The 121433-nt window shown below is 37.0% G+C and overlaps 4 protein-coding genes, 1 long non-coding RNA gene and 5 pseudogenes across 9 annotated transcripts; 4 read left to right on the top strand and 6 right to left on the bottom strand.

Annotated features, from left to right (window-relative positions):
- Positions 1 to 5137: 5137 nt before the first annotated feature.
- LOC137744392 (two-pore potassium channel 4-like) lies at positions 5138 to 5920 on the bottom strand. Its single transcript, XM_068484216.1, has one exon. It carries the CDS (start codon positions 5918 to 5920, stop codon positions 5138 to 5140), a length of 783 nt encoding a protein of 260 aa, XP_068340317.1.
- A 393-nt stretch (positions 5921 to 6313) lies between these two features.
- On the bottom strand, positions 6314 to 10125 carry LOC137745939 (uncharacterized). 3 transcript variants are annotated; one of them, XR_011069750.1, is made up of 5 exons: positions 9663 to 10125; positions 8461 to 8597; positions 6815 to 7234; positions 6638 to 6719; positions 6314 to 6435 (listed from the first exon to the last, which is right to left on the bottom strand). It is a non-coding gene; the product is annotated as an uncharacterized lncRNA (long non-coding RNA). The 3 variants fall into 3 exon arrangements; XR_011069749.1 differs by having other exon boundaries at positions 6316 to 6719; positions 6815 to 6893; positions 7073 to 7234; positions 9663 to 10122; XR_011069748.1 differs by having other exon boundaries at positions 6316 to 6719; positions 9663 to 10121.
- Positions 10126 to 15369: 5244 nt separating this feature from the next.
- Positions 15370 to 43751, bottom strand: LOC137744391 (protein SHOOT GRAVITROPISM 6-like; annotated as a pseudogene).
- LOC137746298 (vesicle-fusing ATPase-like) lies at positions 21578 to 23756 on the bottom strand. Of its 3 annotated transcripts, XR_011069803.1 has the most exons (4): positions 22720 to 23476; positions 22322 to 22476; positions 21976 to 22071; positions 21578 to 21768 (listed from the first exon to the last, which is right to left on the bottom strand). XR_011069803.1 is itself a non-coding variant. In XM_068486375.1 (3 exons), exons 1-3 carry the CDS (start codon positions 23602 to 23604, stop codon positions 22047 to 22049), a joined length of 300 nt encoding a protein of 99 aa, XP_068342476.1. In that variant the 5' UTR covers positions 23605 to 23756; the 3' UTR covers positions 21976 to 22046. The 3 variants fall into 3 exon arrangements, 1 of the variants encoding a protein (XP_068342476.1); XR_011069802.1 differs by lacking the exon at positions 22720 to 23476 and having other exon boundaries at positions 22322 to 22706; XM_068486375.1 differs by lacking the exons at positions 21578 to 21768; positions 22720 to 23476 and adding an exon at positions 23485 to 23756.
- Positions 43752 to 44623: 872 nt separating the features above from the next.
- LOC137744389 (expansin-A3-like) lies at positions 44624 to 47071 on the top strand (annotated as a pseudogene).
- A 3556-nt stretch (positions 47072 to 50627) lies between these two features.
- On the top strand, positions 50628 to 51308 carry LOC137744388 (uncharacterized). Its single transcript, XM_068484215.1, has one exon. The coding sequence runs from the start codon at positions 50628 to 50630 to the stop codon at positions 51306 to 51308; it is 681 nt and encodes a 226-aa protein (XP_068340316.1).
- Positions 51309 to 59099: 7791 nt separating this feature from the next.
- LOC137744387 (protein SHOOT GRAVITROPISM 6-like) lies at positions 59100 to 84375 on the bottom strand (annotated as a pseudogene).
- An 874-nt stretch (positions 84376 to 85249) lies between these two features.
- LOC137744386 (expansin-A3-like) lies at positions 85250 to 87697 on the top strand (annotated as a pseudogene).
- A 3548-nt stretch (positions 87698 to 91245) lies between these two features.
- Positions 91246 to 91926, top strand: LOC137744385 (uncharacterized). The gene has a single exon (XM_068484214.1). It carries the CDS (start codon positions 91246 to 91248, stop codon positions 91924 to 91926), a length of 681 nt encoding a protein of 226 aa, XP_068340315.1.
- An 8266-nt stretch (positions 91927 to 100192) lies between these two features.
- On the bottom strand, positions 100193 to 109824 carry LOC137744384 (protein SHOOT GRAVITROPISM 6-like; annotated as a pseudogene).
- Positions 109825 to 121433: the final 11609 nt, after the last annotated feature.

Raw genomic sequence — 121433 nt, 5'->3', positions numbered from 1 at the left:
TGAGTAGCAAACCGGTGAATGTTCAACCATATTGTTACGCCCATGTTCAAAAGGCTTAAATTGAACGACAGGTGGATGAAATGTTGGCTGCAAACATTATTCACCCCAATTGAAGTCCTCTTTCTTCCCTTGCCTTACTGGTCCACAAACATAACCATACTTGGTGTTTTTGCGAGGATTATAGAGGCCTTAATCTCGTGACGATCAAATTCCCTTTTCCCGTTCTGACTATTGATGAGTTGTTAGACGAACTTCGGGGTGCTCAAATTATCTCCAAATTAGATCTCAGGTCGGGATTTCACTAAATCCGTATGTACAAACCCGACATACCAAAAATGGCATTTCGCACACATGATGGACATTTTGAATTCTTAGTGATGCCTTTGGAGCTCTGCAATGCCCCTTCCACATTTCAAACCAAAATGAATTCCATCTACAAGCCTTTTCTATGTAAATTTGTTCTAGTTTTTTCTTTTTACGTTATACTCATCTTCAGTCCGGATTTATATATGCACCTAAAACATTTTACCTCTATGTTTGATGTTCTACGATATCACGGCTTGAAAGTCAAAGCCTCTAAGTGCTCTGGGCAATCTATGGTGGCATGCCGCATACCTCAACCATATCATCTCGAATACTTATCGGGTTCCACGAATACAGCATAAATGCCTTGTCTAGGCGACATGAGTGCTTGGTTCTTATGGGTCTTTCCCAGCCTTTTTTTTTTACAGTAAATCTAAGATCTAAGCAGAATATGCGAAGAATACAGAGGCTTCTTCGATTCTTCAAGCCTTACAGAACAATCGGCCCACTCACTTTCATTTTTCTCTTCACGGGGATCTTTTATATTACAAAGATGGCATATATGTTGCAGCTTCTCTCCTTTTCGTTATAGTATCTTGGAGGACTTCCACTGTGTTCCCACTGTCATAAACTCGGGCCTCCTTCACACCTACAAACGCGTTGGTTGAAATTTCAATTGGCCAGGTTTAAGGAAGGAAGTTAAGTCCTTCGTTGCTAGCTGTGATACATGCCAGCGAACAAGTTACGGAACTATTAAACCACAGAGTTTGGTTCAGCCACTTCCAATTCCATCTAAAATATGGATACACATTGTTATGGATTTTATCGAATGCCTTCCCTCTACACAGGGACGCAATGCAATATTGGTTGTAGTCGATCACCTCTCCGAGTATGCGCATTTCATACTCGTCAAACATCCATATTCTGCGGCTAAGGTGGCTGAAGATTTTCTTTGTGGGGCGTTCCACCTTCGTGGCATGCCCGCAACAATTGTAAGTTACCGTGACCCCATCTTCATTAGTCACTTCTAGGAATCCTTCTTCAAGTTGCACGATTCTTAGCTCTGTCACAACTTGGCCTCTACCACCCTCAGTTCGATGGCCAAACGGAGGTATTGAATGGAACGTTGGCACATTACCTGCGTAGCTTGGTCGGTGATAAACCAATGTCTTGTGTTAAATGGTTTTCGTGGGCTGAATGGTGGTACAATATTACCTTTCATTCGGCCACCCAAATGACTCCCTTTGAAGCTGTCTATTGTCACCCTCCACTGCGAGTCACGTCTTATATAATTACCTGGTTCACCAATTCACCTTGTGAATGTTGTGCCAAAAATTGGTATGTTTTAAATTTATACTCTCAAGCGCACAAATCTATTGAAATATAAAGGAGTGTAAGTACGTGGTCGAATCCACAGAAATTTATTAAAATGATGGAAAACCTAATCAAACCCGAATTAACTTAATACTAACTTAGTTGTAGAAAAGTAGTTGTGTTGAGCAAGCTAATCACGTGAATATGAAATTAGTGAAGAAAACAAATGAGAAAATTAACCAAGGTATCGGCCATTCCCATTAATCCATAAATTCCTAATTATTTATCTAACAATTCCTAGCTCACAAAGTAGCATTAATCATATTAAATTCTTCTTCGCTTAAAGATATAAATTCGAAGCATCACATGTAAACTAATCATTGAACTACATAAGATCAAAGCATGCTAAGCATCCTATGTGAAGAATAATATTTGAATGATACAAGATCAAAGTTTGATAAGAATTACAAAACCAAGCATGGTTCAATGAAGTTTGGCTTCAAAACTATCAAGAATGCATGACATTAAAAATGAAAAGAACAAATACTTCCTTTAACCGTTTGAAGCAAGAATCATAGGCATTAATAAGATCATCAAGGGAATTGAAGAGCTAACGGAAACGAAACTTATTTCATAATGGTTGTTTCCTCCTTAACTAGGGTTAAGGAGTTTAGCCACTCATAGTAACAAAATACATAAACTAAAGTGTTTTTAAGACATGGAAAAGGAGATAAAACAAAGGACAAACTGAAATAGAATGACTCTCCTCTCCCCCGTTTTCTGCAGATCCTCTCTGTTATAAGAGAGCTGGAAGTCCAAGTATTGCAATTATTTGGCAGCCACAACTTGCTTGTAGTGGGTGAATTTTTTCCTCCTTTTCTTTTACTTCCATCACTTCTTGTCTTCACGCATGATGAATTCCACCTCCTTCTGCCATTTAGTCAACAACCACAGCAGGTTTATTACTCTCCCTCGTTGCTCCCAACTCTTCTTTCATCCATAGAGGCTAGAAATCCAACTTATGCATTTATTGGGCAAGCACACAGAACGCTACAGTGAATAGATTATCCCCAAATATGGATATGTTACATTAGACACAATTTGGAGAAACTTTCATGAAAAAGTCATTTTCATTTGAGCACTTTAAGTTGACATTTTGAGCCCTACAAAGATCATGAGCTGCGAATCTGAGCATCTGTCGGTGTGGGATGCACTGGGAATGCTACAGAGCTTAGATTGGCGCCAATTTTGAATATGTTGGAGTAGACATAATCTGAACCAACTTCCATGGATAAGTCATCTATATCCGAGCGATCTACATTGATGGTTCGAGGCCTGGGAGTTGACTGATGAACAGGAGCTGCTAATTCCCGCTTTCTGCCACAACTTGCATGCAGCCATGCATGTGTCAATTACCTAAAATGAAAAGCACCTTCTACGAATCTGATATCAGAGCTTACAAGTGTGAATGAGAAGAAAGAGAAGTTTATTTATACTTGACATAAAATAAGACAAACTATCTTAAATTAACTGAACAGAGGACTAAAAATTCTAAACTTAGTTGAAGTTGTGACATAAAATGTGCTCATCAGGGGACACCACCCTTCGTGACTGTGATGCCTTTCTCCTTCACCTTTGTGAGAACCTGCAGATTGCTCAAGACAGAATGCGCCACTATGCTAGAAATACTTGACATAAAATAAGACAAACTAACTTAAATTAACTAAACAGAGGACTAAAAGGCCTAAACTTAGTAGTTGAAGATGTGACATAAAATGTGCTCATCAATGGACACTACCCTTCGTGACCGTGATGCCTTGCTCCGTCACCTTTGTGAGAACCTGTAGATTGCTCAAGACAGAATGCGCCACTATGCTAGAAATACTTGACATAAAATAAGACAAACTAACTTAAATTAACTAAACAGAGGACTAAAAGGCCTAAACTTAGTAGTTGAAGATGTGACATAAAATGTGCTCATCAATGGACACTACCCTTCGTGACCGTGATGCCTTGCTCCGTCACCTTTGTGAGAACCTGTAGATTGCTTAAGACATAATGCGCCACTATGCTAGAAATACTTGACATAAAATAAGACAAACTAACTTAAATCAATTGAACAGATGACTAAAAAGTCTAAACTTAGTAGTTGAAGATGTGACATAAAATGTGCTCATCAGTGGACTGTAATGCATTGCTCAGCCACCTTCGTGAGAACCTGCAGATTGCTCAAGACAGAATGCGGCACTATGCTAGAAAATTTTTTTGAGTGAGAATTCACGGTTGGCGATTGGGTCTTCCTCCTCTCACAACTATCGCCAATCCTCTATCAGTCACACCAACTGCCCCAAACTTGCACCCACTTATTATGGTCCTTACAAAGTCCTTGCTCGTGTGAGGAAAGTAGCCTATACTTTGGATTTGCCTCCAGAATCTTGCATTCACCCCACCTTTCGTGTCTCTCTTCTTAAGCCTAAGTTGGGCTCTCATGTGGTTCCTTCCTCTGTGCTTCCACCCATGTTAGACACGGGACTTTCGGCTTGGACACTGGAAATTTTTTTGCAGCGTGGGATGTTCAAACGCGGCAACCATGCGGTCACTCGCTGACTTCAACGCTTTAGGATAAGCTTCTTCTTAGGGGGGAGGATTGTTAGGACCTTGACTTAATGTTTAACGAGGTTTAGTGTTTCGGTTTACTTTTTCTTCTTTGATGTCCGTAACTTTGTGGTCTCTTGGGCAGGTATGCTCTAGATGACTTGGCTCTGGAGCCCATGTATATCTCAGTTTGTGGCAGAATGGCAATAAAATGGCATCTGGTGGATCCTTTCGGCATGGAAAGGGTTTTTACACCATCTTCCTGCAATTTTGCTTTTAAAGCACCGATTCCAAATAGGTACTCCGACTTCCTCGTTGACTCTCTCATTCACTGAAACAATTTTGCACCTTATCTAGTGCGAAGAGTGAAGAAGAGAACTTATATTTGTAACGAAAACTTTTATTCAATCTCTGAGCTTAGTGTCTTCGTGTTTGCTCTCCTATCTCTATTCTGGTACGGTACAAACCAGCTCACCACTAGATGGGTTCCACCGTAAGTTCTTGTTTAATCTCAGCCATCACTCTTAATCTAACGATTGAATTCTTGTGTTTAAAGTTGTCTAAAATATGGTGCCATAGATCATTCCCGATCAATGGTTGAAATTAGACACAAGTTTATGTTTCTCTGTCATATTTGTCAATATTCCAACATTTCTGGATAAAGAGAGCACAACATTGTCCATCAGGTTGAAGAATTATATATATGCATATATCAACTATTCTTCTAAGCAGCCCGTAATAAGGGATTAAAATGAGAATCATAGAGCCAACGCTCTTAAAATATAAAAAGATTTTTGTATCTAACAAAGGAGTTTAATCCATTACATTACCATAAAGAAGGGCATCAGGAGGCTATACCCCCTCATAAATCCTTACATCCATGTAATCTGAGTCCATAAAACAACAGTTCAACAAAATAATAGTTTCATCCAATGCGTACTGCGTGTATTTGTGACGTTAAGTCCGCGACAACACATGTGTGGCAAATGGTGCCACAGTCACGACAAGCTCTCACTCTTTTAATCCACATGATCACGTCAAACATAAACTGTGCAGATTTACTACTCAGGATGGTGCTGACCAGAAGCCATATGCTAGCAAAACACTTGCCCAACAATGTGTTGAAATGCTTATCCCCGTAGCCTGTAGTTGTGACAGACGCCACTGATAGATAGAAGGAATCGGCCCACGAAATCCCCTCCATATACCTAATCATAATACCTCCAGAAGCTATGAGCATCGGCCCGCAAAGACACGCCCAGAAAAATCTTATGAATCCTCTTCTTCTCTCATGGAAGCGCATCAACAACCAACTACCCAATCTGTCAACTTCCATGGCAATCACAAAACTGACAAGGTAGTAACCCAATAACATCAAGAGCATTGTCAGCAACATGGCAACTTTATCTCCGTCATGGGGAACTATGTCTCCGTAACCAACAGTTGATAAAGTCACGCTGGTAAAATATAAGCAAGTAGCAGTTTTGTTGAACGCAAATATAATATCCCCCACCCAATTATCAGACTTGCTGCGGCCAGACGCGCGATCCTTAGCATGCATGTTGAAGGCACCAGCAACTATACCGAAAATGAAATACATGCCAACAACAGCAGCATGGATAGCGATGCTCCCAAAAGCTGCAATAGGCTCTCGCAGCGGTAGAGACATAACTAAAATTAAAGAAAAACCAGACATAAGGGTACACATTTTGGCTAAAGAGGAAAAATATCAGACACTTCGTATACAGTCTGTAACATAACAAGAAAACTAAAAGGAAATATGGAAAAAGGAGGAAAGAAAGATGTATAAACCACAAAAGCTTATAGGCATAACATAACGTGATTGAGGAATTATGTCAAACAGGTGGTGTACAAACTGTAACATGAACAGAAAACTAAAATGAAACATAAATGATGGTGCAAAGAAAGAAAATGCAACTCAAATCACTAAAAATTTATAGCCATAGGAATACCATAAATCACAAAAACACAAAACTTATATGCATACCTAAATCACAAAAAACTTAAGAGTGTAAAATCTATAAAATAACCAGAAAACAAAAAGAAATGTCAAAAATGGAAGGAAGAAAGAATGATGTACCTTGAATTTGAGGCAAGATGAGGTAAAACAAGCCTTCTCTCCTCCCAACTCACCCTCTCTCCCTTGGTTAATGATCCTAGGACCCTTTGACCCCAAATCTCCTCTATTATAAAAGGCAGTCCCTGTTTGGGGTCAAAATGCTTCAATAAAGAAAAGGACACAAATGCCCTTATAACCAAAAAATACAAAACTGACAGAGAAAGCTGTATTATATTTACCATAGGTAACTTTGTAAACCAATAAAACAAATAAAAAAGCAAATTAGAATGTTTAAAGATGAGGAAACAGAAATGGAAAAGGATGAGAAAAAAAGAAGAAACGAACCCCAACCCGAAGATAGTGCTTGTAACTTTGAAACTCCATTAGATCTTTAACTTGTTGAGAGTAAAGCACGATACTCTGGTAACTGCAAAAGAAAGATGAATGCTAGTAATTAATTAATTGTCGGGTCGTAGGTGAAGATGCACAAATTAAAAGCAATCGTCAAACTAAAAGTTGTACCTTCGCATGGTTAATGTGCATCTTCTTACAAAGTGGGCGGTTCCCCTTTGCTCTCACTGTTAAATGACGGTTAATTGGGCTTAATTTTTTCATTCGTGTTGCAAAACAGGAAAAAGAAACATTAGCAAGCAACGTAACTTAATGGTGCAATAGAAGCTGAAGAAGATCAAAATTTAAAGAAAATACCTACACATAAAGGAACAAAAATCAAACACAAAAATATCTCCGACAAAAATAGAAAGAAGCAGATCCAAATACCTACGACATTTCAGTTCCTCCGTGATGGAATAAGACTCAGAGACAGTAGAAGTTGGAACTTAGAGGAAGGAGAAGAGTTTGAAGTGGGGGACTAACCCATTTGCCATCATGGAAGTCAACTCTATGCCCTCCAATTACTTCCACAGAAGCAACACCCGGCACCTTCAATTCACAAAACATAGAATTGAATCAACAGAATTAAATTCATAATCTCTTTTTGACAGGAAAAACTTCACAAAAATAAAGAAGGAAACACCATTTCAGCCAGGAGGATCAGCTCAATGGTTTGACATGTGTTTTTATACAAATACTATGAAGTTCCGCCCTAAAACTCATGATTAGAAACTGGAAAATAAATATTGTATTGTAAGGAGGATTTGACATGAATTGGTATTTGTATATTATGGTCATTTGTTAATAATTATTTCTTGTTCTTGCAATGTTCTCAATTCTTTATGTTCCTTTTCTTGCTGGTATGCTGCTTGAAATTATAATTTTAATTTGTCTGAATTACTCCTTTTGAGGCTTTAGCTAGGAATTTCTCTTTAGATTTACCCACTTCTACTTACTGGTAAAGCAAATATTTCTTATTTCTATGCTCCCTCTTCTTTCCATGTTTAATTTTCTTTTTCGTATGTATTACATGAATGAATAGAGTTATCCTTTCCTTTATCTTTTCCCATTACTTGATAGTTGATACACAAGTTTAGATTAGCTTCCGGTAAAATGGCAGCATACAGCGTACAAAGCAGCTGAGGAAAATCCAAACAAAACCCAATTTCTGTACGGACTTGGAATCATTCCAATGCCCCCTCCCCATCCCCAAACAAGTGAAATAGAAGGCAACGGTTAGTTAGTCTCTAATTATTCTCTTCCTTCAACTAGAGTTTACCCTTTTGCCCAAACCTAACGGCAAGCTCAAGAACAGCAATTTCATTCTACAGTGTTTTTTTTTTCCCCTTTTACGATAATTTTCATTGGTGTTAGTATCCCGGGTGCATTCTGATGATGGAAAATGTTTTTGTTCTTTGAAAACATCTACATGCCAAACTCATTCCGAATTGGAAATTTTAATTGATTTGTTTATGTCTCATACTGCAACTGTCAAGAGTATCTTTTTGCTTTTAGTTATGCTTCTTAGCCTTGGGTTTTACATATATGATCATATTTTCGTTACAGTTTTTTTAGTCACTCGGAATCATTTAACTAATAGTCTATTACCAACCGATGAACTTTTATTCATATAACCTGATTCTTTTGAAGGGTTAAAGGGCTTAGTTAGTAATCTACCGGTGTGATCAGCAATCATTTGCAGCATCATCTACAACTCTCTACAGAAAATAATTAGGGAGAGTTAGTTCAATCATTAGCCTCAGAAGTTCACTAACCCGTCTGTCATCATGGAAGTCAACTCTATGCCCTCCAATAGTTCAATCATTAACCTCAGAAGTTCACCAACCCGTCTGTCATCATGGAAGTCAACTCTATGCCCTCCAATTACTTCCACAGAAGCAACACCAGGCACCTTCAATTCACAAAACATCAAGAAATTCAATTCAAGTCATCAGTTGAAAAATTGATGCTGAGGTTGCAATAACATATATTTACTAGGAATTTACACCAAATGCCACTACTTTGAACGTAGACCAACACCAAAATACTTTCAGCCTATTATTAATTCTAGTCAATGAAACTCTTGAAAAAAAAAAAAATACTATTTCTGCTATATAATCCATGAGCCCTAATTCAAACATTCTTGTTTCTTTTCAGTGGAACCCAAACAACACCCAAAAACAGATTGTGTAAGACTAACATTTAAGCTAAACCTCAGTAGAACTTGGATGGATCCATGTAACTTTAGCATAAGTATAAAACAATTTTTTTATTTTTCATTTTTTATTTTTTATAAACAAAAGGAACCCACGATCCATCACATAACCCATTTTTACAAACACACATACAAAGAAGGATATTTGGGTTCCACAAGCAGAAAATAAGATAGATTCCGTTCCGTATTCATAACTTGGAATTGGAATCACACGAGTACGCAAGCACACATACATAACCCTGAGCACTGCACAGCAGCCAGAACATGGTTTTGTTTTGGCTTATTGTTGTTCTTCTTTTAATTTTGAATTACCAATACACACAAAAAATCAGTCACGACTTAAGCTAGAGTTTCAGTTCTTCATTCAGATACGGAATCACAAGAACAGATTACACAGGATACCAACACATACCCTGCAAGTCACTAACAAAAATGGTTTGTTTCTGGATTTTGGTTGCTCTTGCTTCTCCAATGCGGCAACCACCAACCATAAATCAAGCAAGATTTTTTCATAGTTTCTAATACTCCAATAAACTCCACAACTCTTAAAACATTCTAGAATCTAAAACCTACACTACTAATTACACTAATTACAAAATACAAGCACGAAACTAAAAGACCACCAATAGATGTAGATAATAAAACACTAAAACTTAAACAAAAGATAAACCAATAACATTAAACCTGTATTATCGTAGATAAATTTCTATCCAAGTGAAAATTAGATAATTAGATGTAGAGTAAAAAAAGATATTTGCATACCTAGTCTGACTAACAAATTTTCCCCGACTGAAGAGCAAAGTACCACCTCCTCTTCATCACAGATCCACAATCCACTTTATCCGTATCGTTAACAACAATACAGTGGATTGGAGATCTGAGTCTCCCTCGTTCGTCGCTCATCTTCTTCTAGATGAGGAAGAGACGCCGAGAGGATTGACAGAGCAAAGGTGTGAGAAAAGAGAGAGAAAATTAAGGAATTAGCAATTCATAGAAATCTCAGATCTCCAATCCACTTTAATTTTCTCTCCAATCCCTCTCCGCGTCTCTTCCTCATCTAGAAGAAGATGAACGACGAACGAGGGAAATCTACGAAGAAAGCCGATCGACGGAGATCGACGAACGACGGCGTTGGTCGGCGGGCTGTGTGGGGGTTTTTTCTTGGGATTCCATTTTTGTTAGGAGAACTGCAGGGGAGAAGGAGACGGGAATAAGGTGCGGAGGAAGAGCGAGAAATGTAAACAAGAATTGTTTTTTTCTTTCTCTACCGTTGGATTACATCTGACGGCTGGCTTGAAGAACGGGACTGTCTATGTACTTATTTTTTATTTATTTATTTATTTTTGTTCAAAGACCGTCCATCAGTTATACTTAGGTTTTTCCGGCTTCCTTTGTACCTGTACTGTACTTGAGTTTTAGTTAGGCTTTTAGCTTTTGTTCCATTTTCTAGGCGTGGTCTACTAGTACTTGAGTTTTAGCTTGGGTTTTAGCTTTTGTTCCATTTTTTAAGCATGGTCCTAGTCCTACACCACACGATTTTTAATCAGGTCATTATTGGGTTTAAGGTACAAATTCTTCACAGTTGCGTGTAATTCGTTTCAACCTGTCAAATAAAAGTTAGTTTGATAATAAAAAATAAAAAAAAGTAATTTCTTTTGAGAACTTTGATAATTTTAAATTACTAAAAGCAACATCAGAGTTACTAACAAAGCTAAGGTGGGCTCTAGCATAGGGAGGGTTTTAGTTCCTTAAACTTAAAAATACTAGTTGTTTGGACTATTTTTTTTTTTTATTCAGAAAACTAACCAAAATGGCTTGAAAACATTGACGAAACTAAATCAAAATAACTTACACTATTTATGGAACTATAGCAAAATAACCCACACTATTTATGAAATTGGATCAAAATAACTCACATTATTTCTAGAACTATAACAAAACATTCTGAAAGTGAACTAAATTAAACCATATTATTTTTGGAACCACAATAAAGTTACACATTTTTATGAAAGTTGAACAAAAATAACTCACACTATTTCTAGAATGGAACAAAATAAACACTATTTCTAGAACTATAACAAAATAAAATAACCACACTATTTTTAAACTCAACCAAAATAACTCACACTATTTCTAGAACTACCGTAAATAACTCATACTATTTCTAAAACTGAACCAAGATAACCCACACTAGAAACAAGATAAACATTATTTCTAGAAATACAACAAAATAACTCACACTATTTTTGAAATTAAATTAAGTAATCATACTATTTTTAGAATTGCCACAGAATTACACACTTTTTATGAAATAATCAGAAAATATATATATATATATATATATATAATTCGATGTAAAATTCTAGTTCCATCCCTATAGATATTTGAATCTTATGAAGCAAGGTCCGATAAAAACAACAGTATGTAACAAAAAAAAGATGAATTAAGATTTCAAAATTGACAGTACAAGGATAATGTTACAAAGATGACCGTAAAATTAACTTGTAACTTGTACTAGTGGTGCTCAGTCCTTTTTATCTTTTAGCCTTAGTCCAACCCAAAAGGGAGCCTTCCCTAGGGCGGTCCCGAAGAAGACAAATGGCATAATGAAGGGTAACCACGTGGGCACATTAATTTTTAGGCCGACTTTCAAATAGTAAAAAAAAAGTGGAAACAAATAAGCCCATGCCCACGTGGGTATATAAATGGGTTAATTCCTCCTATTTTTTCATTTCTCTCCCTCTCCATACTCTCTCTAAAGTGGGATATTGACAAAAACCAAGAGAGCAAAGACCTGTAGCTGAGCAAACTCTTGGTTGATATAGTCACGCATCTGGAGCTTTCCTTTGAAGATCTTGAGAACCTAAGGGCAGTACTTGTACTGAATGGAGTGGGGGCGACTTTTGGAGGCGGAGAATCGGCTAAGACATTCAAGGAAATGAGGGGTATTGCTGCAAAGGAAAGGGCAGCAGACGCCATCGCCGTCGATCTCTGGTGGCTGTAGGAGCGCTTGAAATTGACGTTCCCTAATTTTTAGGTTTTTAGTAGTACAAAATTTTGATTGGCTGAATTCCAAACATTGAGCAAGGCAATAATGAGTTTTTCTCCTCTCTCTCTCTCTCTCTCTCTCTCTCTCTCTCTCTCTCTCTCTCTCTCTCAGTTTTCCCTTTTCTTCGTAAAAGTGTGAATCCATATGGGTTCTTCTTTGAAGGCGTAATTTGTTCCTATAAAGATTAATCCATATGCGATGTTGATTTAGAGGGTTGTGGGGGAGGGGGACGAGAAGGAGGAGAAGAAGAGGAGAATGAGGGGAAGTGAAGAAGAAAGTTTGGTACAATAAGAGTTTGGTGAGGAAGGAGAAGATCCCAGTTTTTTCATCGAACTCATTATGTTACACGACATGCACATGATATGCTCACATATCTGAGCCAACCCAAAAACTCAGAGCTCATAACTCTATCTTTGAAATAAAAGAATGAAGTAATCACTTGTGAGATTTTACATTTTATATGTGGGTATTTTTGTCATTTCGCTATTGTACATGGCTCTTATTTCAATTATAAGATTAAAAAAAGGGTTATGTTTGGCAATTTCCCTTTTTAGTTGTGTTGGACCACTTACTTTAGTGTGAGGAAGGTTTTAAAATTGGGCAGTTCACCGAAAAAAAAAAGACAAATTGGGAATTATCAAAAAAAATTTGTCCTTAATAGTAAAATGGCACAATTTTTGGTTGTTTTCATTAGTTTTTCAAAAGAAAAAGATTCGTGAATATCAATCACAATACTCTAGACTTCGCAAAACTTTTCTATTTACTGTTTTAACTTGTTATCTTAATGAATCATATTGCATCAATTTGTTATATTAATGTGTGAAATAATTTAAATTAACTTGAATCTAATGAATTAAAAAAATGGGTGACACCACCCTATCCATGTCTTTTGTTAACCATTTATTTATTTATTAGCTAATGGAACTTGAAACTTTATGTAAAGGGCCAACTCCCAACAACAATCAACATGACCAAAAAATCTCGTGATAATTTTCTAATCATGTACTACAGAATAATAACTGTTTGAGATCTAAAGTTAGTGAGGGGCTCTTGAAACAAATTTATTGAAATAAGAATGTAACTACCACTAGATTGAAAAAAAAAATCTATAAGTTGAAACAGATTGTAGTTTGTATATGAATTTAAAAAATAATTGCAAGTCTAAAAAAGTATCAATAAATATACAACTGAAAAGAACAAATGCTCAATCTATTTATCAAATACAGTTATAAGATAAATAGATGTATGTAGTCTAATATTCGAGTGGATAAAATGTTGGGTTTCTACCCATGTATCTTGAATTCGAAGCTTCTCAATCCTAAATTACTGTAATAGTTTCGAACTCGTCCCCTTTTCCTTAATAATAAAAAAAAGATAAATAGATTTTTAAACAAAATCAAGTGGCATTTTATCGTAGTGACTGAAAACAATCATACCTATGCATATTCTGTGGATTCAATCTGGATTGATTCCCCTCCACCATAACAACAAACTATTTCTCTCCTAAAGAAAATTTTCAATTTTTATTCTTCTGTTACAAAAATAAATGATAGTAATGATGGGTGGTTCGAATTCAAAGGAGGGTGAGAAAGTTGGTTTTGCATTTAAAAAAATCTAGGGAGATATGTACATGGGTAGGTTTGGTATGGTTACCGTACCAAAACGCTCATACCAATTATCGTACCAAAATTTTAGTTTGACAAATTCATTGATCAATTCTTCAAGCTTGAGATGTAGAAGAAGCATTTGGAGGAGACATTGAGTTTGAACTTATACAAGGTTGAGGTTGAGCTTGTGTCAAGCCTACATTACAAACAAAGAAAACATATTGGTAGCAATTAGAACAAGAATTAAAGTTGAAACCGTTTATTATTGAATTGTTATATATATATAGGATCAAGGGACAAATATTTTAACAAACATTTTTACACTTCCTTGTAGTCTTTAGATTTTATAACATTCAACGGTCTAGATTAAAAGTGATGTAGAGAGTTTTAAACATTAAATGACTTGGATGATGATGTGGATTATAACTAACAAAGAAAACACTAATCTAAATTAAAAATTAATATCTAATAGGATAAAATTGAAAAAACCAATAATCAAACTTTGAACCTAGCGTAAAAAATAAAAAAAAATAAGAAAAACAAAAACATGAAAATACTGTAACCTCCATCTCCCTCCCTACAATGCGTTGGATGAAATCTCCTCTTTCATTTTGTAAAAAAATGAATCCTAATAAATAACTAAAAAGGAATGATTAAAAAAAAAAGAAGGTGATACCAGGGATAGGATTAATACTCAACGGAAATGAAACTGCTATAATAAAAAAAATTGAAAGCGTAGACGAATGAAATCAAGTTGTTTGTTTGATTCAAAAAGCTAAAAGAAGTAGAAAAATCATCAATGACCAAAATTGACAAAACTAAAAAGATTTTGTAAAACCTAATTTAATCACCCTACATATATGAACAATAATATACAATTTAGGGTTTTGTACGTTTTGCTTATGTAATGAAGATCAAGAGACAAATAGATTGATTCGTTGTAGAAGGCATCAAAATTTCATATCAATCCTATGAAAGTCGCAGACCTTATCGGCAAAGAGGGAGATAGAGATTACAATACTTCGAATCAATGGAGTTCTACCTTCTTCTTGTTTGCACGCTTAAAACTAGGGTTTCTTCCTTGCGAAGGAAGCAGGTCAAGGTTCTCACACCCAGCACGCAACCCCACTTTTTCGTATGGAAATTCTAGTAGGGCTACCCTCATTTGGAGCCCCGACTGCACAGCACGAGTCACAACGTTTTGAAATCGCGCGGCATTGTGCGGCGTAGTGATGATGGTGATGATGATGCCTCTTTGCGCCAAGAGTCTGGCGATGTCGATCATCGGTATCATGTGGCCTTGGGCCATGAAAGGAAACACGACAAAGTGAAGCTGGGGCTCTCCGGACGCTATGGTATTGGGAAGAAAATTGGATAGACAGATTATCATATATGAAGCAGGAGGTTCTCATGTTACTCGAGGGATATAGTATCTCTCTCTTGCTACTGGACAATGATGCAATTTGCTGCTGCTGATCCTAACATTTCTCTCTACTCAGTTATGTGGACTCTGTTAAACCACTTCACATAACTTGCTTCCAATTTCGTGCAGTCCTAGTGAACACAAAAAACTACGTATAACGACGAGAATGATGCAATTGCGCGACATTTACGCGTAAGGAATTCAACACCCAATAGATTTACGAGAATGATGCAGTCGCGCGACATTTACGGGTAAGGAATCAACACCCAATAGATTTACAAGAATGAGGCAGTCGCACAACATTTACACGCAAAGCTTATGGGACCAAATGGAGTCTCGCGGGTGAATAAAACTGACAATTCAATATCAATAGATGGAGAGGCAGGAAATATTACATATTATGGCCAAACACGACTCCGAATCAATCAACACACTAATATTCAGAATTGCCTCAAAACAATAAACCATGAAACATCTCAAACCACATCTCCTTTGTGTTCAAGTTACAAATCGTTTTCCTAAAACCTGTAAAACCGATAGTACGTGAAAACCACACGAATGTACAATCTCCGAGATGACGTTTTGAGTGGAACAGAATAATGTTACATCTATAACACACAAAATACACAAGCGACCCGAGGTAAATGTTTGATTTACAATGATACAACACAATTGACATGATTTACAACAATTCGATTAATTTATGGCCCCGGTAACCCTATATATTCAAGGTCAATGCTGAATTTCACGATTCTCCTACGCTGCTTCGTTCTGCATCTTGCAATGGGACTTCCATTTCACAGTCATCAAAGATCGTGATGTGTTTCCTTGCACACAGGTGAAGATGATCAATTTAATTTCTCCTTTATGGCTTGCTACTTCATTCTAGACTGAAAAGTCATGGCCCTTTGGTATTGAGTGACTTGAGTCCGTACGATCAACTCGAGCTGATTTCCATGAGGATGACTTCGAGAATTTTAATAATAAACCCAGAGCAGAAGAGCACGTAGCTCTCATGACTGCATCTGCTGACTAACTCATTTTTCCTACTAGCGTTTTGAATACCTAGATTTAGACATGAATTTTTGTGAGTATACCATGTTACTCTTGGTTATGATGGGCCATGATATAAAAAGATAGCACTCGTGTCTGAAACTTACCAGCGCATAATATTGATTCAAGATGTGCTGATCATCGGACAGAGATAGCGTACAGCTGGAGAAGTATATAGCATTAGCCTGAATTATCAGCCATGGTGCATCGAATGCCTGCCGTATCAAGAATGTAAGTCAAGTCATTTGAGTACCCATATTGTGAAAAGAATAAAAGGGTGGTATAACCATCTGAATTGCAAAGATTATACCCATAAAATCATAGGGCTTTCATACCATAGTTATGATGCTAAATTTACTAGCCATTTAGCATAGCAACCAAAAAAAGAAAAAAAAAATTGTATTGAAAATGAAGGTTTTCCAGTCGAAACCTGTATTGTAGATGCTGAACAAATTGCTTTGTGAGGTCTCTGACAAAACCCTCGTAGTCAGTTCTGAAAAGAGAAAAGTTGGTGTGACTTCATTTATCGCCAGATAAGGTTACTGTCATAATCATCTCATAAATTCAGTCCTCTGATAATATGTCAAGACATACCGATGATCATAATTGAAAGAATGCATGTTGAACAAGGGGAGGAGTCCATCCATTTCCAGTAGTGGGGCAATTTGTTTCAGAGTAGTCTGTTCACCAGTTCAGAAAAACAAGTGTACAATGTCTCCATGCATCTTCATGCACAGAAGAAGTAATAACGGTAAGCAATTACCCGGCAAGTCTGTCTCACGCTAACGTCATCATCATGCAAATGCAGAACCAAGCGTGGGATTACGGTATATACCTGGACATAGTATTACATTTTATAACTATACGAGCTTTTAAATGAAAACCTCGGTCAAGTTTCCATGTTATTCATATATAAATAATTAAGTGGTAAAAAGTTCTGAACAAAACTGTGCAACAAGTTACTTTCTGAAATAGGCAGCCAAAAGAACGAATGAGAAGCATGAAATGATAATCTCAATAATTTCTACGCTCATATGACAGTTCTTCAAAAGGAAAGAAAGTTCTTCCTAAGATCAGAACAAGTAATAGACCTGCTCGAGAAATGCCTCATGTTGCAGACCAATTCGATAGTTACTTAGTGCTCCAAAAGCTGCAAAAGCATTAGCTCGCATCTTCGCATTTGTACATATCTGTTCCATGTAATTAGTCAATGTATCAGCACAATAAAATGATGTACGCTACAATATCTGTTCCAAACATGTTGTAATTAGTCAATGTATCAGCACAATAAAATGAAGTACGCTACAAGCAACATGTAAGATGCCATCTGATTTCCAAATAATAAGTGACATTACATGGATATCCTTTGGCTGACAGTTTGTTCTAAAATGACTTCTAGGAAGAAAGGGAAGGCGTACATTGTTCAGCCCACCTATTTTTCTGTTCTTCGACGAACTTCAAATTTTCCATGCTCTTAATTCTTTTTAAATCTATACTTGCAATATTTAACTGATAGTCTAATACCAAAATTAGTTAAAGTAACTTTGAGAAGAGATGCTCCTATTAACTGCAATCACAACTCAATTAATTTGGAAACATTTAAACAAATGTAAATTGTAATCAAGATATGGCAACGAAAGTGGAAACCGCATTTAATCAGATGTAATCCTTGAATGACCAAAGAAAAAAATGAAAGAGGCAGCAAGAACCAAGAAAATAATTTGTGCACCAGTATACTGAGAGTGAAGTACTGCACCTGAAGATTTCGAAGCCACATAGAAAGACTAAGCAAAATGGGATCCACAGCGTCCTTGGGTGACGACTCAAGCATCTATTATATTAAAAATGAGTGCTCAATATTGAATTAATACTAAAGATTAATAATTACCAAGGAAAAAAAGAGTGATCTAAAGAAAATTCTTAATATTTATATGACACACATGCTAATATTACACCCATCAAAAGAAAAGGAGGGAGGAATTCACCGTGAGCAAGCAAGAAACTGCAGTTAATTGCACAGATTAATTGGAATCATCTAGCAAAGCTAATATTACACCCAGAACTTGAGGTGTGTACTGCAACATCTGCATAGATGGTATCTGCGACTCAAAAGTTCAAAATGTCAATTCCTCCAGAATCATAGAATGAACGGTGAAGAGAAAAAAAATGAAATAAGATTTAAAACACGCAGTAGGGCATACAATTCATTGTGAAGGACAGAGAAATAATGACACCAATTTCAGGCCGGCAGACAAACAAAGCCAGGCTTCAGAATGGACATGTAATTACAGGATATCGTCCAAAGACCAATAACGCTATTTAGACACACGAAACTGGCACACTAGTTGACAATCTCTAACAGAGGTGTCTTGATAACATTACTCAACTCAACCAAATAATACTCTCTTCTCTTAAGGCCTAAGGAAATGCAACACATTTTCTATCAAAATATTCCAAATAATTTTTTTTAGAAAAAAGTAATGCTCCTCTAGCTTGAGACTGATAGAACCAAAAGATGTGAATGCAAGCACATACTAATTAGTGAAAAGTAAGAAATTATTCATTTTTGGATAAGGTAACCACTTAATTTTTGGATTGAATAAATCAAAGGAGAATTAAGGAACATATATAACATGGTGTGTAAAAGGATACAATGTATGCGTGGAAATCATTTCCCACTGGAAAATTATGGAGGTCAGCTTCCCAGAAAAAAGCTATAAAAGATATAAAAGAAAACTAAATAGGAACATGCACAGAAAAACCAAGCACTTTCGCAAAAGATTCACTTAACTTGTACTAGTCCTCTCAAACACAAGCGCCTGACTGTTGGAGATTCATCTGAAACATGTCGACACAATACCTCCACAATCTGCTCCAACAGGGATCCAAACCCATCCCAGTGTTAGTGTATAAGCATTGAGCTAATCTGAGTTTAGGATAAATAAGCTTTGTATTTAGTTGTGTATCCACTTTGGTTAATTTCACCAAGTGTAGGGCTCATATTGTAATTCTGTCTAAGTGACATGTGGAAGGATCCTTGAACTTAGCTAGATGTGTGGCTGAGATTATTTCTGTTTGAGATGGTGGGAATCCTTATGCATAACTAAGTTAAGGAATATAGAAAGAAAAACATTCTCTCTGCAATTTCTGCAAAGAGTAAAGCATCCAAATCCATCTCCATTTTTTCTGTGATTAATTCTTTCTTCTTTCCTCAAATTAACACACACTAAATCAAACTTCATCACCCTGCATTATCAAGAATATTAACTAATAAGAATTTGGAATCAAAGGCTAACAAAATTATTCAACTAATAACACAAAAATGCATGAATTAACAATGAGCACAAAACAGGTTAAAATGCTTGCAAAGAACTAAGATCCCAAGTACACTAGAAACTGAACGAAATAGAGTAAACAGTGGTTACTATGCACATATTATTTGGGTATACTTTATTAATTGTATCCTTTTCTATCACATGCGTAAACATGGACAGGAACAATGATACGGACCGAGATAATTACCAAGATGAACAGAAAAGTAACAAATTGCTGAGAATAATGACATGATGGAAACAGAGTTCGAAACAAGAAGATCCCATGATACAGACATGTCATGGAAATAACAAAATTTTAATGTAACCAACAAACTGTAGTGTGTCTTGGTTGACATCCAACGCATACCAGTAGCGGACAAACTCTGACAGTGCAGCTGCTGCAGCTTCCCTTTGGTATCTTTGGTGTCGATTTAATTATTTACTTAAAATTACACATATGCTTCGAACCTTTAAATAAAAAAGGTGGTGTCCATCAAAAATGAAAATGAAACCACCACAAGCCTTAATTTCCATGGACCATAAAAAACAGATTATTATATTTACAACAGAAAATCACTTACCATATAAAGCTCAATAAATACCTCGTACTTAAATGCAAGCTACCTTTTTCAACAAATTCGCAAAATGTGATAAGCTTAAACAAATTGAAATTTTGTTTAGCAAGGGTGATCTCGGTTTCTCGAATGATGATCTTTAAATGAACACTTCGGATGATATTTTTTAGTGGAGTGAGCCCAAACAAGCGGTTAGCACCATTTTAACTTACTAACCAGTTAACGCTTGAGCACTCATCGTACGACGTACATATACATATATATGGGTTAGGATCCGATGACACACGCTTTTAACACCCATTTTGTAAAGTCCACTCTGTAATGTATTTCAACGATCTGTACCGTCTATATTTTAGTCAATGTTTTAAAGAGCGAAGCCTAAGTGTTTCGTGAATAACCTTGCCTAGGCTATAGCCTCATGGTACCTAATACTTTGTAAAACAATCAAGTAAGCATGCCAAGCAATCAATTATTTGATTAAACTATTATCTCTCTAATTCACATCATTAAGTCATAATAATCTAATAGAAACCAAGTTCGAAACATAAAATTAGCATGAATTTTATAAAACCCTTGCCCAAAACAACAACATTTTGGGTTTGGGAGGTTTCTTTTAAAACAAAATCAAACGCCCAGGTTGCCTAGGCGCCTGAGGCAACAACCTAGGCATTTAGGCTAGTCTATAGCCCAACCGCTGGGCAAAGGTGTTTTTTTCATAGCCCCACCCCAAAAACTGCCTAGGTGACTCTTAAAATTAGTTTTTTTTTTTTTAAAACACTGGTTTTAGGTCATCATTATTAGATCATCCTTGCAAAAAATTAGACAAATTTGAAACCATAAAGTCATTCATTTGTTGTAAAGGAAATGGACAAATACAGTTCTACAAAGAAACTCTAAATTTAATCAACGGTTATATGGTGCATTTGGGTGATTTTTGGTAGACATTATCTTTGAGGTAAGACATAAACGATAGACAGTTGGATCGTTGAAATACATTATGGTGTGAGCCCAACAAAAACGTTTGTCAAAATGTGTGTCAAGAGCATGTGTTCAACACATTCACAGAACGCTTGGAATGCAGTTAAAAGAGCCCTGCAAGAGCATGAAAAAGGGGACAAGTTTTTACAATCTTAACATTTAAACCTTACATGTGCTTGAAACTTACACGTGTGTGAGTATTTATATAGACGGCAATATTCTTTCAGACAGTCTGATGTTACGTTAGCGTCAAACTGCCAGTTAGAGGTAAAATTGTAATCGCAGGTATCAACTTAATAACCATCTTGCAGCCTAACATATCATCGTCACTACAAAAAAAATGAGCACTGCACACAATAAATTATCTGTGCCCTTTGAGATAAAAAAGCACCAACAATTGTGCTCATAGACCAATAGCAACAGTGCAGCTACTATCTTTATGTCTGTGCCCTCTATGGGCGTCACCATTGCTGATAGCACACAATATCGCTATTTGTGCTCAAAGAGTTCAGCACAAATAATAGCCTATTTGTGTCTTAATTCTGACAACCATGTCAAATTGTCAGGTGACAGGATCATAGGCGCACAATTTTCAAATCGTGCCCAATAGGTTCTATTTAAAAAAAAAAATTATTAATGTAGAAAAATTGAATTTTCTTTTAAATCAACAAATCCCACAATATACACGTACTTCAATTATTTACAACAAATCCCACAATATACACGTATTTCAGTTATTTACAACCAAGTCCTTCAGAATCCTATCCTCCCCCACAACACTGCAGCCGACGGACCCAAGTTCTTCGTGCAATGAAGCTCCCGTAAACCACATTCCCTTCTTGCTTAAACTGAGAGTCCCACAACTTTTTCTGAATTGAAAATAAATCGTAGTTGAATAAGAATCTAAGTAAAAAGCATAGACTAAGAAATATTTATACCTTACAAATAGCATCCATTTCATCAAAGATTATCGCATGCAAACCACTCTGGTCTCCAGGGGAATTAAGGACATAATGAGATTAGAAATTATTGAAAAACCAGCCTAAGTGCACTTGACATGTATATATTTCCCTTACCGCGAGCCCCTTGATCATTCTCAGCATCAGCAAATAGATTCCTAACATTTTTCTTAGTTTCACCAACTTGATCAAAACTTCAGGGCCATTAACAATCTAGCACAGTTCACAAAAACAGAAATCTCATCAATCACCAATGCAGATAATAGCTAACTTATCTCTAAGGATAAGTTGCATATCCAAAATCATTCAGACATGCTCAAATAGCTTTGTTAAAATAATGTACTAGCATCAAAATGATGTGTTAAATCATGATTCAACATGGTTCAATGTCTTTCCAAAAGGAGTGTGGTATAAAGTTATACCAAAAAGATATCAGCGCAACTAGAAGAATCAGTTATCTTACTTATTTGTCACGTGAGGAGGGAAAACATGGGATACAAAAGCTCTTTGAAATATATCTGCAAACTCAGCACCTAAGCCACCAATTCCAAGTGTTTGAAGATTAAACTCCTTGTGCCTGACAATGTTGCTACTTGTAGCTTCATGCTGATTTACAATCTGACGAATTCAGTTCAGAATATCAAATTTCAATGCATTATTTGGTATTGTATACTATCTAAAATAATACTGAAAATGTTCACCTGAAAATGCCCATCATATCATGACTCTGATATATGTAGCTAAATAATTGATCAAAGGAGCAAGTGCAAAAAATAAATTAAGAAACAATTGAAGAGATATGATATCTACACCCTTAGCAAGAGTAAGGTCAATCCTTTCCAAGAGAAAGAGAGATATTACCTAACACCGACATCATCGACAATGCTGATAGCCATACCGGTAGAGAGACCAACAAGGCCACAAGCTAGATAGTCATATAGGTACTGATGATCACGACAATGATAAGTCCTTAAGTACCCAACAATATAAGGTTGTGTTAATAACTGATTAGCAGCTCCTGATCAAAGAATGTAAGCAAACAACTTTATAGATTAGATTATGTCTTTGTTGCACTGTAATACAAAAGAAAGAAAAAATGACAACCAATTTTAATACAAACAATTCAAACATTACACACAAACTAAAAATTCTAGAACACTAGAAATATGGAAAGGAAACTAATGCAAATACTATTTGATTAAAAAGAATTAATTAACAAAAACTTTAAAGTCATATATAAGATAATGTTTTAAAATTGCAGAAGTATAGAGGTAGGGTTACATCCCACGTGAAAAACCACAGGGTAATGAACTCTGTTTCTCTCAGGTTTTCAAAACTTAAAAAATTATAGGACATAATTAAGTATAAATTTAACTGAGATGAGCTCAAACACCTCCAAGCTTATCATACAACTCTACAGCTAGCTAACAAAAATACAGACTATCCAATTTTGAAATTCCAGTTGATCGATCACAAGGTATCAAAGGTCAAAAACGAACCCCTAAACCATCTAAACCCCTTTGCCTCCAAATACTGTGGAATCCCAAAAAATTACGATAAATTTGAAAAAGTAAACAAAAAAAAGGAAAACTTGACTGCGAATTAGGAAAAATATAAAACAACTACCTCCTTATGGCATTGATCTGAGGAACGGTGAAGACGATGGTGCTTCCTCAGAATCTTTGATCCGATCTCAGACTTAACCGACTCGACGAGTTTGAAGTCCTGCAGCTTCTTCAACTCCATCTGAAGCTTGTCTTGCTCTTGGCCCTTTGTTTGGAGCTTTTCCTTCTTGAACTTCAAGATCTCCTCCTTCTTAAGGAGCTTCTCGGTTTCTCCTTCTAAAGCCTCGTTGCCTGAAGCTTCTCTTGCATTTCTTCAAGTTCTTTCTCAAACGACAGACAATTAGGATCTGAGCGTGAGATGCAACGAGAGGGAGAGACGAATCGATTGAGATAAAGAGAGATCCGGAGGCATTGGTCTTTCTCAAATCTGATGCACAGGTGTTTTTCCAAGAAAAAAACGAAAGAAAATCTCATATATGAGAGAAGTGAGAGTGGTAGAGAGAGATGCATAGATTTTGTTTGGTTGAGGTAGAGAGAATTTGGGTAGAGAGACAGAGGGAGGGGTTAAAGGGAGAGAGAGGGAAGCGGGGTGTGGCGTGTGGGTGGGTTGACTGAGAGAGACAGAAAGGCAGAGAAAGTGGGGTATGTGTGGGCCATAAGTATTTGAAAAATAATAAAAAATAAATAATTGTGTCTTTAGAAGTAAAATGTTGGCACAAATGATAATTTGAGTCCATTATTTTTATAATGATGTCTTGAAAAAATATTTGTGCCAAATTTGAAGAAGAATGGGCACATTAATTAGTGCCTTTATACAAAGGAAACAAATACAATTTTTTTGTGTGTAAAATTGGTTAGTTACCCACAAAATAATTAATTGTGTCCTCAATTTTGTATCCATAGGCCATTTTTCTTGTAGTGCGTCTCTTAGTATATAACTATATATAGCAGAAATTTTAGTCTAACAGACTATAAATTTGGACCATTGACTGAGGAGTGATGGGAGAAAGTTCATGTATGGTTTTCACATGGGCTTTGGTTTCAGCAAATTTTAAAAATTCATCTTTTTCAGTTATTTGTCTTGATTGGAAAGGTGCTATTAGTTAAAATTGTTTATGGAGACTTCATAGCTGTTTTTTTTTCTTTGTTTTCACTTTGTGGACATCTTGTTCACTTGTGTAGTTGTCATGCAATGAAATCTCGGTTCTTTCTCAAAAATAAACTAGGAAAATTCTTGCATGCATCTGGCAATATCAATAAACAAAAACTGTACTAGATCCTTACCGTAACGGATCATGTTGACCACGGCTAGCTAGACCATGACAACTTCCCAATTGGAGAGTAAGTTCAGCAAGAACAGAAGCATAGTTTTGTTGCACAGCTTTTTTTCCTATTTTACCACCACCTCTGCAACAAGTATGGAACATGTCAAAGTTGTCTAACATTAACAAATACTACTGAAATTTGATAATCAAAGCTGATTTCTGAAACCTGAAAAATGCAGTTACAGCAATAATAGCAGCTTGCAGAATGTCATCCTCCATTTGACCGTCAACTAAATGGCTAGGATTCTCTCCTTTTTCTGAATCACCTTTAAGGATGGGATACTGGTCAAGGACGGATATGACATGCTCCAGGAACAAAGACGAAAGAACTCTATGCTGGGAAAATGCCTACAGATAAAAAGCAAAATAACAAACATTAAAAAAAATAATTTACATTAAAAAAATGTAGAAGATGACTGAATAAATTATGATCAAACTGAATAAATCAAATATAATAATAGAGGTGATTTCAAATGATGATGTATCACAATCTATGTTACAAAAATTTCAGACTAGTAGTGGAAAGTGGCAAAGTGATGAGAAAAATATTACTACAGATAGGCGGGGGAAAGGGGTTTGTCGGTTTGAATGACAGAGCAAGAGCACTTTTGCTCATATAATATTTGATATGAAGTGAAGTAGTATGAAGATATGTTGGATATTAGATACTATATTTACTTCAAAGATAACGCGTGTATATTTTATAATTGTAGTTTGCAATTTAACAAACAAATTACTTAAGTGGGGTTGAGTGGGGACATCTGCCCCCAATGAACCTTCATTGGCTCCGTCCATGCAACCCGGTCGTGCAGCATAAAAACAGGTATCTTTATAAGAAGAGTGCATATAATATGGGTAAAAGGATACAGCGCAAGAGTTTCCTGGCGTAAATGCTTCTTAGTCACATGGGCTGTAGCCATCAGCAGAGCTTGAGTTGTCCTATAACAGACAAACACACACGCACATATATTCTCTATCGGGGTTACCAAACAAAAAACCTATTTCTTTACCAAAAGAAAGCAAGAAAAGCTCATTGCATTTTTCCCTTTTTCAGAATCTGTTACTAATTTAAAATTTCATTATTAGCAAAACCTTGAAACATCAGTTTCACTCAGCTCAGTTCCCCTTCTTGTGACAAACTCAATTACAGCTTGAATGGCCCCCTCCGCTGATTGCTTGATCTTGTCACATACAGCTGCTGTGCAACCATGCAGGGTGGCTACTAGCTGCAAGATGAAACTGTTGTGTTGTAGTATCGGTTTCTGTTGTGCGGAAGCTTCAACAAGTGTGAGTGAAAAATAATAAACCCTAGAAACTGATAACAGATAAATGAAACAATACCAACAAGAACACCGAGATTTATACTGGTTCGGCAATGCCTACATCCAGTTTGGAGACGACGGAGTATTCTACTATAATCAATGAGAACATACAATGGTGTTTCACTCAATTTCCCAAAGACCCGAATAACCCAAGCTCACACACTTACAATAGGAAGAGAAAATATCGAATACAAAGCAAAACAATTTGAGAGGATTTTTTCTTTCTCTCTACCGAATGGTTTCTTGTTGTTTCTCTTCTGTGTATCTATCTGGGCTGCTCCAGCTTCTTCTTATAGAACCGAATAAGATGACTTCTCAAGAGAACCAAAGGCCAAAGGTCTTCAGATGCCAACGCATTGAGCATCTGCTTTTGTTTGTCTACCACATGCAGCAGATGGCAACACATGCCACCACAAAAGAACATCTGCTTTTGTTACTCTCCCACATGCTGTATGCCAACCCATGCCACTACAAAAGTAGCAGAAACCAGATATTTATCAATTGTTTATTGTTTGAGCCAATAATCAACAATCTCCACCTTGGCTCAAACCCTCTAAGTAGAACTCCAAATTAGTCGTCTCCCACTCCCCCATGGGGCAATCAACAAATTTTACAAATGCCAACCAAGTCTAAGCAGTGCTTAAACTTGAGCAACGAAATTGGCTTTGTTAACATATCCGCAGGATTGTTAGCGGTCCCAATCTTCTGAAGAAGAATATCTCCCTCGTCTATGATCTCACGAACAAAATGGAACCTCACGTCAATGTGTTTTGTACGTGCATGATGAACTTGATTCTTTGCTAAATGAATAGCACTCTGACTGTCGCAATGGACATCCACATGGTCTTGTTGAACCCCTAAGTCATCAAGCAACCCTTGAAGCCAGATGGCTTCCTTTATAGCTTCTGTTACAGCCATGTACTCCGCCTCAGTAGTCGACAATGCAACTGTAGATTGCAGACTTGACCTCTAACTTACCGGACCTCCAGCAATAGTGAATACAAAACCAGTAGTAGACCTACGCTTGTCTAAATCACCTGCGTAATCAGAATCCACATATCCAACAACACATTTACCAGTAATTTTATCCTGCTGGAATAATAAACCAACATCCACAGTACCTAGAATATACCGTAGAATCCATTTCACAGCTTGCCAATGCCCTTTTCCTGGATTATGCATATATCTATTGACAATACTAACAGCTTGTGAAATATCAAGCCTAGTACACACCATAGCATACATCAAACTACCAACAGCATTTGCATAAGGAATTTGAGCCATGTACTGTCTCTCCTCAACAGTTTTAGGAGACATAGAAGCACTAAGTTTGAAATGAATGGCAAGAGGTATACTAACCGGTTTTGAATTTTCATTCATCCTGAAACGATGTAGTACCTTCTTCAAGTATTGCTTTTGACACAAACTAATCTTGCCCTTTGCTCTATCTCTTTCAATTTCCATACCTAGTATCTTTCGAGCTTCTCCCAAGTCCTTCATCTCAAATTCATTGCTCAGTTGAGTCTTCAACCTTTCAATCTCCACTTTGCTCTTACATGCTATAAGCATATCATCAACATATAAAAGTAGATAAATGAAGGTTTCATCTTGTAGTTTGCGAAAGTATACACAATGGTCATAGTGACTTCTTGTGTACTTTTGCCCAATCATAAATCGATCAAATCGCTTGTACCATTGCCTTGGAGACTGCTTCAAGCCGTACAATGTTTTTCTTAATTTGCAAACCCAATTTTCCTTTCCAGCAACTTTAAAACCTTCTGGCTGGGACATGTAAATCTCTTCCTCCAAATCACCATGTAAGAACGCAGTCTTGACATCAAGTTGGGCTAACTCAAGGTCAAACTGCACAACCAAAGCCAACAGAATACGAATAGAAGAATGTTTCACTACAGGAGAAAATACCTCATTGTTGTTGGTATTCACAAGAGTTTACTAACTCAATACCAAAATATGTGGGTGATAAGTTTACAAACTCTATCACACCTCTCACTTTCACTCTCAATAAAATTGGACTAACAAATGGAGAAGGGATAGGAAATAACAAGCTTCCACGAACCACACTCTCTTGATATATGAAATAAAAGGCAGTTTACAAACTGATGAAAAAAAAACAGAAAACAGAAGCTTACAAGCTTATGAACCTGAGAGAATACAATCAGAAAATGGGATTCGGATGATGCCTAAAGCCTAGCATGAAAGGCCTATTTATACAAAACAGAAATTAATAAACAATAAGACAACACATGCAATGACAGATGGTGATTACCATCTTTACACCCTTTCACATATGCACCAGCTGCTAGACACTTTTACACACATGCTCTGCATCATTCCTTGCTGTCTTTCAACACCTTTCGGCTAGCACATGGAGGAGACTTTGTTCTTTGTAGCTGGAAAGAAACAAACAGCTAGCAGCAACATTTTACAACCTGTTTTGATTTGAATTTCCAACAATTGTCGTCAATGCCTTCTTTCTGAGAGTAACCTTTAGCCACCAATCTGGCTTTGAATCTTACATTATCTTTTCCCAAAGATTCCATCTTCTTGGCATACACCCATTTACAACCAATTTCTTTCTTCCCCTTCGGTAACTGCACCAGTTTCCAAGTCTCATTTTTATGAAGAGATTTCATCTCCTCATCCATAGATTTCTTCCACTCCTCGCACTCTGGACTTATGACAGCTTCTTTGTATGCGGATGGAATGTCATCTTCAATAACGGGAAGTGCATATGCCACAATATCAGTAAATCGAGCAGGCTTTCGAATTTCCCTTCTCGATCTTCTGGTTGCAATATAGTCTTGTTGCTGTGGAGGCTCTTGTGTAGGTGCCTCTACTTCATCATCCACGTCTTCATCATCAGAATTAACTGTAGGGCTAGGGTTTGTAACATCGGACCTTACTGGGACAACTGGAGTCTTCAGTAACTCCACCTGCTTTGTGTTGCTCATGATCTTGGTTGCTTTAGTTTCACCTTCATGCTTGTTCCGATTAACCATACCAGCCTCATCAAAAGTCACATCTCTGCTTACAACAAATTTCTTCATATCTGGACACCAGAGTCGATATCCTTTCACGCCAGTGCTAAAGCCCATAAATAGAGCTTTCTTTGCTCTTGGATCCAACTTGCTTTCTCTGACATGATAGTAAGCAGGACAACCAAATATGTGTAAGAACTTGTAATCAGTACAAGGTTTATTAGACCATACCTCCATGGGCGTTTTGCCCTCGTTTGCAGTAGTTGGCAATCGATTAATGATATGGCTTGCATAAGTGATTGCCTCAGCCCAAAATGCCTTGCTTAAACCAGCATTAGATAACATGCACCGGACTTTCTCAAGCAACGTACGGTTTATGCGCTCCGCCACTCCATTTTGTTGTGGTGTCTCCTTAACCGTAAAGTGCCTCACGATACCCTCATCTTGACAGACTTTCAAGAAAGGATCAGACTTATATTCACCCCCATTGTCTGATCTGAGAGTCTTGATCTTTCGATTGCTTTGAGTTTCAATCATCTTTTTCCACTTCAGGAATATTTTCAAGACTTCATCTTTACGCTTCATGGTGTACACCCATATTCTTCTAGAGAAGTCATCAACAAAGGAGACAAAATAATGGCTACCTCCCCAAGATGCATTCTTGGAAGGTCCCCAAACATCAGTGTGAACATAATCAAGAATGTTTTTAGTGTGGTGAATAGCAGTGCCAAATTTTACCCTAGTTTGCTTACCAAACACACAATGCTCACAGAATTCCAATTTGCATGCCTTTGCACCTTTCAACAAGCCTTGCTTCACCAATCCTTGTAACGCTTTTTCACCAGCATGCCCTAGACGCATATGCCATAACCTTGTGGTGTCTGTGCTATCGTCAATAGCTTCGGTTATGGCTGCTCCACCAATAATTGTACTTCCCTGCAAGAAATACGAGTTATTTCGTCTTATACCTTTCATCACCACCAGTGCCCCGTACACAGCTTTAAGAACTCCACTCTTCATGGTGGTCTTAAGACCCTTGGATTCCAAAGCTCCCAGAGAGATAAGGTTTTTCTTCATATCCGGTATATACCGAACATCACTTAATTCTCTGACTGTTCCATCATGCATCTTCAAACAGATTTTGCCTATCCCTTGTGTTTTGCAGGCATTATCATTACCCATCAAAACAACTCCACCATCCAGCTCCTCGAAGCTAGAAAACCATTCTCGAATGAGACATATATGATAGGTGCAACCTGAATCTAAAATCCACTCCTTGGAGTGACCATTAGTAGATGAACTAGCTAAAGCAAACTCGAGATCATTATCTCCTTGGTTTACAATATTTGCTTCAGGACCCGCTTTCTCCTTCTCTTTGTTCTTCAATTTGGGGCAGTCTCTCTTCCAATGACCCTTTTGGCGGCAAAAGGCACATTCATCTTTAGCAGGAAACTTCCCTCGTGACTTTGAACGAGATTTTCCCCGTTTCACATATTTTCTTTCCACTGTTCGACCCCTTGCAACAAGTGCCTCGGTTTGTGAATTGTGAGTCTTTAGTTCCTTCTTTCGACACTCATGATTCACCAATGCCGCAGACACCTCATCAAGTTTCACCTCGGTTTTTCCATACAACAAAGTAGTTGTCAAATGATCATAATCATCAGGCAATGAATTTAACAAACATAATGCCTTGTCCTCGTCAGGAATTTTCACATCAAGGTTTGCTAAATCAGCAAGTATTTTATTATAATCATTGAGGTGTTCATGCATAGAAATACCTGGACTATACTGAAAACGGAAGAGTCGTTTCTTTAGGAAGAGCCGATTTTCTGCGCTCTTGGTCATATACTTTTCCTCCAATTTTGTCCATAACTCCTTGGCAGAAGTTTCCTTCATATACGGGTATTTCAACTCCTTGTCAAGAAATGATCGAATAGCAGCACAAGCATGAAGATTAATTCGCGTCCACTGCTTGTCCTCAATATCTTCTGGTTTCTCTTCCAGAACCATATCCAACTCTTGTTGATACAAGACATCCATAACTTCACATTGCCACATACCAAAATTATTAGAGCCATTGAATTTATCAACCTCTAACCTTGTAGTAGCAATTTGGTGTCTGTTGGATGTAGGTGCCGACTCCTTCTTCTTCACAGGTTCACCTTCATCTCCAGCCATCTTCTTCGGCACTATTCACGGGAATGCAGCGCCAAGAAATTTTCCCTTTTTTTTTTCTTCACTCCCACGAAAAAAACAAAGCCCTAGTCGAAAAACTGGGCTCTGATACCACTTGTTGTGCGGAAGCTTCAACAAGTGTGAGTGAAAAATAATAAACCCTAGAAACTGATAACAGATAAATGAAACAATACCAACAAGAACACCAAGATTTATACTGGTTCGGCAATGCCTACATCCAGTTTGGAGACGACGGAGTATTCTACTATAATCAATGAGAACATACAATGGTGTTTCACTCAATTTCCCAAAGACCCGAATAACCCAAGCTCACACATTTACAATAGGAAGAGAAAATATCGAATACAAAGCAAAACAATTTGAGAGGATTTTTTCTTTCTCTCTACCGAATGGTTTATTGCTGTTTCTCTTCTGTGTATCTATCTGGGCTGCTCCAGCTTCTTCTTATAGAACCGAATAAGATGACTTCTCAAGAGAACCAAAGGCCAAAGGTCTTCAGATGCCAACGCATTGAGCATCTGCTTTTGTTTGTCTACCACATGCAGCAGATGGCAACGCATGCCACCACAAAAGAACATCTGCTTTTGTTACTCTCCCACATGCTGTATGCCAACCCATGCCAACCCATGCCACTGCAAAAGTAGCAGAAACCAGATATTTATCAATTGTTTATTGTTTGAGCCAATAATCAACAGTTTCAACTTCGTAAACACAATAAAAAAAACAATGAACTTACCTCCCTCTTTGTTAGTAATATACAGACAGAGGAAATAATTCTGTTGAAAAACCTCAGATGGATCTATAGAAGCATCCTAGGTACAAAAAGAAAACCAAAGATCATCCTAGTGTTACATTTCCACCCATGGCTCCAATCAAAAGATATGATAAAAGCAAAGAAGAGAATATTAAAAAAACAAAAATATGTATGAAAAGAATTGGCAATGAACCTACACTCTTCGAAATAGCTATGACATCCTCAAGCGATGATAAAGCCCTGTAGGATATTTCTATGTCCACGCCGTAGCTAGTAGTTGAAGGCTGTGGAAGTGAAACTGCAATGCTAAAAAGTTGATCAAGAATCTACAAAGAGAGAGAGAGAGAGATAGAGAGAGAGAGAGTTCAGTCATAGAAAGTATATATGAAGAGATCCAAATGCATTTCCAGTCTTCCAGATAACTATTTCAGAGACTTGTCCAACTTACCTGAGCGGAGGCTTTTCTAACTTCTGAGTTAGTGTCTGCACAAAGTGGAAGATACATAATGACCCTGTCTCCCAAGGACAATGCCTCACGACTTGGCAATACAAATGCAGCTGGACGTTAAACGTAATAATAAGAATAAGGATAGGTCAGATAAAAACTAAAAGGAAAGCTGTGTCAGGGGCATTTTTACATGGTAAGTTGGAAAAGTTCCTATGCAAATTACGGTCAATTTGCTTGCTGTGCGTGCAACTTCCTTGGCAGCACAGGGCACAATTTGCAGTGGTGCAAACTATCCGAAACTTGAGAAGTATCTCATGTACTGCAAGACAACCTCTTCGCCTTTGACAATCCACAGGTGAAGAAACATACTGGTCAATTTGTCTCAAGATATGGGATAACTGCTCTGCTCGACTTCTCCCATCTTCTCCGCTAAATTGTCATATGATAATAATCAGAAGCGGTATGGTATGTAAATAAAAGCAAATATATATATGGAATATATGAACCCATGCAATTTTTCAATTGTAAGCTCACCCTTATATTCCTAAACATGAAAACTAGCACATATAACTTCATCATCATTATACCTTCAATTAATAATGGAACACATATAACTCATAGGAGCTAGAGAATATGTATATTATAGTGACGTTTGCATACATAATATATTCTTTGTTCAATGATACATAAGATACATTACGCATATGTTTTACTTTAGAGATGGACAATTTAAATTATCAGATGTGTGAATTTGATATGCTCAACAAAACCCCACGAGTACAGCCGAACTAGAGAAGCATCTATAAGAATTACTTTAGATGGAATGGAGCACATATGGCCACATTGAACCTGAGACATACATGAATATCCCACTTTAGAGTGCCCAACCCAACCAACAACGAATGAAGAGGTTTTCATATTTGGATAAATGAATGAAGAGGTTATAAATCTATGTATGGAAATGCAAGGCTTAGAATTTTGTGACGAAATAATTTCAAATTCTCAACCTCTATCAAAGTGGAATCTCACCCATATCCAAAATTATCAGAAATCCAGAGAAAGCATTTGGTTACTTTCAAAGAAAAAGAAACAACGGAAAAACTAAAAGCACAGCAGTCAAGCAAGAGTTCGGAAAGGATGACAGATTGAAGTGCACTCCCAAGAAGCATATATCATGTTATTTAAGATAAATGCTACAAGAATTGCATATATCATGTTATGTAGTGTACCTTGTAAGAAGAATTGCACACAGGAGAGTGATAAGGTTGTCGATAAGAGGATTGATAACATCCACTGGATCATTTGGTAAAGCAAAGAACCCTAAGGTGGCCTGTCAAAATTATCACAATCAACAAGATGTATTAGCCACCAACCAAGAATTGGGTTTACCAAAATAACTAGTGCGTCGGAATAATAAAAACAGCAAACCTTTAATACATGGTTTCTGGTTTCAGTTGTTAGTTTTGGCTCTACGGAGACCAACGTAGTTCAGGCACTTAAAGCACGAGCCTGTAGAACTTCAAGAAGAGAAAAATTGAGAAAGTTACAACGTAAGTTAAATCATTACCCTTAGGCTGTGTTTGTTTCAAAAATTATGTTCCACGAACTATAGTTGGGAAACAATACATATCACAGAAAGTTTTCCCTTCATATTTAATTTTGATATCACATTGATTAGATTTCTTGACAGTTTCTAAGGGGAAATAATTGAAATAATTGTATAACGATTTAATTGAAATTTTCATTTTCTGAAAACTTGGCTTGATAGCTCTTAAAATTTTATATTTATGGTTGTAGCCTTATAGGGAACATATTTTTCCGGAATCAATTGCCAGGATTTTCCTAGTGGTCAGAAAAATTATGTGGGTCAAATGCCAAGAAAATTGTGTATTCCCAGAAATTACTTTTTTTTTTTTTTTTTCCAAAGTTTTCTCTCCTTTGGAAAAACAAACACAAGCTCATTGCATACCACGGGTACAACCAATACTGTATATTACTAACTTGTGTGTGCAGAAATTCAAGAGCAGAATCGGAGAAGCTTTCACTATCATCTCGGCCCATCAAAGTTAATATATAGTCAAGCATTTGGTCCCTTCTTTTTAATGGAAAGGATGAGCCATTTTCTGCAGCATTAATGACAGCGCGACCTGAAATATCAACAATAAGTTTCTGTTAAAGATGCATTGTACTAACAGTTGCATACCATCTAAATCATTAGGCATAGAACATATGTGTCCAGCGACAGATTTTTCAGCTTATGATAAACTATAATAAATAGCAATATCTCGCATTATTTTGGCCAATATCAAAGCCTTTTCCTAACATAAACATGTGTACACTACACCATCACCCAATGTATTGATAAATTATATCACTATCAGCAATATCTACCATATCACCCGCCTATGTCTTTTAGAGAGTTTAAGTTAGACTCTCCAGCATATATGTGTCCTCTAGTACGTACAATTACACTAAACCTCAAATCATTCTATATCCCAACTTTCCAAAGATTCGACAAATATCTTAGGTACATACGAACAAACAGGCAACTCATTGAAAGCGATCTGGCTAGATGGGTAAAACATCCCGGAATCAACCTATAAGAACCACATGAACAAGAACCAACCACACCAAATGGCCTCAAACCCTATGGAAACACACATGAAAGAACAAAATTTCATGTGCCGATGAAAAAGAAAAAATTAATACAAGAGAAAACCTACTCTTAGCAAGATGTAACCCAATTCAAGAGAAACAAGCTTAGGTGAATTTTTTTCCTTTGAGCAAAGTTTTACTTGGTGTCTTGTATCACTGGTAATGGTAAAAAGAAGAAACAAAGAAACAAGTGCTGGGATAACTCTGGGAGTTCAAACTTAAAAAGAAAAACATGGAAATAAACCAAATTCATAAATGAAATTCATGCAAGTTTGCAGAACAATTTTCAAAGTAATTATAAAAATGACACCAGATTTCATACAAACCTAGTAAATTAATAGCAGTAATAACTGCCTGCTTTGCAGTGGGATGTCGCACATGAAGAAGCCGTGAGAGCATATTAGTCCCCTGCAAGAGAAATAAGTAATCAATCTTTTATTGCAGAAATTCTACAAAACTTACTAACACACTTGGCCATATTCAATTCATCGTGAGGTCAAAATTCAAACCAATGCAAACATCCAGACTTTTAAGGGATACTCGCTTTAACATTAAACCACCAAAATCATTTGTCAAACCTAAATAACTCAGATTTGTATGATCTTCCTCTCATGGTATTGACTCTTACTATACTGTATTCACACCTTCCAAGGAAGAAAAAACAGCTCAGGTTCTTTTTAGGCTTCAGATACCACTAGCCAGACTCAAATGTTGATGTTAACCAAATGCTGGCATGCATTTCACGCACATGCTCCTGTTTGTAGTTATATGCATGCGAATTTGTGGGTGATCATGTGAACAAATTTGCACACAAATTTGTGGGTGCTCCTGTTTGTAGTTATAAGCCTTGTCATTAACTTTTTAAAGAAACACGCTAAACCAGCTGCAATAAAAAAAAAAAAAAAATTACAATTACATATTAAGCACCTCTCAAATCAAAGGTTCAAAGGTTTTGAGATGGCTTCTTGAGTTGAAGGATGGCCACAAAAAGCCCTAAGATTGGCGTACATGGAAATTCCAATAAATATAGAACCAAAATGATAACTGCTGGCCAAATTTAAGCTTACATTACAAGTTAAAAGCTGTTTTATACTAATACATGAACTAAAGCATCACAATGCACCCTCAGTTAGATTTCTGCTTCAGCATTTTTGAGGATCATTTTGCTAGGAAGTTAACGTGGGTAGTGTCAAATGCTAGGGACACTTGTACCCATCGCAATTGCCCAACCTAAATATCAACTTCAACAAATCAAGATTCCAACCCATTCAGCATCAGAAGATGACAGCACGACACCCAAAATCCAAATTACTGTATTTTCCGTTTGCCAATTATTTGCAAACAACCCTATGGATTACTTTTGCAAATAAGAAACAAAATTTCATTAAAACCATAATATTACAAAGCTTAGTGTACAAGATGTCCACTACAAACGACACAATTGAGGAAACTCAATCTACCAAAAACAATTCACACACCCAACGAGTATTAAGCCAGTAAAAGACCTGTCATTGCTAAGTTGCTAACATTGGAAAGAAGATCTCCTTTTGGAGAATAATAATACAATATGAATCTAAACATGCTTTGGAATATCAATATTGGTTTAAAAGGAATAATACCGATGAAGAAGTGTTGAGTGTTCATGATCAGATGTATAAAGTTCATATTGTTGGGTAATAGCATTCCCAAGTGATCTCATCCAGTCAACATCTTGAATCACATCCAAAGATTCTGCAAAAAACTGCCAGACAAATCAAAGAGATGCATCAATCTTATTGTCAGTGAGAAGGACATTTGTTTCAGGTGCATTATATATTATTTTTCACAACACTAATGAACGTGTTTAGACAGACACAGTTTAGAAAACAAATTTTTGAAACCATTCACAATTTTTCTTGTTCATTTGGAACATAGCTCTGAAATTCAATGGCCAAGAATTAGAAATTCATGTTTGAAGAAGCAATTAGAGTATGCTTCCATTGAGCTAATTCATTAGCAGTTGAATCATGAGTTGATATTTCCATCATTCCCAAAGCAAACATGAGTTCTACCTAAAAAACAATAGGAATGTTGCTGAAGAAAGGAACAGATATCACTGAGTTCCACGGTTGAACTGAACTTACATTGATTATCATGTCGTCCCAAGTTTCTTGATAAGAAGGATCTTGTTTTAAATCTTCTGTAGCAGCATTAGAACTCCCAAATAAATAAAATCAGATGCGAACCTCTGATCTCTTGTATTGGAAAGGTATATAGGGGTTGCCTGATGCATCCTTCGACCTCTTAAAATCACTTCTATCCTTATCTGTTAAGGCACAGTGACGCATAAGATATTCTACAAACATCTTCCCCAATGGACCAATTAAGTAACAATGAGAAGCCATAACGACTATCAACTACACCAAAGAAAATGCAATCCAACATTAGGACATAGGAAAAGCAAGAGTGTTCTACTGAATGTTTAGAAGAAAATAGAAAACAGAGAAAGGTGCCTAGGGGTTAACAATTATAAGTTCATACGGCATACCTCTGAAAGCGCCTTTCGGACACCTAAATTTTGCTCATCTATCAAGAACTGTACAGCTTCAACAAGAAAAGGCCGTTTACTGTGCCATGCTTCAGAAAACCTCCAAATAAAATCATAAGAGTGTTAGATCATGTAAGAGAATCAAAATATTAATTACCAACAAAACAAAAAAAGGTCAAAAAACCTTGGTAAGAGATGTTTTAGACCACATAGTGCACCAAACGTGAAAGGTTCTTCCTTCAATCTGCATTTCTAGTAGCAAAAAATAAAAAATAAAAGAGACTATTATATTTTGAAAACTAATACATAAAATCAACACCAGCTTCACGTTTACTCTAGCTAAACACTTAGTAGTAAGAAGAAACATTATGGAAAGGAAACGTACATTTATAAGGAAGACAAATAAATCCTCAGGGTATACCAAGCCAACTGTCAGGAAGCAACGCTGAACCTCGTTGTAAGTGTGCCCAGAATGGAAACAACTCAAACATTGAGAAAAAGTAAAATACCAAGTTAACAATTAAGTGCTGAAACGGTTAGCCATCAACATCTGCATACAACTACAGAATCTCTATGGACAAAGTCTAGAAGCAAAAGGCAGGAACTTGTGCTATTTGAACAAAAAATAAGGAATACATTTTAACCTTCAGTCCAACTGAGAAATCTGAGTGTTCTTTGCTGTCATTATTGATGCAAACCACCGGCAGGAGCGTTGATAAAATAATTGTCAGTTCCTGAAAACCACCATGAGTACAGAATAGCACAACATAAACAATACTAGCATCGGAAAAAATATAAGTAGTATTCCAAAAGTAACTAAAGGTAATTCGGCCTATGGTGAATAATATGGCCACACTGATGGCCTTATTCCTTTAAAATTGGTCACAAGGTTGAACATGAAAAAAAGCAGCAGTTCTTAAAGATTAAAACCATCAACAAGCTCAACTTTTCTGTGCAAGAACAATATCTAAAACTTCAGCACCAACAAACTAAATAAGAAAAAAAAGAACATAATATGTTTTTCACTACCTCAAAATCAAGTAAAGGAGGACCACTTTCTGATAGTATAGAAGCATTTAAGAGATTGTGAAGACTGCATGCATGTTGCCAAAAAGGTAATATCTTGATCTCTTTTAGACCTGGTCGACGAGATAAAGAAAAAGCTGCAAACGTTACTGACGTGTAAAAAATTTAGTGAAGGTGTGTATATCCATGTATGCCTTTGAAAATATACAAGTGCAATACCGGTTTAAGAGCTATATCATAAAAGACTTGTCTACAAAACATTTATTTATAGTGCAGGAGCATGAAGTACTGTTTCATGATAAATCAATCTTACAATTCCAATATTATGAGGACAAGTCTGGGTAAAGCCGCCTTTAAGGCCAACCATATGTCCTAATGCATCTACAGATGACATGCGAACCCAAGAAAGAGCTTATTAAATTTATAGAAACCAGATTCCATTGCCATTAGTTCTCATGTCTATAAAAACGAAAAAGTGTAAAGGATCATACATCCAGCAAGAGAGAGAGAGAGAGAGAGAGAGAGAGAGAGAGAGAGAGAGTCAGAAACAAGGAATACACGACACTCATCACGTATAGGAGTATTACACTTCACCTAAGCATACGGTTGGGAAGAGAAAAATATACCTTTAGTAAAACTCTTCACAAATTTATGCCTAACTAAGCATAGAAACATGATTCATCTTAAAGAAAATAGAAGGAAATTAAAACAATGAGGCACCATTAGAGTAAAATAAGAAAGAAGACTAAAAACTGTTTCCCAAAATGAAGTATTTGACCGAGTTTAACTTTATAGTAATAACTACTACCAAGATGTAGTTGCAATTAAAGGTTGTGGGAAAACAAAATCACCATGGAAAGTAGAAATTACGATAAGAAATAGAAAGAACAATATTTTTCAAACCTATATATCTCGTGAAGCAGCCCAAACTTTCAATAAAAGCTCAAAAACAGAATTCAGAAATGACCTGCACTAAAAAGTCAATTATGGTACTATTCACTTTACTCTCTATTTTGTCCTTATCGTTAAAACTCAAAGTCTTCATGCCCTTTTCATTAGTTTTCCTCATTTAATAATGTTATTTTAGCATTAAATTTATTAATTGAATGGGAATTAGAAGTGGTGCCTTTTGGTGAAAGATATGTCTATCCTAAGATGAAATTCAAATAAAAAGTTGCAACTTTTGACTAAAGTTTAGTCACATACGTTTCAAAGAGACGTCTCAACTTTTATAAATAGGAAATCCCTCCTATAGTTGTAGATTCACTTTTTCGTCATTTGCATAATCATAAATGTAGCGCACTACATATTAGAGTGTCGCATTGAATCCATATGAGAAAGTGTTCAACACAATCATGGTTCATTGGAGCCTTGTAATTTGGAATGCTACTATTATAAGGATGTGGTTATTGTATCCTATGAGACGAGCCATAAGCATCGTAGTGTGGCGTAAACTTGTTTTAAGAACAAAATATTGAACATCTACCTCAACCAATTCAGGTGTTTCTAACCCAATTCTCTTAACATTGTTTATTATTGTTTGAAGCAGTGTCAAAGACACAATAGTACAGGTAGGGGCGGCTACCCCTCTGACTGTTGGAAAACCCCATGAAGAACGAGGAATCCACCTTTTTGAATTGACACGGAAGCTGTGGATGCAAATTTCTTCCCCCTTATTCTTTGACAAAATTGCACCTACAAAACAAATTACACCTTTGGTCAAGGCCAAGAGCCTCACGCGCCCACGATGAATGGGAGGGCTTTGGCCGAAGAACCTCCAATGCCAAAGTTAGAATTTGAGAGAGGGAGTGTTTGGAGAATTTAGAGAATTTAGCAAGAATGTAGAACTTAGGTTTTGGAGAGAATAAGGGTGTTTATATAGGGGTGTGGCCGGCCCCTCTGGGAGGAGATGGATCGGCCACTTGGATGGTTTTTTTGGTGAGATTCATGATTTGTAGCTAATTAGTAAATTAATTGAATAATAAATCAATTAATTAGCTAATTAATATAATTAAGGGTAAAGTACAAAAAACTACCTCAACTATTGGTGTCACGACACTTTCATACCTTATTTTTTAAAATTGACAATGTCATACCTCATCTTTAGAATTTGTGTCAATGTTATACCTTCCGTTAGCTTGACCGTTTATTTCTCAGTTAAATGCTGACATGGCTTGATCCGGGACCTATTTTTTTATTAAAAAATAATAAAATATTATTAAAAACAAAAAAAATCATTTAATATTATTTAAATATTAAAATAATAAAAAAAAGTACATAAAAAAATAAAAAATAAACCTCTCCTTTGGTCCCTCCCCCCTCTCCCTCTTCCCTATCTTCCTGCAACCTAGAAAGAAGAAGAAGAGGAAGAAGAAGAAGAGAAAAAAAAAAAAAAAAAACCCAAACCAAACCCAGTTTGTCCCCCTTCCCCCTACCACAGACCCAACCCCCTGCAACCTAGAAAGAAGGAGGAGGAAGAAGAAAGAAAAAAAAAAGCAAAAAATAAACCCAACCTAACCCGAAGGTGGAAGAAGAAGAAGAAGAAGAAGAAAGAAGAAGAGGAAGAAGAAGGAAAAAAAAAAAATGGGAAACCCAGTTCGTCCTCCCTCCTCCCCCCCCCCCCCCCCCCCAAACCCACCCAACCTGCAAAAGAAGAACAAGAAGAAGAAGAGAGAAGGAAATAAAAAAAAAACCCAGTTTGTCCATCCCCCCGCACCCACCCTCTTCCCTCCACACCCATTCCCCCCCATTTTCGCTGCGCCCAGGTTCTCAACCTTCGAAATCTGCTGGCGAAGGTTTCTTGATTCCACCTTAACGGGATTTGGGTTTTTTTCTAGGTTTTTTTTTCTTTTTTTTTTTGGGTTGCAGGTAATGGGTGAGAGGTTGGGTGCAGAGGGTGGGTGCGAAGGTTGGGAGGTTAGGTGCGGAGAGTGGGTGTGGGGAGAAGAGGGGGTGGGGAGCTAGGAAAACAAATCGGTTTTTTTTTTTTTTTTCTCTTCTTTTTTTTTCTGGGTTGCAGTTGCAGAAAAAGGGAAGAAGATGAAGATGGGGAGAAGAGAGAGAGGGGGAAGGGGACGAATTGATGTTGGTTTTTTTTAATAACTTTTCTTTATTATTTTAATATTTAAAAATATTAAATGATTTTTTTTTTAGTTTTTAATAATTTTTTTAATAAAAAATGGGTCCTGGATCAAGCCACATCAGCATTTAACTGAGAAATAAATGGCCAAGCTAACGGAAGGTATCACATTGACACAAATTCGTAAGATGAGGTATGAAAGTGTCGTGACACCAATAGTTAAGGTAGTTTTTTGTACTTTACCCTATAATTAAAAAGGAATGATTTGGGGGTTACCTTGTAGAGAATATTTGATGAGGATGGATGAAGTAGGTTTTGAATAATACCTATTTTGGGCACTTTTGACTTAATTGAAGGATGGGTGTCCACTGCTCGCGCGTACGAGTTTCGGTGTTCCTCGAGGGTAATTTTGTCCTTTTTACCCTAAAATCCACGTGTCACCTCTATATTCTTCTTGATTATTTTTGGCTCTACAAATTCCCCCACACCTGCTAGGCTGCACGCAAGAAAGGGCAGCAAGTGTAGAGATCTCCAACTTTGATGCAGATTCTCGCTTGGACTTGGAATTAGATTATTTTAGGGAAGGGAAATAGCCTCCAAAGCCTATTTAAGCCTACCTTAAATAAGGGATTAAATCAACTTCGGAGGGTAATTATTTATCCCTACAAGAAAGAGAGAAAACTAGAGAATATTTGTTCCCCCTCCCCTAGAACTCTTCTTTGCTTGCTTGTGAAAAGAACTTGATTTCTTTGTCTTCTTGGCACCGTATCGATGTAAGAAAAACCTAATTCTCCTTGTCTTCTTCTTGGGTGGTGCTATCATAGGGCAGCCGTCATGGTGGTGCGACACGTCAGCTGACAAGAGCCAAGAGTCGGCTTGGCATGGGCTAAGGAGATGGTGTGGCAGGGGTCATTGCTTGTGCTACTCGGCTTTACTAAAGACAAAGACTAGCTCGGCATGGGCTGAGGAAATGGTGTGGCATAGGCCACGGTTTGAGTTGCGTCGTCTGGACTGCTTGCCAAAAATGAGGAAATTGCTTTAGTTTGATTTCTCAGCTATAGATAGAGCTGCTAAGATCAGAGCTACTAAAGATCTTCAAGCATTCGATCTTTTGAGCTATGTGGCCTTATCGCACTGGAAAGCAATTAGTTTACCCTCTCGCATTGGAGAGCTTACCTATATGGGTGTCGGGGGATTGGTTTACCCTCTCGCATTGGAGAGCAATTAATTTATCTTCTCGCACTGGAGAGCTTACCCATATGGATGTCAGGGAATTAGTTTACCCTCTCACATTGGAGAGCAATTAGTTTATCCTCTCACACCGGAGAGCTTACCCATATAGGTGTCAAGGAATTAGTTTACCTTCTTGCACTGAAGAGCAATTAGTTTACCCTCTCACACTCAAGAGCTTACCCATATGGGTGTCGGGGAATTAGTTTTACATCTCGCACTGGAGAACAATTAATTTATCCTCTCACACTGAAGAGCTTACCCATATAGGTGTCAGGGAATTAGTTTACCCTTTCACATCGAAGAGCAATTAGTTTTTTTTTCTTACCAGTCAGTGTTGTGAAAAACTAGCATTGATAGCCTAGACGGCTTTTTGGGCGACTATATAAAGAAACACCTTGACCCTATTTGGCAGATCAGATAAAGGATCAGATAGGATTAGTTCTATGGACCCGGGTGTTTGGCGTTCACTCGTACTAAATAAGGGCCAGATTAATTTAACCGATCTGCTTATTTAACACGGTATACGCCTGCTTAATAAAACCAACCAAAACGCTCGGATTATTTAGGCGGTTTCACTCTCCTCTCTCGCGAACTCGGCCCTCTCTCTCTCGCCTTCTCTCGGCATCGTCGTCCTCCCCATCACCTTCTCTCACCATCGTCATCCTCCCCGTCGCCTTCTATCGGCATCATCGTCCTCCCCGTCACCTTCTCTCGCCATCGCTGTCTTCGCTGTTGCCTTTTGTCACGCCGCTTTCTCTCGCCATCTTTGCTCTCCTAGTCCTTGTCGCCTTCCTCGTCGTCCTCTCCTTGTGGCCTTCCTTATCACCTACTCGCTATCCTCCCCTGCAACTAGGTCTTGCAAAGAAACATGGTGCGGCGGAGAGATGATTTCAATTTGGGATTTTTCTGCAACTGGCTATTTGAATTTATTTGGGATTCTTCTGCAGTCGGGGAAGAAGAATATGGGAGAGAAAGGGAGGGAGTTTGGGGGGGTGCGGCGGAGAGAGCTGGGGAACAATTATCTGGGATTCTTCTGTAGTCGGGGAAGAAGAAGAAGGGCAAGAGAGGGATGGTGTTTGGGGGGTGCGGAGAGATCTGGGAACCAAAAAATGATTTCGCTTTTTTTTTTTTTTAAATTTAATTTTAAGTTTGATTTCTCCTATCCAGTATAATACCAAACACAGTATAAATAATACAGTCATTAGTCCGATATTGCACCAAACGTCCGATTAAGTTAGTCAGTACTATCCGGTGACTATTTATCCTATCCGACAGAAATAGTAAATACAGTTCGAGCTGCCAAATGAGGCCCTATATATGTCCAACAGGAATGGGCTATAAACTAACTTAGGAATTAGGAGGCGCGCCTAAGCACTTGAGGTGTTGTTAAAGCGCCACCGAGGTGTTTGATTTTTTTTTTATTTTAAAAAACAAACAAAACCCAAATCGATATCGTTTTGGGCAGAGTTTTTATAAACTAAAACTCTTCTATCTTCTCCCACCTTTCTTTACATCAAAATTTCAAGTCTCAAGACAACGCTGCCAACCTCCAATCTCACCCGTCAACCTTCCACAAGTTCACAACAAATTTGTAATTTTAAATTTAAGGTTAGAGTTTCTCACCTACATCAAGGCAATGGCGAAACCAGAAATTCTCGGTAAGAGGGGCAAAATTTAAAAAGTTTAGGGTCTCAAAAAAATGTGAACATTCATTTGAGGTCTAAGTCCAGAATTTGCAAGAAGATTATTTGAACTACCCGTAATATTCATAGAAGAATTTGCACTAACCGAAATATTCAAAAGAGGATTTTGACTACTTAAATAGTCAAATGAGGGTTTGAACAACAATATTATTTGAAGGATGATTTAGCACCGTTTGCATCGTCATATTACTTAACTGTATAATTAGCAAAGTTTTAAAAGATGCTAAGCTCTAGTTGGGCGGTGGACATGACTTTACACTTAGGCAAGGACTTAGGCAAATTTGAATAAATTTATTATATACCGTATAAATAATTGTCTATTTATTATATAGTATATAATATCCGAAAAACATTGATTATAAAACATATGATATATAAAAATATTGACAATTTTTCTTTATTACTTTGTTGAATTTGATGGTAAGAGAAGAAAAAAAAAACAAATAATTACGAGTTCGTAATATTTTATAAATTATTTTTTAAAACTCGTATAAATTTATAGTGAATTTTAAGATAAATAACAGTGTCAAACAAGTGGCTTAAAAAATATTGGAAGAGTGGTCAAATTAATTGGACAATAATTAAAAAACAAAACAAATTGTAATATAAATGAGCAATAGCAAGTTATGTGGCGCAAATTGATTGGCCAATAGTTAAAAAAAACAAATTGTAATTTTGAAATGGCACGTGGGGTGGGATGGGAGAGAGAGAAAGTCTCACTCTTCTTCCTTTCTCTTCTTCTTCGTTAGAACTAGAAGGTCCAAAACCCCATTTCCAGAAGCTACAAAATGCATATCTTCGTTCCTCCTTTCTTTGGCCTAGGTTTTTTTTTTTTGGGAAAAAAGAGAGCCCGCGATCAGCCTGTGATACAATAGAGCAGGGAAACCCAAAAGGCCAGAAAACCAGATGGAATTTCATCACTTTTGACGAGACCAGAGGGGCGGAACCACCGCTCCTGTGCTTGATTTCCAGTGAGGGGAGGGGCGGCCGCCACTCCTCGCCCTCACGTAACTTCGCCACTGCATCGAGGTTTATGAAAAATTAATAATTTATGCTCCTACCTAGGCGAGGTAATCTATGAAGGTCTTGGTTTTGCCTTCGTCTTTTAAAACATTGTTCCCAATGGTAGAAAACGTTTTTAGTTTGAATCCCACTTCCTATTGATGATAAATTAAAATCTAGAAAGAAATTACAATCAGAACATCTCGGTTCTCAAGTAATAGACATGAGACCACATTTCAAATCGCGGCCATATTTTAGCCAAAACGCAAAGTTAGACAATCATTTATATTTCCAACTCGATCCCACTTTGATTATGTATTAAAGATGTGATCAGTTGCTTGTAGTGAGCTTTAAGAAAAACAGATGTAAACATTTTCCATATTCGAAGCTAGGTAGATTCTGTAATTTTTCTTTTGATCCAATCGCCGTCAAAAGGATCATGTATTTTATGCAGGCAATAGAGATAAAGAATGGAACTTGCAGAGTTCAAATTCTTGCCTTCCAAAAATTTACGATAACAATGTACAACCCATTAAGACGAAAAATTCACGATGTCAGTTTCATACAAGCCGTGGGACGCTCCTAGGACAACTATTTACGATCCAATCACTTCATTACCACGAACTAGTCATTTTTTTTTTCATCTCACTTGGTTGTTTGGAAATTAATTAGAACAAGATAGTAGTATTTTGATGATGACTACGTGCAGGAGGAGCTTGCGGTGATGAGGATGTGATAAAAGAAGGATATGGCCTGGACACAGCAGCGTTGAGCGAGGTTTTATTCAACAAAGGGCTGTCTTGTGGAGCATGCTATGAAATCAAATGCGTCGACAACCCTCAGTGGTGCAAGCCAGGACATCCAAGTCACAGCGACCAACAACTGCCCCCCCAATTGGAACGAGCCAAGTGACAATGGAGGGTGGTGCAACCCTCCACGTGAGCATTTTGATATAGCCAAACCTTCGTTCATCAAAATTGCCGAGTACAAGGCTGGCATTGTTCCGGTCATGTACCGTAGGGTTCCATGCCTGAAGAAAGGAGGAATTAAATTCACAATAACTGGGAATCCATATTTCAACCAAGTGTTGGTGTGGAATGTGGGAGGAGCCGTGGATGTGACCGGAATGCAAGTGAAGGGCAGCAAGAAGCTCAAATGGACAACGATGAAGCGGCTATGGGGTCAGAAGTGGGAAACTGACTCCAAGATGGTTGGCGAGTCATTGACCTTCCGAGTCAGAGCGAGTGATGGTAGATACTCAACCTCATGGCATGTTGCTCCAAGCAATTGGCAGTTTGGCCAAACCTTCAAAGGCAAGAATTTCAGGTAGAAATAAACTTGTAAATAATGTTAATGTTGTTTGATTTATGGGAAGTGATTTTCACACATCTTCTTTAGCTTTCCACACATTTTTCTTTATTTATAGTCATTAAATTGAATAAATCAAACAAAATCAACATCCAAAATTAAACATAAGTGTGTAAGAAGCTAAAGACGATGTGTGAAAATTATTTTCCTTATTTTTTATTATGTAAAATTGTAAATATTTGCTTTGTCGGAGATTTACCTCTCATCGTGTAAATAAATAAATAAATAAATATATATATATATATGTATATATGTATATATGTATATATGTTTGTATGTATGTATATATATAAAGTGTAATTTACCTATTGTTTTATATGGTCAACATTTCCTGTTTAGGGATAACCTTTTCAATCTTGGCAAATTTGTGGTTTCGTTTTATAATAATATTTCGGACAGCCAGGTTTTTATATCCACAATAGTTTTCGGCAAAAGTTTTCGTCATGACGGATGTGTGCAGTGAAATCCAAGGTTTCATAAAGAGGATAAGACAAAATTTCGAATTAAAATTGGTCGTGTGACAAGCAAAAGAAATGTGGAAATAATAATGTTATTTTTACCATCAAATTATCACAATATAACATGTGATGTGATAGGGGCACGTTAAAACCTTAACATCTTACACCACATTATCATTACACTTAAAACCTAATCTCTTACACCACATTATTTTAAAAAATAACATTATTACCATCAAACTTTCTTGTAATGTATATCAATTAATTTTTTAAAAGTTAATAATCAAACTTTATTTTTCTCTACACCTTTGATGCTATTCTTACCATCAAACTTTCTTTTAATATGCTCATTAATTTTAAAAAAAATTATTTATTCTTCTAGACACACTTTATTCTTGGAGAACAAAATGATCACCCCCACATACCACTTAAAACCCTAACCTCTTACACCACATTGCCATTACCACTACCATTGTTGCCACCACCACCACACCACAATCCCATCACCATCACCACCACTACTATACCTGTCACCAGTACCACCATAACCACAACTCCCACTGCATCCTTGTCGCCACCGCCATCATCACAACCATAAACATAACTGCCATCACAACCACAACTGCCACCATCGTCGTTGTCGTTGCCTCTACCACTATTGTTACCTTTACAACCCAACCACCACACCCCTTTATTGCACCATCATCACAACCATTGTTCTTGCCATCGTTGGCGTAGTCAGGGCCCACACTATCAGGTCCATTTTTGTCATTATATACAATTGTATCACTTTTATATTAAAATTTGCCAAATCTTTTTACATTGCTTTTCATACTCACAAGTCACAACACTTTTAGAAATACAGTTATCAAACGATCAACTGTTTTATTTTGCAGTTGATTATTCTTAAAACACAATAGAAACTTCTTTTTTTTTTTTTTTTTTTTTTTTTTTTTTGTTTTAAGTCATAGCAATTCCAAACTGGCTCTTAGTCATGTGAAATGGTGGATTCCCATGTTTATTTTAAGGATGCATAAAAATCAATTATCAATGACACACCCTGACCCCGATGTCTAGGTGAACACCAAAATCAAAGTGTAATGGCCGTCACCCAGAATGTGACGTAGCCACAACATGCTGCCGATACAATAATAAAATAACTTTGAATAATTTACCAAAAATTCGGTAGAGTTTGCTTTGAAATTTGGTTCTGGCCTAAATTTAAAACCTGCTTAAAATATTATAATTACTTTAACACAACATCCCCTAAGGGCCACATCGAATGGGTTATCAACCGTCCGCTACTTGCATGATAAGTTGTTCAGAGCATGGCATATGTTTTACAACAAAAACGGAAGACGTGAAGGTGCTAAGAAATCTGAAACTCTCATCCTATCATGAATGGACATTCATACAAACAAAAAGCACTTTAGGGAGTAGTCCTACTCGATACGGTTTAGGACGCGAACCTAATGATATGTACCTTGCGAACCTAATGACGCGAACCTAATGATATGTACCTTGCTGTTTTGGTTTATAGTTCGGACTATAAACCAAAACATGAATAAGTTGGGACTCTAACCCAAAACATGAATAAGTTGGGATTCTAACCCAAAACATGAATAAGTTGGGACTCTAACCCTAAATAATAGTTGAGTTTGAAATTTAACGAACGTCATGACAATAATGTATACGGCCGTACGAGTAAGGCGCTATGATGTGAGTACATGCCTACGAAGTAGTGTATAAGATCATAATCCAAAACGATTACCAAATACATGATCATGCCTAGTAGTGAAAGCAGTATCTCAAAGAATCGTTTTTATAAAAATTCATCAGCTACATCATGTTTCCAACAGTAAACCAAGTAAAGGAATGATCATAATCATATTTAAAATCATTTATATAGATATGAATATAATGAAAACCATTTTTGAAATCAAATTTCCACTCACCTCCAGCTAGCTCTCGCTTGATAGCCTAGTCTTTACCAATCTTGGTTAACTTTGTATCTAGACTGAATCATAATAATAGCACGTCTTGAACTCGGACACCCGATACATCATTTAATTTTATTTAGTCTTATGGTTGCATCTAATTTTCGAGTTAAACTGCTTACGTACTTTGTGAACAGATCAAGCCAATTGTAGCTCACCTTCTATAAGAGAATTTCAACGTAAGCTACTTGCGTTATTCCCAAAATGAAATGAAATGACAATGGGAAGAATCTGCCCTTTTTCTTTGCACTTCCTTTCCGTTATCGTAAAGCATCTGCATACACTTAATTCCCACATAGAAGTTCATATTTTCAAAATCCACAACAACAATAAATCTGCCAACTATTTAAAATTAACCAACAACTTCCAACGTCACTTGACAAAAATCACAGCCAAGGTAAATAATTCTTAAAATTAACGGGTTTAGGGTTTTTCTCCGATTTTTATTTCAATGTCTTCAATCCACACTACACCTTAGCTGCTCTACCCTGCGACTTCCTCTGTGTTTTCACTACGAACAAAGATCTCTCACATACAACTCAAAATTCGAATTAAAAGGCTTGACTCTCAAACTTTTCAAAAAAAGAGAAACTTGGGAATATGGAATATCCACTTAGATACTCTGGAAGCCCATCAAGAGAGGAATAATTTTCCCTCTTGAGTCGAGACCCAAATTCGGCGAGATTGGCCGGAATAGGCATAAAATGGCGGGGAACCATCGAATTAGAATCTCTGTGTACACTTTGTTTCAACGTGTAGGTATGATATCAAATCTAAGAGGGCCTCGATATGAATCGGAGAGCCTCTGATGTTATGTTATTTGATTGTATAGCCTAAACCCCAATCCCTCTATCTAAAACACACCAAGAAGAAGTGATGTCTTCCGGGAAATTAAAAGGATAACCAGAAAAAAAAAAAAAAAAAAAACCAAGGATTAAAAAAAGATTAGGAGTTACAAACCGTTTCCGATAAGAACAACTCCTACAAATTTGGTTCCCTTATAGGTTAATTCTATAGCCTAATGCAACACTTCCTCTTCTCCTCAAAATTCAAAAATCAAAACGCATAAATAGATGCACCCTAGTCAATTGATCATTAATCAAAGATATAAAATGGCTACACGAGTGAAAAATTACACTCTTTGTTCTCGCCTCAAACAGTGCCCAAAAGTTCACATCATAGCTATCATCGTCTGTATCCCTATCTACGTGCTGGGAATCCTGTTTTTCCACGACCAATATAAGTTGACTCCCGCAGAGCCCTGTTTACGGCTCGACTCTTCCACCGTGAGCAAACTCAACTCGAGTGGCTCCGAGTTAACCGCCACGTGGGACATGACGGTCGTCTCGGTGAACCCTAATCGCGTGCTTGCCATCTCCTTCGACAGCCTGCAAGTCACCATCTCGTACAAAACGGACACCGGCGACAACGGCAGAGACGTCTTGCTCACAACGAAGCCGGTGCCTCCTCCTCCTTCGCCTTTAAATACAAAAACCTCGACCGCTCACAGCTTCAAGATCGAAACGGTGTCCGCTTATGTAGGCGATTACGTGGCCAATCAAATCTCCGAAGGGAGAGCCCGTGGATCGGTGAAATTCGTGTTTGGCATGCTAGGTTATTATAGGTACGTCAATACTTCGCGGTGGTATTTGACTAGGCGTAGGTTAGAGTTTGGGGTGTTCTGTTGCTGGGTCGAGTTCGGGTTTTCACCGGGTAATTGGACCGGGACATTGACAACGATGGATGAGTCGAGGGCATGCGTGGATGATCCGATAACAGTCCATTTCAAGTAGAGATGTGGTTATAACTTATGTTGGTTGCCGTACATTTTGTTAATTAGGGTTTTTTTCTTTCTTTCTTTCCCTTGTTTATTTATTCTTAAAAAGTATGCAGTTAATCCTTGCTTGATTCGTAATGAAGATTATGGTGAAATTGTTCGTGTTTACCTATGTCACATTTTTTTGTCCTTAAAGTACCTCTATATAAAGCCGTTACCGATCATTTCACTGTCCTTTACCGATAGTTTTGCTGTTCGTTACCAATCATTTCGCCGTCCGCTACCGATCGTTTTGCCATTACCAATTGTTGGAATTCCTTTGTCCCACATCGGTAAGAGGGAAGGAGAAAAAGCAATTTAAAAGGAATTACTCCACTCTAATTAACACCAAGGCCCTTTGTGATAAAACCCCACATCTGGCTGATTGCCTAGGTGATAAAGTGGGGATAGTATCACTGTTGTTGGATTGGGCCCTCAGTACGTCGACCTAAAAAATTCGACACCGATTGTTTTTGTTCGCAGTGACCGATCGTTTTTGTTTTGCATCGTTTTCGTTTCGCCCACCAAGAGTTTATGCAACGCGTATTTTTTGCTATGCTCCCTGAAACTCGATTTAATCTCATTTTCCCTTTTGAAAAAAAATTTCATCCCTTTACATCTGGTAACTCATCCTTTGGAGAATAGAAAACTTCCTCGAAAAGTTCAAGGTTGGTTATATACATCCAATCCTCACATGCATTTTCTTAAACCAATAGAAAGAAAAGTGAGAGAATGAGAGCACTCTTTTTTATAGTGAAGATTACTCATCCTTAGAGTGAAAAGATTGAGTTTTAGTTTTCAATGAGAGAAGACTAAACACCACCACCAAAACTTGCCACCGGCCTCCTCTTGAGCAAGAGTGCTCTAGCTTATCACTCTTACTCATCATCGATCCATACCTTAATTTTAAGATGGATTACAGCGGTTTGATTCTCATGAAGATGTGTACGTGGGCAATCTACTCATCCAATTCTTAGATGCGGCCAACAAATATTCAAACGTGTTTGACACACCCTAACCCGATTAGCCGTCAAACAAGATGTGCCAGCCATCACAAAATTATTGACGAAGCCATAGGTAAAGATTAAAAACTGTGTGACAATTAGAACCAAGGAGCTCAATTTATTAAAATAACTAAAATTATCTTGCAAGGAAGGTCAAACTACAAATAACCTCCCCTTGGAGACTCTGTAAGTTTTTTCTCTTTTATTACATGTCACATGAGTTAAGTGCATATAGTCAGGGGCGGATCTATTGAGGGACCTGGGTGGTCTCGGGACCACCTGGAAGCTCAGATAATTGGCTGTGAGGACTTCCAAGGGCCAGCCAAGTTTGGGCAGTGGTGGAGGGGAAAAGCAGCGGCTGCTTCTAGCTTTCTGCCAAACCAGAAGAAGAGAAGAAGAAGACTATTTACTTTTTAAACGGCATCCTAGGTCACAACGTAACGTAGAGCATTAAGTAAATCGGTGAGTATTGATGTATTGTTTGAGAACACCATCCTAGGTCATGTGGAAGGCTGAGAGCGTCACCATTTTTCATTATAAAAAAAAAAAAAAAAAAAAAAAAAAAAACACAAAACATAAAGGGTTCGATTTTCAAACAATTCCACTCTACCCAAATTAACTCCCTAGTCCCAAATCCCCGTTCCCTAATATTCCCACCCCACCCAACCAAAGGCCACCATCTCTTCTTCGTTCTCTTCTTCAGCCTTCACATACATTTTAAGATTAACTTGATATTTATATTCATTCAATGCATTTAAGAAGTGACTTTTCTCAATTGTAAGGGATTAGTGATCTTACTAAAAAAAGGGTGAAAAAAGGGTTGCATCAAATTGTTGTCTATATTAAGATTAAGAATAAAAAGTTGTCGTTGATCGTTTAATGTTTCAATGTTATTTTCATCTAATTTTTTTATCTTTATATTAGGACCACCCGATGTTAAAATCCTAGATCCGCCACTGCATATAGCAGTAGTAAATCTAACAGTATTTGCAATAGTGATGTTTAACTATAACCGTAAGTTCGGTTATTTATTAGTACAATTAGATAAACATTTATCTGGTGAAGTGTGAGTGGATCATAAACATTTTTCTAGTAAAAAAATTTCAATTGACTAACCCCCATTTTTGAAAACTCATAGTTTAAAACTACATAATTGTTTCTACCATAATAGAGAAAATACAGTTGGTCATAAATAAAAAATCATACTTGATAATAGTGGCAAATCCAGGATTGAACCTTAGGGGCCTCAGTGTTAAATACAAATGTTCTCTATAAAAACAGAGTGCGAGTACGCAAAAAAAAAAAAAAAAAAAAAAAATCAGTTTATTCTCTGAGGCATTTCGTCGAACACTTGATTGGCTTGTTGTCACCAGCTAAACTATGTTGCACACATGTCAACATATATTGGCATATGCCAAAGCAATCTAATGAGTGATATAAAGAGAATTTATCGAGTGCTGCTGAAGCAACCTGTCAAGATATGCCTAACATGCATTACATTAAACATTTAGTAAGAACAAAAGAGATATGTACCAAACATTTGGTCCCTATTTCCATCCACCCTTGTTTGAGGAACTGCAAGACATTACTAGCATCTACTAGTGCAAATACATGCACATGTCTCTACAGGGTGTCTACTTGTGTATCTAGCATTTACTAGAAATATTAAAACATTTAATTATCCTACTTCGTAGATAGATCTATACTCAATAAATGGCAACCATTTGGTGAAAATAAATCACAATATAAATATAAATCATTAAGTGTCATGTACTCATCACGATTTCAAATCTAGTGTCGTTCAAGACCTTACCAAAAACATGTAAGTTTAACAAAATGTGTTCATCAAAACATTTGGAAAGGGATCCAGTCACAAAAACTTGGATCGTTCTTCCACAACATGTGCCTTCCTTTCGTTATGATTAGTTGAGCTTGCACCTTTAATAATACCTTTAGTCCCTTTACTAAACAAATAAGGTTTTTCTAAGTGTAAACTCGTTTATTTCCTCCGATTTGTGAAAATGTAGTACCTCACATGATTCGGGACATGGAAGAACATTAGGATAGGTCTTGAGTCCCCACACACCGACGTACGGATGTCATGCACAGTCGCACGCCACCTTGTCGCCAGTGAACGCATCGCCGTTGTCGTCGCTGTCGCTTGGGAATGTGCCATTAGGTTTCAATGAGATACATCTTTATTTTTCCATTTTCCTTGTTATGCTGGAAGGATGATCAGCACATGAACATCTTAATATGGCTTCCCCTTACTATTTCTTTGCATGACCAACACACCTCTTTAAATTGTCACAGAAAAGGGAAAATTTGGCTTTTGGTTTTCATCAATTGTCGTGGCACTAGTAGAAAATATTATTTGCTCGACAAAATTTTACGCGACGAAGCAAAATTTGTCACTATAGATAGTCAAGCGCGAAGAATGCGAGACACCGTTGCGCAATATTGTCAAACATTGCGCGACGACAATTTTCATCTCAAAAAAGATCTTTGCACGACGAAAAAACAACATCGTCGCGCAAACTGCGGGAAAAAATGCGGGTAAGTCTTTTTTTCTTTTCTTTTTTTTTTTTGCGGAAAAAAACAATGATGCGACGAAACATTTCCCACTGAAGTGTGGCACAAAAAAATGTTTGTCGCACAAGTTTTTTACTCATGTTCAGTTATCTGAGTCAAAGGATTCAATGCCATTGAATCAGAGAAATCAGTGCGGCATTTATTGAGGGATTTTGCGCAGCGAATTGTTTGCCGGGCAAGGTGGCGAAGCTTCCTATAAATAACTAGTTTCGCTGTCGATATTTCTCAAACCTTTTCCTGAATTACAATTGTAGTTGTTATTTAAATTTAAGCGTAATGGCAGACTCATGTGATCGTCCGTTGATAATAATGAAGGGTGAAAGTTTTGGAAAAGGTAATACCCAGTAAAGTGGAAACAAATAAGCCCATGTCCACGTGGGCATATAAATGGGTTAATTCCTCCTATTTTTTCATTTCTCTCCCTATCCATACTCTCTCTAAAGTGGGAAATTGACAAAAACCAAGAGAGCAAAGACCTGTAGCTGAGCAAATTCCTGGTTGATATGGTCACGCATCTGGAGCTTTCCTTTGAAGATCTTGAGAGCCTAAGGGCAGTACTTGTACTGACTGGAGTGGGGGCGACTTTTGGAGGTGGAGAATCGGCTGAGACATTCAAGGAAATGAGGGGTCTAGCTGCAGAGGAAAAGGCAGTGAACGCCATCGTCGTCGATCTCTGGTGGCTGTAGGAGCGCTTGAAATTGACGTTCCCTAATTTTTAGGTTTTTAGTAGTACAAAATTTTGATTGGGTGAATTCCAAACATTGAGCAAGGCAATAATGAGTTTTTCTCCTCTCTCTCATCTCTCTCTCTCTCTCTCTCTCTCTCTCTCTCTCTCTCTCTCTCAGTTTTCCCTTTTCTTCGTAAAAGTGTGAATCCATATGGGTTCTTCTTTGAAGGCGTAATTTGTTCCTATAAAGATTAATCCATATGCGATGTTGATTTAGAGGGTTGTGGGGGAGGGGTACGAGGAGGAGGAGAAGAAGAGGAGAATGAGGGGAAGTGAAGACGAAAGTCTGGTACAATAAGAGTTTGGTGAGGAAGGAGAAGATCCCAGTTTTTTCATCAAACTCATTGTGTTACACGACATGCACATGATATGCTTACATATCTGAGCCAACCCAAAAACTCAGAGCTCATAACTCTATCTTCGAAATAAAAGAATGAAGTAATCACTTGTGAGATTTTACATTTTATATGTGGGTATTTTTGTCATTTCGCTTTTGTACATGGCTCTTATTTCAATTATAAGATAAAAAAATGGGTCATTTTTGGCAATTTCCCTTTTTAGTTGTGTTGGACCACTTACTTTAGTGTGAGGAAGGTTTTAGCTTTTATGTGCAATGACAAATTGGGTAGTTCATCGAAAAAAAAAAAAAAGACAAATTGGGAATTATCAAAAAATTTTTGTCCTTAATATTAAAATGGCACAATTTTTGGTTGTTTTCATTAGTTTTCCAAAAGAAAAAGATTCATGAATATTAATCACAATACTCTAGACTTCGCAAAACTTTTCTATTTACTGTTTTAACTTGTTATCTTAATGAGTCATATCGCATCAATTTGTTATATTAATGTGTGAAATAATTTAAACTTGAATCTAATGAATTAAAAAAATGGGTGACACCACCCTATCCATGTCTTTTGTTAACCATTTATTTATTTATTAGCTAATGGAACTTGAAACTTTATGTAAAGGGCCAACTCCCAACAACAATCAACATGACCAAAAAATCTCGTGATAATTTTCTAATCATGTACTACAGAATAATAACTGTTTGAGATCTAAAGTTAGTGAGGGGCTCTTGAAACAAATTTATTGAAATAAGAATGTAACTACCACTAGATTGAAAAAAAAAATCTATAAGTTGAAACAGATTGTAGTTTGTATATGAATTTAAAAAATAATTGCAAGTCTAAAAAAGTATCAATAAATATACAACTGAAAAGAACAAATGCTCAATCTATTTATCAAATACAGTTATAAGATAAATAGATGTATGTAGTCTAATATTCGAGTGGATAAAATGTTGGGTTTCTACCCATGTATCTTGAATTCGAAGCTTCTCAATCCTAAATTACTGTAATAGTTTCGAACTCGTCCCCTTTTCCTTAATAATAAGAAAAAGATAAATAGATTTTTAAACAAAATCAAGTGGCATTTTATCGTAGTGACTGAAAACAATCATACCTATGCATATTCTGTGGATTCAATCTGGATTGATTCCCCTCCACCATAACAACAAACTATTTCTCTCCTAAAGAAAATTTTCAATTTTTATTCTTCTGTTACAAAAATAAATGATAGTAATGATGGGTGGTTCGAATTCAAAGGAGGGTGAGAAAGTTGGTTTTGCATTTAAAAAAATCTAGGGAGATATGTACATGGGTAGGTTTGGTATGGTTACCGTACCAAAACGCTCATACCAATTATCGTACCAAAATTTTAGTTTGACAAATTCATTGATCAATTCTTCAAGCTTGAGATGTAGAAGAAGCATTTGGAGGAGACATTGAGTTTGAACTTATACAAGGTTGAGGTTGAGCTTGTGTCAAGCCTACATTACAAACAAAGAAAACATATTGGTAGCAATTAGAACAAGAATTAAAGTTGAAACCGTTTATTATTGAATTGTTATATATATATAGGATCAAGGGACAAATATTTTAACAAACATTTTTACACTTCCTTGTAGTCTTTAGATTTTATAACATTCAACGGTCTAGATTAAAAGTGATGTAGAGAGTTTTAAACACTAAATGACTTGGATGATGATGTGGATTATAACTAACAAAGAAAACACTAATCTAAATTAAAAATTAATATCTAATAGGATAAAATTGAAAAAACCAATAATCAAACTTTGAACCTAGCCTAAAAAATAAAAAAAAAATAAGAAAAACAAAAACATGAAAATACTGTAACCTCCATCTCCCTCCCTACAATGCGTTGGATGAAATCTCCTCTTTCATTTTGTAAAAAAATGAATCCTAATAAATAACTAAAAAGGAATGATTAAAAAAAAAAAAGGTGATACCAGGGATAGGATTAATACTCAACGGAAATGAAACTGCTATAATAAAAAAAATTGAAAGCGTAGACGAATGAAATCAAGTTGTTTGTTTGATTCAAAAAGCTAAAAGAAGTAGAAAAATCATCAATGACCAAAATTGACAAAACTAAAAAGATTTTGTAAAACCTAATTTAATCACCCTACATATATGAACAATAATATACAATTTAGGGTTTTGTACGTTTTGCTTATGTAATGAAGATCAAGAGACAAATAGATTGATTCGTTGTAGAAGGCATCAAAATTTCATATCAATCCTATGAAAGTCGCAGACCTTATCGGCAAAGAGGGAGATAGAGATTACAATACTTCGAATCAATGGAGTTCTACCTTCTTCTTGTTTGCACGCTTAAAACTAGGGTTTCTTCCTTGCGAAGGAAGCAGGTCAAGGTTCTCACACCCAGCACGCAACCCCACTTTTTCGTATGGAAATTCTAGTAGGGCTACCCTCATTTGGAGCCCCGACTGCACAGCACGAGTCACAACGTTTTGAAATCGCGCGGCATTGTGCGGCGTAGTGATGATGGTGATGATGATGCCTCTTTGCGCCAAGAGTCTGGCGATGTCGATCATCGGTATCATGTGGCCTTGGGCCATGAAAGGAAACACGACAAAGTGAAGCTGGGGCTCTCCGGACGCTATGGTATTGGGAAGAAAATTGGATAGACAGATTATCATATATGAAGCAGGAGGTTCTCATGTTACTCGAGGGATATAGTATCTCTCTCTTGCTACTGGACAATGATGCAATTTGCTGCTGCTGATCCTAACATTTCTCTCTACTCAGTTATGTGGACTCTGTTAAACCACTTCACATAACTTGCTTCCAATTTCGTGCAGTCCTAGTGAACACAAAAAACTACGTATAACGACGAGAATGATGCAATTGCGCGACATTTACGCGTAAGGAATTCAACACCCAATAGATTTACGAGAATGATGCAGTCGCGCGACATTTACGGGTAAGGAATCAACACCCAATAGATTTACAAGAATGAGGCAGTCGCACAACATTTACACGCAAAGCTTATGGGACCAAATGGAGTCTCGCGGGTGAATAAAACTGACAATTCAATATCAATAGATGGAGAGGCAGGAAATATTACATATTATGGCCAAACACGACTCCGAATCAATCAACACACTAATATTCAGAATTGCCTCAAAACAATAAACCATGAAACATCTCAAACCACATCTCCTTTGTGTTCAAGTTACAAATCGTTTTCCTAAAACCTGTAAAACCGATAGTACGTGAAAACCACACGAATGTACAATCTCCGAGATGACGTTTTGAGTGGAACAGAATAATGTTACATCTATAACACACAAAATACACAAGCGACCCGAGGTAAATGTTTGATTTACAATGATACAACACAATTGACATGATTTACAACAATTCGATTAATTTATGGCCCCGGTAACCCTATATATTGAAGGTCAATGCTGAATTTCACGATTCTCCTACGCTGCTTCGTTCTGCATCTTGCAATGGGACTTCCATTTCACAGTCATCAAAGATCGTGATGTGTTTCCTTGCACACAGGTGAAGATGATCAATTTAATTTCTCCTTTATGGCTTGCTACTTCATTCTAGACTGAAAAGTCATGGCCCTTTGGTATTGAGTGACTTGAGTCCGTACGATCAACTCGAGCTGATTTCCATGAGGATGACTTCGAGAATTTTAATAATAAACCCAGAGCAGAAGAGCACGTAGCTCTCATGACTGCATCTGCTGACTAACTCATTTTTCCTACTAGCGTTTTGAATACCTAGATTTAGACATGAATTTTTGTGAGTATACCATGTTACTCTTGGTTATGATGGGCCATGATATAAAAAGATAGCACTCGTGTCTGAAACTTACCAGCGCATAATATTGATTCAAGATGTGCTGATCATCGGACAGAGATAGCGTACAGCTGGAGAAGTATATAGCATTAGCCTGAATTATCAGCCATGGTGCATCGAATGCCTGCCGTATCAAGAATGTAAGTCAAGTCATTTGAGTACCCATATTGTGAAAAGAATAAAAGGGTGGTATAACCATCTGAATTGCAAAGATTATACCCATAAAATCATAGGGCTTTCATACCATAGTTATGATGCTAAATTTACTAGCCATTTAGCATAGCAACCAAAAAAAGAAAAAAAAAATTGTATTGAAAATGAAGGTTTTCCAGTCGAAACCTGTATTGTAGATGCTGAACAAATTGCTTTGTGAGGTCTCTGACAAAACCCTCGTAGTCAGTTCTGAAAAGAGAAAAGTTGGTGTGACTTCATTTATCGCCAGATAAGGTTACTGTCATAATCATCTCATAAATTCAGTCCTCTGATAATATGTCAAGACATACCGATGATCATAATTGAAAGAATGCATGTTGAACAAGGGGAGGAGTCCATCCATTTCCAGTAATGGGGCAATTTGTTTCAGAGTAGTCTGTTCACCAGTTCAGAAAAACAAGTGTACAATGTCTCCATGCATCTTCATGCACAGAAGAAGTAATAACGGTAAGCAATTACCCGGCAAGTCTGTCTCACGCTAACGTCATCATCATGCAAATGCAGAACCAAGCGTGGGATTACGGTATATACCTGGACATAGTATTACATTTTATAACTATACGAGCTTTTAAATGAAAACCTCGGTCAAGTTTCCATGTTATTCATATATAAATAATTAAGTGGTAAAAAGTTCTGAACAAAACTGTGCAACAAGTTACTTTCTGAAATAGGCAGCCAAAAGAACGAATGAGAAGCATGAAATGATAATCTCAATAATTTCTACGCTCATATGACAGTTCTTCAAAAGGAAAGAAAGTTCTTCCTAAGATCAGAACAAGTAATAGACCTGCTCGAGAAATGCCTCATGTTGCAGACCAATTCGATAGTTACTTAGTGCTCCAAAAGCTGCAAAAGCATTAGCTCGCATCTTCGCATTTGTACATATCTGTTCCATGTAATTAGTCAATGTATCAGCACAATAAAATGATGTACGCTACAATATCTGTTCCAAACATGTTGTAATTAGTCAATGTATCAGCACAATAAAATGAAGTACGCTACAAGCAACATGTAAGATGCCATCTGATTTCCAAATAATAAGTGACATTACATGGATATCCTTTGGCTGACAGTTTGTTCTAAAATGACTTCTAGGAAGAAAGGGAAGGCGTACATTGTTCAGCCCACCTATTTTTCTGTTCTTCGACGAACTTCAAATTTTCCATGCTCTTAATTCTTTTTAAATCTATACTTGCAATATTTAACTGATAGTCTAATACCAAAATTAGTTAAAGTAACTTTGAGAAGAGATGCTCCTATTAACTGCAATCACAACTCAATTAATTTGGAAACATTTAAACAAATGTAAATTGTAATCAAGATATGGCAACGAAAGTGGAAACCGCATTTAATCAGATGTAATCCTTGAATGACCAAAGAAAAAAATGAAAGAGGCAGCAAGAACCAAGAAAATAATTTGTGCACCAGTATACTGAGAGTGAAGTACTGCACCTGAAGATTTCGAAGCCACATAGAAAGACTAAGCAAAATGGGATCCACAGCGTCCTTGGGTGACGACTCAAGCATCTATTATATTAAAAATGAGTGCTCAATATTGACTTAATACTAAAGATTAATAATTACCAAGGAAAAAAAGAGTGATCTAAAGAAAATTCTTAATATTTATATGACACACATGCTAATATTACACCCATCAAAAGAAAAGGAGGGAGGAATTCACCGTGAGCAAGCAAGAAACTGCAGTTAATTGCACAGATTAATTGGAATCATCTAGCAAAGCTAATATTACACCCAGAACTTGAGGTGTGTACTGCAACATCTGCATAGATGGTATCTGCGACTCAAAAGTTCAAAATGTCAATTCCTCCAGAATCATAGAATGAACGGTGAAGAGAAAAAAAATGAAATAAGATTTAAAACACGCAGTAGGGCATACAATTCATTGTGAAGGACAGAGAAATAATGACACCAATTTCAGGCCGGCAGACAAACAAAGCCAGGCTTCAGAATGGACATGTAATTACAGGATATCGTCCAAAGACCAATAACGCTATTTAGACACACGAAACTGACACACTAGTTGACAATCTCTAACAGAGGTGTCTTGATAACATTACTCAACTCAACCAAATAATACTCTCTTCTCTTAAGGCCTAAGGAAATGCAACACATTTTCTATCAAAATATTCCAAATAATTTTTTTTAGAAAAAAGTAATGCTCCTCTAGCTTGAGACTGATAGAACCAAAAGATGTGAATGCAAGCACATACTAATTAGTGAAAAGTAAGAAATTATTCATTTTTGGATAAGGTAACCACTTAATTTTTGGATTGAATAAATCAAAGGAGAATTAAGGAACATATATAACATGGTGTGTAAAAGGATACAATGTATGCGTGGAAATCATTTCCCACTGGAAAATTATGGAGGTCAGCTTCCCAGAAAAAAGCTAAAAAAGATATAAAAGAAAACTAAATAGGAACATGCACAGAAAAACCAAGCACTTTCGCAAAAGATTCACTTAACTTGTACTAGTCCTCTCAAACACAAGCGCCTGACTGTTGGAGATTCATCTGAAACATGTCGACACAATACCTCCACAATCTGCTCCAACAGGGATCCAAACCCATCCCAGTGTTAGTGTATAAGCATTGAGCTAATCTGAGTTTAGGATAAATAAGCTTTGTATTTAGTTGTGTATCCACTTTGGTTAATTTCACCAAGTGTAGGGCTCATATTGTAATTCTGTCTAAGTGACATGTGGAAGGATCCTTGAACTTAGCTAGATGTGTGGCTGAGATTATTTCTGTTTGAGATGGTGGGAATCCTTATGCATAACTAAGTTAAAGAATATAGAAAGAAAAACATTCTCTCTGCAATTTCTGCAAAGAGTAAAGCATCCAAATCCATCTCCATTTTTTCTGTGATTAATTCTTTCTTCTTTCCTCAAATTAACACACACTAAATCAAACTTCATCACCCTGCATTATCAAGAATATTAACTAATAAGAATTTGGAATCAAAGGCTAACAAAATTATTCAACTAATAACACAAAAATGCATGAATTAACAATGAGCACAAAACAGGTTAAAATGCTTGCAAAGAACTAAGATCCCAAGTACACTAGAAACTGAACGAAATAGAGTAAACAGTGGTTACTATGCACATATTATTTGGGTATACTTTATTAATTGTATCCTTTTCTATCACATGCGTAAACATGGACAGGAACAATGATACGGACCGAGATAATTACCAAGATGAACAGAAAAGTAACAAATTGCTGAGAATAATGACATGATGGAAACAGAGTTCGAAACAAGAAGATCCCATGATACAGACATGTCATGGAAATAACAAAATTTTAATGTAACCAACAAACTGTAGTGTGTCTTGGTTGACATCCAACGCATACCAGTAGCGGACAAACTCTGACAGTGCAGCTGCTGCAGCTTCCCTTTGGTATCTTTGGTGTCGATTTAATTATTTACTTAAAATTACACATATGCTTCGAACCTTTAAATAAAAAAGGTGGTGTCCATCAAAAATGAAAATGAAACCACCACAAGCCTTAATTTCCATGGACCATAAAAAACAGATTATGATATTTACAACAGAAAATCACTTACCATATAAAGCTCAATAAATACCTCGTACTTAAATGCAAGCTACCTTTTTCAACAAATTCGCAAAATGTGATAAGCTTAAACAAATTGAAATTTTGTTTAGCAAGGGTGATCTCGGTTTCTCGAATGATGATCTTTAAATGAACACTTCGGATGATATTTTTTAGTGGAGTGAGCCCAAACAAGCGGTTAGCACCATTTTAACTTACTAACCAGTTAACGCTTGAGCACTCATCGTACGACGTACATATACATATATATGGGTTAGGATCCGATGACACACGCTTTTAACACCCATTTTGTAAAGTCCACTCTGTAATGTATTTCAACGATCTGTACCGTCTATATTTTAGTCAATGTTTTAAAGAGCGAAGCCTAAGTGTTTCGTGAATAACCTTGCCTAGGCTATAGCCTCATGGTACCTAATACTTTGTAAAACAATCAAGTAAGCATGCCAAGCAATCAATTATTTGATTAAACTATTATCTCTCTAATTCACATCATTAAGTCATAATAATCTAATAGAAACCAAGTTCGAAACATAAAATTAGCATGAATTTTATAAAACCCTTGCCCAAAACGACGACATTTTGGGTTTGGGAGGTTTCTTTTAAAACAAAATCAAACGCCCAGGTTGCCTAGGCGCCTGAGGCAACAACCTAGGCATTTAGGCTAGTCTATAGCCCAACCGCTGGGCAAAGGTGTTTTTTTCATAGCCCCACCCCAAAAACTGCCTAGGTGACTCTTAAAATTAGTTTTTTTTTTTTAAAACACTGGTTTTAGGTCATCATTATTAGATCATCCTTGCAAAAAATTAGACAAATTTGAAACCATAAAGTCATTCATTTGTTGTAAAGGAAATGGACAAATACAGTTCTACAAAGAAACTCTAAATTTAATCAACGGTTATATGGTGCATTTGGGTGATTTTTGGTAGACATTATCTTTGAGGTAAGACATAAACGATAGACAGTTGGATCGTTGAAATACATTATGGTGTGAGCCCAACAAAAACGTTTGTCAAAATGTGTGTCAAGAGCATGTGTTCAACACATTCACAGAACGCTTGGAATGCAGTTAAAAGAGCCCTGCAAGAGCATGAAAAAGGGGACAAGTTTTTACAATCTTAACATTTAAACCTTACATGTGCTTGAAACTTACACGTGTGTGAGTATTTATATAGACGGCAATATTCTTTCAGACAGTCTGATGTTACGTTAGCGTCAAACTGCCAGTTAGAGGTAAAATTGTAATCGCAGGTATCAACTTAATAACCATCTTGCAGCCTAACATATCATCGTCTCTTAGTATATAACTATATATAGCAGAAATTTTAGTCTAACAGACTATAAATTTGGACCATTGACTGAGGAGTGATGGGAGAAAGTTCATGTATGGTTTTCACATGGGCTTTGGTTTCAGCAAATTTTAAAAATTCATCTTTTTCAGTTATTTGTCTTGATTGGAAAGGTGCTATTAGTTAAAATTGTTTATGGAGACTTCATAGCTGTTTTTTTTTCTTTGTTTTCACTTTGTGGACATCTTGTTCACTTGTGTAGTTGTCATGCAATGAAATCTCGGTTCTTTCTCAAAAATAAACTAGGAAAATTCTTGCATGCATCTGGCAATATCAATAAACAAAAACTGTACTAGATCCTTACCGTAACGGATCATGTTGACCACGGCTAGCTAGACCATGACAACTTCCCAATTGGAGAGTAAGTTCAGCAAGAACAGAAGCATAGTTTTGTTGCACAGCTTTTTTTCCTATTTTACCACCACCTCTGCAACAAGTATGGAACATGTCAAAGTTGTCTAACATTAACAAATACTACTGAAATTTGATAATCAAAGCTGATTTCTGAAACCTGAAAAATGCAGTTACAGCAATAATAGCAGCTTGCAGAATGTCATCCTCCATTTGACCGTCAACTAAATGGCTAGGATTCTCTCCTTTTTCTGAATCACCTTTAAGGATGGGATACTGGTCAAGGACGGATATGACATGCTCCAGGAACAAAGACGAAAGAACTCTATGCTGGGAAAATGCCTACAGATAAAAAGCAAAATAACAAACATTAAAAAAAATAATTTACATTAAAAAAATGTAGAAGATGACTGAATAAATTATGATCAAACTGAATAAATCAAATATAATAATAGAGGTGATTTCAAAGGATGATGTATCACAATCTATGTTACAAAAATTTCAGACTAGTAGTGGAAAGTGGCAAAGTGATGAGAAAAATATTACTACAGATAGGCGGGGGAAAGGGGTTTGTCGGTTTGAATGACAGAGCAAGAGCACTTTTGCTCATATAATATTTGATATGAAGTGAAGTAGTATGAAGATATGTTGGATATTAGATACTATATTTACTTCAAAGATAACGCGTGTATATTTTATAATTGTAGTTTGCAATTTAACAAACAAATTACTTAAGTGGGGTTGAGTGGGGACATCTGCCCCCAATGAACCTTCATTGGCTCCGTCCATGCAACCCGGTCGTGCAGCATAAAAACAGGTATCTTTATAAGAAGAGTGCATATAATATGGGTAAAAGGATACAGCGCAAGAGTTTCCTGGCGTAAATGCTTCTTAGTCACATGGGCTGTAGCCATCAGCAGAGCTTGAGTTGTCCTATAACAGACAAACACACACGCACATATATTCTCAATCGGGGTTACCAAACAAAAAACCTATTTCTTTACCAAAAGAAAGCAAGAAAAGCTCATTGCATTTTTCCCTTTTTCAGAATCTGTTACTAATTTAAAATTTCATTATTAGCAAAACCTTGAAACATCAGTTTCACTCAGCTCAGTTCCCCTTCTTGTGACAAACTCAATTACAGCTTGAATGGCCCCCTCCGCTGATTGCTTGATCTTGTCACATACAGCTGCTGTGCAACCATGCAGGGTGGCTACTAGCTGCAAGATGAAACTGTTGTGTTGTAGTATCGGTTTCTGTTGTGCGGAAGCTTCAACAAGTGTGAGTGAAAAATAATAAACCCTAGAAACTGATAACAGATAAATGAAACAATACCAACAAGAACACCGAGATTTATACTGGTTCGGCAATGCCTACATCCAGTTTGGAGACGACGGAGTATTCTACTATAATCAATGAGAACATACAATGGTGTTTCACTCAATTTCCCAAAGACCCGAATAACCCAAGCTCACACACTTACAATAGGAAGAGAAAATATCGAATACAAAGCAAAACAATTTGAGAGGATTTTTTCTTTCTCTCTACCGAATGGTTTCTTGTTGTTTCTCTTCTGTGTATCTATCTGGGCTGCTCCAGCTTCTTCTTATAGAACCGAATAAGATGACTTCTCAAGAGAACCAAAGGCCAAAGGTCTTCAGATGCCAACGCATTGAGCATCTGCTTTTGTTTGTCTACCACATGCAGCAGATGGCAACGCATGCCACCACAAAAGAACATCTGCTTTTGTTACTCTCCCACATGCTGTATGCCAACCCATGCCACTACAAAAGTAGCAGAAACCAGATATTTATCAATTGTTTATTGTTTGAGCCAATAATCAACAATCTCCACCTTGGCTCAAACCCTCTAAGTAGAACTCCAAATTAGTCGTCTCCCACTCCCCCATGGGGCAATCAACAAATTTTACAAATGCCAACCAAGTCTAAGCAGTGCTTAAACTTGAGCAACGAAATTGGCTTTGTTAACATATCCGCAGGATTGTTAGCGGTCCCAATCTTCTGAAGAAGAATATCTCCCTCGTCTATGATCTCACGAACAAAATGGAACCTCACGTCAATGTGTTTTGCACGTGCATGATGAACTTGATTCTTTGCTAAATGAATAGCACTCTGACTGTCGCAATGGACATCCACATGGTCTTGTTGAACCCCTAAGTCATCAAGCAACCCTTGAAGCCAGATGGCTTCCTTTATAGCTTCTGTTACAGCCATGTACTCCGCCTCAGTAGTCGACAATGCAACTGTAGATTGCAGACTTGACCTCCAACTTACCGGACCTCCAGCAATAGTGAATACAAAACCAGTAGTAGACCTACGCTTGTCTAAATCACCTGCGTAATCAGAATCCACATATCCAACAACACATTTACCAGTAATTTTATCCTGCTGGAATAATAAACCAACATCCACAGTACCTAGAATATACCGTAGAATCCATTTCACAGCTTGCCAATGCCCTTTTCCTGGATTATGCATATATCTATTGACAATACTAACAGCTTGTGAAATATCAAGCCTAGTACACACCATAGCATACATCAAACTACCAACAGCATTTGCATAAGGAATTTGAGCCATGTACTGTCTCTCCTCAACAGTTTTAGGAGACATAGAAGCACTAAGTTTGAAATGAATGGCAAGAGGTATACTAACCGGTTTTGAATTTTCATTCATCCTGAAACGATGTAGTACCTTCTTCAAGTATTGCTTTTGACACAAACTAATCTTGCCCTTTGCTCTATCTCTTTCAATTTCCATACCTAGTATCTTTCGAGCTTCTCCCAAGTCCTTCATCTCAAATTCATTGCTCAGTTGAGTCTTCAACCTTTCAATCTCCACTTTGCTCTTACATGCTATAAGCATATCATCAACATATAAAAGTAGATAAATGAAGGTTTCATCTTGTAGTTTGCGAAAGTATACACAATGGTCATAGTGACTTCTTGTGTACTTTTGCCCAATCATAAATCGATCAAATCGCTTGTACCATTGCCTTGGAGACTGCTTCAAGCCGTACAATGTTTTTCTTAATTTGCAAACCCAATTTTCCTTTCCAGCAACTTTAAAACCTTCTGGCTGGGACATGTAAATCTCTTCCTCCAAATCACCATGTAAGAACGCAGTCTTGACATCAAGTTGGGCTAACTCAAGGTCAAACTGCACAACCAAAGCCAACAGAATACGAATAGAAGAATGTTTCACTACAGGAGAAAATACCTCATTGTTGTTGGTATTCACAAGAGTTTACTAACTCAATACCAAAATATGTGGGTGATAAGTTTACAAACTCTATCACACCTCTCACTTTCACTCTCAATAAAATTGGACTAACAAATGGAGAAGGGATAGGAAATAACAAGCTTCCACGAACCACACTCTCTTGATATATGAAATAAAAGGCAGTTTACAAACTGATGAAAAAAAAACAGAAAACAGAAGCTTACAAGCTTATGAACCTGAGAGAATACAATCAGAAAATGGGATTCGGATGATGCCTAAAGCCTAGCATGAAAGGCCTATTTATACAAAACAGAAATTAATAAACAATAAGACAACACATGCAATGACAGATGGTGATTACCATCTTTACACCCTTTCACATATGCACCAGCTGCTAGACACTTTTACACACATGCTCTGCATCATTCCTTGCTGTCTTTCAACACCTTTCGGCTAGCACATGGAGGAGACTTTGTTCTTTGTAGCTGGAAAGAAACAAACAGCTAGCAGCAACATTTTACAACCTGTTTTGATTTGAATTTCCAACAATTGTCGTCAATGCCTTCTTTCTGAGAGTAACCTTTAGCCACCAATCTGGCTTTGAATCTTACATTATCTTTTCCCAAAGATTCCATCTTCTTGGCATACACCCATTTACAACCAATTTCTTTCTTCCCCTTCGGTAACTGCACCAGTTTCCAAGTCTCATTTTTATGAAGAGATTTCATCTCCTCATCCATAGATTTCTTCCACTCCTCGCACTCTGGACTTATGACAGCTTCTTTGTATGCGGATGGAATGTCATCTTCAATAACGGGAAGTGCATATGCCACAATATCAGTAAATCGAGCAGGCTTTCGAATTTCCCTTCTCGATCTTCTGGTTGCAATATAGTCTTGTTGCTGTGGAGGCTCTTGTGTAGGTGCCTCTACTTCATCATCCACGTCTTCATCATCAGAATTAACTGTAGGGCTAGGGTTTGTAACATCGGACCTTACTGGGACAACTGGAGTCTTCAGTAACTCCACCTGCTTTGTGTTGCTCATGATCTTGGTTGCTTTAGTTTCACCTTCATGCTTGTTCCGATTAACCATACCAGCCTCATCAAAAGTCACATCTCTGCTTACAACAAATTTCTTCATATCTGGACACCAGAGTCGATATCCTTTCACGCCAGTGCTAAAGCCCATAAATAGAGCTTTCTTTGCTCTTGGATCCAACTTGCTTTCTCTGACATGATAGTAAGCAGGACAACCAAATATGTGTAAGAACTTGTAATCAGTACAAGGTTTATTAGACCATACCTCCATGGGCGTTTTGCCCTCGTTTGCAGTAGTTGGCAATCGATTAATGATATGGCTTGCATAAGTGATTGCCTCAGCCCAAAATGCCTTGCTTAAACCAGCATTAGATAACATGCACCGGACTTTCTCAAGCAACGTACGGTTTATGCGCTCCGCCACTCCATTTTGTTGTGGTGTCTCCTTAACCGTAAAGTGCCTCACGATACCCTCATCTTGACAGACTTTCAAGAAAGGATCAGACTTATATTCACCCCCATTGTCTGATCTGAGAGTCTTGATCTTTCGATTGCTTTGAGTTTCAATCATCTTTTTCCACTTCAGGAATATTTTCAAGACTTCATCTTTACGCTTCATGGTGTACACCCATATTCTTCTAGAGAAGTCATCAACAAAGGAGACAAAATAATGGCTACCTCCCCAAGATGCATTCTTGGAAGGTCCCCAAACATCAGTGTGAACATAATCAAGAATGTTTTTAGTGTGGTGAATAGCAGTGCCAAATTTTACCCTAGTTTGCTTACCAAACACACAATGCTCACAGAATTCCAATTTGCATGCCTTTGCACCTTTCAACAAGCCTTGCTTCACCAATCCTTGTAACGCTTTTTCACCAGCATGCCCTAGACGCATATGCCATAACCTTGTGGTGTCTGTGCTATCGTCAATAGCTTCGGTTATGGCTGCTCCACCAATAATTGTACTTCCCTGCAAGAAATACAAGTTATTTCGTCTTATACCTTTCATCACCACCAGTGCCCCGTACACAGCTTTAAGAACTCCACTCTTCATGGTGATCTTAAGACCCTTGGATTCCAAAGCTCCCAGAGAGATAAGGTTTTTCTTCATATCCGGTATATACCGAACATCACTTAATTCTCTGACTGTTCCATCATGCATCTTCAAACAGATTTTGCCTATCCCTTGTGTTTTGCAGGCATTATCATTACCCATCAAAACAACTCCACCATCCAGCTCCTCGAAGCTAGAAAACCATTCTCGAATGGGACATATATGATAGGTGCAACCTGAATCCAAAATCCACTCCTTGGAGTGACCATTAGTAGATGAACTAGCTAAAGCAAACTCGAGATCATTATCTCCTTGGTTTACAATATTTGCTTCAGGACCCGCTTTCTCCTTCTCTTTGTTCTTCAATTTGGGGCAGTCTCTCTTCCAATGACCCTTTTGGCGGCAAAAGGCACATTCATCTTTAGCAGGAAACTTCCCTCGTGACTTTGAACGAGATTTTCCCCGTTTCACATATTTTCTTTCCACTGTTCGACCCCTTGCAACAAGTGCCTCGGTTTGTGAATTGTGAGTCTTTAGTTCCTTCTTTCGACACTCATGATTCACCAATGCCGCAGACACCTCATCAAGTTTCACCTCGGTTTTTCCATACAACAAAGTAGTTGTCAAATGATCATAATCATCAGGCAATGAATTTAACAAACATAATGCCTTGTCCTCGTCAGGAATTTTCACATCAAGGTTTGCTAAATCAGCAAGTATTTTATTATAATCATTGAGGTGTTCATGCATAGAAATACCTGGACTATACTGAAAACGGAAGAGTCGTTTCTTTAGGAAGAGCCGATTTTCTGCGCTCTTGGTCATATACTTTTCCTCCAATTTTGTCCATAACTCCTTGGCAGAAGTTTCCTTCATATACGGGTATTTCAACTCCTTGTCAAGAAATGATCGAATAGCAGCACAAGCATGAAGATTAATTCGCGTCCACTGCTTGTCCTCAATATCTTCTGGTTTCTCTTCCAGAACCATATCCAACTCTTGTTGATACAAGACATCCATAACTTCACATTGCCACATACCAAAATTATTAGAGCCATTGAATTTATCAACCTCTAACCTTGTAGTAGCAATTTGGTGTCTGTTGGATGTAGGTGCCGACTCCTTCTTCTTCACAGGTTCACCTTCATCTCCAGCCATCTTCTTCGGCACTATTCACGGGAATGCAGCGCCAAGAAATTTTCCCTTTTTTTTTTCTTCACTCCCACGAAAAAAACAAAGCCCTAGTCGAAAAACTAGGCTCTGATACCACTTGTTGTGCGGAAGCTTCAACAAGTGTGAGTGAAAAATAATAAACCCTAGAAACTGATAACAGATAAATGAAACAATACCAACAAGAACACCAAGATTTATACTGGTTCGGCAATGCCTACATCCAGTTTGGCGACGACGGAGTATTCTACTATAATCAATGAGAACATACAATGGTGTTTCACTCAATTTCCCAAAGACCCGAATAACCCAAGCTCACACATTTACAATAGGAAGAGAAAATATCGAATACAAAGCAAAACAATTTGAGAGGATTTTTTCTTTCTCTCTACCGAATGGTTTATTGCTGTTTCTCTTCTGTGTATCTATCTGGGCTGCTCCAGCTTCTTCTTATAGAACCGAATAAGATGACTTCTCAAGAGAACCAAAGGCCAAAGGTCTTCAGATGCCAACGCATTGAGCATCTGCTTTTGTTTGTCTACCACATGCAGCAGATGGCAACGCATGCCACTACAAAAGAACATCTGCTTTTGTTACTCTCCCACATGCTGTATGCCAACCCATGCCAACCCATGCCACTGCAAAAGTAGCAGAAACCAGATATTTATCAATTGTTTATTGTTTGAGCCAATAATCAACAGTTTCAACTTCGTAAACACAATAAAAAAAACAATGAACTTACCTCCCTCTTTGTTAGTAATATACAGACAGAGGAAATAATTCTGTTGAAAAACCTCAGATGGATCTATAGAAGCATCCTAGGTACAAAAAGAAAACCAAAGATCATCCTAGTGTTACATTTCCACCCATGGCTCCAATCAAAAGATATGATAAAAGCAAAGAAGAGAATATTAAAAAAACAAAAATATGTATGAAAAGAATTGGCAATGAACCTACACTCTTCGAAATAGCTATGACATCCTCAAGCGATGATAAAGCCCTGTAGGATATTTCTATGTCCACGCCGTAGCTAGTAGTTGAAGGCTGTGGAAGTGAAACTGCAATGCTAAAAAGTTGATCAAGAATCTACAAAGAGAGAGAGAGAGAGAGTTCAGTCATAGAAAGTATATATGAAGAGATCCAAATGCATTTCCAGTCTTCCAGATAACTATTTCAGAGACTTGTCCAACTTACCTGAGCGGAGGCTTTTCTAACTTCTGAGTTAGTGTCTGCACAAAGTGGAAGATACATAATGACCCTGTCTCCCAAGGACAATGCCTCACGACTTGGCAATACAAATGCAGCTGGACGTTAAACGTAATAATAAGAATAAGGATAGGTCAGATAAAAACTAAAAGGAAAGCTGTGTCAGGGGCATTTTTACATGGTAAGTTGGAAAAGTTCCTATGCAAATTACGGTCAATTTGCTTGCTGTGCGTGCAACTTCCTTGGCAGCACAGGGCACAATTTGCAGTGGTGCAAACTATCCGAAACTTGAGAAGTATCTCATGTACTGCAAGACAACCTCTTCGCCTTTGACAATCCACAGGTGAAGAAACATACTGGTCAATTTGTCTCAAGATATGGGATAACTGCTCTGCTCGACTTCTCCCATCTTCTCCGCTAAATTGTCATATGATAATAATCAGAAGCGGTATGGTATGTAAATAAAAGCAAATATATATATGGAATATATGAACCCATGCAATTTTTCAATTGTAAGCTCACCCTTATATTCCTAAACATGAAAACTAGCACATATAACTTCATCATCATTATACCTTCAATTAATAATGGAACACATATAACTCATAGGAGCTAGAGAATATGTATATTATAGTGACGTTTGCATACATAATATATTCTTTGTTCAATGATACATAAGATACATTACGCATATGTTTTACTTTAGAGATGGACAATTTAAATTATCAGATGTGTGAATTTGATATGCTCAACAAAACCCCACGAGTACAGCCGAACTAGAGAAGCATCTATAAGAATTACTTTAGATGGAATGGAGCACATATGGCCACATTGAACCTGAGACATACATGAATATCCCACTTTAGAGTGCCCAACCCAACCAACAACGAATGAAGAGGTTTTCATATTTGGATAAATGAATGAAGAGGTTATAAATCTATGTATGGAAATGCAAGGCTTAGAATTTTGTGACGAAATAATTTCAAATTCTCAACCTCTATCAAAGTGGAATCTCACCCATATCCAAAATTATCAGAAATCCAGAGAAAGCATTTGGTTACTTTCAAAGAAAAAGAAACAACGAAAAAACTAAAAGCACAGCAGTCAAGCAAGAGTTCGGAAAGGATGACAGATTGATGTGCACTCCCAAGAAGCATATATCATGTTATTTAAGATAAATGCTACAAGAATTGCATATATCATGTTATGTAGTGTACCTTGTAAGAAGAATTGCACACAGGAGAGTGATAAGGTTGTCGATAAGAGGATTGATAACATCCACTGGATCATTTGGTAAAGCAAAGAACCCTAAGGTGGCCTGTCAAAATTATCACAATCAACAAGATGTATTAGCCACCAACCAAGAATTGGGTTTACCAAAATAACTAGTGCGTCGGAATAATAAAAACAGCAAACCTTTAATACATGGTTTCTGGTTTCAGTTGTTAGTTTTGGCTCTACGGAGACCAACGTAGTTCAGGCACTTAAAGCACGAGCCTGTAGAACTTCAAGAAGAGAAAAATTGAGAAAGTTACAACGTAAGTTAAATCATTACCCTTAGGCTGTGTTTGTTTCAAAAATTATGTTCCACGAACTATAGTTGGGAAACAATACATATCACAGAAAGTTTTCCCTTCATATTTAATTTTGATATCACATTGATTAGATTTCTTGACAGTTTCTAAGGGGAAATAATTGAAATAATTGTATAACGATTTAATTGAAATTTTCATTTTCTGAAAACTTGGCTTGATAGCTCTTAAAATTTTATATTTATGGTTGTAGCCTTATAGGGAACATATTTTTCCGGAATCAATTGCCAGGATTTTCCTAGTGGTCAGAAAAATTATGTGGGTCAAATGCCAAGAAAATTGTGTATTCCCAGAAATTACTTTTTTTTTTTTTTTTTCCAAAGTTTTCTCTCCTTTGGAAAAACAAACACAAGCTCATTGCATACCACGGGTACAACCAATACTGTATATTACTAACTTGTGTGTGCAGAAATTCAAGAGCAGAATCGGAGAAGCTTTCACTATCATCTCGGCCCATCAAAGTTAATATATAGTCAAGCATTTGGTCCCTTCTTTTTAATGGAAAGGATGAGCCATTTTCTGCAGCATTAATGACAGCGCGACCTGAAATATCAACAATAAGTTTCTGTTAAAGATGCATTGTACTAACAGTTGCATACCATCTAAATCATTAGGCATAGAACATATGTGTCCAGCGACAGATTTTTCAGCTTATGATAAACTATAATAAATAGCAATATCTCGCATTATTTTGGCCAATATCAAAGCCTTTTCCTAACATAAACATGTGTACACTACACCATCACCCAATGTATTGATAAATTATATCACTATCAGCAATATCTACCATATCACCCGCCTATGTCTTTTAGAGAGTTTAAGTTAGACTCTCCAGCATATATGTGTCCTCTAGTACGTACAATTACACTAAACCTCAAATCATTCTATATCCCAACTTTCCAAAGATTCGACAAATATCTTAGGTACATACGAACAAACAGGCAACTCATTGAAAGCGATCTGGCTAGATGGGTAAAACATCCCGGAATCAACCTATAAGAACCACATGAACAAGAACCAACCACACCAAATGGCCTCAAACCCTATGGAAACACACATGAAAGAACAAAATTTCATGTGCCGATGAAAAAGAAAAAATTAATACAAGAGAAAACCTACTCTTAGCAAGATGTAACCCAATTCAAGAGAAACAAGCTTAGGTGAATTTTTTTCCTTTGAGCAAAGTTTTACTTGGTGTCTTGTATCACTGGTAATGGTAAAAAGAAGAAACAAAGAAACAAGTGCTGGGGATAACTCTGGGAGTTCAAACTTAAAAAGAAAAACATGGAAATAAACCAAATTCATAAATGAAATTCATGCAAGTTTGCAGAACAATTTTCAAAGTAATTATAAAAATGACACCAGATTTCATACAAACCTAGTAAATTAATAGCAGTAATAACTGCCTGCTTTGCAGTGGGATGTCGCACATGAAGAAGCCGTGAGAGCATATTAGTCCCCTGCAAGAGAAATAAGTAATCAATCTTTTATTGCAGAAATTCTACAAAACTTACTAACACACTTGGCCATATTCAATTCATCGTGAGGTCAAAATTCAAACCAATGCAAACATCCAGACTTTTAAGGGATACTCGCTTTAACATTAAACCACCAAAATCATTTGTCAAACCTAAATAACTCAGATTTGTATGATCTTCCTCTCATGGTATTGACTCTTACTATACTGTATTCACACCTTCCAAGGAAGAAAAAACAGCTCAGGTTCTTTTTAGGCTTCAGATACCACTAGCCAGACTCAAATGTTGATGTTAACCAAATGCTGGCATGCATTTCACGCACATGCTCCTGTTTGTAGTTATATGCATGCGAATTTGTGGGTGATCATGTGAACAAATTTGCACACAAATTTGTGGGTGCTCCTGTTTGTAGTTATAAGCCTTGTCATTAACTTTTTAAAGAAACACGCTAAACCAGCTGCAATAAAAAAAAAAAAAAAATTACAATTACATATTAAGCACCTCTCAAATCAAAGGTTCAAAGGTTTTGAGATGGCTTCTTGAGTTGAAGGATGGCCACAAAAAGCCCTAAGATTGGCGTACATGGAAATTCCAATAAATATAGAACCAAAATGATAACTGCTGGCCAAATTTAAGCTTACATTACAAGTTAAAAGCTGTTTTATACTAATACATGAACTAAAGCATCACAATGCACCCTCAGTTAGATTTCTGCTTCAGCATTTTTGAGGATCATTTTGCTAGGAAGTTAACGTGGGTAGTGTCAAATGCTAGGGACACTTGTACCCATCGCAATTGCCCAACCTAAATATCAACTTCAACAAATCAAGATTCCAACCCATTCAGCATCAGAAGATGACAGCACGACACCCAAAATCCAAATTACTGTATTTTCCGTTTGCCAATTATTTGCAAACAACCCTATGGATTACTTTTGCAAATAAGAAACAAATTTTCATTAAAACCATAATATTACAAAGCTTAGTGTACAAGATGTCCACTACAAACGACACAATTGAGGAAACTCAATCTACCAAAAACAATTCACACACCCAACGAGTATTAAGCCAGTAAAAGACCTGTCATTGCTAAGTTGCTAACATTGGAAAGAAGATCTCCTTTTGGAGAATAATAATACAATATGAATCTAAACATGCTTTGGAATATCAATATTGGTTTAAAAGGAATAATACCGATGAAGAAGTGTTGAGTGTTCATGATCAGATGTATAAAGTTCATATTGTTGGGTAATAGCATTCCCAAGTGATCTCATCCAGTCAACATCTTGAATCACATCCAAAGATTCTGCAAAAAACTGCCAGACAAATCAAAGAGATGCATCAATCTTATTGTCAGTGAGAAGGACATTTGTTTCAGGTGCATTTTATATTATTTTTCACAACACTAATGAACGTGTTTAGACAGACACAGTTTAGAAAACAAATTTTTGAAACCATTCACAATTTTTCTTGTTCATTTGGAACATAGCTCTGAAATTCAATGGCCAAGAATTAGAAATTCATGTTTGAAGAAGCAATTAGAGTATGCTTCCATTGAGCTAATTCATTAGCAGTTGAATCATGAGTTGATATTTCCATCATTCCCAAAGCAAACATGAGTTCTACCTAAAAAACAATAGGAATGTTGCTGAAGAAAGGAACAGATATCACTGAGTTCCACGGTTGAACTGAACTTACATTGATTATCATGTCGTCCCAAGTTTCTTGATAAGAAGGATCTTGTTTTAAATCTTCTGTAGCAGCATTAGAACTCCCAAATAAATAAAATCAGATGCGAACCTCTGATCTCTTGTATTGGAAAGGTATATAGGGGTTGCCTGATGCATCCTTCGACCTCTTAAAATCACTTCTATCCTTATCTGTTAAGGCACAGTGACGCATAAGATATTCTACAAACATCTTCCCCAATGGACCAATTAAGTAACAATGAGAAGCCATAACGACTATCAACTACACCAAAGAAAATGCAATCCAACATTAGGACATAGGAAAAGCAAGAGTGTTCTACTGAATGTTTAGAAGAAAATAGAAAACAGAGAAAGGTGCCTAGGGGTTAACAATTATAAGTTCATATGGCATACCTCTGAAAGCGCCTTTCGGACACCTAAATTTTGCTCATCTATCAAGAACTGTACAGCTTCAACAAGAAAAGGCCGTTTACTGTGCCATGCTTCAGAAAACCTCCAAATAAAATCATAAGAGTGTTAGATCATGTAAGAGAATCAAAATATTAATTACCAACAAAACAAAAAAAGGTCAAAAAACCTTGGTAAGAGATGTTTTAGACCACATAGTGCACCAAACGTGAAAGGTTCTTCCTTCAATCTGCATTTCTAGTAGCAAAAAATAAAAAATAAAAGAGACTATTATATTTTGAAAACTAATACATAAAATCAACACCAGCTTCACGTTTACTCTAGCTAAACACTTAGTAGTAAGAAGAAACATTATGGAAAGGAAACGTACATTTATAAGGAAGACAAATAAATCCTCAGGGTATACCAAGCCAACTGTCAGGAAGCAACGCTGAACCTCGTTGTAAGTGTGCCCAGAATGGAAACAACTCAAACATTGAGAAAAAGTAAAATACCAAGTTAACAATTAAGTGCTGAAACGGTTAGCCATCAACATCTGCATACAACTACAGAATCTCTATGGACAAAGTCTAGAAGCAAAAGGCAGGAACTTGTGCTATTTGAACAAAAAATAAGGAATACATTTTAACCTTCAGTCCAACTGAGAAATCTGAGTGTTCTTTGCTGTCATTATTGATGCAAACCACCGGCAGGAGCGTTGATAAAATAATTGTCAGTTCCTGAAAACCACCATGAGTACAGAATAGCACAACATAAACAATACTAGCATCGGAAAAAATATAAGTAGTATTCCAAAAGTAACTAAAGGTAATTCGGCCTATGGTGAATAATATGGCCACACTGATGGCCTTATTCCTTTAAAATTGGTCACAAGGTTGAACATGAAAAAAAGCAGCAGTTCTTAAAGATTAAAACCATCAACAAGCTCAACTTTTCTGTGCAAGAACAATATCTAAAACTTCAGCACCAACAAACTAAATAAGAAAAAAAAGAACATAATATGTTTTTCACTACCTCAAAATCAAGTAAAGGAGGACCACTTTCTGATAGTATAGAAGCATTTAAGAGATTGTGAAGACTGCATGCATGTTGCCAAAAAGGTAATATCTTGATCTCTTTTAGACCTGGTCGACGAGATAAAGAAAAAGCTGCAAACGTTACTGACGTGTAAAAAATTTAGTGAAGGTGTGTATATCCATGTATGCCTTTGAAAATATACAAGTGCAATACCGGTTTAAGAGCTATATCATAAAAGACTTGTCTACAAAACATTTATTTATAGTGCAGGAGCATGAAGTACTGTTTCATGATAAATCAATCTTACAATTCCAATATTATGAGGACAAGTCTGGGTAAAGCCGCCTTTAAGGCCAACCATATGTCCTAATGCATCTACAGATGACATGCGAACCCAAGAAAGAGCTTATTAAATTTATAGAAACCAGATTCCATTGCCATTAGTTCTCATGTCTATAAAAACGAAAAAGTGTAAAGGATCATACATCCAGCAAGAGAGAGAGAGAGAGAGAGAGAGAGAGAGTCAGAAACAAGGAATACACGACACTCATCACGTATAGGAGTATTACACTTCACCTAAGCATACGGTTGGGAAGAGAAAAATATACCTTTAGTAAAACTCTTCACAAATTTATGCCTAACTAAGCATAGAAACATGATTCATCTTAAAGAAAATAGAAGGAAATTAAAACAATGAGGCACCATTAGAGTAAAATAAGAAAGAAGACTAAAAACTGTTTCCCAAAATGAAGTATTTGACCGAGTTTAACTTTATAGTAATAACTACTACCAAGATGTAGTTGCAATTAAAGGTTGTGGGAAAACAAAATCACCATGGAAAGTAGAAATTACGATAAGAAATAGAAAGAACAATATTTTTCAAACCTATATATCTCGTGAAGCAGCCCAAACTTTCAATAAAAGCTCAAAAACAGAATTCAGAAATGACCTGCACTAAAAAGTCAATTATGGTACTATTCACTTTACTCTTTATTTTGTCCTTATCGTTAAAACTCAAAGTCTTCATGCCCTTTTCATTAGTTTTCCTCATTTAATAATGTTATTTTAGCATTAAATTTATTAATTGAATGGGAATTAGAAGTGGTGCCTTTTGGTGAAAGATATGTCTATCCTAAGATGATATTCAAATAAAAAGTTGCAACTTTTGACTAAAGTTTAGTCACATACGTTTCAAAGAGACGTCTCAACTTTTATAAATAGGAAATCCCTCCTATAGTTGTAGATTCACTTTTTCGTCATTTGCATAATCATAAATGTAGCGCACTACATATTAGAGTGTCGCATTGAATCCATATGAGAAAGTGTTCAACACAATCATGGTTCATTGGAGCCTTGTAATTTGGAATGCTACTATTATAAGGATGTGGTTATTGTATCCTATGAGACGAGCCATAAGCATCGTAGTGTGGCGTAAACTTGTTTTAAGAACAAAATATTGAACATCTACCTCAACCAATTCAGGTGTTTCTAACCCAATTCTCTTAACATTGTTTATTATTGTTTGAAGCAGTGTCGAAGACACAATAGTACAGGTAGGGGCGGCTACCCCTTTGACTGTTGGAAAACCCCATGAAGAACGAGGAATCCACCTTTTTGAATTGACACGGAAGCTGTGGATGCAAATTTCTTCCCCCTTATTCTTTGACAAAATTGCACCTACAAAACAAATTACACCTTTGGTCAAGGCCAAGAGCCTCACGCGCCCACGATGAATGGGAGGGCTTTGGCCGAAGAACCTCCAATGCCAAAGTTAGAATTTGAGAGAGGGAGTGTTTGGAGAATTTAGAGAATTTAGCAAGAATGTAGAACTTAGGTTTTGGAGAGAATAAGGGTGTTTATATAGGGGTGTGGCCGGCCCCTCTGGGAGGAGATGGATCGGCCACTTGGATGGTGTTTTTGGTGAGATTCATGATTTGTAGCTAATTAGTAAATTAATTGAATAATAAATCAATTAATTAGCTAATTAATATAATTAAGGGTAAAGTACAAAAAACTACCTCAACTATTGGTGTCACGACACTTTCATACCTTATTTTTTAAAATTGACAATGTCATACCTCATCTTTAGAATTTGTGTCAATGTTATACCTTCCGTTAGCTTGACCGTTTATTTCTCAGTTAAATGCTGACATGGCTTGATCCGGGACCTATTTTTTTATTAAAAAATAATAAAATATTATTTAAAACAAAAAAAATCATTTAATATTATTTAAATATTAAAATAATAAAAAAAAGTACATAAAAAAATAAAAAATAAACCTCTCCTTTGGTCCCTCCCCCCTCTCCCTCTTCCCTATCTTCCTGCAACCTAGAAAGAAGAAGAAGAGGAAGAAGAAGAAGAAGAAGAAGAGAGAAAAAAAAAAAAAACCCAAACCAAACCCAGTTTGTCCCCCTTCCCCCTACCACAGACCCAACCCCCTGCAACCTAGAAAGAAGGAGGAGGAAGAAGAAAGAAAAAAAAAAGCAAAAAATAAACCCAACCTAACCCGAAGGTGGAAGAAGAAGAAGAAGAAGAAGAAAGAAGAAGAGGAAGAAGAAGGAAAAAAAAAAAATGGGAAACCCAGTTCGTCCTCCCTCCTCCCCCCCCCCCCCCCCCCCCAAAACCCACCCAACCTGCAAAAGAAGAACAAGAAGAAGAAGAGAGAAGGAAATAAAAAAAAAACCCAGTTTGTCCATCCCCCCGCACCCACCCTCTTCCCTCCATACCCATTCCCCCCCCCATTTTCGCTGCGCCCAGGTTCTCAACCTTCGAAATCTGCTGGCGAAGGTTTCTTGATTCCACCTTAACGGGATTTGGGTTTTTTTCTAGGTTTTTTTTTCTTTTTTTTTTTGGGTTGCAGGTAATGGGTGAGAGGTTGGGTGCAGAGGGTGGGTGCGAAGGTTGGGAGGTTAGGTGCGGAGAGTGGGTGTGGGGAGAAGAGGGGGTGGGGAGCTAGGAAAACAAATCGGTTTTTTTTTTTTTTTTCTCTTCTTTTTTTTCTGGGTTGCAGTTGCAGAAAAAAGGGAAGAAGATGAAGATGGGGAGAAGAGAGAGAGGGGGAAGGGGACGAATTGATGTTGGTTTTTTTTTAATAACTTTTCTTTATTATTTTAATATTTAAAAATATTAAATGATTTTTTTTTTAGTTTTTAATAATTTTTTTAATAAAAAATGGGTCCTGGATCAAGCCACATCAGCATTTAACTGAGAAATAAACGGCCAAGCTAACGGAAGGTATCACATTGACACAAATTCGTAAGATGAGGTATGACATTGTCAATTTTAAAAGATGAGGTATGAAAGTGTCGTGACACCAATAGTTAAGGTAGTTTTTTGTACTTTACCCTACAATTAAAAAGGAATGATTTGGGGGTTACCTTGTAGAGAATATTTGATGAGGATGGATGAAGTAGGTTTTGAATAATACCTATTTTGGGCACTTTTGACTTAATTGAAGGATGGGTGTCCACTGCTCGCGCGTACGAGTTTCGGTGTTCCTCGAGGGTAATTTTGTCCTTTTTACCCTAAAATCCACGTGTCACCTCTATATTCTTCTTGATTATTTTTGGCTCTACAAATTCCCCCACACCTGCTAGGCTGCACGCAAGAAAGGGCAGCAAGTGTAGAGATCTCCAACTTTGATGCAGATTCTCGCTTGGACTTGGAATTAGATTATTCTAGGGAAGGGAAATAGCCTCCAAAGCCTATTTAAGCCTACCTTAAATAAGGGATTAAATCAACTTCGGAGGGTAATTATTTATCCCTACAAGAAAGAGAGAAAACTAGAGAATATTTGTTCCCCCTCCCCTAGAACTCTTCTTTGCTTGCTTGTGAAAAGAACTTGATTTCTTTGTCTTCTTGGCACCGTATCGATGTAAGAAAAACCTAATTCTCCTTGTCTTCTTCTTGGGTGGTGCTATCATAGGGCAGCCGTCATGGTGGTGCGACACGTCAGCTGACAAGAGCCAAGAGTCGGCTTGGCATGGGCTAAGGAGATGGTGTGGCAGGGGTCATTGCTTGTGCTACTCGGCTTTACTAAAGACAAAGACTAGCTCGGCATGGGCTGAGGAAATGGTGTGGCATAGGCCACGGTTTGAGTTGCGTCGTCTGGACTGCTTGCCAAAAATGAGGAAATTGCTTTAGTTTGATTTCTCAGCTATAGATAGAGCTGCTAAGATCAGAGCTACTAAAGATCTTCAAGCATTCGATCTTTTGAGCTATGTGGCCTTATCGCACTGGAAAGCAATTAGTTTACCCTCTCGCATTGGAGAGCTTACCTATATGGGTGTCGGGGGATTGGTTTACCCTCTCGCATTGGAGAGCAATTAATTTATCTTCTCGCACTGGAGAGCTTACCCATATGGATGTCAGGGAATTAGTTTACCCTCTCACATTGGAGAGCAATTAGTTTATCCTCTCACACCGGAGAGCTTACCCATATAGGTGTCAAGGAATTAGTTTACCTTCTTGCACTGAAGAGCAATTAGTTTACCCTCTCACACTCAAGAGCTTACCCATATGGGTGTCGGGGAATTAGTTTTACATCTCGCACTGGAGAACAATTAATTTATCCTCTCACACTGAAGAGCTTACCCATATAGGTGTCAGGGAATTAGTTTACCCTTTCACATCGAAGAGCAATTAGTTTTTTTTTCTTACCAGTCAGTGTTGTGAAAAACTAGCATTGATAGCCTAGACGGCTTTTTGGGCGACTATATAAAGAAACACCTTGACCCTATTTGGCAGATCAGATAAAGGATCAGATAGGATTAGTTCTATGGACCCGGGTGTTTGGCGTTCACTCGTACTAAATAAGGGCCAGATTAATTTAACCGATCTGCTTATTTAACACGGTATACGCCTGCTTAATAAAACCAACCAAAACGCTCGGATTATTTAGGCGGTTTCACTCTCCTCTCTCGCGAACTCGGCCCTCTCTCTCTCGCCTTCTCTCGGCATCGTCGTCCTCCCCATCACCTTCTCTCACCATCGTCATCCTCCCCGTCGCCTTCTATCGGCATCATCGTCCTCCCCGTCACCTTCTCTCGCCATCGCTGTCTTCGCTGTTGCCTTTTGTCACGCCGCTTTCTCTCGCCATCTTTGCTCTCCTAGTCCTTGTCGCCTTCCTCGTCGTCCTCTCCTTGTGGCCTTCCTTATCACCTACTCGCTATCCTCCCCTGCAACTAGGTCTTGCAAAGAAACATGGTGCGGCGGAGAGATGATTTCAATTTGGGATTTTTCTGCAACTGGCTATTTGAATTTATTTGGGATTCTTCTGCAGTCGGGGAAGAAGAATATGGGAGAGAAAGGGAGGGAGTTTGGGGGGGGGTGCGGCGGAGAGAGCTGGGGAACAATTATCTGGGATTCTTCTGTAGTCGGGGAAGAAGAAGAAGGGCAAGAGAGGGATGGTGTTTGGGGGGTGCGGAGAGATCTGGGAACCAAAAAATGATTTCGCTTTTTTTTTTTTTTTAATTTAATTTTAAGTTTGATTTCTCCTATCCAGTATAATACCAAACACAGTATAAATAATACAGTCATTAGTCCGATATTGCACCAAACGTCCGATTAAGTTAGTCAGTACTATCCGGTGGCTATTTATCCTATCCGACAGAAATAGTAAATACAGTTCGAGCTGCCAAATGAGGCCCTATATATGTCCAACAGGAATGGGCTATAAACTAACTTAGGAATTAGGAGGCGCGCCTAAGCACTTGAGGTGTTGTTAAAGCGCCACCGAGGTGTTTGATTTTTTTTTTATTTTAAAAAACAAACAAAACCCAAATCGATATCGTTTTGGGCAGAGTTTTTATAAACTAAAACTCTTCTATCTTCTCCCACCTTTCTTTACATCAAAATTTCAAGTCTCAAGACAACGCTGCCAACCTCCAATCTCACCCGTCAACCTTCCACAAGTTCACAACAAATTTGTAATTTTAAATTTAAGGTTAGAGTTTCTCACCTACATCAAGGCAATGGCGAAACCAGAAATTCTCGGTAAGAGGGGCAAAATTTAAAAAGTTTAGGGTCTCAAAAAAATGTGAACATTCATTTGAGGTCTAAGTCCAGAATTTGCAAGAAGATTATTTGAACTACCCGTAATATTCATAGAAGAATTTGCACTAACCGAAATATTCAAAAGAGGATTTTGACTACTTAAATAGTCAAATGAGGGTTTGAACAACAATATTATTTGAAGGATGATTTAGCACCGTTTGCATCGTCATATTACTTAACTGTATAATTAGCAAAGTTTTAAAAGATGCTAAGCTCTAGTTGGGCGGTGGACATGACTTTACACTTAGGCAAGGACTTAGGCAAATTTGAATAAATTTATTATATACCGTATAAATAATTGTCTATTTATTATATAGTATATAATATCCGAAAAACATTGATTATAAAACATATGATATATAAAAATATTGACAATTTTTCTTTATTACTTTGTTGAATTTGATGGTAAGAGAAGAAAAAAAAAACAAATAATTACGAGTTCGTAATATTTTATAAATTATTTTTTAAAACTCGTATAAATTTATAGTGAATTTTAAGATAAATAACAGTGTCAAACAAGTGGCTTAAAAAATATTGGAAGAGTGGTCAAATTAATTGGACAATAATTAAAAAACAAAACAAATTGTAATATAAATGAGCAATAGCAAGTTATGTGGCGCAAATTGATTGGCCAATAGTTAAAAAAAACAAATTGTAATTCTGAAATGGCACGTGGGGTGGGATGGGAGAGAGAGAAAGTCTCACTCTTCTTCCTTTCTCTTCTTCTTCGTTAGAACTAGAAGGTCCAAAACCCCATTTCCAGAAGCTACAAAATGCATATCTTCGTTCCTCCTTTCTTTGGCCTAGGTTTTTTTTTTTTGGGAAAAAAGAGAGCCCGCGATCAGCCTGTGATACAATAGAGCAGGGAAACCCAAAAGGCCAGAAAACCAGATGGAATTTCATCACTTTTGACGAGACCAGAGGGGCGGAACCACCGCTCCTGTGCTTGATTTCCAGTGAGGGGAGGGGCGGCCGCCACTCCTCGCCCTCACGTAACTTCGCCACTGCATCGAGGTTTATGAAAAATTAATAATTTATGCTCCTACCTAGGCGAGGTAATCTATGAAGGTCTTGGTTTTGCCTTCGTCTTTTAAAACATTGTTCCCAATGGTAGAAAACGTTTTTAGTTTGAATCCCACTTCCTATTGATGATAAATTAAAATCTAGAAAGAAATTACAATCAGAACATCTCGGTTCTCAAGTAATAGACATGAGACCACATTTCAAATCGCGGCCATATTTTAGCCAAAACGCAAAGTTAGACAATCATTTATATTTCCAACTCGATCCCACTTTGATTATGTATTAAAGATGTGATCAGTTGCTTGTAGTGAGCTTTAAGAAAAACAGATGTAAACATTTTCCATATTCGAAGCTAGGTAGATTCTGTAATTTTTCTTTTGATCCAATCGCCGTCAAAAGGATCATGTATTTTATGCAGGCAATAGAGATAAAGAATGGAACTTGCAGAGTTCAAATTCTTGCCTTCCAAAAATTTACGATAACAATGTACAACCCATTAAGACGAAAAATTCACGATGTCAGTTTCATACAAGCCGTGGGACGCTCCTAGGACAACTATTTACGATCCAATCACTTCATTACCACGAACTAGTCATTTTTTTTTTCATCTCACTTGGTTGTTTGGAAATTAATTAGAACAAGATAGTAGTATTTTGATGATGACTACGTGCAGGAGGAGCTTGCGGTGATGAGGATGTGATAAAAGAAGGATATGGCCTGGACACAGCAGCGTTGAGCGAGGTTTTATTCAACAAAGGGCTGTCTTGTGGAGCATGCTATGAAATCAAATGCGTCGACAACCCTCAGTGGTGCAAGCCAGGACATCCAAGTCACAGCGACCAACAACTGCCCCCCCAATTGGAACGAGCCAAGTGACAATGGAGGGTGGTGCAACCCTCCACGTGAGCATTTTGATATAGCCAAACCTTCGTTCATCAAAATTGCCGAGTACAAGGCTGGCATTGTTCCGGTCATGTACCGTAGGGTTCCATGCCTGAAGAAAGGAGGAATTAAATTCACAATAACTGGGAATCCATATTTCAACCAAGTGTTGGTGTGGAATGTGGGAGGAGCCGTGGATGTGACCGGAATGCAAGTGAAGGGCAGCAAGAAGCTCAAATGGACAACGATGAAGCGGCTATGGGGTCAGAAGTGGGAAACTGACTCCAAGATGGTTGGCGAGTCATTGACCTTCCGAGTCAGAGCGAGTGATGGTAGATACTCAACCTCATGGCATGTTGCTCCAAGCAATTGGCAGTTTGGCCAAACCTTCAAAGGCAAGAATTTCAGGTAGAAATAAACTTGTAAATAATGTTAATGTTGTTTGATTTATGGGAAGTGATTTTCACACATCTTCTTTAGCTTTCCACACATTTTTCTTTATTTATAGTCATTAAATTGAATAAATCAAACAAAATCAACATCCAAAATTAAACATAAGTGTGTAAGAAGCTAAAGACGATGTGTGAAAATTATTTTCCTTATTTTTTATTATGTAAAATTGTAAATATTTGCTTTGTCGGAGATTTACCTCTCATCGTGTAAATAAATAAATAAATAAATATATATATATATGTATATATGTATATATGTATATATGTTTGTATGTATGTATATATATAAAGTGTAATTTACCTATTGTTTTATATGGTCAACATTTCCTGTTTAGGGATAACCTTTTCAATCTTGGCAAATTTGTGGTTTCGTTTTATAATAATATTTCGGACAGCCAGGTTTTTATATCCACAATAGTTTTCGGCAAAAGTTTTCGTCATGACGGATGTGTGCAGTGAAATCCAAGGTTTCATAAAGAGGATAAGACAAAATTTCGAATTAAAATTGGTCGTGTGACAAGCAAAAGAAATGTGGAAATAATAATGTTATTCTTACCATCAAATTATCACAATATAACATGTGATGTGATAGGGGCACGTTAAAACCTTAACATCTTACACCACATTATCATTACACTTAAAACCTAATCTCTTACACCACATTATTTTAAAAAATAACATTATTACCATCAAACTTTCTTGTAATGTATATCAATTAATTTTTTAAAAGTTAATAATCAAACTTTATTTTTCTCTACACCTTTGATGCTATTCTTACCATCAAACTTTCTTTTAATATGCTCATTAATTTTAAAAAAAAATTATTTATTCTTCTAGACACACTTTATTCTTGGAGAACAAAATGATCACCCCCACATACCACTTAAAACCCTAACCTCTTACACCACATTGCCATTACCACTACCATTGTTGCCACCACCACCACACCACAATCCCATCACCATCACCACCACTACTATACCTGTCACCAGTACCACCATAACCACAACTCCCACTGCATCCTTGTCGCCACCGCCATCATCACAACCATAAACATAACTGCCATCACAACCACAACTGTCACCATCGTCGTTGTCGTTGCCTCTACCACTATTGTTACCTTTACAACCCAACCACCACACCCCTTTATTGCACCATCATCACAACCATTGTTCTTGCCATCGTTGGCGTAGTCAGGGCCCACACTATCAGGTCCATTTTTGTCATTATATACAATTGTATCACTTTTATATTAAAATTTGCCAAATCTTTTTACATTGCTTTTCATACTCACAAGTCACAACACTTTTAGAAATACAGTTATCAAACGATCAACTGTTTTATTTTGCAGTTGATTATTCTTAAAACACAATAGAAACTTCTTTTTTTTTTTTTTTTTGTTTTAAGTCATAGCAATTCCAAACTGGCTCTTAGTCATGTGAAATGGTGGATTCCCATGTTTATTTTAAGGATGCATAAAAATCAATTATCAATGACACACCCTGACCCCGATGTCTAGGTGAACACCAAAATCAAAGTGTAATGGCCGTCACCCAGAATGTGACGTAGCCACAACATGCTGCCGATACAATAATAAAATAACTTTGAATAATTTACCAAAAATTCGGTAGAGTTTGCTTTGAAATTTGGTTCTGGCCTAAATTTAAAACCTGCTTAAAATATTATAATTACTTTAACACAACATCCCCTAAGGGCCACATCGAATGGGTTATCAACCGTCCGCTACTTGCATGATAAGTTGTTCAGAGCATGGCATATGTTTTACAACAAAAACGGAAGACGTGAAGGTGCTAAGAAATCTGAAACTCTCATCCTATCATGAATGGACATTCATACAAACAAAAAGCACTTTAGGGAGTAGTCCTACTCGATACGGTTTAGGACGCGAACCTAATGATATGTACCTTGCGAACCTAATGACGCGAACCTAATGATATGTACCTTGCTGTTTTGGTTTATAGTTCGGACTATAAACCAAAACATGAATAAGTTGGGACTCTAACCCAAAACATGAATAAGTTGGGATTCTAACCCAAAACATGAATAAGTTGGGACTCTAACCCTAAATAATAGTTGAGTTTGAAATTTAACGAACGTCATGACAATAATGTATACGGCCGTACGAGTAAGGCGCTATGATGTGAGTACATGCCTACGAAGTAGTGTATAAGATCATAATCCAAAACGATTACCAAATACATGATCATGCCTAGTAGTGAAAGCAGTATCTCAAAGAATCGTTTTTATAAAAATTCATCAGCTACATCATGTTTCCAACAGTAAACCAAGTAAAGGAATGATCATAATCATATTTAAAATCATTTATATAGATATGAATATAATGAAAACCATTTTTGAAATCAAATTTCCACTCACCTCCAGCTAGCTCTCGCTTGATAGCCTAGTCTTTACCAATCTTGGTTAACTTTGTATCTAGACTGAATCATAATAATAGCACGTCTTGAACTCGGACACCCGATACATCATTTAATTTTATTTAGTCTTATGGTTGCATCTAATTTTCGAGTTAAACTGCTTACGTACTTTGTGAACAGATCAAGCCAATTGTAGCTCACCTTCTATAAGAGAATTTCAACGTAAGCTACTTGCGTTATTCCCAAAATGAAATGAAATGACAATGGGAAGAATCTGCCCTTTTTCTTTGCACTTCCTTTCCGTTATCGTAAAGCATCTGCATACACTTAATTCCCACATAGAAGTTCATATTTTCAAAATCCACAACAACAATAAATCTGCCAACTATTTAAAATTAACCAACAACTTCCAACGTCACTTGACAAAAATCACAGCCAAGGTAAATAATTCTTAAAATTAACGGGTTTAGGGTTTTTCTCCGATTTTTATTTCAATGTCTTCAATCCACACTACACCTTAGCTGCTCTACCCTGCGACTTCCTCTGTGTTTTCACTACGAACAAAGATCTCTCACATACAACTCAAAATTCGAATTAAAAGGCTTGACTCTCAAACTTTTCAAAAAAAGAGAAACTTGGGAATATGGAATATCCACTTAGATACTCTGGAAGCCCATCAAGAGAGGAATAATTTTCCCTCTTGAGTCGAGACCCAAATTCGGCGAGATTGGCCGGAATAGGCATAAAATGGCGGGGAACCATCGAATTAGAATCTCTGTGTACACTTTGTTTCAACGTGTAGGTATGATATCAAATCTAAGAGGGCCTCGATATGAATCGGAGAGCCTCTGATGTTATGTTATTTGATTGTATAGCCTAAACCCCAATCCCTCTATCTAAAACACACCAAGAAGAAGTGATGTCTTCCGGGAAATTAAAAGGATAACCAGAAAAAAAAAAAAAAAAAAAAAAACCAAGGATTAAAAAAAGATTAGGAGTTACAAACCGTTTCCGATAAGAACAACTCCTACAAATTTGGTTCCCTTATAGGTTAATTCTATAGCCTAATCCAACACTTCCTCTTCTCCTTCTCAAAATTCAAAAATCAAAACGCATAAATAGATGCACCCTAGTCAATTGATCATTAATCAAAGATATAAAATGGCTACACGAGTGAAAAATTACACTCTTTGTTCTCGCCTCAAACAGTGCCCAAAAGTTCACATCATAGCTATCATCGTCTGTATCCCTATCTACGTGCTGGGAATCCTGTTTTTCCACGACCAATATAAGTTGACTCCCGCAGAGCCCTGTTTACGGCTCGACTCTTCCACCGTGAGCAAACTCAACTCGAGTGGCTCCGAGTTAACCGCCACGTGGGACATGACGGTCGTCTCGGTGAACCCTAATCGCGTGCTTGCCATCTCCTTCGACAGCCTGCAAGTCACCATCTCGTACAAAACGGACACCGGCGACAACGGCAGAGACGTCTTGCTCACAACGAAGCCGGTGCCTCCTCCTCCTTCGCCTTTAAATACAAAAACCTCGACCGCTCACAGCTTCAAGATCGAAACGGTGTCCGCTTATGTAGGCGATTACGTGGCCAATCAAATCTCCGAAGGGAGAGCCCGTGGATCGGTGAAATTCGTGTTTGGCATGCTAGGTTATTATAGGTACGTCAATACTTCGCGGTGGTATTTGACTAGGCGTAGGTTAGAGTTTGGGGTGTTCTGTTGCTGGGTCGAGTTCGGGTTTTCACCGGGTAATTGGACCGGGACATTGACAACGATGGATGAGTCGAGGGCATGCGTGGATGATCCGATAACAGTCCATTTCAAGTAGAGATGTGGTTATAACTTATGTTGGTTGCCGTACATTTTGTTAATTAGGGTTTTTTTCTTTCTTTCTTTCCCTTGTTTATTTATTCTTAAAAAGTATGCAGTTAATCCTTGCTTGATTCGTAATGAAGATTATGGTGAAATTGTTCGTGTTTACCTATGTCACATTTTTTTGTCCTTAAAGTACCTCTATATAAAGCCGTTACCGATCATTTCACTGTCCTTTACCGATAGTTTTGCTGTTCGTTACCAATCATTTCGCCGTCCGCTACCGATCCTTTTGCCATTACCAATTGTTGGAATTTCTTTGTCCCACATCGGTAAGAGGGAAGGAGAAAAAGCAATTTAAAAGGAATTACTCCACTCTAATTAACACCAAGGCCCTTTGTGATAAAACCCCACATCTGGCTGATTGCCTAGGTGATAAAGTGGGGATAGTATCACTGTTGTTGGATTGGGCCCTCAGTACGTCGACCTAAAAAATTCGACACCGATTGTTTTTGTTCGCAGTGACCGATCGTTTTTGTTTTGCATCGTTTTCGTTTCGCCCACCAAGAGTTTATGCAACGCGTATTTTTTGCTATGCTCCCTGAAACTCGATTTAATCTCATTTTCCCTTTTGAAAAAAAATTTCATCCCTTTACATCTGGTAACTCATCCTTTGGAGAATAGAAAACTTCCTCGAAAAGTTCAAGGTTGGTTATATACATCCAATCCTCACATGCATTTTCTTAAACCAATAGAAAGAAAAGTGAGAGAATGAGAGCACTCTTTTTTATAGTGAAGATTACTCATCCTTAGAGTGAAAAGATTGAGTTTTAGTTTTCAATGAGAGAAGACTAAACACCACCACCAAAACTTGCCACCGGCCTCCTCTTGAGCAAGAGTGCTCTAGCTTATCACTCTTACTCATCATCGATCCATACCTTAATTTTAAGATGGATTACAGCGGTTTGATTCTCATGAAGATGTGTACGTGGGCAATCTACTCATCCAATTCTTAGATGCGGCCAACAAATATTCAAACGTGTTTGACACACCCTAACCCGATTAGCCGTCAAACAAGATGTGCCAGCCATCACAAAATTATTGACGAAGCCATAGGTAAAGATTAAAAACTGTGTGACAATTAGAACCAAGGAGCTCAATTTATTAAAATAACTAAAATTATCTTGCAAGGAAGGTCAAACTACAAATAACCTCCCCTTGGAGACTCTGTAAGTTTTTTCTCTTTTATTACATGTCACATGAGTTAAGTGCATATAGTCAGGGGCGGATCTATTGAGGGACCTGGGTGGTCTCGGGACCACCTGGAAGCTCAGATAATTGGCTGTGAGGACTTCCAAGGGCCAGCCAAGTTTGGGCAGTGGTGGAGGGGAAAAGCAGCGGCTGCTTCTAGCTTTCTGCCAAACCAGAAGAAGAGAAGAAGAAGACTATTTACTTTTTAAACGACATCCTAGGTCACAACGTAACGTAGAGCATTAAGTAAATCGGTGAGTATTGATGTATTGTTTGAGAACACCATCCTAGGTCATGTGGAAGGCTGAGAGCGTCACCATTTTTCATTATAAAAAAAAAAAAAAAAAAAAAAAAAAAAAAACACAAAACATAAAGGGTTCGATTTTCAAACAATTCCACTCTACCCAAATTAACTCCCTAGTCCCAAATCCCCGTTCCCTAATATTCCCACCCCACCCAACCAAAGGCCACCATCTCTTCTTCGTTCTCTTCTTCAGCCTTCACATACATTTTAAGATTAACTTGATATTTATATTCATTCAATGCATTTAAGAAGTGACTTTTCTCAATTGTAAGGGATTAGTGATCTTACTAAAAAAAGGGTGAAAAAAGGGTTGCATCAAATTGTTGTCTATATTAAGATTAAGAATAAAAAGTTGTCGTTGATCGTTTAATGTTTCAATGTTATTTTCATCTAATTTTTTTATCTTTATATTAGGACCACCCGATGTTAAAATCCTAGATCCGCCACTGCATATAGCAGTAGTAAATCTAACAGTATTTGCAATAGTGATGTTTAACTATAACCGTAAGTTCGGTTATTTATTAGTACAATTAGATAAACATTTATCTGGTGAAGTGTGAGTGGATCATAAACATTTTTCTAGTAAAAAAATTTCAATTGACTAACCCCCATTTTTGAAAACTCATAGTTTAAAACTACATAATTGTTTCTACCATAATATAGAAAATACAGTCGGTCATAAATAAAAAATCATACTTGATAATAGTGGCAAATCCAGGATTGAACCTTAGGGGCCTCAGTGTTAAATACAAATGTTCTCTATAAAAACAGAGTGCGAGTACGCAAAAAAAAAAAAAAAAAAAAAAAATCAGTTTATTCTCTGAGGCATTTCGTCGAACACTTGATTGGCTTGTTGTCACCAGCTAAACTATGTTGCACACATGTCAACATATATTGGCATATGCCAAAGCAATCTAATGAGTGATATAAAGAGAATTTATCGAGTGCTGCTGAAGCAACCTGTCAAGATATGCCTAACATGCATTACATTAAACATTTAGTAAGAACAAAAGAGATATGTACCAAACATTTGGTCCCTATTTCCATCCACCCTTGTTTGAGGAACTGCAAGACATTACTAGCATCTACTAGTGCAAATACATGCACATGTCTCTACAGGGTGTCTACTTGTGTATCTAGCATTTACTAGAAATATTAAAACATTTAATTATCCTACTTCGTAGATAGATCTATACTCAATAAATGGCAACCATTTGGTGAAAATAAATCACAATATAAATATAAATCATTAAGTGTCATGTACTCATCACGATTTCAAATCTAGTGTCGTTCAAGACCTTACCAAAAACATGTAAGTTTAACAAAATGTGTTCATCAAAACATTTGGAAAGGGATCCAGTCACAAAAACTTGGATCGTTCTTCCACAACATGTGCCTTCCTTTCGTTATGATTAGTTGAGCTTGCACCTTTAATAATACCTTTAGTCCCTTTACTAAACAAATAAGGTTTTTCTAAGTGTAAACTCGTTTATTTCCTCCGATTTGTGAAAATGTAGTACCTCACATGATTCGGGACATGGAAGAACATTAGGATAGGTCTTGAGTCCCCACACACCGACGTACGGATGTCATGCACAGTCGCACGCCACCTTGTCGCCAGTGAACGCATCGCCGTTGTCGTCGCTGTCGCTTGGGAATGTGCCATTAGGTTTCAATGAGATACATCTTTATTTTTCCATTTTCCTTGTTATGCTGGAAGGATGATCAGCACATGAACATCTTAATATGGCTTCCCCTTACTATTTCTTTGCATGACCAACACACCTCTTTAAATTGTCACAGAAAAGGGAAAATTTGGCTTTTGGTTTTCATCAATTGTCGTGGCACTAGTAGAAAATATTATTTGCTCGACAAAATTTTACGCGACGAAGCAAAATTTGTCACTATAGATAGTCAAGCGCGAAGAATGCGAGACACCGTTGCGCAATATTGTCAAACATTGCGCGACGACAATTTTCATCTCAAAAAAGATCTTTGCACGACGAAAAAACAACATCGTCGCGCAAATTGCGGGAAAAAATGCGGGTAAGTCTTTTTTTCTTTTCTTTTTTTTTTTTTGCGGAAAAAAACAATGATGCGACGAAACATTTCCCACTGAAGTGTGGCACAAAAAAATGTTTGTCACACAAGTTTTTTACTCATGTTCAGTTATCTGAGTCAAAGGATTCAATGCCATTGAATCAGAGAAATCAGTGCGGCATTTATTGAGGGATTTTGCGCAGCGAATTGTTCGCCGGGCAAGGTGGCGAAGCTTCCTATAAATAACTAGTTTCGCTGTCGATATTTCTCAAACCTTTTCCTGAATTACAATTGTAGTTGTTATTTAAATTTAAGCGTAATGGCAGACTCATGTGATCGTCCGTTGATAATAATGAAGGGTGAAAGTTTTGGAAAAGGTAATACCCAGTAAAGTGGAAACAAATAAGCCCATGTCCACGTGGGCATATAAATGGGTTAATTCCTCCTATTTTTTCATTTCTCTCCCTATCCATACTCTCTCTAAAGTGGGAAATTGACAAAAACCAAGAGAGCAAAGACCTGTAGCTGAGCAAATTCCTGGTTGATATGGTCACGCATCTGGAGCTTTCCTTTGAAGATCTTGAGAGCCTAAGGGCAGTACTTGTACTGACTGGAGTGGGGGCGACTTTTGGAGGTGGAGAATCGGCTGAGACATTCAAGGAAATGAGGGGTCTAGCTGCAGAGGAAAAGGCAGTGAACGCCATCGTCGTCGATCTCTGGTGGCTGTAGGAGCGCTTGAAATTGCCGTTCCCTAATTTTTAGGTTTTTAGTAGTACAAAATTTTGATTGGGTGAATTCCAAACATTGAGCAAGGCAATAATGAGTTTTTCTCCTCTCTCTCATCTCTCTCTCTCTCTCTCTCTCTCTCTCTCTCTCAGTTTTCCCTTTTCTTCGTAAAAGTGTGAATCCATATGGGTTCTTCTTTGAAGGCGTAATTTGTTCCTATAAAGATTAATCCATATGCGATGTTGATTTAGAGGGTTGTGGGGGAGGGGTACGAGGAGGAGGAGAAGAAGAGGAGAATGAGGGGAAGTGAAGACGAAAGTCTGGTACAATAAGAGTTTGGTGAGGAAGGAGAAGATCCCAGTTTTTTCATCAAACTCATTGTGTTACACGACATGCACATGATATGCTTACATATCTGAGCCAACCCAAAAACTCAGAGCTCATAACTCTATCTTCGAAATAAAAGAATGAAGTAATCACTTGTGAGATTTTACATTTTATATGTGGGTATTTTTGTCATTTCGCTTTTGTACATGGCTCTTATTTCAATTATAAGATAAAAAAATGGGTCATTTTTGGCAATTTCCCTTTTTAGTTGTGTTGGACCACTTACTTTAGTGTGAGGAAGGTTTTAGCTTTTATGTGCAATGACAAATTGGGTAGTTCATCGAAAAAAAAAAAAAAAGACAAATTGGGAATTATCAAAAAAATTTTGTCCTTAATATTAAAATGGCACAATTTTTGGTTGTTTTCATTAGTTTTCCAAAAGAAAAAGATTCGTGAATATTAATCACAATACTCTAGACTTCGCAAAACTTTTCTATTTACTGTTTTAACTTGTTATCTTAATGAGTCATATCGCATCAATTTGTTATATTAATGTGTGAAATAATTTAAACTTGAATCTAATGAATTAAAAAAATGGGTGACACCACCCTATCCATGTCTTTTGTTAACCATTTATTTATTTATTAGCTAATGGAACTTGAAACTTTATGTAAAGGGCCAACTCCCAACAACAATCAACATGACCAAAAAATCTCGTGATAATTTTCTAATCATGTACTACAGAATAATAACTGTTTGAGATCTAAAGTTAGTGAGGGGCTCTTGAAACAAATTTATTGAAATAAGAATGTAACTACCACTAGATTGAAAAAAAAAATCTATAAGTTGAAACAGATTGTAGTTTGTATATGAATTTAAAAAATAATTGCAAGTCTAAAAAAGTATCAATAAATATACAACTGAAAAGAACAAATGCTCAATCTATTTATCAAATACAGTTATAAGATAAATAGATGTATGTAGTCTAATATTCGAGTGGATAAAATGTTGGGTTTCTACCCATGTATCTTGAATTCGAAGCTTCTCAATCCTAAATTACTGTAATAGTTTCGAACTCGTCCCCTTTTCCTTAATAATAAAAAAAAGATAAATAGATTTTTAAACAAAATCAAGTGGCATTTTATCGTAGTGACTGAAAACAATCATACCTATGCATATTCTGTGGATTCAATCTGGATTGATTCCCCTCCACCATAACAACAAACTATTTCTCTCCTAAAGAAAATTTTCAATTTTTATTCTTCTGTTACAAAAATAAATGATAGTAATGATGGGTGGTTCGAATTCAAAGGAGGGTGAGAAACTTGGTTTTGCATTTAAAAAATTCTAGGGAGATATGTACATGGGTAGGTTTGGTATGGTTACTGTACCAAAACCCTCATACCAATTATCGTACCAAAATTTTAGTTTGACAAATTTATTGATCAATTCTTTAAGCTTGAGATGTAGAAGAAGCATTTGGAGGAGACATTGAGGTTGAACTTATACAAGGTTGAGGTTGAGCTTGTGTCAAGCCTACATTACAAACAAAGAAAACATATTGGTAGCAATTAGAACAAGAATTAAAGTTCAAACCGTTTATTATTGAATTGTTATATATATATATACACACACACACACACACACACATATATATAGGATCAAGGGACAAATATTTTAACAAACATTTTACACTTCCTTTTAGTCTTTAGATTTTATAACATTCAACAGTCTAGATTAAAGGTGATGTGGAGAGTTTTAAACATTAAATGACTTAGATGATGATGTGGATTATAACTAATAAAGAAAACACTAATCTAAATTAAAAATTAATATCTAATAGGATAAAATTGAAAAAAAACCAATAATCAAACTTTGAACCTAGCGTAAAAAATAAAAAAAATAAGAAAAACAAAAACATGAAAATATTGTAACCTCCATCTCCCTCCCTGCAATGCCTTGGACGAAATCTCCTCTTTCATTTTGTTAAAAAATGAACCCTAATAAATAACTAAAAAGGAATGATTAAAAAAGAAAAGGTGATACCAGGGATAGGATTAATACTCAACGGAAACGAAACTGCTATAATAAAAAAATTGAAAGCGCAGATGAATGAAATCAAGTTGTTTGTTTGATTTGAAAAGCTAAAAGAAGTAGAAAAATCATCAATGACCAAAATTGACAATATGAACAATAATATACAATTTAGGGTTTTGTACGTTTTGCTTATGTAATGAAGATTCAAGAGACAAATAGATTGATTCATTGTAGAAGGCATCAAAATTTCATATCAATCCTATGAAAGCCGCAGACTTCATCGGCAAAGAGGGAGATGGAATTACAATACTTCGAATCAATGGAGTTCTACCTTCTTTCTTGTTTGCACGCTTAAAACTAGGGTTTCTTCCTTGCGAAGGAAGCAGGTCAAGGTTCTCACACCCAGCACGCAACCCCGCTTTTTCGTATGGAAATTCTAGTAGGGCTACCCTCATTTGGAGCCCCGACTGCACAGCACGAGTCACAATGTTTTGAAATCGCGCGGCATTGTGCGGCGTAGTGACGATGGTGATGATGATGCCTCTTTGCGCCAATAGTCTGGCGATGTCGATCATCGGTATCATGTGGCCTTGGGCCATGAAAGGAAACACGACAAAGTGAAGCTGGGGCTCTCCGGACGCTATGGTATTGGGAAGAAAATTGGATAGACAGATTATCATATATGAAGCAAGAGGTTCTCTTGTTACTCGAGGGATATAGTATCTCTCTCTTGCTACTGGACAATGATGCAATTTGCTGCTGCTGATCCTAACATTTCTCTCTACTCAGTTATGTGGACTCTGTTAAACCACTTCACATAACTTGCTTCCTATTTCGTGCAGTCCTAGTGAAGACACAAAAACTACGCATAACGACGAGAATGATGCAGTTGCGCGACATTTACGCGTAAGGAATTCAGCACCCAATAGATTTACGAGAATGATGCAGTCGCGCGACATTTACGGTAAGGAATCAACACCCAATAGATTTACGAGAATGAGCAGTCGCACGACATTTACACGCAAAGCTTATAGGACCAAATGGAGTCCCGCGGGTGAATAAAACTGACAATTCAATATCAAAAGATGGAGAGGCAGGAAATATTACATATTATGGCCAAGCACGACTCCGAACCAATCAACACACTAATATTCAGAATTGCCTCAAAACAAGAAACCATGAAACATCTCAAACCACATCTCCTTTGTGTTCAAGTTACAAATCGTTTGCCTAAAACCTGTAAAACCGATAGTACGTGAAAACCACACGAATTTACAATCTCCAAGATGACGTTTTGAGTGGAACAGAATTATGTTACATCTATAACACACAAAATACACAAGCGACCCGAGGTAAATGTTTGATTTACAAAGATACAACACAATTGACATGATTTACAACAATTCGAGAAATTTATGGCCTCGGTAACCCTACATATTGAAGGTCAATGCTGAATTCCACGATTCTCCTACGCTGCTTCGTTCTGCATCTTGCAATGGGACTTCCATTTCACAGCCATCAAAGATCGTGATGTGTTTCCTTGCACACAGGTGAAAATGATCAATTTAATTTCTCCTTTATGGCTTGCTACTTCATTCTAGACTGAAAAGTCATGGCCCTTTGGTATTGAGTGACTTGAGTCCGTACAATCAACTCGAGCTGATTTCCATGAGGATGACTTCGAGAATTTTAATAATAAACCCAGAGCAGCAGAGCACGTAGCTCTCATGACTGCATCTGCTGACTTACTCATTTTTCCTACTAGCGTTTTGAATACCTAGATTTAGACATGAATTTTTGTGAGTATACCATGTTACTCTTGGTTATGATGGGCCATGATATAAAAAGATAGCACTCGTGTCTGAAACTTACCAGCGCATAATATTGATTCAAGATGTGCTGATCATCGGACAGAGATAGCGTACAGCTGGAGAAGTATATAGCATTAGCCTGAATTATCAGCCATGGTGCATCGAATGCCTACCGTATCAAAAATGTAAGTCAAGTCATTTGAGTACCCATATTGTGAAAAGAATAAAAGGGTGGTATAACCATCTGAATTGCAAAGATTATACCCATAAAATCATAGGGCTTTCATACCATAGTTATGATGCTAAATTTACTAGCCATTTAGCATAGCAACCAAAAAAAGAAAAAAAAAATTGTATTGAAAATGAAGGTTTTCCAGTCGAAACCTGTATTGTAGATGCCATGTAAGTATCAAGTCTTAAGGGATGATGCTGAACAAATTGCTTTGTGAGGTCTCTGACAAAACCCTCGTAGTCAGTTCTGAAAAGAGAAAAGTTGGTGTGACTTCATTTATCGCCAGATAAGGTTACTGGCATAATCATCTCATAAATTCAGTCCTCTGATAATATGTCAAGACATACCGATGATCATGATTGAAAGAATGCATGTTGAACAAGGGGAGGAGTCCATCCATTTCCAGTAATGGGGCAATTTGTTTCAGAGTAGTCTGTTCACCAGTTCAGAAAAACAAGTGTACAATGTCTCCATAAAACAAGTGTACAGAAGAAGTAATAACGGTAAGCAATTACCCGGCAAGTCTGTCTCACGCTAACGTCATCATCATGCAAATGCAGAACCAAGCGTGGGATTACGGTATATACCTGGACATAGTATTACATTTTATAACTATACGAGCTTTTAAATGAAAACCTCGGTCAAGTTTCCATGTTATTCATATATAAATAATTAAGTGGTAAAAAGTTCTGAACAAAACTGTGCAACAAGTTACATTCTGAAATAGACAGCCAAAAGAACGAATGAGAAGCATGAAATGATAATCTCAATAATTTCTACGCTCATATGACAGTTCTTCAAAAGGAAAGAAAGTTCTTTCTAAGATCAGAACAAGTAATAGACCTGCTCGAGAAATGCCTCATGTTGCAGACCAATTCCATAGTTACTTAGTGCTCCAAAAGCTGCAAAAGCATTAGCTCGCATCTTCGCATTTGTACATATCTGTTCCATGTAATTAGTCAATGTATCAGCACAATAAAATGAAGTACGCTACAAGCAACATGTAAGATGCCATCTGATTTCCAAATAATAAGTGACATTACATGGATATCCTTTGGCTGACAGTTTGTTCTAAAATGACTTCTAGGAAGAAAGGGAAGGCGTACATTGTTCAGCCCACCTATTTTTCTGTTCTTTGACGAACTTCAAATTTTCCATGCTCTTAATTCTTTTTAAATCTATACTTGCAATATTTAACTGATAGTCTAATACCAAAATTAGTTAAAGTAACTTTGAGAAGAGATGCTCCTATTAACTGCAATCACAACTCAATTAATTTGGAAACATTTAAACAAATGTAAATTGTAATCAAGATATGGCAACGAAAGTCGAAACCGCGTTTAATCAGATGTAATCCTTGAATGACCAAAGAAAAAAATGAAAGAGGCAGCAAGAACCAAGAAAATAATTTGTGCACCAGTATACTGAGAGTGAAGTACTGCACCTGAAGATTTCGAAGCCACATAGAAAGACTAAGCAAAATGGGATCCACAGCGTCCTTGGGTGACGACTCAAGCATCTATTATATTAAAAATGAGTGCTCAATATTGAATTAATACTAAAGATTAATGATTACCAAGGAAAAAAAGAGTGATCTAAAGAAAATTCTTAATATTTATATGACACACATGCTAATATTACACCCATCAAAAGAAAAGGAGGGAGGAATTCACCGTGAGCAAGCAAGAAACTGCAGTTAATTGCACAGATTCATTGGAATCATCTAGCAAAGCTAATATTACACCCAGAACTTGAGGTGTGTACTGCAACATCTGCATAGATGGTATCTGCAACTCAAAAGTTCAAAATGTCAATTCCTCCAGAATCATAGAATGAACGGTGAAGAGAAAAAAAAATGAAATAAGATTTAAAACACGCAGTAGGGCATACAATTCATTGTGAAGGACAGAGAAATAATGACACCAATTTCAGGCCGGCAGACAAACAAAGCCAGGCTTGAGAATGGACATGTAATTACAGGATATCGTCCAAAGACCAATAACGCTATTGAGACGCACGAAACTGACACACTAGTTGACAATCTCTAACAGAGGTGTCTTGATAACATTACTCAACTCAACCAAATAATACTCTCTTCTCTTAAGGCCTAAGGAAATGCAACACATTTTCTATCAAAATATTCCAAATAAATTTTTTTAGAAAAAAGTAATGCTCCTCTAGCATGAGACTGATAGAACCAAAAGATGTGAATGCAAGCACATACTAATTAGTGAAAAGTAAGAAATTATTCATTTTTGGATACGGTAACCACTTAATTTTTGGATTGAATAAATCAAAGGAGAATTAAGGGACATATATAACATGGTGTGTAAAAGGATACAATGTATGCGTGGAAATCATTTCCCACTGGAAAATTATGGAGGTCAGCTTCCCAGAAAAAAGCTAAAAAAGATATAAAAGAAAACTAAATAGGAACATGCACAGAAAAACCAAGCACTTTCGCAAAAGATTCACTTAACCTGTACTAGTCCTCTCAAACACAAGCGCCTGACTGTTGGAGATTCATCTGAAACATGTCGACACAATACCTCCACAATCTGCTCCAACAGGGATCCAAACCCATCCCAGTGTTAGTGTATAAGCATTGAGCTAATCTGAGTTTAGGATAAATAAGCTTTGTATTTAGTTGTGTATCCACTTTGGTTAATTTTACCAAGTGTAAGGCTCATATTGTAATTCTGTCTAAGTGACATGTGGAAGGATCCTTGAACTTAGCTAGATGTGTGGCTGAGATTATTTCTGTTTGAGATGGTGGGAATCCTTATGCATAACTAAGTTAAGGAATATAGAAAGAAAAACATTCTCTCTGCAATTTCTGCAAAGAGTAAAGCATCCAAATCCTTCTCCATTTTTTCTGTGATTAATTCTTTCTTCTTTCTTCAAATTAACACACACTAAATCAAACTTGATCACCCTGCATTATCAAGAATATTAACTAATAAGAATTTGGAATCAAAGGCTAACAAAATTATTCAACTAATAATACAAAAATGCATGAATTAACAATGAGCACAAAACAGGTTAAAATGCTTGCAAAGAACTAAGATCCCAAGTACACTAGAAACTGAAGGAAATAGAGTAAACAGTGGTTACTATGCACATATTATTTGGGTATACTTTATTAATTGTATCCTTTTCTATCACATGCGTAAACATGGACAGGAACAATGATACGGACCGAGATAATTACCAAGATGAACAGAAAAGTAACAAATTGCTGAGAATAATGACATGATGGAAACAGAGTTCGAAACAAGAAGATCCCATGATACAGACATGTCATGGAAATAACAAAATTTTAATGTAACCAACAAAATGTAGTGTGTCTTGGTTGACATCCAACGCATACCAGTAGCGGACAAACTCTGACAGTGCAGCAGCTGCAGCTGCCCTTTGGTATCTTTGGTGTCGATTTAATGATTTACTTAAAATTACACATATGCTTCGAACCTTTAAATAAAAAAGGTGGTGTCCATCAAAAATGAAAATGAAACCACCACAAGCCTTAATTTCCATGGACCATAAAAAACAGATTATGATATTTACAACAGAATATCACTTACCATATAAAGCTCAATAAATACCTCGTACTTAAATGCAAGCTACCTTTTTCAACAAATTCGCAAAATGTGATAAGCTTAAACAAATTGAAATTTTATTTAGCAAGGGTGATCTCGGTTTCTCAAATGATGATCTTTAAATGAACACTTCGGATGAATTTTTTTAGTGGAGTGAGCCCAAACAAGCGGTTAGCACCATATTAATTTACTAACCAGTTAACGCTTGAGCACTCATCGTACGACGTACATATACATATATATGGGTTAGGATCCGATGACACACGCTTTTAACACCCATTTTGTAAAGTCCACTTTGTAATGTATTTCAACGATCTGCACCATCTATATTTTAGTCAATGTTTTAAAGAGCGAAGCCTAAGCGTTTCGTGAATAACCTTGCCTAGGCTATAGCCTCATGGTACCTAATACTTTGTAAAACAATCAAGTAAGCATGCCAAGCAATCAATTATTTGATTAAACTATTATCTCTCTAATTCACATCATTAAGTCATAATAATCTAATAGAAACCAAGTTCGAAACATAAAATTAGCATGAATTTTATAAAATCCTTGCTCAAAACGACGTCATTTTGGGTTTGGGAGGTTTCTTTTAAAACAAAATCAAACGCCCAGGTTGCCTAGGCGCCTGAGGCAACAACCTAGGCATTTAGGCTAGTCTATAGCCCAACCGCTGGGCAAAGGTGTTTTTTTCATAGCCCCACCCCAAAAACTGCCTAGGTGACTCTTAAAATTAGTTTTTTTTTTAAACAATGGTTTTAGTACATCATTATTAGATCATCCTTGCAAAAAATTAGACAAATTTGAAACCATAAAGACATTCATTTGTTGTAAAGGAAATGGACAAATACAGTTCTACAAAGAAACTCTAAATTTAATCAACGGTTATATGGTGCATTTGGGTGATTTTTGGTAGACATTAGCTTTGAGGTAAAACATAAACGATAGACAGTTGAATCGTTGAAATACATTATGGTGTGGACCCAACAAAAACGTTTGTCAAAATGTGTGTCAAGAGCATGTGTTCAACACATTCACAGAACGCTTGGAATGCAGTTAAAAGAGCCCTGCAAGAGCATGAAAAAGGGGACAAGTTTTTACAATCTTAAAATTTAAACCTTACATGTGCTTGAAACTTACACGTGTGTGAGTATTTATATAGACGGCAATATTCTTTCAGACAGTCTGATGTTACGTTAGCGGCAAACTGCCAGTTAGAGGTAAAATTGTAATCGCAGGTATCAACTTAATAACCATCTTGCAGCCTAACATATCATCGTCTCTTAGTATATTACTATATATAGCAGAAATTTTAGTCTAACAGACTATAAATTTGGACCATTGACTGAGGAGTGATGGGAGAAAGTTCATGTATGGTTTTCACATGGGCTTTGGTTTCAGCAAATTTTAAAAATTCATCTTTTTCAGTTATTTGTCTTGATTGGAAAGGTGCTATTAGTTAAAATTGTTTATGGAGACTTCATAGCTGTTTTTTTTTCATTGTTTTCACTTTGTGGACATCTTGTTCACTTGTGTAGTTGTCATGCAATGAAATCTCGGTTCTTTCTCAAAAATAAACAAGGAAAATTCTTGCATGCATCTGGCAATATCAATAAACAAAAACTGTACTAGATCCTTACCGTAACGGATCATGTTGACCACGGCTAGCTAGACCATGACAACTTCCCAATTGGAGAGTAAGTTCAGCAAGAACAGAAGCATAGTTTTGTTGCACAGCTTTTTTTCCTATTTTACCACCACCTCTGCAACAAGTATGGAACATGTCAAAGTTGTCTAACATTAACAAATACTACTGAAATTTGATAATCAAAGCTGATTTCTGAAACCTGAAAATGCAGTTACAGCAATAATAGCAGCTTGCAGAATGTCATCCTCCATTTGACCGTCAACTAAATGGCTAGGATTCTCTCCTTTTTCTGAATCACCTTTAAGGATGGGATACTGGTCAAGGACGGATATGACATGCTCCAGGAACAAAGACGAAAGAACTCTATGCTGGGAAAATGCCTACAGATAAAAAGCAAAATAACAAACATTAAAAAAAATAATTTACATTAAAAAAATGTAGAAGATGACTGAATAAATTATGATCAAACTGAATAAATCAAATATAATAATAGAGGTGATTTCAAATGATGATGTATCACAATCTATGTTACAAAAATTTCAGACTAGTAGTGGAAAGTGGCAAAGTGATGAGAAAAATATTACTACAGATAGGCGGGGGAAAGGGGTTTGTCGGTTTGAATGACAAAGCAAGAGCACTTTTGCTCATATAATATTTGATATGGAGTGAAGTAGTATGAAGATATGTTGGATATTAGATACTATATTTACTTCAAAGATAACGCATGTATATTTTATAATTGTAGTCTGCAATTTAACAAACAAATTACTTGAGTGGGGTTGAGTGGGGGCATCTGCCCCCAGTGAACCTTCATTGGCTCCGTCCATGCAACCCGGTCGTGCAGCATAAAAACAGGTATCTTTATAAGAAGAGTGCATATAATATGGGTAAAAGGATACAGCGGCAAGAGTTTCCTGGCGTAAATGCTTCTTAGTCACATGGGCTGTAGCCATCAGCAGAGCTTGAGTTGTCCTATAACAGACAAACACACACGCACATATATTCTCTATCGGGGTTACCAAACAAAAAACCTATTTCTTTACCAAAAGAAAGCAAGAAAAGCTCATTGCATTTTTCCCTTTTTCAGAATCTGTTACTAATTTAAAATTTCATTATTAGCAAAACCTTGAAACATCAGTTTCACTCAGTTCAGTTCCCCTTCTTGTGACAAACTCAATTACAGCTTGAATGGCCCCCTCCGCTGATTGCTTGATCTTGTCACATACAGCTGCTGTGCAACCATGCAGGGTGGCTACTAGCTGCAAGATGAAACTGTTGTGTTGTAGTATCGGTTTCAACTTCGTAAACACAATAAAAAAAACAATGAACTTACCTCCCTCTTTGTTAGTAATATACAGACAGAGGAAATAATTCTGTTGAAAAACCTCAGATGGATCTATAGAAGTATCCTGGGTACAAAAAGAAAACCAAAGATCATCCTAGTGTTACATTTCCACCCATGGCTCCAATCAAAAGATATGATAAAAGCAAAGAAGAGAATATTAAAAAACAAAAATATGTATGAAAAGAATTGGCAATGAACCTACACTCTTCGAAATAGCTATGACATCCTCAAGCGATGATAAAGCCCTGTAGGATATTTCTATGTCCACGCCGTAGCTAGTAGTTAAGGCTGTGGAAGTGAAACTGCAATGCTAAAAAGTTGATCAAGAATCTACAAAGAGAGAGAGAGAGAGATAGAGAGAGAGAGAGTTCAGTCATAGAAAGTATATATGAAGAGATCCAAATGCATTTCCAGTCTTCCAGATAACTATTTCAGAGACTTGTCCAACTTACCTGAGCGGAGGCTTTTCTAACTTCTGAGTTAGTGTCTGCACAAAGTGGAAGATACATAATGACCCTGTCTCCCAAGGACAATGCCTCACGACTTGGCAATACAAATGCAGCTGGACGTTAAACGTAATAATAAGAATAAGGATAGGTCAAATAAAAACTAAAAGGAAAGCTGTGTCAGGGGCATTTTTACATGGTAAGTTGGAAAAGGTCCTATGCAAATTACGGTCAATTTGCTTGCTGTGCGTGCAACTTCCTTGGCAGCACAGGGCACAATTTGCAGTGGTGCAAACTATCCGAAACTTGAGAAGTATCTCATGTACTGCAAGACAACCTCTTCGCCTTTGACAATCCACAGGTGAAGAAACATACTGGTCAATTTGTCTCAAGATATGGGATAACTGCTCTGCTCGACTTCTCCCATCTTCTCCGCTAAATTGTCATATGATAATAATCAGAAGCGGTATGGTATGTAAATAAAAGCAAATATATATATGGAATATATGAACCCATGCAATTTTTCAATTGTAAGCTCACCCTTATATTCCTAAACATGAAAACTAGCACATATAACTTCATCATCATCATACCTTCAATTAATAATGGAACACATATAACTCATAGGAGCTAGAGAATATGTATATTATAGTGACGTTTGCATACATAATATATTCTTTGTTCAATGATACATAAGATACATTACGCATATGTTTTACTTTAGAGATGGACAATTTAAATTATCAGATGTGTGAATTTGATATGCTCAACAAAACCCCACGAGTACAGCCGAACTAGAGAAGCATCTATAAGAATTACTTTAGATGGAATGGAGCACATATGGCCACATTGAACCTGAGACATACATGAATATCCCACTTTAGAGTGTCCAACCCAACCAACAACGAATGAAGAGGTTTTCATATTTGGATAAATGAATGAAGAGGTTATAAATCTATGTATGGAAATGCAAGGCTTAGAATTTTGTGACGAAATAATTTCAAATTCTCAACCTCTATCAAAGTGGAATCTCACCCATATCCAAAATTATCAGAAATCCAGAGAAAGCATTTGGTTACTTTCAAAGAAAAAGAAACAACGAAAAAACTAAAAGCACAGCAGTCAAGTAAGAGTTCGGAAAGGATGACAGATTGATGTGCACTCCCAAGAAGCATATATCATGTTATTTAAGATAAATGCTACAAGAATTGCATATATCATGTTATGTAGTGTACCTTGTAAGAAGAATTGCACACAGGAGAGTGATAAGGTTGTCGATAAGAGGATTGATAACATCCACTGGATCATTTGGTAAAGCAAAGAACCCTAAGGTGGCCTGTCAAAATTATCACAATCAACAAGATGTATTAGCCACCAACCAAGAATTGGGTTTACCAAAATAACTAGTGCGTCGGAATAATAAAAACAGCAAACCTTTAATACATGGTTTCTGGTTTCAGTTGTTAGTTTTGGCTCTACGGAGACCAACGTAGTTCAGGCACTTAAAGCACGAGCCTGTAGAACTTCAAGAAGAGAAAAATTGAGAAAGTTACAACGTAAGTTAAATCATTACCCTTAGGCTGTGTTTGTTTCAAAAATTATGTTCCACGAACTATAGTTGGGAAACAATACATATCACAGAAAGTTTTCCCTTCATATTTAATTTTGATATCACATTGATTAGATTTCTTGACAGTTTCTAAGGGGAAATAATTGAAATAATTGTATAACGATTTAATTGAAATTTTCATTTTCTGAAAACTTGGCTTCATAGCTCTTAAAATTTTATATTTATGGTTGTAGCCTTATAGGGAACATATTTTTCCGGAATCAATTGCCAGGATTTTCCTAGTTGTCAGAAAAATTATGTGGGTCAAATGCCAAGAAAATTGTGTACTCCCAGAAATTACTTTTTTTTTCTCCAAGTTTTCTCTCCTTTGGAAAAACAAACACAAGGTCATTGCATTCCACGGGTACAACCAATACTGTATATTACTAACGTGTGTGTGCAGAAATTCAAGAGTAGAATCGGAGAAGCTTTCACTCTCATCTCGGCCCATCAAAGTTAATATAGAGTCAAGCATTTGGTCCCTTCTTTTTAAATGGAAAGGATGAGCCATTTTCTGCAGACCCTACTTTGAAGGGCATCTGGTCATCGTCATAACCTAGTACTCATTGTGATCAGTTTTGCATACTCCAGATGCTTCTCAACGAGTGATGAAGTGGGTGTTGGAACCTAGCCAATACGGCTTAGCATACCAACCCCGCATAGTGATAAAAGCCCAGACATTGGCGGACTTCATAGTAGAATTCACCCCAAGCCTAAAGGACGCAACAACTCAGCCCGAAAACACCCTAGAGGCAGCCAACCAAGCCATAACCATACCATCCCTACCTGTTGGAGATTTTTGGCTTTTGAAAGTCGATGGATCATCTAACCACCAAGGATCGAGGGCAGGTCTAGTTCTTACTACCCTGGGCGGTTCGATGCTCAAGTAGGCGATCACTCTAAGATTCAAGACATCAAACAACGAAGCAAAGTGTAAAGTCCTACTAGCAAGTCTTCGATTGGCAAAAGACCTAACGGTGAAAAAGCTCACAATCTATTCCGATTCCCAGCTAATCATCAACCAAATTTTAAAGGAGTACGCAGCAAAGTATCCAAGGATGGCCCGATACCTTGAGAAGGTATGAGAGCAGCTAAGGATGTTCCAAGCGTACACACTCATTCAGGTTCCACGAGCAAAAAATGCCCATGCAGATGCACTAGCAAGCCTAGGCTCCACACTAGACCATCAGCTCAAGTGCTTCATCCCAGTCGAGTACTTGGAAAAGCTAAACATAGATGAGGAACTAGTAGTCGAGGTGGTGCAGATTAGCACATCCCTGAGTTAACAAGATCCCATCATCAACTACATAATCAATAGAACACTTCCTGTAGACAGACTGGAGTCCAAGTAGCTCCAGGTGAAGGTAGCACGCTACTACATATGGAACGGCATCCTCGTTCGTAGATCCTTCTCAGGACCACGTCTTCGCTACCTATCACCTCAACGACTTGAAGATTCTTAGCTCAATCCAGGAAGACGTCTGTGGAAACCACTCAAGAGGCTGCTCCCTAGCGCAAAAAGCTTTTAACGCTGACTATTACTGGCTAACTATGCATGAAGATGCCAAGGAGTATGTACAAAGGTGCAACAGCTGCCAGCGTTTCAAGCCCATGCCTACACTACCTGCCAGCGAACTCTACCCGCAGATAAGCCCTTGGCTATTCATGCAGTTGGTGATTGACCTGGTAGGACCAATGTCGCCTACTACAAGGGGCAGAGGCATGATGATCGTGGCGACTGATTACTTCACAAAATGGGTCGAAGCTGAACCCATGACTACCACTACCCAGACGAACATAGAGCGCTTTATATGGAAGAACATCATATGCCGCTTCAGTATCCCACACTCCATCGTCACCAACAAAGGTCCACAGTTCGTGGGCAAAGACTTGGCGAGATTCTTCAAAAAATATGGCATAAAACTTCATATGTCCATGCCTCGATATCTGCAAAGCAATAGGCAAGTCGATGTGTCCAACAAAACCATCATCGACTGCCTTAAGAAGACCCTCTCAGACAAAAATGGTAAGTGGCCAAATGAGCTTCCCGATGTTTTATGGGTATATCGTACCACCAAAAGACGAGCAACCGGTGAAACTCCATTCTCCTTAGCGTATGGCTCTGAGGTGATCATTCATCCCAACGTCATGGTGCCAAGTATCAGCATTGTATTGCCAAATTTAGAGCAGAATGAGAATGAGATGGCCACCAACTTAGACTCGGTAGAGGAAGAGTACGAGAAGGTTATCACCCGCATTGCGGCTTATCAGCAGTAGCTCCTCTCCAAATACAACAAAAGGGAAAAAATCCGATAGTTCCAACCAAAATACTTAGTCCTCAGAAAAACCTTCATCACCGCCCGACGGGAAGTCTCCAAAAAGATGGCTTCCATCTGGGAAGGTCCGTACAAAATTAGCCAAGTAAGAAGAATGGGCAGTTACACCCTTACCACTATGAGCAACAAAGAAATAGACAAGCAATGGAATGTCTACAACCTGAAAAAGTACTACGTGTGACCTCTTACCATTCCTTGGACCCTGTTCAAGATAAAAAAGTTCGAATACTTAAGCAGCTCGATGAACAAGACCTCGCATACTGAGAATTATCAGTTGTTATGACATTACTGCCTATGAGCAAAGTTAATAAAAGCCTCTACTTTCAATGAAGATCGAAGGAATTATTCACAAGCCTGGGCCAAATGCATGAAACTACATCTCCTTCCTCTGAAAATATATCTCCAGCCACTACTATGTGCTCTAACCTCTCCAATTCAACACCTTCCTCCATCGCAATTTAGAATATTGGTTCAATGGTTCAATGTTCCGATCTTCTGGTGGTATAACCTCACCGGTGACGGATCTCAAATGGCTCCACCTAAGTATCTCTGTGATTCATCTGGAAATCGCACATCCACCTTGAATCCTGCCTTTGTTGCCTGGTATGAAAATGATCAGAATATATTGATTTGGATCAACTCAACTTTCTCCGATTCCTAGATTCCTTATATTGTTAGTGTAAATTCCTCTCAAAAACTCTGGTCCAAGCTCAAATCAAGACTCACTATGGCTTCGCAGTTTCATCTCTATGAACTCCAATCTCGGCTTCATACTATAACCAAAAGTGATTCCGCCTTATATCTTCAACGAATTGAAGAAATTGGTGATGCCTTAGCCAGCGCCAGTGTTTTGATTGATGATTCTAAGTTGATCTCTGTCATTCTTCACGATTTACCTCTTGAGTTTGACTCATTCGTTGATGCAATTTAATTTCGAATTGGATCTACAACACTTGATGAACTTCATGGCCTATACCTAAGCAAGGAAATTCAGACAATCGCAATCCTTTGCACCAATTCAGGCACTCAACATATCCACTAGACTTATGCCTACTCCTCATGATCAACAAATCTCTTAGGCTTACAATGCTTAGAATTTCTCTAATTTTCATCAAGGTTATGGCTCAGATCGCAATTTCTCAAACCTTAGAAATTCTTAGAATCGAGAAAATTTTAAGAACAACAATCAACGCAACAACTTCAATCAGTCCAATAATCAGAGGCAATCCTCTCAATCTGCATTATGTGCCAACACCTCTGCATCTTAGCACAAATAGTTGCTTAACTCTGGTGCATCATCTCACATGACTAACTCATATGCAAAGCTGCAAAATCCTAAATCCTACACTAGTCCTGAGCAAGTATACATTAGAGATGGCAAAGGTTTGCTTATACTTTATCTTGGCTCTTCTAACATGCCTACTTCTACTCATTGTTTTGATCTTTAACATGTTTTACATGTCTATGAATTAAAGCAAGATTTGATTTCTACCAACAAATTTATTCTTGATAATCCATAATCAGTACATCTATATCCTTTTCACTTTATTGCGAACGATCTTTCTTCGGATAAGGTACTTTTTAAAGGACATGTGAGAGAAGGTTTCTATCCCTTTGACACTACAACCTTCATTATTGGCAATCAACATGCTTTTGCAACAGCTTTTAAAGCTTCTCAGGACGTATGGCATCAAGGATTAGGCCATCCCTCTTATAGAATACTAAATAAAGTTGTTTCTCATTCTAGTATTTCATTCTTTGGTAGTATACATAAGTCTCTGTGCTCTAGTTGTGTTATGGGAAAATGTTCAAAATTGCCATTCTCTTTTGTTTCTTGTTCTGCAAGTAGGCCATTAGAGCTTTTACATATAGAAATATGGGAACCAGCGCCAATTGTATTTGTACAAGGCTTTAGATATTACATCATCTTTGTTGATGATTACACAAAATACTGTTGGTTCTTTTCACTTACATATAAATATGAAGTATTCTCTACTTTCATTCATTTCAAGTCTATGGTTGAGAATTTGTTGTGCACTAAGATTGTCACTCTGAGATTTGACTCTGGTGGAGAGTTTCTTAGCTATCAATTCTCCAATTTGTTAAGGGAAAATGGTATTATTCACCAACTCAATTGTCTTCGTACTCCAAACCAAAATGGATGTGCTAAAAGGAAGCACAGACACCTAGTTGAAACAGCAAGAACTTTTCTTGCAGGTTCAAAGGTTCCATATGAATTTTAGGTTGATGCTTTTGCTACTGCAATATATCTAATCAACAGGCTTCTCACTGCCCTTAAGAGCTTGGTATAAGTCATTGTTTAGATATATTGCAATGGCAAAAGTAAATCCAACTATGTCTGTCAACTACATAAGTCATTGTATAGACTTAAACAAGCCCCTAAAGCTTGTTATGAGAAGCTATATACTGCCCAATCTTCTCTGGGATTCACTGGTTCACAAAATGACCATTCTCTCATTGTTAAAAAGGATTCATCCTTAGTATTCATCCTAGTATATGTTGATGATATACTGGCAACCTATTTCATATCAAAGACTTGGGATCTCTCCATTACTTTCTTGGAATTAAGGTAAAAAGATCATCATCCGGGATCTTTCTTTGTCAAACTAAGTACATTCTTGATTTACTTAAGAAATCAAACATGGATGGTGCAAAACCTTGTACAACTCCACTTAGCACTTTCTCCTTGGATCATGAATCTGTAATATTGTCAAACCCTACAGATTATAGATCCTTAGTTGGTGGATTACAATATCTCACTTGGTCCAAGACAGACCTCTCTTTTGCAGTGAATTTAGTTTGCCAATTCATACATCAACCAAGAGAATCCCACCTACAAGCTCTTAAGCACATTCTTAGATATCTCAAAGGAACTCTAGAGCTTGGTCTTTGGTTTCCAACTAGTTCAAAATCACTTAGAATCAATGCCTCTTTGATGCAAATTGGGCAGACTGTCACATAGTTAGGAGATCCACATATGGCTTTTGCATCTTTTTGGGCAATTCTTTAATTAGTTGAAGTGCTAAGAAACAACCAATAGTGGCATGATCTTCCACTGAAGTTGAATACAAATCTTTGGCAAATACTACAACATGGATCTGTAAGTTATTAGTTGATATTGGTCTGCAACTTCCATGTCCTCCCAACCTCCCAAGCTTTGGTGTGACAACATCTCAGCTATCTCCCTAGCTAAGAATCCTATCTTCCATGCAAGGACGAAACATGTGGAGATTGACTACCACTACATTCGAGAAAAGGTTTTACCCAAAGCTATTTCAATTCATTTCATTTGCACCCAAAGATCAAATTGCTGACATATGCGCAAAGTCTCTTTAGGCTCAATTCCATCTTCTCGTAGACAAACTCTCACTTCGAACACCTCATTTTAGTTTGAGGGGGGATATTAAGTGTAGTATTGTAAGGGATAAAACTTAGTTGATATTTCTGTTATAGTTAGTTTTCTTTTAGTTGTAAATTTGTTGATGAGCTGTCATTCTCAAATGGTTTATTTGCTTGTAAATATAAGCATCAAGTGTAATTTCATCAATTAAGAAATGGAAAGATAATTTTCCTATCAAATTAAACCAAACTTCACAAATAAATCGGAAATTCTTGCCCAAACTCAATCCAAGACGTTTTGGACTAGAAATCATCTTGGACTCAATGGAATTTGACTGGTTTCCATCCCCGGAAACTAGAGAATGAATGCAGAGGTGCACAAAGGTTAAAACCCTATAATTTCAGCTCAAAACAACATGCATGAAATGGATTTGTAACCTAGAATCAAATAAAAATGAAACTGAGTTTGATTGATAGCTAAGTAGGCGTGTTTCACCTTGATACTCACCGAGAAACTCAAAGAGAATAGATGCTCGAGTTCGACACCTCCACGACCCCAAACCTCGCATGCAAGACTACCAAAACACTCCACAAGTCATTCTGGATCCAATGGTGGTGATTTGGTGTCGAAATTTGTTCGGAATTGGTGGTGGTGTGTTGGTATACCAAGTGCAGTCCATGATGAAAGATGGTTTCAAATCTCAAGAAGTCTTTAGAGAGACTAATGATACAATGAAAAATACTACATTAAAGGAATGTACTGGTTAGCTCATTCACCTTAGACATTGGAACTGCAAATGACATTAATCAAACATGGGAAATTTATGTGGTGTATGAATATATGGAGTTCCAAGGCTAATGCATTGGATGGTGCATGAATGTTAAGACTTCCTATGATAGTGGTGGTGTTAATTCTTGAACTCACTAGGATGTTCCATCCATGCATATAAATAGAGGTGGCATTTCACCATTGAAGATCATCCAAAAAAGTAAGAATACGGCTTCAAAACAAAAAGTGAGAGTTCTAAGAGGTTTTCCACTCCAAGATTAAGAATGATAGTGTTCCATCACAAATTGTGTGAGTAAGATTTAGTATTAGAGAGAGGGTGTGTTATCCTTTCTTTTATTCATCAACCATTGTCTTTGGCTTCGAAAGATTATTCTTGTAGTACCCATTATTTTGATATAGTGGAAGATTGATTGCTGCCCCGTGGACTTAGGCACCACGTAAATCTTTGGTTTCTATCTTTCTACTTTACTTTGTATTTTTTTTCTCTATCCTTTAGTACCGTCAATCCTAATGATGAGTGCATATTTTACTATTTATTTTATCCCTAAAAGCAACATTTTCTAGTGATAAGTTTGCCTTTAATTAAGGTCGTGGCATGTTTATATCTTTTTTGTGGGCGCCATCAGGTTTCAATGTGATACATCTTTATTTTTTCATTTTCTTTGTTATGCAGGAAGGATGATCAGCACATGAACATCTTACTATGGCTTACCCTTACTATTTCTTTTTGCATGACCAACACTCCTCTCTAAATTGTTAGAGAAAAGGGAACGTTTGGCTTTTGGTTTTCATCAATTGTCATGGCACTAGTAGAAAAAACTATTTGCACGACAGAATTTTAGACAACGAAGCAAAATTTGTTGCTATAGGTAGTCAAGTGCGACGAAAATGAGACACCGTCACGCAATATTGTAGAACATTGCGCAACGACAATTTTCGTCGCAAAAAAGATCTTTGCACGACGAAAAACAACGTAGTCGTGCAAACTACAGGAAAAAACGTAGGTAAAGTCTTTTTGTTTTTAGGCAAAAATAATGTGCGACGAATCATTTCTCGCTGAGGTGTTGCACGACAAAGTGTTCATCGCGCAAGTTTTTTACTCTAGACTGTCAGTTATTTGAGTCAGAAGATTCAATGCCATTGTATCAGAGAAATCAAATGAGGCATTTATTGAGGGATTTTGCGTGACAAATTGTTCGTGGGGTAAGGTGGCCAAGTTTCCTATAAATAACCAATTTTGCTATCGATATTTCTCAAACCTTTTCTTAGGTTACAACTGCAGTTGTTATTTAAATTTAAGCACGATGGCCGACTCAGATGATCGTTCGTCAAAGAGAATGGAGGGCGAAAGTTCCGAAAAAGGTAATACCTAGTAAATTATGTGTTTTGTATATAAGTTCCGAAAAAGGTAATACCTAGTAAATTATGTGTTTTGTATATAGTTTATATTTTGCATTAGTATTTTTAATATATTTTTCTAGTAGACAAGAAAACTGCGCCCGTGGTTTGATACATTTTTGGTGAGACTCGCTACCGGATCAATTTTGAAAAATTAATGGGAGTTTAGAAGTCGGTTATGCGCAACAAGTTTACGCGTGCCGTGCATAAATTAGTGCATGAGAAATGCGATGTGGATTGAGAATCTTAGAGAGCCGTCCCTGAGGAGATAAAGACGCACTTGATCGATAAATAAGAGCTTGAATGAGACATTGACAAGAGTGACCCGAATTTGATGAAGTGCGTCGACAACATATTCAAATCCTCTTTCCGGGAGTGGAAGTTTGATGTTGAATGTGAGGAAGAACTGAACCGAATACCTGAACCACCAGTGGCGGAATAGAATTCTATTTTTCTTTTTCTTTTTCTTTTATGGTTAATTAAATAATAACATTTGGGTTTTAAGTTTTTATTTATAAATGTTATTACTTTTTAAGATGCGATTTTAAATTTTTTTGTTCAATAAAATATTATTGTAATAAATGACTATATAAATTAAATATGCATGAATGCTTTAATTAATTTAAACATTTTTAGATTTGTTCGGGTGTAATTTAATTCTTTGTTTATTAAATATGTATGTGATTTAAAATAAATAAAGTAATAAATGAAAAAAGTATTAAAAAAAAAGTTTAACTAATGCGTGACGAAACCAGTGTCTGTCGCAGTGCGACGAACACCATCTCAGGGCGTAAAGGTTATTAGAAAACACGGGAATGGTCATGAGTTGGCACCAAAAAGTGGAATGTATATGTTTTATGCGACGATATTTTCATCGCACATGGTGGGTCAAAAAGCAAGGTAAAAGAGAACAAATTTGGCTCTAAAATTTCGAATGCATAGGTGTTGCGTGACGAACTAAATAAAGTAATAAATGAAAAAAGTATTTAAAAAAACAAAGTTTAACTAATGCGCGACAAAACCAGTGTATGTTGCACAAAACGTAATTGCGCAACAAACACCGTCTCGTCTCACAAAGGTTATCAGAAAACGCGGGAATGGTCATGAGTTGGTGCTAGAAACTGGAATGTATATGTTTTACGCGACGATATTTTCATAGCGCATGGTGGGTCAAAAAAAGGAGGTAAAGGAGAACAAATTTGGCGCTAAAATTTCAAATGCATAGGTGTTGCGCGACAAATGGTTCATCGCGGAAGAGTATGACATTTTAAGTCAGTTTCCTAGATGCAGAGAGGCAGAAACTACAAATTCATTGCAGCTTTACCTCTCTTCCCTTAGCTCACTGTCTCTCCTCTCCCTTAGCTCGATTACTAGCTCTCATTCTCTTGCTCTTCATCACCTATATCATTTGGTAAGCGAATTTGTTTTGAATATGTTTTTGGAAATTACACAATGAAACTAACAAAATTATATTTGTTGTGTGTAGGTGTTTTTTTTTTTTTAAACGACTATAGGCGAGGAATGAATTAGGAGGTATATTTTCTTCAACTATTTTGTTAATCTTAATTGTAGTTTATTTTTTATTTTTTTAGCATTACTGAGATATAATTTATTTGTATGCAAACATTTTTGTACAGCTTGTACAAAAATTGTTTCTGTTGTACAAACTTAAGTTAACTTCGTACGTTATTTTCATGAAAACTTAGTTTCCCATTTGAGAATTAGTTGGATTTTGCGCATGAATGCAAAAGCATGACTGTGGTCCAATTAATTCTTGAATTGTCCTATTTTTTGGACAGTTTGGGATTGCATAGTTATGCGTCGTAGTTTGTGGTTCACTGATTAGATTTCGATAAGGAGAAATTTGGTAGCATGTTTGTGCATTCTTCAAGTGCTGCATATGTATTTAGTATATATGTGCTACACTTGAAGAACTACAGGGATATGCTGCCAAATTATTTTGACATCAAAATCTAATCTGATAAAGCCGTAAAATATGACACGTAGCTGTGCATTCTTGAATAAGATAAGACTTTTACCGGAGGCATAAGGTGACATGTTATAATTGAAATGTTTGTAACCATTGTGATTTTTTTATTTTTTTTTGTTAGCAGGTGATATGGATAGACAGTAGATACAAAATCCTAACAGATGTGCAAACGAATATCTGGATGGAATAAATCAGTTTATTGGTTTCGCAATGGCACATAACCAGGGTTCACCTCTAATTCGATGTCCGTGTAGGAACTGTAATAATTCAATGGTTGAGAATTATGAAAATATTTGATACCATTTAGAAAGACATGGTACGATGGAGACGTATACCACTTCGAATCATCATGGGGAACAATCTTCACATGTGACCCCATTAGTTAAGGCAGTTGAATCTTATGTTGATCCAAACGAACAAATTAGGGATATCCTAGATGATGCTTTTCCAAATGCCTCGACCAATTTTAATTAGGAAGGGGAAGATGACATCCCTTTAAGCATGGATAGTGAAGCATTTAAAAATTATGAAAAACTATTAAAAAATGCCAAAGAAGAATAAAATTGTCCTTGAGGATTTCAATACCGACAGCTATTGTGTAGTTGATGCATGGAAAAATAAAATTTTGTATGTCCAACTAGTGCTTTGATTATTTTTTGGGCATTTTCAAGAGGATGCTTCTCAAGGACAATTGTTTGCCTCAAGATCACAAAAGTGCGAAGAAGGTGTTGAATGATACGGGATTAGGCGCTAGATAATCGCCCTATACGCTAAAAGTCAAGGGTTTAAAATGACAGCTCAAAACATAATGATGAAAATTCCACAAAAAAGTTGTGCGTTATCTTCCAATAAAGCCTAGGCTTCAACATTTGTATATATCGACGCATACTGCTAGCAACATGAGATGGCATAAGGACAGACAAGTGGATGACGATTTGATGAAGCATCATGTTGATGGTCAGGCATGGAAAAAGTTTGATCATTTGTACCTCAAATTTGCGCGAGAGGCACAAAACGTAAAATTGGGGCTGGCCACAGACAGATTTAATCCGTTCAGCGTAGTATACGAAAACCATAACACTTGGCCAATCTTCACAATTCCATACAATTTGCCGCCTTTTAAATGCATGAAGAAAGAATAGATGATGATAACTATGTTGATAACCGAGGATCCGAGCAAGTCTATCGATGTTTATTTGCAACCGTTGGTCAATGAGCTGAAAGATTTGTGGGAAAACGGAGATCCAACATACGATAAATCAATTGGGCAGATGTTCACCTTGTGAGCAGCAGTGATGTGGACTATTAACAATTTTTCCGCGTATGCTATGATGTTCGGGTGGAGTACTAAGTGTTATTTGGCATGCCTAATTTGCAAGGAGGACACAATGTCGTCTTGGCATGCCGGGAAAGTTTGTTACCTAGGGCATCGTAGATGGTTGCTGTGAGACCACAAGTGGCGTCAGAACAAGACATCATTCTTCCAACACACGATGTTCCGATGGACGGTCCCGATCACAGAATCACTAGAATTCTCAGAAAAATGATCCAGCGATGATCCTTTTCCGTTTTATATGGTCAACATTTTCTGGTTAAGGACAACCTTTTAAATCTTGGGCAAGTCTATGGCTTCGTGTTATGATATTTCTACTAGCGAGGCTTTTTTATCCACAATTGTCTTCGGCAAAAGTTTTATCTTGACGAATCTGTCGCATCAATTAAAAATGATCATGTGGCAGGTATGTGGATAATTACTTCAATTGAATTCAATTTAGTTTTTATTAATTAAATATATAAAAATTAATCAAACCTTACAGACACAGTTAATTAGAAATAATATCACGTCCCAAATTCATTTATTTATTTATATGTAATGAAAGCAGCATGACACATCCCGACTCGAAATATCTACTAGGACTCCGAATCGAGCTGTGCTGACCGACACCCGGAGGGTGACAAAGCCATAAAGTATAGTGATGTGGAAAATGTGAATAAATTTAAACCTGAAAGTGCCTAAAGAAAAAGTGCGCTGTGAGTGGGGATGTACCCATTTCACACACGACGTCATAGCCACCTATACTGAGATTTGCCCAGAATCCTCATTGATACGAACTTTCAGCAGCTAAAACCTGGAGGTACAAAAAATAAGGGTGAGTGGGCCTGAAAATAAAGTTTTAATAAAAACCCTTTGAAAACGTTATAACCCCTCACTGTAAAACCCATATAATTTCCCAGAAAATAATAATACATATGTATATAGAAATCAGGCTTGAG

This window comes from Pyrus communis, chromosome 9 (assembly GCF_963583255.1).
Source record: "Pyrus communis chromosome 9, drPyrComm1.1, whole genome shotgun sequence".
Taxonomy (NCBI): Eukaryota; Viridiplantae; Streptophyta; class Magnoliopsida; order Rosales; family Rosaceae; genus Pyrus; species Pyrus communis.
The sequence above is the reverse complement of the archived record's forward strand: the minus strand, read 5'-3'. Positions and strand labels throughout refer to the sequence as shown.

Bases quoted from the DNA above. Each gene is read 5' to 3' on its own strand.
- LOC137744392 (XM_068484216.1), bottom strand. From the start codon at position 5,920: ATGTGTACCCTTATGTCTGGTTTTTCTTTAATTTTAGTTATGTCTCTA.
- LOC137746298 (XM_068486375.1), bottom strand. From the start codon at position 23,604: ATGGAGTTGAAGAAGCTGCAGGACTTCAAACTCGTCGAGTCGGTTAAG. The intron at 22,477-23,484 runs GTAGTTGTTTTA...TGAATTCGTCAG, and splicing joins CAGATCAATGCCATAAGGAG to ATTGTAAATCAGCATGAAGC. The intron at 22,072-22,321 runs GTAAGATAACTG...GAACTGTGCTAG, and splicing joins CCTCCTCACGTGACAAATAA to ATTGTTAATGGCCCTGAAGT.
- LOC137744388 (XM_068484215.1), top strand. From the start codon at position 50,628: ATGGCTACACGAGTGAAAAATTACACTCTTTGTTCTCGCCTCAAACAG.
- LOC137744385 (XM_068484214.1), top strand. From the start codon at position 91,246: ATGGCTACACGAGTGAAAAATTACACTCTTTGTTCTCGCCTCAAACAG.